The sequence below is a fragment of the Adiantum capillus-veneris genome, chromosome 1 (genome assembly GCF_014529385.1).
Source record: "Adiantum capillus-veneris isolate H3 chromosome 1, ASM1452938v2, whole genome shotgun sequence".
NCBI lineage: Eukaryota > Viridiplantae > Streptophyta > Polypodiopsida > Polypodiales > Pteridaceae > Adiantum > Adiantum capillus-veneris.
This window is the reverse complement of record NC_140931.1, coordinates 181358250-181502428: the sequence shown is the minus strand read 5'-3', so window position 1 is coordinate 181502428 and position 144179 is coordinate 181358250. Positions and strand designations below refer to the sequence as shown.

The 144179-nt window shown below is 43.2% G+C and overlaps 1 protein-coding gene and 1 pseudogene across 2 annotated transcripts; one reads left to right on the top strand and one right to left on the bottom strand.

Moving 5' to 3' along the window:
- The first annotated feature begins 37520 nt into the window (after positions 1-37520).
- On the top strand, positions 37521-127352 carry LOC147466111 (uncharacterized). Of its 2 annotated transcripts, XM_086523965.1 has the most exons (8): positions 37526-37791; positions 38039-38520; positions 38616-38688; positions 39970-40050; positions 57686-57749; positions 86168-86255; positions 117542-117626; positions 117706-118010. In XM_086523965.1, exons 1-8 carry the CDS (start codon positions 37717-37719, stop codon positions 117748-117750), a joined length of 993 nt encoding a protein of 330 aa, XP_086380091.1. In that variant the 5' UTR covers positions 37526-37716; the 3' UTR covers positions 117751-118010. The 2 variants fall into 2 exon arrangements, with proteins under 2 accessions (XP_086380084.1, XP_086380091.1); XM_086523958.1 differs by lacking the exons at positions 117542-117626; positions 117706-118010 and adding an exon at positions 127115-127352 and having other exon boundaries at positions 37521-37791.
- LOC147466112 (ubiquitin-ribosomal protein eS31 fusion protein-like) lies at positions 85269-85714 on the bottom strand (annotated as a pseudogene).
- Positions 127353-144179: the final 16827 nt, after the last annotated feature.

Genomic DNA, 144179 nt, shown 5'->3' with positions numbered 1-144179 from the left:
ATGCACCATAGTTGCTACAACAGATCCATGATGGATGCTACTTGCTCAAAAGAAATGCAAATGGCGGCCACTAAAGGCATCAAACTCATTGCCACTAATATCATGACAAATCCCATGGTGGCACCCACAATGGTTATGATAGCTACATCTCTCTACACACACAATGGCATCAACGTTAGGCTCATACGCAAAGTCTTTGAGTGTCAAAGAAGTTCATGAGCATGCACTGCAAAAGGCTGCACACAAAAGCTAAACATGAAATCGTACTCCTTGGATGCACGAAGCCCAATAAATCTTTGAAGAGGCTTGGGGGGGGGGGGGGGGGGGCGTTTGTTTGACCCCACTATGTTGCAATCAACTTCCCTTCCTCCCACTTTGTTTTTCAAGATGGAAAACATTTCATCAATATCCAAGCCTATTTGCATGTGTGTGTGTGTGTGTGTGTGTGTGTGTGTGTGTGTGTGTGTGTGTGTGTGTGTGTGTGTGTGTGTGTGAGAGAGAGAGAGAGAGAGAGAGAAGAGAGAGAGAGATTTTAGGCATCACTTCACTACGATAACTTAACTAACATTGATTTGTTGTGCTCCTTAAAGTCAATACTTAACCCAAATGCATGGTTTTGGGTCCCTCTTTTTTTAATCACCCCCTCACAAATTTAATTATTTCAGAGTTGATGAATGGCACCCAACAACTCACTGGTTCGGCTAGATGGTTGACACTCACCCATGTTCAATTCAATAATACATCTCACATGATATGTAAATAGTAGAGATGCTAGAGAATGATTTTACTCGGAGGGAGCAAGCCCCTTTCTGTGGCCAAATGAGCAGCAAAGAAAGATGCAGACTACATCCAAATGGCAACATGGAGGATATCTAGCATATTGGCAACATCTTGAGAATGACCCACAAAGATGTGAGAGATGATGCAGCTAGCTGTGGGTGAAGGTCCCTCAACATCCTCCCAAAAGCAACATCTTGAGAATGACCCACAAAGATGTGAGAGATGATGCAGCTAGCTGTGGGTGAAGGTCCCTCAACATCCTCCCAAAAGTGGGCCCGTTGCTAACCACGCCTGCATAGAGATCTAGCACATCGTTGTTGCCAAGAGCCTCTCCAGGGATGTTGCAACAATCATTAACAAAAGAAGTGGACATGCTCGCAAAGGGCATCTTTCTTAGAGACTTGAGGAGGAGGAGGAGGAGCCTGTGGGTGTAGTCCAGGTTAACGAAGGTGATGAAGAAACCATATTGGGAGGCCAACACACAAGAGAGATGGATAAGGGGGCTGATGTGACCTTGGCGAGGCCATGGAACCACCATAGCGTGGTGCTTTTAGGAAGATAAATGCCCATTACTACTCTGTAACGGAGTTTCTTCCTTTGCAGGCATGGCGATGGTTGTGTGTAAAGTTTTCCAACACTATATACCATTGTAGATAAATCCATGGAGGAGCACTTGATCTATTTCCTTGTTTGAGTGTCATCACACTCTCCTCATATCCCACACAAATTAAGAAACTACTTCCGAAGGTCTCAATCTTGTAGCCACCCTTGATTGCATGCAATATGTGTCCACCCGCTCCCTCCCCATACCTCACTGAACAACACACATAGCGGTTGCTACCTTGGTGGCTCCTCTCAAAGGCCAACAACACCATTCTCAACCTCATGCATGTGCACACATGATGCTAATGCTTATCACAAAGACCATGCAAATAATAGAGATCTTTGCACAAATGGAGATAAACTTCAATAAGGGAAACAACATTCAAGGACTCTAACATGTAGGTGCTAAGAACTGGGATATGCCAGATCAAACAAATGAGATTTTTTATGACAGTAGCGCTGAAAGGTGCTTCCCTCATGCCATAGTTCGAGAGATCCAATGATGATGCATCCGCTGCTTGTTTTTGCCCCTAAGAGGGCCCCTGAGCTACTTATTGCCACTTGGTGCACCTACCGATTTCTACCTAGGAAAACCCTCTATGAGCCAATGTTGACATGTCTGCTCCCTTCAACTCTACACCTGACAAAGTCCTTAGCGTGTCATCACTCAATCGCTCCTCAACTGCCGTTTGCTACCTAGGCGAAGCCTTTTTGTGCCATATTCCAACAACAACTTCTGTAAAAAACAATAAATAATCAGCAAGGCAACGAGAAGGCACACAACCTTGCAAGCATGGGTTGTTAAAGCTCACATCCTACCAAGGCCCAAATTGGGCTGCTTCCATCCACCTTCGCACAATCGCCACTTAGTCAAGCTCCTCTACGTCACGCACGTGCACGCGTGTGCACACACACACATATCTACATGGGCAGAAGATAATGTCCCAGTCTCTCATACTTACTGACTTGCCACAATATTCTGTGCAACTTCGGACTTGGCATTTACCTAGCTTGCCCTGGCTCAGAGTATCCATAACACACATGGAGAGTATCATAATGTCATATGGCAAGGTCTTGGTTTGATCACTAGCAATTACTCGAAGGAGATTCTCTTTCATTAATAGGGTTAGTTGAGTCCCCACTAGCTGATTCGAAGTTACATTAATGCCCTCATACACAAGCATGCATCCGAATTGGCTTACATAGGCTACTATTTTTGGCTCAAAACCCATCTGCATCACATTAATTATCCACCAAGTGGATATATAATACATTTATAACCATTTTTTGCCTTGTGTGGTAGGTTAACACACACACACACAATCGTGAATATATCTGGTTATCCCTCGCAAGTTGGATCTTGTAGATCTTCACCTCTCTCATCTCTTATAATCTACCCTCACAGGTTCGGACCTGCATCATCGCCCTCTTCTTCTTCCCTCGCATGTGCGTGGCTATCCCAGGGTGCTACAGGCACCCACACACCCACACATAAACACACACACACACACACATACACACACACACACACCCAATAGCATGCATATGTCTCTTCCTACTCGCCATACTTGGGTACCCTGCTTGCATAACATGGACAATCTTCGCATGAACACAATTTTTTAGCAATGGCGGACGTACTGTTGTGGACATGTTGACTTTTTGGGTCTTTGGCTCGATTTAATCTTGTGGATTTTCTACTTTATCAACCCTTCTCAGGTAAGCATGATTCCATCTCCAAACACTTACACACACACACACACACACACACACACACACACACACACACACACACACACACACAGACAACCAAGAGGAAGGTATTGGATGCTCAGCTATTGATTAGTTTCTGTGCGGTGGGTTGCCATGATGACCGTCCTGTATATACATACAGTCTCCATTTGATATTCTGGAATACAACATGAGGTTGCAACCAATGGTCAGGTTTCGACCGCATCATGCTTAGCTATGTTCAAACAACTAGGAGAATTCGACACACAAGTAGGTGCAATTGCACCTACTCAGTAAATTCTGGTTTTCTAATAAATGGCTATCACTAATTTGTTAATTCCCTGAGCTAATCAGGCTCTTTACAAATGGTTGTCGTAAACCTGTGAGCTTGATATATTAATGATTGATTGTTATAAAACATGATATGTATATAAACATCACCATATTTTTGCATAGTCAATATTCTGTTGGCTTTGATATATTTTGGCATAGTCAATATTCTGATTTGAAACTGGAAACTTAGTTGGTTTTGGTTTTTTTTTTTGCATACTTATGGATATGAGAGAATTATCGTGTTCCATTCATAATACATGCACCTTTTGAGGAATAAGGGGATGCATAGGTATGTAATTTGAGAATCCTACCCATCCTTTTGGAGTCATAGGGATGCTAACCATAGCAGTAAGCAATGTCGTGCTTGTTATGAGGGTATGGAACATTGTGGTGACTCTAACAGACTTTAGGTTTTGGAAGAGGATTTGTATAACATTCGAACTGATTTTTTGATACACCTTATGGGTCCTATAATGCATTTGGATTATGTTCTACTGCTATTTTTGGAAAAATGGTCAGATGCGCAAGCAAATTACTGGCATAATTCATGCTCAGCTGAAACTTAATGAAAACGGATTTTAATATAAATCTAGTCGTAGAAGGATCTGAGAAGTCTCAATAGAAATTAGTATGCTCATAAGTTGCTAGGTATTTCTCACATGGATTTTTTTGATAGCCAGGCTGTAACAATAAAGTTTGCGTATTTGTACTTTCTGTTGCACTCTTTGATGCACTTTTTGGGTCCTATAATGCTACCTCTTAGGTTTTAATAATAATTGCAGGCTGACTATACATAATTTAAACATCCACCTCACAATATGGTTTTGGTAGACCTGAGTTGGGGATCCATTGGCACTGCTATCTGCCTGGGTTGCTAACTATGTTAGTCATTTGGGTAACAAAAGATCTTGAGCAAAATGTTATTACCTGGTTCAAACTTCTTGTCACCACATGGTTTTTTGCAGTTGAGGTTGGTCTTTTCACATTTATGGTGGTAGGTGTATGACTATAGCGTATGGCTATAGCGGAGTATATTTACCTTGTAAATTTAGTAATGGGAATTGCTTTCAACACTTTTTCTCCTTGTTGAATAGATGCATAACTTTTGAATTTAGTGTTGGTGCTTTACTTTGAACATACTTCAATGTTTTTTACTAGAGCCTTAGGGCCTCACGTGAGGGTCTCGGATGAGATGGGAGTGGACTTTTCTGGACTTTTAAAAATTGATTGAAAATACAAAGGAGATGTTGCTCAATTTTTTTGGAATTAAAAGATAAAAACATTATCGTAAATTAATGGCTCATTCTTTGAACTTAATATTTGATCTATGTTATGGTGTTAGTTTTTGTTGTAATTTTTGACACCAATAACAAGGGGAGGGAGTCATTGACACCTATCTTCCCAAGTAATGTCAGTTCCGACAGGCTTGTGTTTCTTGGATGGTGATAGGTAAGAGATTCTTTTCTTGGGATTTCAAACGACAACTGCAACGATAACAGAAGATCGTCCAATGTAACAGTTGGATCATTTTCTATGTAGATGTAGTGAAAGCTCATCCCAAAGGGTGGACACACAGAGATACAACACTAAGATATCAATTTGTAATGATCAAAGATCCAATCTTTGATCTTAATGACTGTATTATCCATTAGATATAGAATGTTGTATTGGTGTATATGAAAAGATAATTGAGGTTTATGACATCTTGTTTTAAAATATTGTTACTTAATATATTATTTAATACAATTGTTTAAGTATGGTTCAATTATGAGGTGATTTTCATACTTAAAAACACACTCATTTTCCCTACTAGTCTTTGGTCGGACTAGTGCCATACTTAACAATTGGAATTAGATAATAATATAGCTACTCCAATTTATCCTGACTTCAATCAAACAGTTTTTGTCAGGATATGGGTATTCATACCATAAGGATTGGATTTCATGTTCTCTAATACAAGTTACATTATTACTAGCTTGATTCACCCAATCCAAAGGGATGGGTCGGAGCTCTCAACTCCTAAATTGGTCAAGCATCTACATGCTTACATATAATCCATACTATAATCAATGTCCACCCTCGAGCAGATGTGGAATTTCAAGTGAGCTTTACCTTGCAGGATCGTAGTATTGTATAGTAACCACCATGATGACATAGTTCACAAATTTGGGGTGACACATCAACCAAAATCATGAGATGTCAGGTATGTAGTTTTCATAGCACCTTACTCTCCTCCCTGGAGGACCCCTTTATCATCTTACATCTTACATCTAACCTTGGTTCAACACATTACAGATGGGTAATCTCGCATCTGAACCTTTTTAACACAGTATAGGTGAGTGAGCTATAAACATTGAAAGTTTTAGGAAGCATTTACTACAATTGGTTGGGGATTGGTCCACTTGGTGAACCATCCTTCACCAAGTGGATCTCTCCTCTGGGATGGGGGAGGGCTACACACACACATATCTACATGGGGAGAAGATAATGCCCCAGTCTCTCATACTTATTGACCCACCGCACTATTTTTGCGCAACTTCGGACTTGGCATTTACCTAGCTTGCTCTGCCTCACAGTATCCATAACACACATGGAGAGTATCATAATGTCCTATGGCAAGCTCTTGGCTTGAGCACTAGCAATTACTCGAAGGAGATTATCTTTCATTAATAGGGTTAGTTGAGTCCCCACTGGCTGATTCGCAGTTACATCAATGCCCTCACACACAAGCATGCATCCCAATTGGCTTACATAGGCTACTATTTTTGGCTCAAAACCCATCTGCATCACATTAATTATCCACCAAGTGGATATTAATACATTTTTAACCATTTTTTGCCTTGCATGGTAGGTTAACACACACACACACACACACACAATCTTGCGTATATATGGTTATCCCTCGCAAGCTAGATCTTGCAGATCTCGACCTCTCTCATCTCTTATAATCTACCCTCGCAGGTTCGGACCTGCATCATCGCCCTCTTCTTCTTCCCTCGCATGTGTGTGGCTGTCACAGGGTGCTACATGCACACACACACACACACGATAGCGTGCATATGAGTCTCTTCCTACTCTCCATACACCGGTGCCCTGCTTGCATATCATGGACGGTCCTTGCAGGATCATGGACAATCTTTGCATGAACACAATCAATTAGCTATGGCGGACGTACTGTTGTGGACATGCTGGCTTTTTGTCTCTTTGGCTCGATTTGATCTTGCGGATTTTCAACTTTATCAATCCTTCTTAGGTAAGCATGATTCCATCTCCAAACACTTACACACACACACACACACACACACACACTTAAGCATGATTCCATCTCCAAACACTTACACACACACACACACACACACACACAGACAACCAAGAGGAAGGTATTGGATGCTTGGCTATTGATTAGTTTCTATGTGGTGCGTTGCCCTGATGACCCTCCTATATATACATACAGTCTCCATTCGATATTCTAAAATATAACATGAGGTTGCAACCAATGGTAAGGTTTCGACCGCATCATGCTTGGCTATGTTCAAACAAATAGGAGAATTTGGCATACATGTAGGTGCAATTGCACCTACTCAGTAAATTCTGGTTTTCTAATAAATGGCTATCACTAATTTGTTAATTCCCTGAGCTAATCAGGCTCTTTATAAGTTGTTGCCGTATACCTATGATCTTGAGATATTAATGATTCACTGTTATAAAAACATGATATGTATATAAACATCACCATATTTTTGCATAGTCAATATTCTGTTGGCTTTGATATATTTTGGCATAGTCAATATTCTGATTTGAAACTGGAAACTTAGCTGGTTTTGGTTTTTTTTTTGCATACTTATGGATATGAGAATTACCGTGTTTCCATTCATAATACTTGCACCTTTTTTAGGAATAAGGGGATGCATAGGTATGTAATTTGACAATCTTATCCATCTTTTTGGAGTGATAGGGATGCTAAGCATAGCAATAAGCAATGTCGTGCTTGTTATGAGGGTATGGAACATTGTGGTGACTCTACCAGACTTTAGGTTTTGGAAGAGGATTTGTATAACATTCGAACTGATTTTTTGATACACCTTCTGGGTCCTATAATGCATTTGGATGATGTTCTACTGTTATTTTTGGAAAAATGGTCAAATGCACAAGCAAATTGCTGGCATAATTCATGCTTAGCTGAAAGTTAATGAAAACGGTTTTTAATCTAAATTTAGTCATAGAAGGATTTGAGAAGTCTCAGCGGAAAGTAGTATGCTCATAAGTTGCTAGGTATTTCTCATATGGATTTTTTTGATAGCCGGGCTGTAACGATAAAGTTTGTGTATATGTACTTTCTGATGCACTTTCTCGGTCCTATAATGCTACCTCTTAGGTTTTAATAATAATTGCAGGCTGACTATCCATAATTTAAACATCCGCCTCACAATATGGTTTTGGTAGACCTTAGTTGGGGATCCATTGGCAATGGTATCTGCCTTGTTTGCTAACTATGTTAGTCATTTGGGTAACAAAAGATCTTGAGAAAAATGTTATTACCTGGTTCAAATTTCTTGTCACCACATGGTTTTTTGCAGTTGAGGTTGGCCTTTTCACATTTATGGTGGTAGGTGTATGTCTATCGCGTATGGCTGTAGCATAGTATATTCACCTTGTAAATTTAGTAATGGGACGTGCTTTTCAACACTTTTTCTCCGTGTTCAATAGATGCATAAATTTTGAATTTAGTGTTGGTGCTTTAAATTGAACATACTTCAATGTTTTTAAATAGAGCCTTAGGGCCTCACGTGAGGGTCTCGGATGAGATGGCAGTGGACTGGACTTTTGAAAAAGAATTCAAAATACAAAGGAGATGCTGTCTGATTTTTTTGGAATTAAAAGATGAAAACATTATTGTAAATTAATGGCTCATTCTTTAAACTTAATATTTGATCTATGTTATGGTGTTAGTTTTTGTTGTAATTTTTGACACCAATAACAAGGGGAGGGAGTCATTGACACATGTCTTCACAATTAATGCCAGTTCTGATAGGCTTGTGTTTCTTGGATGGTGACAGGTAAGAGATTCTTTCCTTTGGATTACAATGACAACTGCAACGATAACAGAAGATCGTCCAATGTAACAGCTCCATCATTGTCTATGTAGACGTACTGGAAGCTCCTCCCAAAGGGTGGACACATAGAGATACAACACTAAGATATCAATTTGTAATGATCAAAGGTCAAATCTTTGATCTAAATGACTGTATTATCCATTACATACAGAATGTTGTATTGGTGTATATGAAAAGATAATTGAGGTTTATGACATCTTGTTTAAAAATATTGTTATTTAATATATTATTTAATACAATTGTCTAAGTATGGTTCAACTATGAGGGTATTTTCATACTTAAGCACAGAAACACACACACACACACAGATGTTGGCTCCCTTGGGCTCCAAACACATAACAAAAGCGAGGAGAGGAAAACAGGCTGACTCCTCGCAGGTCGTCCTTGCCACTGGTAGGGATCCATTCAAGCTATGTAGGAGGCTGATGCGGGTGTTTTTTCTGGTGTATGCTTACAAGGCAAGGAAATGCAACCAAAAAAAAAAAAACTGCTTAGATTTACTTAGCCTATAATCAATGGCAATAACCTAGAAGTTAACCTTTCCTAGCCTTGGAGCTCAACAAACTAGTAAAGATAAAAAACTTTACCAGCTTCATGGATAACTTGAAGATCGAGGTTAACCACAGGCTGTTACAAAAGAGCAATTGAGATCTTGTATTGCAATGAGATTCAAACAATGGAAGAAAGCAAATGTAAGGAAACAATGTGTGATAAGCTAACCGGATGGAAGCACAAGTGCTGAGTCAACAACACCATCTATGTTGCAAGGTGCACATTCAGATCGAGATCCATGTTTGAGAAGTGTAATGCCTTCAAAGAAATGCCTATAAAGAGGGGGACCCAGAATGTAGATTGCAAGTAGGAACACACATAGAAGCGCAAGCCTCCCTAGGGCTACATACAGAGCTAGGTGCTTGCAAAATAGCCATCTCTAAACCCTATCTCTGTCGTGTCAGGCAGGATACCTCCTCATGAGCGTGTCAAGCAGCTACGCATAAAGAATGTTGCTTTCCTCACGTGCTCTAGCGCAAGCGCACACAAATGCGCTTGTGTGTGTGTGTGTGTGTGTGTGTGTGTGAGAGAGAGAGAGAGAGAGAGAGAGAGAGAGAGAGAGAGAGAGAGAGAGAGAGATACACTTGTGTGTTGGGAGTGTGTTATAGCTTGCTTGTGGACCTCGCATGTTTATTAGTGCACCTTGGGCTTGAAGTCAGAGCCACTTGAGGGGATGATGAGATGCCATCATTTTCTTACATGCTACCTCTGTTGTGTCAGGCAGGATACCTCCTCATGAGCGCATCAAGCAACTACTCAGAAAGAATGTTGCTTTCTTGATGAACGTTCTGATGCAATGAGGAACAACTCACACCCCTCACGTGCTCTAGCGCAAGCGCACACAAATGCGCTTGTGTGTGTGTGTGTGTGTGTGTGTGTGTGTGTGTGTGTGTGTGTGTGTGTGAGAGAGAGAGAGAGAGAGAGAGAGAGAGAGAGAGAGAGAGAGAAATACACTTGTGTGTTGAGTGTGTGTGTGTGTGTTATAGCCTTCTTGTGGACCTCGCACGTTTATTAGTGTACCTTGGGCTTGACGTCAGAGCCACTGGAGGGGATGATGAGATACCATCATTTTCTTACATGCTATCTATAGCACCATGACATTTTATCTCTTATCAACTAATCTTATAATTACTCCACTAAGCCTCAAAAAATATTTTTAGCTAGCAAAAATAGGTCATCTCTAGGGCCTTTGCCTTTTGGGTTGGCCAAAAACAAGATAAGGAGTCTGTCATGTCGCAAGGGACTTGTTGTGCGCTGCGTGTGAGCCACTAAGGCTGCAAACACTCAACCCGTGTGCGGGGAAGCTCAAGAATGCAACGGTGTGTCACTCACCTCTATTATTCCTTCATTGCAGGAATCTTGCACCGCCGTGGAGAGGGAGCCTGCCGTCGCCGCTGCTCAACCGCCTCGCCGCAGTTGTAAGGTCGCTCGCACGCACGTGCTCTCAAACACTCACACACAATAGGAGTCTACGCTGCAAAGAAAGAGAGCAAGTAAACCATACATTCTAGAATGAGATAAGAGTTAGGATACAAGCCCTTATGTGAGTCATCCCAACCACACATGGGTGCTCACACTTGGCCGACAGTTAGTATGCTCTCTCTCTCTCTCTCTCTCTCTCTCTCTCTCTCTCTCTCTCTCTCTCTCTCTCTCTCTCTCTCTCTTATCCTTCTAGAGATAATCGGACTCTCTATCCTATTTACCATAATCTAACCCTCGGGTATACTTTAACCCTTGGCAATTATTGACTTTCAAAATCTATCAACTGTACGTAGGATACCTTGCTCTCCTAATAAAAATTGCCATCTACTGTATCCCCACCACATGGGTTACATGCATGAATTGCTACTTAGATAAAAGAGCCTTGTGGTTACTCTTTTCATCATTGGTTTGTACAAAAGGATTTAACCAATATTATGTGACTTTGGTCGACATGAGTGCCTTGATTATTCTGATGATCCGGACGTGGGTGGATGCATTTTCTTTTCCCCCCTTTCTAACGCGCCCTATTTTGGGATGGTGGAAGCATGGACGCCACTCTGTACTTGGGGGAATCGGTGGTGATTAAATACACTACTACTGCCGTGTGATCCTTTCCCGGATGTAGGCCTGGATAAGCAGGATTCGAGGAGATTGCGGTGCTATATAAGCTACACTAGAGGGTCTACAAAGCATGGCCGCTAGCAAGAAAAAAATGATGGATACTACTAAGGTAAGGGTGTCCTTTCCTTGGTTGCTGTTTGAGAAGTTGGAATGTTGTTCACTTATACTATCACGCTAATCAGGACCTTCTTACCCTATCATGGCCTGATACTAAGATGTATTTGTTTGGATATTCAGTCGAAAGGAATACATGATTTGATACTTTGAACTGTAGACCTTGTTCTTTGTAGTTTTTCTCATGTGTTATGTATATTGATAACAGTTTAAACTCTCTCTCTCTCTCTCTCTCTCTCTCTCTCTCTCTCTCTCTCTCTCTCTCTCTCTCTCTCTCTACTAAATGTGGCATGCGCCTATCATCAGCAATCACGCATGAATACATGTGTGAAGCCAACAAGCCGGACCATAGCTCAATAATAATAACGAGGATGACCAAAGTTAACATGCCCCCCTTCTTGATGTAAATTTCGACCTTGAAATTTAGGAAGGTGTGTTTGAAAGTAGGAACTTGGTGGGTCCATGCGGATGGATCTTGTAGTAGTTAAACATCTTGATGAGAGTAGTGGCACATGGACGTGCTCTTAATCAAGAAGTTTAATACGATAAAGAGGCTGCATTGGTCCTCTGTAAGAGCTTGATTCTTTGGCTTCACTTCGGAATACTGCAAAATCAACCAAAAATGGCACAGTAACTGCATTCTCATAAGAACATGGATAATTAAAAATCATATGCAATGAACAAGCACATAGAGTGATTGGTAACAGAATATTAAACAATTTGTTGAGCAGTAAACATTAAAATGCGATAGATCAAACACATAAGTACTCGTAAAGGTCAATGAATCAAAAGGTCTAGGATCACTAGTTTAACTGTCAATAGGCACTAAAGGTCAACTATTAACGCCATGGAAAATCTTCTCGATTCTCTAAGGTCAATTAAGATGTTTAATCGCGAGAGCTAAGTGTTTCATGTCCTAGGGCCGACGAGAGGTTATACCTAGAAGACTGTCTAGCTAAGATACGATAAAGGAATTGCACATGAAATCATCGCGTTAATGGTTCCCTTTGTTTGACCCCCCAAGGTGTTTATGATAGATGTTTTCTTTCCACGTAAAGCCTTAATTGTTTTTTTTGGGGGGGGGCTCTCTTTGGTTCACATTGATTCAAAGTCATTTGACTTGTGTGCTTATTTGTATGCTTGGGGATTTTTGCTTCTCAAGGAAAAGCGCTCACATTGGGAATCTCTAGGGCTCTACTACCATCGGCAATACATGTGAGTGAAGTACCAAATCAAAGCACTTTTGCTTTTTGTTTTTTGGTTGTTTTTCTTTCATTACATTTGTATTTTGTAACTTTGGGGGGTCATTTACATTCTTACCCTTCCCAGGCTCATCACAATAGTCAAAGAACCATTATAATACTTAAGCTAAAGGTTAGGAGGAATTAAGCCCATTAGAAAGCACTGACACACTACACGCCATGCTTTAGAATATTGAATTAAGAGCCTAAGGTAACCATTAAACTTAGGAAGGCATCTTCTCTGGTATTAAGAGAATATCTCCAACGCCCTACCTTGGTCAAACTAGCTTCGTCAGACTCCTTGATTAATAAACCTAGACAAGGTCCTGTGACATAAAATTTATTGAATTTAATGTCTAATACTAAGCAAATGTGTTGAACATTTTGGTACCAATCACGATTAAAGAAAAGAACATGGATGTTAGAAAAGACAATAAGCAATGATAATGGACAAGAAACACCTATTTGTAATGGCCATTGTGTTCAATTCAAGGAGTGGGATAGAAAAAGATTTCATGATATTTAAAAGCCCAACTATTGTAATGTGTTCCTGTACACACTAGAAAACACTAGGAAATACCTCTAGGGACACATCAGTCGGAAGAGGTACCAACCCTTATTGAACAAAACAAAAACAATATAAAGAGCCCTAACTTATCTATCTGCACCTCCCTATAGGGTCAAGGAAATAGGATATTGTATAGATGGGTTGGCAGTCCTAAGTCTAAACCTCTATCCTCATCATCGTCAAGATAAATAAATTCATTCTTAGTGAAACCATGTGTTCCATCCATGAAATTATGTAAATCTTCCTCATCATCAAATGCACAAGGTTCACTAAGAAGGCCACTACTTTTGTATATTTATCTTGCTCAAAAGGATAAGCTTGTGCAATCGGAGCGACGTTCTCTACTGAATAGGGATCAATCGTGGTCAAGAAACTTATTAGCCATTCTAATTTCGCAAAATTTTTCTCACCTGCTAGTGTATCTACCAAATCCCATTCAGAAGTAAGCACAAGGTAGACCATGTGAAACACTTGAGAAAAGTAAAGAGGGTACCTCTCACCCAAGGTAGGAGTGGATGACTCTATCGTACTAGCCATATCTGTACATATAGATAGATTTTGGTCAGTTTGCAAATATGATAAGGGTTGTGTCATTGTGCATGAAGTGTCATTAAGACTTTTTGATTATGGACCAGATTTTGTTGGTTGCAAGCTCCTTGTTTGGTAGCTCTTGCTCTTTTACTCTGTTTCATTTTCTTTTCTTTTTTTTATTTTTGGTTTCAGTATAGGGCTATATATATATAAATTCTCTAATATTAGGAGGTTAAGAGGTCAGGGAGGAAGGTTTAGGGAGAAGTAAGCGAATGATGTCACCAACATCCCCCCCCCCCCCCCCCCCCCTTCCTTGGGTAGATCATACCCTTTGGAAAGATGTCATCACCCTTTGAAACCAATCATTCCAAGTTGTAACGGGTTGAAGTCTTTGACCAATAGTTTTCCACCACCCTAGGCGCTTCATCAAGTTGCAAGGGTGGTAAGGTAGTCTCCCATGATCTTACTTGCAACGTTGTTGTAGGTGGTGAACTTACAACTGGAGGTGCAAATTCTTTCTTGTTTGTATGGATATTTACAATGGTTGTGTGGAGGCTTGTATTTACATATATGAACTACATGAAGAGGTGGAAGCTTCATTTGACTTCCTTGTTTCTGAGCTAGGTGGAACAAATCGTTCTTTCTTCGGTACCCAAACTAGCTCTAGAATGGGTGTGTAGCATTTCGTGATTTTTTCCTTTCCGCGGTCTTCAAATTGTTTTGGAGTTACAGGATTTGGCCTCCATGGATCTTTTGTAGGTGACAAGAGAGAACACAAGGTACGTTTAGGCACCCGGATTTGATCACTCCCGTTATAGTAGCCTTGGGATTCTAATAGTCGCTTAGAAATCCATTGTAACATTACTTTACATTTCTTGGGGCCAGTGGGACATCTCTTATGAGGCTTCTGTTTTGAACCAAATTGGGTATCAAAAGTGGTTGTTAACAAAGCTTTAGGGACCCATTTGTATGTCGCCCTTGACAAATCACGCTGAGTCTTGGGTGCCTTATTCTTTGTTTCAGCCACAAAAGTTGAAGCTCTAGAGGGTGGTCCGATAGGGACAGATGTTTCAAACTCTTGGATATGCAATGTTCTATTATGTGTTTCCTCAGGTGGCAATAACTCTTGCTTGAGTGGTAGGATTGAGAGTTTGTTTCTATATCGTGATACTCCTAGTTCCCCAATCAATAGTACACTTGGTTGCAGACATCCACTTACGTCCCAGGTTTATGTTGCCCTCCATAGCACCCGCAGGCATGACCAAAAAGCTTTAAGACACGGCCCTGTTGTCATAATTGACAGGAGTGTGCAAGATTCCATGGACAATAGTTTTCTTCTTGCTAATACCCTTGACTTGGATAGTACTCTCAGATAAAGACGACTTTCCTAACTGACACCACACTCCATAGGATAACAGATTATGTTTAGCTCATGTGTCCAATAAAGCATTATATAGCACTTTCCTATAGGTGCTATTTAACTCGATGGGGTATCGTAGAGGTGGGTCAGAATCTACCAAATTGTCCTCTGATTCAACTTGAAATGCATGTGTAACTCCCAGTTTGGCCTCTCGTTGGTGCCTAATATGTTGTTGTCACTCATGAGCCTCGGCTTGAGCTTGTATCTTTTAATTCTGCTTGTGCCTTGGCTGTCTGCTTCTGATATGTACATTGGCTTGATATCATCACCTCTTATATTGCTTACTCCTCTTGTCTAATTTTTTATTATGGCCGATCTCTAGTGCAGACTTGCTAGATGAATCGCTACTTGTGTCTTCTCCTCTCCAGGATAGACTATCATCTAGAGTACCACTGGGCCTTGAATGGTTTGTCCCCACATCTGGATTTAACTCGGATTCTTCATCCTCAGAGTCAATTTCAATTGATAATTTTGACTCCGACTCGTGTGGGCTATAGTTTTTTGAGACGATATTGGTTCCAATGTTAGTCAAGCCTTCATCTAGTAGGTGATCAGAAGCTATATGCATTGCTCCTATCATATTTAAAGGTATGAGTTGTGGCACTTCGTCCCCCTCAGGTGTTACCCAAGTCGTCTCTCTATTTTCCCAAGTGTCTATGGTTGCCACTGCTTGGTGGATCCAGACCACGTTGTTAGACTCGGCCTTTCTAGGTAGAACATCCATATAAGGGAAATCTTCTCCAATATCAGTATCCTTTTTACACACATAACAATACTGCAATGGGGCCGAGTGAGTTGTGGTGTCAGATTGATGGTCAATTATCAGTTAGTTTCCTAGAGGATGTGCCCTACCTGTCACAAGATGAACTCGAATGACAGAGTCTTGGAACTGTAAGTAGACATGGTTTTTAGACTAGTCATGCACCAATTTTTTCTTCCCTCATGAAGGATGTCCTAATATCATCTCCAGATGACATTGTCTGCTTGGAAAAATCCATAACAATGAAGGTGTGCCTTACCTTGTGTCCAAGAACCTTGATCTTGAGATATTCTAGCATCCCAATATGTTTAATGATGGTCCCATTGGCCATCTTTACCACTATGTTTGTAGTCCCAAGGTGAGGTTTCCCCACACATTCCCAACAATTTTTAGTTACCATGCTAACCCCCGTGCCCCCATCAAGGATTCCCTTCACCATTAATCCTTTGGTAGTGATTGGTAGGGTCGCATTGAATTCGTCACCTTTAAAGTATTGTCCCAACTTGTTAACATGTATTTCAACAACAGAGTTCTCATCCAAGTTGGGTTGTGGATCTAAGGTTTCCTCCTCTTCTGGTACTTCATTAGACCTATCTACTGGTGCAAATTGTGGTAACCCGACCTTCCGTTCTCCATTGAGGAAAGCTTGAAGAGCTAGGAATAGCTCAGGGTCTCCATATAGTTTAGACATGATGGTGGTTCTAACTTCTCAAGCCATGAAATCCATCAATTTCGCAATATTTAACGGAACTTTTTGGCCTTCAGTCCCTTAACATGGGGAAGATGGGATCTCCAATTCTTCATAGGATCAGATAATCCCTTTGTAAACATTCTCTCCAACAAGAAGGGAGTACACCCACTTCCCAATGACTTAAAGTCGCTTTCTGCTTGGATGACACTAGGTATGGCTAGTGGTCTATGGTCTTTGTGAGGTTGATTTTGTGTAGGAAACATTGTATCTATAATCTGGATTTTCCTAGGTGTTGGTTCTAACTCCCTTTGGGTCTCATCTACCAAACTCCTTAATTGCTGATCGCCTCTATAGGGTTTGGGTAAGTTCCGATCTTCTTCCTATGTTCCATGGGTTGTGTCCATTGTGGCTCTTCATGATCCTCCTTGTTTTTTTCTTTCTTAATGGTCATTTTAGTCTCCATGGTCTCACCTGAATCAGAATCATTTTCACTGTCATTCATATACACAGGGACGTCACCAGTCCCTATGTTAGTCTTTGAACTGGGGTTTGACTTCGTTACCTTTCGTGATCTCTTCCTTCGTGTTTTCTTCTTCTTCTTGAATTGGGCAATTGATGGTCTCTTTCTTCAAGAATGTAATTTTGGTTTTGGAGCATCGATCATGTGAGTACATTTACTGGTACCACCGGTGTACTTTGTGATGGCGCCTCAGTAATCTCAATTAAGTTCAATGGTGCATTTGGATGATTAGGACATTGGGCAATCAAATGATCTATGCCACATCGATTACACATGAGTATCGGCATTGTAGATGTGCTCCCTTGATTGGTATGCACTAGTATGACATTCTTTTGTAGTCTAATAGGACACTCAGCTACACAATGTGGACCTCCACACTCATAGCATTGAAGAGGTGGTCTCTTAGTAATGAGATTGATATTTTGGCCTCTTGCTACAAGAGCAGCTACTTGATAAACAGGTTTGACTTGTCCCCAGTAGTCCTCCATGAAGTATTGTGGACACTCTTCAAATGCATCCATCCCATAGGAAATATTAGGGTCTATATCCTCCTCACAGCCTTCCAAACAAGCACCAAATGGCTCGCAGCCCATATGACTCACAGGGGTGACTCTTGGATGTGGGGACTGCGGTCCTAGCACTGGAGGCGGTAGTGGTGTAGCTTGAGTGACATTTTGGGATCTAGGAACCATGTGTTGCGATAGTTGTTCGACAAGTGGGGCAGGCATCAATGCAGGAACCCGAGGTGAATCCGTCCAAGCCAAGGGTGTGGTCTATTCACCATCACACATTTGAACATTATACAATCCTTAGCTTGGTGACCGTACCTACCACATGCATTGCAATTCCCTTTGAATTTTACTCTAAATGTAGGGCATTCACTAGTGCTATGTGGACCAAAGCAAACTGAGCACCATTGTTGTTCCCTTCTTGGATACATATGATTGTTTTGTGGGCACGATTATCTCTAAGACTTTCTTGAATGGCCTTGGTGAGATCTGCTAAAGTCATCTCAGATATCTTTTTCTCTCTAGCAATAGGCTTTATGGTCATTGGCTCATGCCCCGATGCTTGCGAGCTAGTAGATTTAGGCTCAACAAACACTCTTTCTCCTCGAATCATTAAATTGTCCTCCAATTGGATTGCATTGGTGGTGACTGCTTCCCAAGTGGTGATACCTCTAATGACTAGGCCATTGTAGATATCCTCATGTCGTAGTCTCCTTATGAATCTATCGAGCAATTGGTTATTATTGAAGAGATCATTTGGATTACAACAAGAATTTAAATGCTTCAAGCCACTAATAAAGTCTCTCACAGACTCCCCTTCCTGTCATTCAGCTTTTTGGAGCTGAGATGCTACACCCCAAAGCACCCCCTCTTGTATGTACTCTTTCAAGAACGGTCTCCTAAGAGTAGAGTAAATCGTTTGCTCTTCCATCCTTAGGGCCCTATACCAATCCCCAACCTTCCCACTCAAAGTCAGGCTTAAAGCATTGCTCTTATGTAGTTCGTTGTGTTCTCCTAGAGAATCACATATTTGTTCAAATACTTCGATATGCTTTCTAGCATCCCCGTCCCCACTGTATTTTTATGTGAGTTTGGTCACTAGTCTAGCCTTACTTCTAGGATCTCTATTAGGTGTGTTACGCATATTTTTAGCAATAGATCGACCGATAGCTTGAGCAAATGTTGCCAAGTCACCCAAGTGAGCAGGTATAGTGGGGACATGTGCTCTCGGGACTGCATGTGGAATGGTGGTTGGCATCGGGTTAGGCATACGGGTGATCCTCGGGTCCCAAGCTGGGTACAATGTTGTGCCATGTGGTGTCCCAAAGTTCATATGTGTGTCCCTAGGCATAGCAAACATAGGATATGACATGCTAATACTAGCTGGTATGGTCCCACTATAATGAGTATTCGAATAGGGTGGTTGTGGAGTGTAGGCTGTTGAAACAATCGGGGGGGTGGAAGCTACATGGGTATGAGGGCCCATAGGTACATATGATTGATGTACACTTGTAGGTATTGTTGTGGGAATTGTGCTACTATGTAGTGGTGCTTTACTCATCACGGATGAAGTCCAAGGTGCATTTTTTGGTGGGACAAGCATAGAAGTTGTAGATTCTTCGAGGGAAAGGTGAGCTAAATTTGGGAATGTGAAACTATTGCTTGTGGGTTCAGAGGGTATCGAGACTCCAGGCGAGACAACATATGAAGGATCAATGGGACTCACTGAGGGAGTCTCCATTTGTGATAGGGTTGGTCTTTTGGCCTTTCTCGTATCCAAGAATCTCACTAAGGGAGTCTCCATTTGTGATAGGGTTGGTTGTTTGGACTTTCCCGTAGTTAAGAATCTCATAGGACCCATTGAAGGAATGTTAATTCCATGGTCTTGCCTCCCTTATTGGATGGCACCATGGATGACATCCCAGATCATCCGTTTTTGCTTCTCTAAACTTGTGGCCCCAAACGTGGATTGTACCACCTCTAACCACCCCACAAGGTATGTGCAACATGTGTACAAGTTGGTCAATGTCTCAATTTGTAGGTCATACTCCCTATTTTATGTGAGAAATATCCCCTCTAAGCTTGGTGTGCTAGAGGTTCCCCTTGAAGTGGAAGCATTATGGCTCCCCATCGCCTGACCCTCCATGACTGCTATCTTGGGAGCACTCGGTTGCTTGGCTGGCATGGTTGCTGTCATAGGGGTCTTTGCTTTCATGGCTCGCCTTTGTTCTAGCATTCGTAGGTTCCCAATTTTCCTCTCCCTCGTTACTTGCATGTATCGTTCGATCTCTTGCACTTCAGCATGACTCCTACCATCCAGTAGTAGAACCTCAGGGGGTGATGACTCGAGAGGGTCTTTAATGAGCAGAGTAGGTAGGATGTCTACATGGGCACCCTTGGGGAGTACAATGTCTACATGAGAAGTGAAAGGCGAATCTACCTCCCCATTGTCTTCGTTCACTTCACTAGTTGTGGGCTCCAAACGGGTGGCTCAACTAAAGGTCTCTTTTAAGCGGCTAAACATGCTAGACATATGTCATGGGGCAAAGGCATGCATGTCGTGACTTGAAATTTCAAAGTTTTGTGTAGTATATCCCTCCTCCATGATGTCCTATTCAGAGGAAGAGTCACTAGATGCGATATGAGGGTCTTGAGTTTCACTACCTTTGGTTCCAACCGAAGGCCCTAAACCTAATGTGGGTGGATAATGGGTTTTCTTGCAATTCAAGGCACTCTCTAATGGATCGGACTCTATCACTTGTCCAGAGCGCAAATACATGTGAGGCATGTATCCCAAAAGTGTTGAGTGACGAGTACTCTAAGAGGTCTCACCACTATAGATTTTGATCGTTTTACTTGATTTTTGTTTGTTTTGTATTTTTTTTAAAAAAATTTAAACCCCTTTTTATGTGCATGAGATGAAATAGGTCTTGTGATAGCTCAAAACAAGTGTATCCTTTAGAGAAATTTGGCGTGCTTTACATCACACGATTCAGCTATCAAAAACTCTTGTGACCCCCAAAATGGTCGAATTCTAGTTGGACATGTAGGAAAAAACGGAAAAGTCCAAGGAAGCTAGTGGAAGGAAAGGGTGGAGCCTAAATCCTACATGCTCTCATTCCTCTTGGGAGAGTAGACTATATATATAGTATTGATTCTATACTATATCATAAGACTGAGGACCGAGGCTTGGGCCTATTCTTGGGCTTGGGGAATGATCCCGATCCTTCCTTTTAATGCGCTGTTTTTTAACTTTATTTTTGTTTTTGGATTACTTTTTTATTTTTGTTTTTTCTTTTTGTTTTTTGTTTTTTATTTTAAAAAAACTCCAATTTTTTGAAAAATCAACAAATTGGAGATTTTATACAGAGATTGCAGCCCGTAGAGTAAATTATAGATGAAGCAGATTTCACATTTTGAACAATGCTGGAAATACAGACAGTGCAGAATATTACAAAAATTATTGTAAAACACAAAAAATTGGAGAAAGTGCAAAACTCTGATGCAAATACAACAAATCTAACCCTAACCCTAAACCTAACCTTTCCTCAATCAAACAACAGATCTGTGGAAAGCATCAAAATTTGGAAAAACTACAAAAAGGACAATAAACACTTGCGTCGCAAGCTAAACACATAGCGCCTCCCTGGCAGCGGCGCCAAAAATGTCGTGTCGCAGGGGACTTGTTGTGCATTGTGTGTGAGCCATTAAGGCTGCAAACACGCAACCCGTGTGTGGGAAAGCTCAAGAATGCAACAATGTGTCACTCACCTTTGTTATTCTGTCGTTGCAGGCATCTTGCACCGCCGTGAAGAGAGAGCCCGCCGCCGCCGCCGCTCAACCGCCTTGCCGCTGCCGTAAGGTCCACTCCCACACACACACTCTCAAACACACACACAACAAGAGTCTACACTGCAGAGAAAGAAAGCAAGCAAGATAAGAGTTAGGGTTACAAGCCCTTATGTGAGTTGTCCCAACCACACTTGGGCGCCCATACTTGGCTGACAATTAGTATGCTCTCTCTCTCTCTCTCTCTCTCTCTCTCTCTCTCTCTCTCTCTCTCTCTCTCTCTCTCTCTCTCTCTCTCTACTAAATGTGGCGTGCGCCTATTATCGGCGATCACCCATGAATACATGTGTGGAGCCAACAAGCCCGACCCATAGCTCAATAATAATAACGAGGATGACCAAAGTTAATAGAGTCATGAAAACCTATTGAAGTTAAGGGGGGTTGAGAGTTATGAGAAGTATGTCTTAATAAGTACCTACAATCAAATGTCATTTTTGTTGTGTTTTAATGTAGAATTGTATTGGCCATTATAGACACATAATCACAAATGCCGTATATGTTCTTAAGGACCCCACTTAAACAACAAGGTGAAAGAGTCATATTGGAATTCTAAAACAAAATAAAATGAAAAGAAAGTAAATTAAAAACATTAAAATAAAAGGACCCATTCACAAATTAAAATAAAAGAATATTTGAATGCTTTCATAAGAAAAGGTAGGTTAATAAACATGGGAAATAATAAAGAAATGGACCTTTATGAGTCCTTAAATAAAAGGATTTCTTTCACAAACTAAAATATTAAGAAAAAATTTCAATGAGCCTATACTTCACATCATGGGATCAAATTCCTAGGAATTCAATCTTTAATTCCTTGTTCTTTCATGCATTTTTGAGAAGGCCAATTAAAATGGCATCCCTTTCACATTACTTAAAAACTCATATACTAAAGAAAGAACAATTGTATAAGTATAAAAAGCTACAATTTACATAAACAAGGTGAGGAGGTACGAAGGCCTGCTAAGTTAAGGGTGTTGAGATTCATGCCAACTGGCCGGACATCCCTCTTATTACTAACCCATCTACTAACTTAACCATATATACACTTATTCTTTAATACAACTGTAATAAGGAGCTGCAACGGGATAACGTTGTTGTGCGCTCCACCCAATAGCAGGTCTCTCTCTCTCTCTCTCTCTCTCTCTCTCTCTCTCTCTCTCTCTCTCTCTCTCTCTCTCTCTCTCTCTCTCTCGTGCTTGCACTCACACACGCTTCCCGCGGTACCTTCAACTGGTATCAGAGCAAGGTCTGTGCTTGTCGTTTTCACGTCCGTGCGTGCGCTTTTAAAAGTGCAAACAGGTTTCCAATTTCGGCATCGGTAAATTCAACGTTCCGAGAGCATTTCCACCAAGCGTCCTGAAGTTTTACTCCCCTTCCAAAGTTGTTTGTGCAGCCGAAAGCTTCCGAGCTACGCTTTAGAAGTATTTTTCAACTCCACTTTTGCTATAAGTTTAGGTACAGGACACAAGTACAAGTTGTTCAGAGACTATTTTGGGATTGTATATAGCCGTTTTATGGCTATTACGTGATATTGAGACGGTGTTTATGGACTAATTAGGAGCATTTTTCGGCATCGACATTGTCTCGGGTCTTTTAGGCATCCATCTCCTCACAAGTTCTTGCATACATATAGGACATCCAGGTTTCTTACAGGTTGCAGTGTTTTGCGTCAACATAGATTTCAGTGGGAGTACTTGATGTACATATGCATTGTTTTGGCACTTCTGATAGTGCTTGATCTCTTTTGAGAGCGGTTTACTCCCCACAGGAATTTGTTTACTGTTTGCACATTTTGTTTGGCGCTTCCCTCTTGATGTTGCTCATCCATTGTCTATGTGTGGCATCTTCCAGAATTAGCTTATTCATATTTCACAGTTGTTTGCTCTTTACCCAACTACCTCATGTTCATGTTTGAGTGTGTATACTACACCTTGCAGTATTGTTGACAGTGGATGTACGTTGAGTTGCGAAAACTACCATATGTATCTTTTGTGGAGCCGATTTGGCTTGTTTCTGGCAGTCCTGACCGTTTCTGAGACTCGGTTCGGAGGCCCTTTCTGAGACTGGGTTGGTTTTTTGTTTGCATAACATTTTGTGAGGGTCGATAGCGTGAAGTTTTCTTGAGCTGGGGGATTCTCGAATGTTGAGATCCTTTCAATGATACAGGTTGCTGGAGTACCCCTTTTTTGTGGCCTCGCCATAGGACATTTATAGAGAGGGCTAGGTGCATTTGACGCCCTGTTGGCAGTCTTGGGTCAGCTTTTGACTTTTTTTATGCACAGTTAGTGGTTGATGCGTTTGTCTTATGCTCTGAGAGCATTACTTTTTATGTGTTACTAATCTCTTGTGACAGTTTTGGATTGAGATTCTGTCAGTTTTTTGGGGAAAATTCTGCCGAATTTTTCCAGAATTACCAGTGTTTATCACCATATTATCTTTAGCTTGCAGCCATGTCATCTAGCGGTGAAAAGGATATTTACAATATCCAAAAATTTAATGGGATGAATTTTGCTATCTGGAAAGAGAAGATTCAAGATGTTCTCATACTAAAAGGCCAGTTGGATCCTATTATTAAGCCCCCAGAGGGCAGAATACAGATGTTGAGTTGGAGAGACTCATGCTAAGGCCAAATCTACCCTCCATTTGCATTTGGCTGAATCTGTGTACTTTACTATAGTTGGAGAAAGGACTGCTAGAGATGTATGGGATAAGTTGTGTTCCAATTATGATAACAAAAGTGCCACTAATAAGGTTTTCTTGATGAAGAAGGTGTTTGACCTTCGTATGAAGGAAGAGGGCACTATTTCTACTCACATTAATGAGTTCAATATCATTTTCACTCAGTTGATCACTCACGGTTTGGTCTTTGATGAGAAAATCAAATGTATCTTCTTGCTATGCAGTTTACCCTCGTCTTGGGATACGTTCTGTACTGCAATTAGCAACTCAACACGTGGTACTAGTCTTGTGTACAATGACATCCTTGGGAGTCTGTTTACTGAGGAGATTCGCAGGAGATCTCTCGAGATGGTGATGTGTATGTTGCTAGTGATAGACATAGGGGTCACACTCAAAGTCGTGCCAAAAGCAAGGAACATGGGGGCTCATGCAGTAAGTCTTGGGGTTCTATGCGTAATTTCAAGTGCTATCACTGCCATAAAAAAGGGTATGTGAAGAAGGATTGCAGGAAATGGCAGCAAAGCAAGAAGGATAAACAATTCGGTGACAGTTCAATGTCTGATGATTCAAACAAGGGCAAAGCAAAGTTAAAAGAGATCAATGTGCTAGAGTCTTCAAATGCTCCTATTGTATAGACTCTTCCAGCGGTTGTTATGCCAATTACCTCTGACCTATTAGTCTTCACAGCAGATCTACCTGTCGAGGCTCTTGTTACAGAAGATGCGCAGTATGCACAGATAGTAGATTCTGGTGCGAGTTTCCATGTGACACCACATAGAGAGTGGTTCTCTACTTATTCTCACTCTTGTGGCAAAGTGAGACTTGGTGATGCTTATGAACTAGACATTGAGGGTGTCGGAAATGTCAAATTGCATCTAAGGAATGGCACGCACTTTACTTTATGTAATGTAGAACATGTGCCCAAGTTGACCAAAAGCTTGTTTTCTGTTGGTCAGCTTGATGATTTGGGCTACAACACCACATTTGGCAATGGTTCGTGGCTAGTACGCAAAGGTAATCTTTTTGTACTTAGAGATCATAATCATGGTACCTTGTATTCCATGCATGTGTCAAATGTTGGTAATGATTACATATCTATAGTCGAGCTGTCGTCTACTAAGTTGTGGCATTGCCGGCTAGGTCATATTAGCCAAAAAGGAATGAGAACTCTGACTCGTTTTAGCTACTTACATGTCTTGTCTTATGTTGACTTTCCTGTTTGTGAACATTGTATCTATGGCAAACAGACTAGGTCCATCACTTACCATTGGGTCAAAAGCAAGTTGAACCTCTAGATTTAGTACATAGTGATGTTTGTGGTCCTATGTCAACCAAATCTCTAGGAGGGCCCAACTATTTTGTGACATTCATAGATGACTCTACTGGAAAGGTATGGGCATATCCTTTGAAACATAAGGATCAAGTTCTTCCTGTGCTGCAAATTTTTTTGGCACTCATTGAGAATCAATCCGGCAAGAAACTCAAGAGGTGCTGACTGATAACGGTGGAGAGTATGCCTCCAAGGAGTTTGACAATTTTTGTGCTAAAAGGGGGATTAAAGGTAGTTTATTGCACCATACACACCAGCTCAGAATGGAGTTGTTGAGCGCATGAATCGTACGATTCTGAAAAGAGTCACAACCATGCTTTCTATGGCAAATCTCACACAAGGATTTTGTGCACAAGCCGTCTTAACCACAGTGCACATTATAAATCGTTCGCCTAGTACGCCATTGAATTATGAGATTCCAGAAGAGTTATGGTCTAAACGTAAGCCCCACTATGACCATCTACGTGTTTTTGGTTGTGGATATTATACTCATGTGTCTAAACAACTTCGACAAAAGTTAGACCCAAAGTCACAAAAATGTATTTTCATTGGATATGGTGCAGATGGAGAGATGGGATATCCTCTCTAGAACCCAAAATCTCGTCGAGTCATCCGTAGTTCAGATGTTATCTTCAATGAGTCGAAGATGCATAAACAACCTATCAAGGAAATAGAGGTTCAGAGACTCACTTTTGAGGATGTTGCCTCAGAGACAATAAAATCAACTCAGCGGGCTAGTGATGTACCTTCCACTAGCAATGCTCCAAGGGGAGCGAATATCAATGATCAAGGAGTGAGATGGTCTACTAGAGTCTCTCGTCCACATGCGCGTTTCGAGCCAGGTCTTGATTACATCATGTTGACCGATTGCGGTGAGCCAAGCTGCTACCAAGAAGCCATGATGACGGATGATGTGGTGAAGTGGGAGCAAGCTATGGAATTTGAGTATAACTTGATTCTGGTTAATGACACTTGGGACTTGGTAGAACTGCCAAATGATGCAAAGCTTTACCTTGCAAATGGGTTTACAAGAAGAAATTTACCTCATGTGATCCAAATCCAAAGTACAAGGCTAGACTTGTAGCCAAAGGGTTCAAACAGCAAAAGGGAGTCGATTTTGATGAAATCTTCTCGCCTATGACCAAGATGACAATGCTTAGAACCGTACTTGGTCTTGTAGCGATTGAGAACATGGAACTTGTCCAAATGGATGTGAAGACATCATTTCTTCACGGGGATCTCGATGAGGATGTTTACATGTAGCAGCAGTCTGAAGGGTTTGTTCAGGAGAACGCATCTCGTGAGGAGCTGGTATGTAAGCTTAAAAAAGCACTTTATGGCTTAAAGCATGGTTCAAGGCAGTGGTATCATAAATTTGATGCATGTATGAGGTCTCAAGGGTATAAAAGGAGCGAAGAGGATCACTGTTTGTACAGAAGAAAGCTAGATGATGGCTCGATGATCATTCTAGTTCTGTATGTTGATGACATGCTTATAGCTGGGAAATCGATTGCGAAGATTGCCAACTTGAAGAAAACACTTAGCGACAATTTTGCAATGAAAATTTGGGGGATGCTACACACTTTCTTGGCATGCGAATCAAAAGAGATCGCAAACATCGATTCTTGAGTTATCTTAGGAAACATACATTGAGAAAGCTTTGTAGCGTTACGATATGCAGGGGGGGAAAGCATTGAGTACCCCAATGTAGGAATTCTTGAAACTCAACAAGGAAGATGCACCCAAATCTGATGTTGAGCGAGCAGAAATGGCTAAGGTACCATATTCTTTGACAGTGGGCAGTCTCATGTATGCTATGGTGGCCACAAGACCAGACATTGCTTTCGCAGTGGGAGTGGTGAGCTGATGTATGGCAAATCCTCGCATCAAGCATTGGGAAGCAGTGAAGCACATTCTTAGGTACCTCAAAGGTACGGTCGACAGGTGTTTACGCTTCAAAAACAGTGATGCATCCATCATGGGTTATGCGGATGTAGACTATGCGGGTTGTGTCGACAATAAGATATCGACATCTAGCTTCATATTTGCTGGAGGAGCAGTATCTTGGAGGTCATGTCTTCAAGATTGTACGTTGTCTTCCACTATAGAAGCAGAGTACATTGCATTATCGGATGCAAGTAAAGAGGTTGTATGGTTATCTCGCTTGGTCAGAAATCTTGGCATTGATGAGACTCCAGTGATATATTGTGATAGTCAAAGTGCTCTTGCATTGGCAAGGAATCCGTGTTTCACTCCAAATTGAAACACATTGGAGCAAAAGAACATTTCAATGCTTTCATAAAACAAGGTGAGGAAACACGAAGGCCTGCTAAGTTAAGGGGGGATGAGGGAGAGTAAGTTTATATACGTGCCTACAATCACATGTAATTTTTATTGTTAATATAAAATTTTGTTATCTATTATATACTTATAATCACAAATGGTTTGTATATTACAAAGGGCTCCACTTAAATAATGTGAAAGGTGCACATTGTACATCTACATTTTGAAGCAAAATAATTGTAACGATGGGAACTGGGAGTCTGGGGCAAATTGATTTGTTTCACTAACTTATAGTTAATGAAATTGTGGGAAGCACCATCACCTACCAACACCTTGTGACCTTGGATAAACCCATGCATACGCACCAACTCCCAAAGGTTGGCTGCCACATTGAGGCCATGATACAACACTCGTGCACCGCTTTGGTGTGTGTTACTTCTACATTGGAAAATGATAGGAGACTCAAGAGACAATGTTACATCATGTGTACCGCTTTTTCCTTACCTTGGACAACAGATTTTTCCTTGGGACGATACTTTTTGCCGTGTACACTCCCTAAATATGTAAAACTTAACTTTTCCTTCTTAGCCTTTTGAAACTCTCCATTAAAAACGAGGCCCCTGGGCCCCTTGGGCTTCTTGGATGCATCATATGCAACTACTGTATGATTCTATTATTATGCCCATGTTGTGTTCATGCATTTGCATGTGTGGTGTAGACACGTGAGTGTTATGCAATGCTTTTTCATTGGGATCATTGTGTATATGCGTTTGCACTATGGCCTTCTCAAGCTTCTTGGGATATTTTGTTTCAACATGCTTCTTAAGCTCTGGTGTCGATCCACAGATGAACCCACACACTTGCTGAAAGGTATCTAGGCTATACTCATGATAAACTTATTATCCATCAATAGTTATGCACCCTGGTGTATGATAAAATATGCAATGTAGCTCATGCTTTGATGCGACCGCTTGGCTATGCCAGTCTATTCCCTGCTTGTTTTGCAATTCGTGTTGATCAAATGTGTGGAGTAATGGAATGCTTAATAGAAAGCGCAATCAATGCACGAGCTTGCACATCCTTAGCATCCCAATGCGCGTGCTTGGCTGTAGGCAACAACTATAGTAGTAGAAATGCTAAAACCTACACCATCATCCACAAAACCTATATCCGTGGAACCTTGTTTTACATCATAACCACACACAATGTTCCAAACGTCCTTTGCAACAAGGAAATATTGTATCATGTAGGCCCAAAGTGGGTAGTTGTCACCATCCAGTTTGTTTTGAAGAGACAACATGTGAAAAGCATCATTGTTAGCCATGGCTAGTGATTGCACTTGATGCAAACACTCCACAAAGCCAACCTAAACCATATAGCACAACCCATTGAAGAGTAGAAAGCTCTCACATTTTTCAAAAATTTGCAATGTTGAAAAACCTACACAAAGGGAATTGCCTATGTAGTACGTCTCGTAGTGGAAATAGAGGCCAAAATGAGTTCCAATTAGAATCTTGACAATATTGTGCTCAAAGAGCTCACACCTGAAGGTTATGTTGTCCAGCAAAATGATCACCAAGAATCACCCCAATCTGAGGACATAAGTTGTAACATTGCCCATGTTCTCGAACCCTACTAATGCACATGAAGATGGAGAAGATGAAGGAGAAGCTCGAGAGCTTACAACATAGGAAGTAGCATTATTGAGTATGCTAATATATAACTAAGACTTTCCCTATGCAAATTTTTCATCTTTTTCATTTGCATGAATAACTTAAAAGTTTTTTTCCCACCGCAAGGTCTCTTTTGACCATGTAAAAATACATTTATTTGTAAAGCGTTTTGGACATTGGCCATATCATTCGCTATGTGTGAAGATCACTTGATGTATTGTATCCTAATAAACTTGTCATTATGGTACTTACCTTGAGGGGGGATAAATATCACTAAGGAAGGTCACGTGCTTTCCAACCTTCGCGCCATGGATTCACTGCCTTTGAGCCGCCATCTTTGTTTAGACTCTGAGCCATGCAAGATTCCCTCTGAGCCATGTCAGAGACCATCTTTGAACCTTTCAACTTTTTATAACCTACTGCTACCACTTAAAACCTCTTCTTGAGAGATTTTCCCGCTTCTTCAATGGTCATCCCATAGATTTGGCTCACTTATAAGATGAAGGGGGGAATTGTTAGCATAGGCATCCCTCAAGTCACTTCTAATTGAATGATTCTACCAAATAAGATAGAGCTAAACCCATTGGTTATCAATCTTTGCATATTTAGATATGCGGCCTATCATGAGAGGCTATCTAGCTCTACTCTTGTATATATTGAATCCAACTGTAGACACATAAAAGCTAGCTTCACCTCTCCTATCCTCCACCATCCTCTTTATGATTTGTATCAATTTCATCATAAATTAGTGATTTAGTTTCAAAACATTCCATCTCTTGTTTATGCGTTTTCCCTACAATACCTCCATCCCTTCCAATACCCCCCTCCATCATAAATTAGTGATTTAGTTTCAACACTTGTCGTCTCTTGTTTATCCATTTTTCCTACAAGACCTCCCTCCCTTCCAAACTTAAGTGTCGGGGTGTTAGTTACTTGTCATTGCATTTTCAATACGTACATTGCTCCATTATATGCCATCAAAATTGTACACTTACCTTAAGAGTTGAGTTTAGTTTTACATGATTTGAATCACAAATTTTTTTATTTTTCCTTTCTTTGATGACTTTTTTATGTAAGATATAGCTCAAATGTATATGGGATGCATAATACAAAGGCCTATGGACATTCTTATCAAAGTTGTTTGTCGTGAATGCTTGCTCATGTTCTTCTTTTATGGAGCTAGCAAGCCCCATTGTGACCAGAAGAAGCTAAATGGTTTCTCGAACGTGATTTTTAAATTTTTAGCTAATTATTTTCCACAAAGATTATAGTAATTTGTATAAAAACCTCATTCATTAGATTAATTCATATAGAAACCTCATATCTAAAATAGAGATATATTTTTGTTCTAATTAAAAATAAAAAGAGTGTACGAAAAGGGATCACAATTATCTTATAAAGACTAATTAGGGGTCTATTTCTTTGTAGGTGGCAATACCTTTTCTATAGGGAGTGAATCCCATGAGGTTTGTGATGTGTCATATCATGTAATCAAAACAGCTGGCATACACGTTGACCAAAACATTGTTAGCTTCTTGCAATTTGCAACAAGCCTTCAGTATGTAAGCATAGGTCGTATGTGTGTGCTTATCCTAGAAAAGAACAACACAAAGCTTCCTATATGTGCTCTTGGAAAGCATCTCTAGTAATTCATGCACTTCAATAGATGGAATTACAAAGATGAAGCTTATGCAGACACATGGAGGCATAGGTGATTGAATTTGAAGAGAAGCCGTGGCTTTGTAAAGGGAAGTGAAAGAGTGGAGTCGGTGGATACGTGCAAGCCACACAAAGAAAAAGAGAGAGAGAGAGAGAGAGAGAGAGAGAGAGAGAGAGAGAGAGAGAGAGAGAGAGAGAGAGAGAGAGAGAGAGAGAGAGAACAGTTCACACGGATATGGCAAGGGAGAGCAACCCTCTTCTTCTCACTAGCACACAATGGTGCATTAGTTTGTGTGTGGGGATCATACATTGTATCTACATAATTAAAGGTCAGTGGACATAAGTTAGTGATGGGTGACAGGAGCCCCCGGCCTACATGGTTAGGAACCCAACATTCTCCCACTTGATGGCCAATGCGGGAGACCGTAATACTATACAACCTATGAAGTTAATGAAGAATACCGCATCTTCACCCAATGCCCATCAATTGACACAACAATGTTGAAAGTGATTGTTGGAGAGATTAGATTCTTAGTGAGTGCATCCACTGCGTTCTCTAATGTATGTATCTTCACCAAGTCAAGCTGCTTGTTTGCCAAGAAATCACGAATAAAGTGATAATGCACATCAATGTGTTCTGTTCTTGCATGAAATATTGGATCCTTAGCCAAGGCAATAACACTCTGACTGTCACAATGAAGAACTGATATATTCTATTCTAGTCCAAAATCTCCTACTAGACGAGTAATCTATATAGCTTCTTTGCATGCTTTAGTCAAAGCAACATATTCTACCTCTATAGTGGAAATTGACATAAAGTCTTGAAGAATGGATCTCTAAAAAATAACAGAACCAGCAAAAGCATTGATCAAGCCAGTCATTGACTTACGATTGTCAACACAACCTGCATAATTTGTCAACATATCCCCTAATGGATAACTTTCCACGACCATAGCGTAGTTGTTTATCTGTTGTGCCAGTCGAGTATCTAAGAATCAAGTTGATATCATCTCCGTGCTTCTTTCCAAGATTGGAAATATACCTACTGACAACTCCCACTAGATACACAATGTCAAGTTTTGTAGCCACCATGGCATACATGAGACTGCCACAAGTTGAAGCATAAGGAACCTTAGCCATCACTGCTTTTTCCTTAACAAATTTGGTCCATTATTCTTGATGAGTTTCAAACATGTAGGCAATGGAGTACTCAATGACTTTCCCTTCTGCATATGGAAACCCTCGAGCACTTTCTGCACATATTCTATTTGAGACACATACAACAATGTGTTCTTACGATCTTGAGTAATGCGCATACCCAAAATATGATTGGCATCACCCAAATATTTCATGTGAAACTGAATATGTAGCTTTTGCTTTAGGCTGGAAATGTCCTTTTTAGAATGACCAGCAATGAGCATGTCAACCACATAAAGTATAAGCACAATAAGCTTTCCATTTTGCAGTCTTTTCACGTAAAGACATGGATCCTCAATACTATCTGTAAATCCTTGGGACTTCATAAAAGCATCAAATTTATGATACCACTATTTGAGTGCTTGCTTTAGACCATATAAACTCTTCTTTAGTGTGCACACCAAATGTTACTTGCCTTTTTGCACAAACCCTTCAGGCTGCTTCATATAAATATCCTCATCGAGATCGTGTAAGAAAGTTGTTATTACACCCATTTGAGCTAGCTCCAGGTCCTTTGTAGAAACTATCCAAGCAACAATCTTAGTGTCACCATTTTGACCACTAGAGAAAATATTTCATGAAAATCTATGCCATACTCTTGGTTGAATCCCTTAGCTACTAACCGAGCTTTGTGTTTCCCAACATTGGATGCAAACTTCCGTTTGTAGACCCATTTACAAGGCAATGCTTTCTTACCTTTTGGAAATGGAACCAAATGTTTTGTTCTTTTCGATGCTAGACAACTCGCTTTTCATTGCAAGTTCCCACTAACTCTTATCCTTGGCTACCATAGCCTCTTTGTAATAACAAGAAGGCTCACCACTATCTGTTAGCAACATAAATCCACGCCAGGAACTTACCGCTCTGGTGGATGTGAGGCTCTCTAAAATATCCTTGGTTGACTAATGCTAGCCTACTCAGTAGCTTGATCATCTAGTGTACTCACTTGCAGAACAACAGTCGCTTGAGCTGTCTGCATAGGAGGTGATGCATCAGAGAATGCAACCATCCAAAATTCAACCTCTTTTACTGGCTCTGTGTGCATCTTTGTCTCATCGAAGACAACATCAATGCTACAGAGAATGGATCGGCTCTGTGGATCCCACAAATGATATCCAAATTGACCATCCAATCCATAGCCAATAAAGATGCATTTTTTAGATTTTGGAGCTAGCTTTGCACAAAGCTCCTAGGTACATGTGCATAAGCATCATAGCCAAATGTCCTGAGTTTGTCATACGACAACTTACATCCTGACCATAACTCCTCAGGCACACAAAATTGCAATGGTGCATGTGGTGATGAATTGATCAAATAAATCGCTCTGTAAAGTGCTTCGACCCAAAAACCTTGTGTTAGTTTTGTGTGTGATAGCATAGACATGATTCTCTCTCAGTAACACCATTTTGAGCTAGGGTATAAGGAATAGTGACCTCACACTTTAATTCCCCTTTGCATAGAAGTAAGCAAACTCTTTGGAGATGTATTCTCCACCATTCTCTTAACGTAAGGCCTTTAGCTTCTTACTAGATTAAGTTTCAACACTTGACAAGAACCTCTTACAGCAAGAGAATGTCTCATCCTTTGACTTTGATGCATAAGTCAAATCTTTTCGTGTTACGTCATCTATGAACATCACAAAATAAGATGCACCACTAAGAGACTGAGTCGATACCGGCCACATACATCACGTGCACAAGCTCTAAGGGATGTCTCTAGCAATTTTGATGGCAACGAACTGTGTAAACATAGAGTCTCTCGTGCATCATAAAACACATATGTAGACTCTGTCAGCAAATTAATGTCCCGTGCATCCTCATAAACAATGACCAAATTGAGATCTTGGATCTTCATTGAAATTTTATTCTTTTCCTCTTTCGCATCATTGTCACTTCTTTTCTTTTGCAATTCTCACATTTCCATGCATGACAATCTTTCTTCATATGGCCATACTTCTCATAGAAATGACAATGAATGCCCTTTACTATGAGACTTTGATTTATCACGAGATGTATTGCTTTTTCCATATTTGCCAATTCATGTTGCGAAGAACGACCTTTCCTTTGTTTGCTTTCTTTTTGCACATAGTGAGCTTCCCCTTGATGAGAGCTACCCATAGTCTTACGATGCACTTCTTCTAAAAGAAGAGAACTAGTGATATCATTATTCACTAGTGTACCATTTGGTGCAGGATTACTAATAACAATACAAAATGTATCCCACGAAAGTGGCAATGAGAAAAGAAAGTGAATAGTTTTCATCTCATCATCTATCTTCATTTGTTGAGCACGAATTCGGGCAAACTAAACTCCAAATTCATTGATATGGCTAGCAACACTAATTGACTCTTTCATACAAAGATTATACAGCTTTCGCATCAAGAACACTTTGTTGCTAGCAAAGTTTCTCTCATATATGTTGCTTAACTTCAGCCATACTTGATGCATCGTAGAGCACTCTAAAATAGTGAAATAAACTAACTCGGCAAGATGCAATCTAATCATAGATCTACAAATCTCATCAAGCTCTTCCCATTGAAACTAATTCATATTCATCTCCTCATTCCTCGTAGCATATGAAATGGGAAGTTTTTGCTTCTTTTCCACTAAGACATCATGAATCTTCTCGTTCCAAGCACAAAGTTTGTCCCATCAAACTTCTTAATGTCATAAACATCCCTGTCCCTATAACACAAAATTTTGATTTTTTTTGGCCCAGTCTTGTTTGAATCTGGGAGAAGATCTCATCAAAATGATTGTTAAAGTGCAATACGCATAGACAAAAAAATGCATAGAAATGCTCTCTGAGCACTAGGCATAAACTCGAGAGTAGTAAACTGTTTGTGCACATTATCAAATTGACAAACGATTGCCAACATGATGAGAAAGCACCTAGTCCTCTCTATACGTGGCCTTTGACGAGGATAAGATAGTGGGGATCTCTAACAACCTAATCCACCTTGCAATGGGTAACTGGGCCCCCAGTGTTCGGCTTCAACAAACCTCACGCACGACCTCACAAAACACTAAGCAATGACCTGACTATAGTCAAGTCTCATAAATGGCTACCTTCCATACCAAGTCTTAGAAATGGCTGGGACTGCCGTACTAGGCAAGATGGCTCCACAAAGCGTACAAAGGTAGTATCCGCAACAAAGTAAATATGATAATCTCTATAAGGAGCAAGATATGCGCTCACACGTGCCAATCAAAGTGCAAGCAATAATTGCAACCCATTGAAAATGAAACCTGAGAGTAGACCAAAAGCTGGTCAACGCATGCTACCTACTCTGAATGATAGAGCTGACCTCTCATCGAAGACCAATGTTCAAGTAGTTAAAAATTATGTCGATTCTAAGTTGTGCTCTGATTATACAAGGGAGCACGAAGGCTATTGTCCTTCACATTCTAAATGAAATATATAATCTTCCATTCTTAGTAGTGTAGAAAACATAATTTTCATATAGCAAATGGCTTTAAGAATGGAAATACCTAAGCTTCCATTCTTACGATTGTAGGAAACATTATTTCCATATGGCATGTAAGAGCTATGGTGGATAAACCATTGTGGCATTCATAATTGTGTAGGCACCATAACAATAGGTAGATTAAGTAACTCAATACACAATGTTGTTGATCTTTTTTTTTCCCTCTCTCTTACATGTCACACACACATACAAATAGAAATCTCTCTCTCTCTCTCTCTCTCTCTCTCTCTCTCTCTCTCTTTCACTCATAGTTTTGACAAGCTATAATTTCACTCTCAATTTAAGGCCAAATTGATATACCTATGAGGTCTTGGGGATTGTTCCTACAACGTTAATAAGAATACACTTGGATTTGAGCTTTCACTTGTGCAAACAAGCGCTTATAGCTCAAGCTTATCCTTGGCCCTTGGTCATCCTCATCTTTCGCTACATCCCACCCACTTGGTTGGAGAGAACCTATGTACTCATTACAAGAGGGAATCCAAGGCACCTTGTCCACTCCTCCATCCTACCTAGCCATTGAGTGCCATAGTCCGTTGCTCTAGATTGCTACCGCCAACAAAGTCATCTCTCACCCCTTGTTGTAGCAATTAACGAGCCCAATGTCCATGTGTTGTGGCATGTTTTGAACACCAACATCTCCCAACATCTGTTGTGGAAAACTAGTAGAGCATCACTAGCATGAGCTTGCAACAATGATGGCAGGCCATCTATCTACGAGGATCGGAGTTGGTGCATGCTTAGCATAACAATCTTAAAACCGAGCTTGCTCGATCATTCTCTTCCTCCATCTTCAATTTCAACTCCTTCTAATTAGAATCTAGATATTAATTGGCGTTCCTCGTTGTTGCTAATGCGCTAGAAAAAGAAAAGGACAATTTGATTATTTCAGAGCTTAATTGATTAGAGTCCTTGCAAGAAGTCATTGAGATGATTTCTTTGTAGAAAGCTTAAGCTAACCATGCATTCTCTCTCCTCTCTCTTTGACACACACTCACACACACAAATTGAATAGTGGTGCTTACCTTTCTCCTTGAAGACTTCTCATGGAATCACTAACCTAATTTCTCCTTGAAGGTTGCTCATGGAATTGCTTTGCTCCTGCTCCTACTCCTAGGACGCTATTCTTGCTTGGAATCTATTGTTAATTGCAACTCACGCTTAGGAGTGGCTTTTATATCTCTATTGTTAAGGATTGCAAAATCAATTTTTTTTGGGTGAAGTGGATGCCTCATGTCTCGAGTTTCACAAGAACTCCCTCAAAAAATCATGGTAAGAATATTGAAAGATATATAGAGTTGCTAGCACAGAGAGAGAGAGAGAGAGAGAGAGAGAGAGAGAGAGAGAGAGAGAGATGGGGGGGGGGCTCGTCTCACTAATTGACACCCTCATTTTTTAGAGGGGATCTACGACTGAAAAACGGCGTCGTCTTTTGGCGAAGATCACATCCGTTCATCCCGAATGTAAACTAGATGTAAACTCGAACAAATGGGAACTCGTTGTGAACTTGCATGCAAACTAGATATAAACTCTTGTTGTAAACTCGAAGTAAACTTAGTGTGAACTAAGATCATGACGGACAACTAGGACTACACAATATAATGCTATCATTCTCCATACCTTTCAAAATGTGCGCCAATGTAGTGGTAAAGCAAAGGCATTGGGAGGGAGAGGTTCCGAGGTTGATTACCACCACACCCTTCTTTTTCTTTTTTTCTCCAAATGAATCGAACGGCCCACAATATACAATCATATGCAACCGTAGATCCCCTCTAAAAAATGAGGGTGTCAAATAGATTGGGCGGGGGGGCGGCCTGCCAACAAAAGTCTCGTCTGATTTGTCGCCTCCCAGGAGCAGACGAGTGTCTCAGCAGTTCCGTGCTATATAAATGTAGTACAATGTAACTTTCCCAGCAGAGAAAGCAGAAGAAGAGTGGCTGCATCCTTCCACAGTTTACAGGCATGGCGCTTTGAAACGGATTCTCTGCGCAGATCATGAGCTGGACCAGCAACATTGTCGGCAAAGTTGGTCATTACTTGTCTCAGTCTTCCGAGAAGTCCTTCCAGAAGGTAAAATCTCCCCTGTTCACGAGCTTCAATCAATTTACGATCCCAATAAACCCGCCTTTGCAGCCTGTGATTATCAAGCGTTAGTGCTTGCTCTTCATTCTACCGGAGATTTGCATTGGACTATCAAATCCACTGATAGTGTTTACATTCTATGAAATTAAATCCTCAACTTTTGCAAATAATGGGTCGTTTCTGATGAGGTTGAAGCCATTATTGCATGATTTATTACTCATATTTGCATTTTCAGGAGGGGCCTCGAGATAAAGTTGAAGGAATTCGGCATTACGCTTTTGTAAATACGAAGACAGATTCCTTGAATGGTGGATGTAGACCTGATACGTCGTCGGTGACATCCTTTCTTTTGACATTGCTATCGAGCTCCAATGCCAGGTACCCAAGGTGTAGTCAGAGCCCTGAGGAAGCACCTTGCGGCAGTAATTTAATTGCCACTGCAGAAATTAGGGAGAGCCATGGTCATAGGGAAGAGCAAGAGACAAACTCATATACACAACTATTTGGCAAGGAATTGCCAGTGTTTGGGGAAAGCAAGGAGCTTGTTTCAAATCAGAGTGAATTGAGTGAATGTGCACTTAATTCAGCATTGCAACCTCCTTTAAAGCTTCCACCCATGTCAGAAGATTCTGTGCTTCTTTCTGAGGATTTTCGAGCATTCCTCTACTCAGCATTGCCGACGATTGCAAAGGATCGGCAATGGATCGTGCTGTACAGGTATGGACTTTGATTTCTTAAAACTGTTGGGGCAATCTGCAGTTGTACAGCAAAGAAAGCCAATGCTTACTATATTTGTTGCTTTTAATCGACAGTACAGCTAGACATGGAATTTCAATGCGAACACTCTATCAAAAAAGCTCTTTGCTTTCAGAACCTTATTTACTGGTATAGTCGCGTCATGAACTTCATGCCCCTTGTTTTGTTTACTTCATTCTATACATTCAGTGTTTCAGAGTTGCCTTGGTCTTGTGAGTGAAATATGGTTTTTTCCCGGCCTTGTGGACGAGTTTAGTGGTGGGCTGCTGACTCACTTTTTTGTAAAATGGATCGATCTGTGCTCAAATTATTTATCTGATAGAAGTTTTGAATGTATGTCAAAAGGTTGTAAGTTATTCATTGAAGAGTAATGGCTACTACTACAGTTATAGACATGCTTTAACCTGGATTTCATGTAGCTCACTTTCTCGGATTGTGGAGCTAGATTCTTGGCAAGTTGTTCGATTCCTGTGAAACTGATTCTTGGCCGTAAAAGGTCTTTGGGTTCCGAGTCTGTTGTAGCAGAATGGGAATTCTAAACATGCTGTAAAGAAGATGCTCATAAAGTAACCTGTCAAGGGCACCTGCACTGTATAATATTATGATTTATAACCTTTTGGGGGTGAAGTTGCTTGTGCACCTTCAGATGCGTAGGTTTGAGCTCACACTGCTACAGTTGCAGCACGTAAGCTGGGATGGCATCGGAGAATATTGTTTATGCTAGTGATTCAGATCTTGCAACTGTAGAAAGGTTTGTCCCATGTAATGTGTAAGAGTTGAGCATTCTGAGCTATTCTGGAGTGAGACATACAGGGGGTAGATGGATGCCTTCAATCATTTGTTCATGTAATCCTCGTCTGAAGGTATATTTGCTGAAGAAGTTCAACACAGGTTTTTGTAAGCAGAGAAAACAAGCGTCTGGTTTGTATTGCTAGAAAGTAGTAGAAGAAACTCGCTGGTCTACCTTGTAAAAGGTGTATATGTACCTTATTTGAGCTCTTGTGTGGAATAGATAGATGGTGCATAATGCACTATCTTTTAACTTTGTAGAGCAGAAAAGCAAAGACTGTGTGTGGTGATGCTCAGGGATTCACTTGAAAGAAAAATCCAAAACTGGCCTAGCAAAGGCAGTCATCATTTTCAGACTTCAAACTTTGAATTTTGCATGTAGCTTAGCTTAACTTTGACTTTGAGCATTTACTGGGGTTCAGCTTGGTCTTGTGTGATATAAGGCCAACTATTGGCCTAATGAAAGAGGCCTTGAATTATTTTGATTTGTTTTGCATGCAGTGAGGCAGTGTACGTTTCTGTTATACTGAGGTTTAAATCCTTCAATGTCATGTTGTTCAAATTTGTTGGTGCATCTTGATGCCCACTGCTTTGCCAAAGGTTTACTGAATTCATTGTCAGGTTGTAGGAGATATGAAGGGGGCCATATTTGGTGGGCTTGCTACAGCACCTCTAAAGCCCACAGCTCAGAGAAGATACTTAGTAAGATTTCTCAAATCTTTGTTATGGTGCAGAAAAACTTATTGTCTGTTATGTATTTAATCAGGCTTTCGCCAAGTGGTGTGCCTGCTCAAAGTTAGTAAAGTTTGGTATGTAGTTTGTCTGCTGTTGAGTGCCTTTTTTGCCACATCTGGACGTTTTATCCTTGAATTTGCTTCGGTGGTTAGGCTGTCTGGCTGGGGGTCATCCCATCCGTGCCAAACGGCATCTGTTTGGCCTCAAAGACGATCTGCTAATTACAGCTACCCTATCTAAATTGGGGGGACAGTTACCATGTGTTTTTTCACTAGGTGTAACTGAAACAAGGTAGATAGAGATGCCAATGATGTACTACCACACATGTGCCCAGAGCACTGGCCTAAAAGCTAATGGCGTCGCTAATTATGGCTCGTTAAGTTGTGGAGGAGTATGCTTGACAGCACAAATATGTACTGAATAATGCAAGCAGGCCCAGATACATGGACACCCACTTGTCTCATGGGATACGGTGTGCTATTGGCTAGATACGCACATCTTCACACCAGCTGTGCGGATCGAGACTGGGAGATACAGCGGGGTGCCAGCAGAGGCCAGGACATGCACCCTGTGTGACATGGAGCCTGAGACAGAGTTATACTACACATGCCACTGCCCCGTCTACTACGAGATACGAGGCCGCTTCCATCGCTTGTTCAGAGAGGGCTTTGGACCACTTTCGAGAGTCATGAGGTACGAGGATCAGAGATGCCCGGGTTTGTTTTTGCTCGAGCTGCGCAGAAACATAGAGCACCTGATGAGAGGAGAGGCTAGCCAGTCTCAGAGACGCATCACAGACTTCTTTAGAGCAGACACTGGACACCCAGAGGAGCTACTACCATAGCAGATCTTGCCGCCTCACACCAGAGGTACACTGATCGATCGATCGATTGAGCTGGGGAGATTGAGACGCCCACAAATGCGGAGGACTATGCAGCATCGACGGAGGCTACAGCAGAGGATTCGGATCACTTTGGCCTGACATGCATGACGCCCGGTCAGACTGCTCTCCACGGAGGAGATTGATGAGATTTGCCGGCGACCGATGCTGGATTTCTTGTGACTTGTGATTTAGCTACCCCAGCTAGCTGCTTAGTTCACGCCGACCAGTTTAGGTTCCCATAGTACTTTTATTTTATCATTTTGTCATTTCATTTTGTTACTCTGACTTTGTATCAGATTCACCACATTGTAACGCTCTGGTCTCATAGGTCATTTTGGCCTTTTGAAGACGTTAATATAACATTTCATTTCTCTCTCTCTCTCTCTCTCTCTCTCTCTCTCTCTCTCTCTCTCTCGGATTCCATAGCATTTTATTCTGTCATTTTATTTTGTCATTTTTGTTGCTCTGACTTTGTATCAGATCCACCACATTGTAACTTTCTGGTCTCATAGGTCATTCTGGCCTTCTGAAGACGTTAATATAACATTTCATTTCATTTCATTTCTCTCTCTCTCTCTCTCTCTCTCTCTCTCAGCCTGCAGCTTGCGTCACCACCGCTTTCTGCTGCTCGCGCGTCACTTGAAGAGCTGCTCTCTCTCTACTGCTGCTGCTCACCATGGCTGGCTGCTGCTGTAACAGCCCGCCATGACGTTGCTGCTCTACACAGCGCTGCCCCGCATCTTCCCTGTTTGCGTCACCCGCACATTAGCATTTCCATTCCTTCACCATCTGTTCACACACGACTTCACCCCTGCACAGTCCTAACACAATCACATTACTTCACATTCTCTTCCCTCCATTGCCGGAGGCCTCAATGGCCTCAACGGAGGAGAAACTTAAGAAGCTCGAAGCAAGTCTTTAAGCTCTCTGTAAGGAAAACAAGACCAAGACTGACTCGTTTCTCACACATATCGAGAACAAGCTATTGAAGAAGGTGGAAGCATTGGAGAAGAACAAAAATGACCCCATGGAGAAGCTCGAATCCCGAATCAAAACCCTTGAGCTCGAGAATTCCAAACTCAAGGAGGAGGTTATCTCTTTGAAGGAAGAAGTGGCCGCATCGAAAGAGCTCAAGGAAGAAGGGGAGATGCAAGAGATCGACAAGGTGGCCATCAAGGAAGAGATCACTAAGGAACTCACTAAAGCCATGGAGGCTACTAAAGAGGGTTGGGTGGACGTGTTCGTAGCAAAATCAAGAAGGAAGTAAAAGAAGAGAAGCAACACGAGGAGACGCTATGGATGCATGCCACACTTGAAGAGAAGATGATGAGGGAAGCCCGCATGCTCAATGTGTGGGTGAGTGGCATCAAAGAAGAGAATGGGGCATCACTAGAGAGTGATGGGAGAGTGTTGTGCACCAAGCTAGGGTACACAACAACCCCATTCACCAAAGCTAGAGAGTAGGGAAAGACCCTCAAAAGAGGGTGCTCATGTTACAATTCAAGGACCTAATGGACAAAATTGCCCTTTTGAAGAAGAGGGTTGCATTGAGAGGATTGGGGGGGGGGGGGGGGCATATACATTGATGAGGACCTCACCAAGACTCAAGTGGAGCATAGAAGGCTTTGCATGCCCAAAATCACACAAGCAAGGAAGGAGGGTAAAAAGGCATTTTACAGGGATGGGTGGATCTTCGTGGATGGCAAGCCCGTCGCATAGGGGTTCGCAGCCTATGAGACCATGGAAACCATGAAGGAGGAGGCACCACATGAGATTGCTTTTGGGATATGGAATTGTGATGGATGCTTATGAACTCAGCCAGGAAGACTAGAGGAGGTGATGGAGGGGAGGGACATCATTATGTTGACAGAGACACATGAGAGTCCGTAGAGAGGTTTACCACATGTTCATGGTTACCATTGGGAGTCCACGTACAGGCGATCCACCAGGAGGCAGTGAGCATCATGAGGGTCGGGAGGGACTGCTCTTCGAGTGAGGAAAGAGCTACAGGACAGGGTCATGGTAGTGAGCAGAGATATAGAGTCCCTCTTCATGTGGGTGAGGATACAGCTAGCCCCAGATAGGGCCATCTATGTTGCACTATGGTACTTCCCTCTGCGGGGGTCGCTTTTTGCAGAGCATGTAGAGATACAACACGAGCATACAGTGGAGGCAGAGACTTCAGAGGATAAAGAGGAGAGAGTGGAGGAAGAGGAGGAGGGACCACAGACAGTCACCTTTCTCGGTTCTATCAGAGGACATATTACACTACGCGGCATTGGGAGAGATCCTACTTGTATGTAATTTCAATGCCCGCACACAAAGCCGACAATGTGAGATGTACGACTTCGAGGATCCCACCATACTACAGTCCATAGAGGCAGAGGAGGTGGGGCTAGGGAGGACCTCAGAGGATAGAGGGGGTGACTCCACCAAATATGGGTCACATTTATTGGCACTAGGATCAGCACATCACCTCTTGATTTACAACGGGATGTCTCGTTGGCCGACATCAGGAGGATAAACTTGCTTCCAGAAGGGAGGCAAGATGGGGCAAGGTGGCAGGAAAGGGCAGATCACAATGGATTACATTTTAGGTTCCATAGAGGCTATGGATATCATTAGCTCTTTTACCATACCACCACGACCCGTTGGGGCTGACCACACATATCAGTGGATTACATTTTAGGTTCCATAGAGGCTATGGATATCATTAGCTCTTTTACTATACCACAACGACCCGTTGGGGCTGACCACACATATCTTAGTCTATCTATCAGGACTAGTTCTCCAGTACCACCTCCTCTGTTTGGTGTAGCGGAATGAATGTTTGAACTTTGCTCAAGATGAGTGCTCCGAACTGTGCTCAAGGATTCCTTTTACTTACGGGAGGGAGAGCCTTCCGTTCCTTTAGTGAGAGAGTGCAATGATCACAAACAAAGTGAACGGACACTGTGCGTGCAAGTGTATGAGACTGAGAGATAGAGAGAGAAGAGAATACGACACCAGAGACGTTGTAAAACCCTCCTCCGAAGGCCCCACTCTCTATGGCGAGAGCGGTCTACTATTGATTGCACAAATCTCTACAATGCTTGGACTTGCCGACGATGTCGACGACGAGACGGGCTGAAATCTGAAAATGCTAAGGGCTGAAATCTGCAAATCTTTATCTGCTGAATTTTGACTCTATGTCGGTGACGATGTCGATGGCGACGATGCGACGACGACGCGTTGAAAACGCAGATGCTGAAATCTGCGTTTTTCGGGCTGAAACTGTAAACCTTGCGGAAACTGACCGTGTGGCGAGGAACTACTGCGGGAAGGTGAGATCTGCAAGGTTCTGCGGTATCTAAGGACTGAAAACTGAAAACGCTGATGATTCTTGAGGTTCCGTCATGGAGAATCTGCAAAACGCTAGGGTTGGATGCACAGATGCAAAAACGCTAGGGTTGAAAACCTGCAAATCTATTGCCGGTTGTCTTGCCAATGCAAAACGCTAGGCTGATCTGATGTTTTGCTGTTGCTGGAATCTGCAAGTGCAAATCGCTGGCTGATCTGGTCCAAAAACGCTAGGTGGTTGCTGTGGAGCAAAAACGCTAGGCTTGGGGTTCAATTGAGAAGTTACCTGTTGAGCGAGTGCTCTTGCTGCCTCTTCTGCCCATTAGTGCTAGTCTAGGTTTGCTAATATACAAACTTACTCAATTTGACCTACCTACTTTCTAGCAAAAGTCACTTAAAAATTATAAGTAAAAGATGTCAAAAATAGGGAAAATAGGCTAAATGCACCGGAAAATTCCCCTGAAGGATTTTGATGGATTCTGATGGGAATGCTTATGATCATGCTGTGTGCAACCAGAGGATATGCATCTACACTAAGTGACTAGGCATGCACGGTCTACGAATAGACTCACAAAAGTGCAAGATCACTTTTAATCTAGACTGACTGGACTGACGGAACCCTTGTTATGCTGTAGCTTGTCCACGAACACATAGGGTTGGATGTGTCGCGTGACATCCCCTCCTTTTCAAAGTGAGGTACTGGTACCGAACTATATGGCGTCGAGGGAGATCGCTAGTAGCATCTGGAATCTTGGAAGGGACTCTTCGCCGGCCAACTCTGATGTGTGGGTCGTGCGGTACTTGAACTTCATAAAGGTCTGCAACACTTGCTTCTATGGGCCGCGTTGAAAGCGAGACAGTCTTCTGTGGCTCCTTCGATGCTTCAACTTCGTCGAGTGTCATGCTTCTTTCTCCTTCAAGAATCTCCATGGCTGAAAATTTCTGAAACCATTTCCAACAGAAAACCATGAACATACCTATTCCATGTAAAGTGATTGGAAAAAATCTTGTCTTCCTAAACAACTGTGCATGCAATGTAGATGAACAAATAGATGGAGTGCCAAACCGTTCACCACACACATGCAAACAATGAGATCGAATCTCTCTCTTCTGACCTACAACAATCAACTGTGGCAATTCACAACGGAAATGCCCATGCTTGGTGCTCATACTTTCATGTGCTCTTGCTACAAATGTGTCATGCCAAGGAAGAGACATGGAATGTGACGTCCTTGAATGCATACTTTTCAGTTTTTCATGAACAATCCGCATACATTCGTGCTCATTCATGAGTGAAACATGCTCAATGTACAATATGTCATGCCTAGAAAAAGGGATCACATAAACATGCTGACTAAAATACAGGAAACGATCACGAATGAAACACTCGAACAATGGGTGCTGACGAATCATTCGAACACATAATACTTCCTGTGAGGTTCCTTGGACCGAGGCTCGAGAGCCAAGATCGGCTCTTTCTGTTTGATCGAATCTTCGTGTGGGGTTTTGTGGACCTCGACTCGAGAGCCAAGATTGGTTCTTCGTGATTGATTGAATTTGCAACACATCTTGATTATGCAAATCATCATGCTTGTCATTGTCATCCAAATCATCATGCTTCTCATAATCATGCAAATCATCATGCTTAGCATTGTCATTCAAATCATCATCATGCAAATCATGCGTGTCATGCTTTGGAGAAGAAGAGACTGAGAGAGTTTCCTTTTCTTGATCTTGTACGAACTGCGCCTGCACAATAGAAAAGAGTCACAAGAACTCTTTCATGTGTTGATCACTCTTCTCTTGTCGTGCTTTGGTCTCGCGGTCATATTCTGCTTGTCTTGCTTTGTTCTCGCGATGTATGGCTGCCACTCTTTCTGTGTATTGACGCTCTATGGCTTCCATCTTTTCTTCGTGTTCATGCTCTATTTCTGCTTTTCGGTCCAACTTCTTGTCCATCATCCTCTTGTCGAAAAGCGTCGTAGGATCTGGTGCAATCTTTGGCGTAGATGGGGAAGGGGGAGGGTCGGAAAAACCTTCTGGTGGGGAAAATTCTTCTTCGCCTCTCTCATGCTCATCACGATGACTATTAGGTGCACCGGAATGAATGTTTACGCTTTGCTCAAGATGAGTGCTTCGAACTGTGCTCAAGGTTCCTTTTGTTCTTATGGAAGGGAGAGCCTTCCATTCTTAATGAGAGAATGCTATGATCACAAACAAAGTGAATGGACATTGTGCGTGCACGTGTATGAGACTGAGAGATAGAGAGAGAAGAGAATACGACACCAGAGACGTAAAACCCTCCTCCAAAGGCCCCACTCTCGTCGGCGAGAGTGGTCTACTTATGATTGCACAAACTGGTACAAACGATATGCATGAGACTGATGCAAGTCTAGGCTATGTCGACGATGACGACGGTGATGACGAGGTCGACCTAAGGGCTGAAATCTGCAATCTTTTTACTGCTGTCCAAAAACGCCATGGGCTGAAATCTGCTACAATCCAAAAACGCTGATTTGGGGGGTTGTTTCTGTGGGTCTTTGTCACTGAAAATCTGCAGGTTTAGGGCTGAAAACAGGGATTCTTAAGGGCTGAAAACTGAGGTCTTTCTGGGCTGAATCTGCTACTTCTTTATGGGCTGAATCTGCAACTACTTCATTGCTGAAAATCGCTGCATTGCTGTGGGTGGTATTTGCTGAAAACTCTAGTCATGGGCTCCCAAAAACTCTAGGTATGCTGATGACAAAAACGCCAAGTGCTGTGGGATGCTGCTGGGAGATCTGATGCAAAAACGCTATCTGCTGCTGGGACTTGCTGGTGAGGGTGCGGATGCTGGAAACTCCAGACTGAGATGCTTTGCAAAAACGCTAATGAAAGGGGGATCTGCTGCGTGGAGGGAATCCACCAAGGCTTGGTCTTGTTGAGAAGTTGCCTACTGAGCTTTGCTCCTGTTGCCTCTTTTGCCATTTAGTGCTAACTTTGGTTTGCTTATATATTTTCTTACCCAAATTGCCCTACCTACTTTTGTTCAAAAGTCACTTAAATTAATAAGTGAAAAATGCCAAAAATAGGTAAAATAGGCTAAATGCACCGGAAAATTTCCCTGATGGAATTTGACGGATTATGATGGGAATGCTTATGATCATGCTGTGTGCAACCAGAGGATATGCACCTACACTAAGCGCCGGCCCACTCTGATGTGTGGGTCGTGCGGTACTTGAACTTCATAAAGGTCTGCAAAGTCTTCTTCTTTGGGCCGCGCCGAAAGCGACACAAAGTCATCTTCAATGCTTCCACTTCGTCTAGAGTCATGCGTCTACCTTTTTCAAGAATCTCTATGGCTGAAAATTCCTGAAACCATTTCCAACACAAAACCATGAACATATCTATTTCATGTAAAGTGAGTGGAAAATTTCTTGTCTTCTCTAAAGACTGTGCATGCAATGTAGATGAACCAAGAAACGGAGTGCTAAACCGTTCACCTTACACACGCAAACAATGAGATCGAATCTCTCTTTTGATCTAGAGCAATCAACTTTGGCAATTCACAATGGAAATGCCCATGCTTGGTGCTCATACTTTAATGTGCTCTTTCTACGACTGTGTCATGCCAAGGAAGAGACAGGGAATGTGACTTCCTTGAATGCAAACTTTTCAGCTTTTCATGAACAATCCGCATACATTCGTGTTCATTCATGAGTCAAACGTGCTCAACGTACAATATGTCATGCTTAGGAAAAGGGATCACATAAAGACGCTGACTAAAATACAGGAAACGATCACGAATGAAACACTCGAACAATGCGTGCGTATCAGTCATGCGAACACATAATACTTCCTGTGAGGGTTCTTTGGACCTAGGCTCGAGAGCCAAGATCGCTGCTTCCTGAAGGGATTCTGTGGACCTCGACTCGAAAGCCAAGATCGGTTCTTCGTGATTGATCGAATCTACAACGAGGTTAGCTTCGCTAGAAAAAGCATCCACTAACACATCATCCTTGTGAACAATCACAAGGATCATCTTCATGCAACACATCATGCTTGTGAGAAATCACATCTTGATCATGCAAATCATCATGCTTATCATTGTCATCTAAATCATCATGCAAATCATAGGCATTCAAATCATCATGCAAATTATTGTTATTCAAATCATCATGCAAATTTTGTGTGTCTTGCTTGGGAGAAGAAGAGACTGAGAGAGTCTCCTTTTCCTGATTCTGTTGCATCTGTGCCTGCACTTGAGAAAAGAGTCGCAACATCTCTTGCATTCTTGCTTTGTTCTCGCGATCAAATCTTGCTTGACTTTCTTTTTCTTCCAAGTCGTATTGACGCTCTATGGCTGCCATTTCTTCTTCGTAGGCCTTTCTTTTTGCTTCTCTTTCTTGGTCCAACTCCTCCATAGGAGTTAGCGCAATCCTTGACGTAGATGGGGAAGGGTCAGAAAAACCTCCTGGTGGGGAAAATTCTTCTTCGCCTCTCTCATGCTCATCACCTCCAAGAGAAGTATCCATTCCGCTTCGAGTGATGACCATTCTGAAGTCATGGGTTTTTCTGGGTTCTTGTGGTCTTGGGTTCTTAAGTCCACGAGGAACTTTGGTTCTTGCGGGTCTTGAGTCTTGGGGTTCTTGAGGGTCTTGAGGTTCTTCTTTCGCTTGCAATCTGTGTTCGAGAAGGATCTTCTCTTCACCCAATGTTCTACTCTTTTCCGCGGGCGCACCCCTTGGCGGCCTTGCGCTCACACCAAGGTTGCTTTTTCCCACCTCATGTCGATTGGCCGGCCGCTAAGTGCACGGTCCGCCCTCAATGAGTGAAAAGAGACACAAAGGGAGGTTGGACAAGCCCTTCTTTCTTGGGATTCCTGTCACTCTTCAAAAACACGATTAGGAATCGACACGCCCAAGCGAACTTGGGTTCGTGCGACCGCAACAAGCAAAAAAAATTCTTGTGATTCTTGTGGTTCTTTCCTTGAGTGATACAGAACATTGCCAAAGCTCTGATCCCAATGTTAGGTGCAGCGGAATGAATGTTTGCGCTTTGCTCAAGATGAGTGCTCCAATAACTGTGCTCAAGGTTCCTTTTGTTCTTATGGAAGGGAGAGCCTTCCGTTCTTAATGAGAGAATGCTATGATCACAAACAAAGTGAATGGACACTGTGCGTGCAAGTGTATGAGATTGAGAGATAGAGAGAGAAGAGAATATGACACCAGAGACGTTGTAAAACCCTCCTCCGAAGGCCCCACTCTCGTCGGCGAGAGTGGTCTACTTATGATTGCACAAACTGGTACAAACGGTATGCATGAGACTGATGCAAGTCTAGTCTATGCCGACGATGACGACGAGGTCGACCTAAGGGCTAAAATCTGCAATCTTTCTACTGATGTCCAAAAATGCCGTGGGCTGAAATCTGCTACAATCCAAAAACGCTGATTTGGGGGGCTGTTTCTGTGGGTCTTTGTCGCTGAAAATCTGCAGGTTTAGGGTTGAAAACAGGGATTCTTAAGGGCTGAAAACTGAGGTCTTTTTGGGTTGAATCTGCTACTTCTTTATGGGCTGAATCTACAACTACTTCATTGCTGAAAATCGCTGCATTGCTGTGGGTGGTATTTGCTGAAAACTCTAGTCGTGGGCTCCCAAAAAACTCTAGGTATGCTGATGACAAAAACGCAAGGTGCTGTGGGATGCTGCGGGGAGATCTGATGCAAAAACGCTATCTGCTGGGACTTGCTGGCGAGGGTGTAGATGCTGGAAATGCCAGACTAAGATGCTTTGCAAAAACGCTAGTGGAAGGGGGATCTGCTCCTTGGAGGGAATCCACCGAGGCTTGGTCTTGCTGAGAAGTTGCCTACTGAGCTTGGCTCCTGTTGCCTCTTCTGCCATTTAGTGCTAACTTTGGTTTGCTTATATATTTTCCAAATTGCCCTACCTACTTTTTGTGGAAAGTCACTTAAATTAATAAGTGAAAAATGCCAAAAATAGGTAAAATAGACTAAATGCACCGGAAAATTCTCCATATGGAATCTGATGGATTATGATGGGAATGCTTATGATCATGCTGTGTGCAACCAGAGGTATGCATCTACACTAAGCGAATGGGCATGCATGGTCTACGAATAGACTCACAAAAGTGCCAGATCACTTCTAAATCTAGACTGACTGGACTTACTGAACCGTGATCATGATGTAGCTTGTCCACGGACAAATAGGGTTGGATGTGTCATGTGACAATGACCATCCACTGAAGTCTTGGGTTCTGGTGGTCTTGGGTTCTTAAGTTCACCAGAAACTTGGGTTCTTGTGGGTCTTGGGTTCTTGGGGTTCTTGAGTTCTTGAGGTTCTTGCGGGTCTTGAGGTTCTTGAGGATTTTCTTTCGCTTGCAATCTGTGTTTGAGAAGGATCTTCTCTTCACCCGAGTTCTGCTCTTTCTCGCGGGTGCACCTCTTGGCGGCCTTGCGCTCACACCAAGGTTGCTTTTTCCCACCTCACGTCGATTGGCCGGCCGCTAAGTGCGCGGTCTACTCTCAATGAGTGAAAAGAGGCACAAGGGGAGGCTGGACAAGCCCTTCTTTCTTGGGTTTCTTGTCACTCTTCAAAAACACGATTAGGAATCGACACGCCCAAGCGAACTTGGGTTCATGCGACCGCAAGTGGTTCTTTCCTTGAGTGATACAGAACACTGTCAAAGCTCTGATACCAATGTTAGGTGCAGCGGAATGAATGTTTGAACTTTGCTCAAGACGAGTGCTCCGAACTGTGCTCAAGGATTCCTTTTACTTACGGAAGGGAGAGCCTTCCTTTCCTTTAGTGAGAGAGTGCAATGATCACAAAGAAAGTGAATGGACACTGTGCGTGCAAGTGTATGAGACTGAGAGATAGAGAGAGAAGAGAATACGACACCAGAGACGTTGTAAAACCCTCCTCCAAAGGCCCCACTCTCTTTGGCGAGAGTGGTCTAGTATTGATTGTACAAATCTCTACAATGCTTGGACTTGCCGACGATGTCGACGACGATGAGGATGACGACGAGACGGGCTGAAATCTGAAAATGCTAAGGGCTGAAATTTGCAAATCTTTATTTGCTGAATTCTGACTCTATGTCGGTGACGATGTCGATGGCGACAATGCAACGACGACGCGCTGAAAATGCAGATGTTGAAATCTGCGTTTTTCGGGCAGAAACTGTAAACCTTGCGGAAACTGAAAGTGTGGCGAGGAACTGCTGCGGGAAGGTGAGATCTGCAAGGTTCTGCGCTATCTAAGGACTGAAAACTGAAAACGCTGATGATTCTTAAGGTTCCGTCGCGGAGAATCTGCAAAACGCTAGGGTTGGATGCAGATGTAAAAACGCTAGGGCTGAAAATCTGCAAATCTGTCGCCGGTTGTCTTGCCAATGCAAAACGCTAGGCTGATCTGATGTTTTGCTGTTGCTGGAATCTGCAAGTGCAAATCGTTGGCTGATCTGGTCCAAAAACGCTAGGTGGTTGCTGTGGAGCAAAAACGCTAGGCTTGGGGTTCTGTTGAGAAGTTTCCTGTTGAGCGAGTGCTCCTGCTGCCTCTTCTGCCCGTTAGTGCTAGTCTAGGTTTGCTTGTATACAAACTTACTCAATTTGCCCTACCTACTTTCCAACAAAAGTCACTTAAAAATAATAAGTGAAAGATGTCAAAAATAGGGAAAATAGGCTAAATGCACCGGAAAATTCCCCTGAAGGATTTTGATGGATTCTGATGGGAATGCTTATAATCATGCTGTGTGCAACCAGAGCATATGCATCTACACTAAGTGACTGGGCATGCACGGTCTACGAATAGACTCACAAAAGTGCCAGATCACTTCTAATCTAGACTGACTGGACTGACGGAACCCTTGTTATGCTGTAGCTTGTCCACGGACACACAGGGTTGGATGTGTCACGTGACATCCTCCCCCACCTACATAGGATACCACTATACACTTCAGTGAGAAGCTATCGAAGATATACAGATACCATGTGTACGTAGGGATTCAACAGCTAGATCCTGACGCCCCACTCTCGACACTTACCACTGAGCTCACTACCATTTTACACTCTGCTGCACTAAAGAGATTTGCCTCTACCACATTCCAACGATACACTACGATCGGGCCCCAGAACAGATGGTATAATGATGAGTGCAGATAGCTGTACCAGAGCCTCAGGGCAGAGCATGCCACTGGACAGATCTCAAAGAGACCGATGCATCGGCAGACGGGCACTCTTACTAGACGTAAGAGGAGAGCCTTTGAGGAGAGTGGTGGGACATGTACCATACACTTATGAGTAGAGAGGCGGCAGTCTCTCGGAGAGACATAAGACAGCGGGCTCCTCCTACACCTATAGAGGGCCCAGCTGTCTGGCATACTGTCCCCAGGAGGTGTATTTTTCCTGTTGCCTTCCGTAAATAAGTACTAGATATTTTTATTTATTTTATTTTTACTTGTTTTCCCCGGAACCCTTGAAAAGGTGCAAGTGGACATTGCATGGCCAGTGTGAAACGGCTGCAGCCAAATGGGTTTCTCACATCGAGGATCTGGGTCGGTCAAACAGGGACTGCCCGGGCTAGTTAGCACTGAATTCTGATGAGTATGGAAGCTCGTGTGCGCCAAACTGGAATTTGGGCCATTCGTCAAGTCACTGCAACTTTATAAGTTGAAAGGGTCTAGTAAATTAACCCACATTGTAGATGTTGGTCAAATGGTAGTCTTCAATGATGGTCAGGAGACCGATAGGGACGCCATGGAAGCATCTCCTAAAATTAAGGGAACTGCTATTTTTGACGGGAAAATGTGTTCGCATCATTAGCTCTAGAATGACAAGGGGAACATTTTATTGCTCTGCTGCCAAGTCAACTGACGCACCAGTTGAGATATTTTTAGCAGGGAAAGCCCAAACTCGGAAACTGGGCGACGTGTCAGCTTGTGAGCGATTCTGCCACTCTGGGAGGCAAAAACGAGCTGCATATCAACAAAGGGGGCGCCATTTTCAGCCTCAGGTGGATTGTAGCAGGTACAGAAGCTATGGAATGCTTACCTTGCCCGCTATGCACAGTATGTTGACGGGAGTGATGCCCCGCACGCTACATACTGCTCTCTTTCTCCCCTACGTACAGTATGTTATGCCCCACTAGTGGGCTTCTCATTTGACCTATGTACAGTTCTGGGGGTTTATGCGCGTTTGCCAAGGCAAGAGCCTTCTGAAGAGGAACCGGATTAGCTAATTGCTAATCCCCCACAGGTACGCACAGTTCCATCACGAAAGACTGCGAGTTTGGAGAGTTTTCTCGCGTGAAAACTCGTCCAATTCACAAGGGAACTGTCCCATTGCGTGCGGGAGCCCTTGGGACACGCGTAGGCGTGTTCGCTCCGCTAAAAACGATCCGAAACAGGGAATTACAGCCTGCTGTGTTTTTCTGCAGGTTTAGGGTTTCGCACCTAAACTGCAAGGGAACATCGGGGGAGCCTCGTGAGAGCCTTGGGATGCGTGTACAAGCTTTTGGGCTCTCGGCAGTGAAAAACAGAGAATTACAGCCCGCTGAATTTCTGTGACAGCTCACCAGAAAGCTTCCAGATATCGAGGGAATCCGTCCTAGACAGGTGTTTTTGACCTACAGGGGTTTTTGCGCTGTTATGCTGTCGAAATCCGGTCGAAAACCTGCGTTTTCATCCCTCGCCAGGTTTGGACAGCTTTGTGAAAGCTTGTGCTAAGTGGTCGGATCGTCTACCTTAATTTGAATAAAGAAATACCGAAAGGGGCGCCAGTCTGTGGGGCCTACATGGTGTTGGTCTCGTGTGCGCAGTGACATTCTAGTCGCTGGACGCAACTGTGTTCTCTTCCCTTCTCAGTGCTCTGTGTAAAGTTAACAGGTAATTGAAATAGTACCGCCCTCTACGTTGTACGGGCCGGTTATACATACATTTGCTAAGATACAAGACACTATACCACGTGCCGGACCAGTTTCCCATCACACATCCAGTAGAGCCTTGACCCATAGCCCCTACTCTCTTTACCACAGACATGGTGAGGCAAGGACTTCACGGTTTACGGCATTGACGTGCCGTGGACCACACCGAGCTTCAAGGTGAGCATTTCATATATGTCGCACGTACTTTGGCTGCAGTGATTGCACACATGTTTAACAGGGCACTAGTAGAGGGATTACCAGAGAGTTGGACTATGCATACCATCGTGCCTTTCCATAAGGCTGGAGACCGTATGGATCCGGCTAACTACAATACTATTATGATTGGTCAGATGATGGCCAAGATTTATGAAGTAGTCTTAGAGTCCGAGCTGAGCAGGTATGCAGAGATTGAGGGGATATGAGCACCTGGGCAGGCAGGTTTCAGACGCACCTTCTCTACCGTGGACCATATCTTTACTCTCAGGTGCTTGATAGATTAGTCACGGATTCAAGGGACACGCATTTACTGTTGCTTTGTGGATTTCCGCAAAGCTTTTGACACTGTTCCTAGAGAGCGGCTGCTACAACGACTCATCTCTCTCAGGATACCACCCGACATGATATGGGCAATGTATGCTTTGTATGAGAGAGTATCAGGCAGAGTCAGATGCCCAAGAGGATTATCAGATAGCATCACTAGCACCGTTGGGGTGAAGCAGCCTCAACCAGGGCTGCCCACTATCACCTACTCTTTTCGGCCTATACATAGATGAGATAGCAAATTATATATCCAAAAGGGTGGAGGAGCAGGTGTTGATATCTCAGGCACTCAGGTACATATTATGCTATATGCTGATGACATTGTTCTACTCACAGAGTCACAAGAGGATCTACAGATCCACATAAAGGGTCTTGGATTCTTTTGTACACAGAGAGGAGTGAGAGTGAACCTTGGTAAGACCAAGGTTCTGATCTTTCACACTTCAGGGACAGTCAGGAAGAGATCAATCTTCCCTTTTGCAGACAGTCAGATCGAGGTGGTAGATTCATATGTATACTCGGGCATCACTTTCACTGCCAGGACTGGCTGCTTTTCTATGACACAGGCGGCCAGAGATCGTACCACACGAGCATACGCAGCTCTAGCCATGCTTGAGAGGGGCTGTCATCAGACAAATTTTCAGGAGCCTTGCATGAAGTGCTGGTTGTTCGACACCTTGGTTACACCAGCTCTCTTAAACGCTGCCCTAGTGTAGATCCCAGGATTATCAGAGCAGACTTGGAGCAGACTTGAGAGGCCACAGATACTGATGCTTGCCCGGATCATCGGGAGTAAGCCATTAGTCGCACATGACATTGTGAGAGCAGAGTTTGGCGCTTCACCTATGGTAGTGGAATTCCTATTTCAGACAGTGGGATACCTTCACAGGTTGAGAGACATGAGAGCACACAGACTACCACGCCTTGCTCTAGAGGCTTCTCGAGAGATAGTACTTAGGAGACCAGAGATCACAGTACACCAGTGTGACTAGATGGCTCCAGACCTACGGATACTCTATGGACAGATTACCCCCGTCACAGTACGATCTAGATGCACCACAGCAGACCCTCTCGCATGGCGGACGGAACACAGTCTTCAGGTACGAGCTCATACAGAGGCATGTAGAGCAGACGTGGATCACACCTTCACGGCCATCGACCACGAAGATGGCATATTATAGAGACCACTTCCTCATGCTCACAGAGGACAGGTTCATACAGAGGCCCCGATACATAGATACACACTTACCACATGCCACGAGGGTGGCCATTGGGCAGCTCAGAGTGTCATCACATCAGCTAGAGATAGAGAGTAGCAGAGCAGCAGACATCCCACGCAAGGCCAAGCTATGCAGATTATGCAGACAGGAGGTAGGGTGTGAGAGCCACTTTTTATGCAGATGCCACCATTATACAGAGATCAGGTCACGATATCCCACCAGAGGTATCATTGCAGTCAGTGATGACATCACTGGATCAGAGATTGATGGGGAGACTCTTGATGGAGATGCATCAACACAGAGAGCGAGCTCTCCAGACTGGGGGTAGTAGTGCCGAGGGTAGACACATAGCTCACGGACTTCTTCCAGGCTACAACACACACACAGATACAACCATCCTCACATCAGGGGATGACTCTAGCACGAGCTGAGGAGGCAAGAGCTCGACGGAGATCGAGACTACCAGGGTAGCACTCGAGCATCTCAGAGACAGGAGAGAGGTCCAGGCCACCAGGCATCGATATGCAGCTCACATCCAGAGCAAAGCCGCAAACGATAGACCTGGCAGGCATCGCCAGACTTCTCACATTAGGCTCTCGGATGTACCAGATTTTACACCCTACCATTACTACTGGATGGAGCTGACTAGGATATCTGAGCATGCGTGTTTCACCCCACAACATATAGTTCATGCATTGAGCCCACATAGAGATAGAGAGCTCCAGTCACACATCCTCCTCTCACTCCCATCACATAGTTGTATATCTCACTATGTACTCCGGAGGTTTGGTTATTACCCGGTCACACTCCATTATGTACACCGGATGCTTTGTTATTACCCGGTCACATTTCACACTTCCATATGTACACCGGATTTATTACCCGGTCACCTTGCACTTAAAGGATATCCAGAGGATACACACACTTTGTCTCCGGATTTGTCTCATAGGCCTTTTCTCTTTGGCCTCTTGAAGACGTAAATAAAATCTTTCTTTCTTTCTTTCTTTCTACACGCTTCCACACATGCATACTCTCACTGTCAAGGAGGTGCTCATGGAGCTATCTAGTACTATGAGGTTCAATGTTTTGGATAGTGAAAAAGCAACGAAAGAGGAAATTAGCACTGGATTAAATCAGCCAACTCTGACTCTAGAGAGAGAAATAGTAACAACAAAGCGCAACAAATTGTTGCATCCTGTTATCCTGGCCTGACGACATGGCTAATTCTGTCTACCCGGCGAAATGAGCTGAGAGATCAAGGGTGAGAGAGTGATCAGTCATTGGAGGCTCTCCTTTACGCAAAGAGCTCTCACATTTTTGATTGCTGAGAGGTCAAGGGTGAGAAAGTGATTAGTACCTTGGGAGCTGCCACATTCTCCCCCCGTTGATTAGTTGCTCCTACCTATCTATTGGCGCATTTTCACTCACTATCCCTCTAGCAGCCATAAGCACTCTTGATGTCTTCTCATGTTCATTGCTATAACTTTCTATATTATGGGCCTTATTCTATTATTTGAGCATGTTTGTGTAATGCTCTTGTGTGCATATGTGCACGTCTGTTTGTGTAGGCACTTATGCATTTGTTCATGTGCATGTGTGTTCGTATAGGCACTTGCACATTTTCTTGTGGTGGTCTTTTTACGTGTTGTATTCCTTCTAAGCTCTTCATCAAATCTAATGTCCACTAAAATTCCATTTACAGGGAACAAGCAACACTTTTGTTTTCTCAAATCTCCCTGAACAATTGCAGCTATATACAGCGACAGGTGAGAAGAATTTTTGTTAATGGAAAGATTTGAGGCTCGGTAAATTTTTATTTTTTCCAGAAAGCAATGCTAATCTTTCCTATTTCCACTTTCGTTGCTGATTATACAATGTTTACAAAAGGTTGTAGAGCAGGACCATTATTGAATTCTTTATGTACATGCGATGGCATGTGTGAGCAACTTTACTCAACTCTCTCTCTCTCTCTTTCTCTCTCTCTAGCACAAGGGAACTCCAGCGATCAGTCCAAGAGCAGCAACCCGCCAGCGTTTTCAGCCAGAACTCCATCGTTCAGTATTCAGCCCTTCAGCAGGACTTCATCGTAGTACATCTCTAGCACCTCATCCTATTCAGCCATTCAGCATTCAGCCCTCATTACTTTCAGTACTCAGCCTTGCATCAGATCCTCACATTCAGCCCATTCAGCACACAGCCTATAGTACTTCAGCAGTTCAACAACTTCAGCCCGTCAGCATCGCCATTATCAGTATTCAGCCGTACCGTCAGTACCTGCAGTTCCACAGCACCATTAGCATTCTAGAGCATTCGCATTCATTGTGTTCAGCCCAGTAGATCATCTTCAGCATTGTATCAGAAATTGCAGGAAATGCACGCCATGTATGCTTAGTGTGGGAGAACATGTATGCATAATGTGGAAGCACTTGTGCGTGTAGGTCAATTTTTTCTCGTTTTTGGCAACGACTAAACATGAGGAAGCAGAATGATAAGTCCGACTCCTTAGAAGATGCAGTTCAGAAGTGCAAAGAAAAAATGGCCGAAACCATTATCAAGATCAACCGCCACCTATTGGGGACAATAAAAATCCTCGAAGACCGCGTTTTGGCCCAAGAAAGCAAGATCACGGCAATGGGAGATCGAGTGACGGCCCAAGACGAAGAGATTGTGTCACTCATGAAGGAGCTCGCTGAGGCACGGTCACGAAACATGCTTGAAGAGAGAGAATTGTAACCCTTTGTAATAGAAGAACTCAACACAATCAAAGAGTAAGTACGAGCCATCAAAGAGGGGGAAGAGTAGCATAAAGAAATGACGACTTCTTGGGTGGACGTTATTACAAAGACCCAACAGAAAGTAGATGAGACAAAGAAATGGATTGAGGTTGCCAAGAAAGGGAAAAGCAAGGAAACAACATCCACACCCACCATCATCAACCTGACACTAGAAGAGGAGCAAAGAAGACGTGCACGCTCTCTACATGTGAGAATTTGCGGCCTTAAAGACAAAGATAATGTAGACGAAGAGGTAAAATAACTCATGGCTTTGATGGGGGTTCATGAGCGGATGCACTCAAGAGCTTGGAGAGTGGGCAACAAGAAAAATGGGAGCAAAGGGGAAACCTCGAAAGAAAGGACACTCATCCTTCGTTTTTCCTCCATGGAAGCGAAGGACTTTTTGAAGAAGAGACCAACTCTTAAGAAGATGGACATCTTTCTCGGGGATGACCTTACCCTCTCACAAGTCGCCCATATGCAGAAGATAATGCCAGACATTAGAGCGGCAAGGGAAAAAGGTAAGATTGCTTTTTACCGAGTTTTAAGAGTGGTGATATTGGAGCCATGCTCCACATGACGATGTGAGGCTGGGACCTCACTCAAAGTTGCTACCTGGAATTGCAATGGATCTATGCGTCTTGATGTGGGTGCTTTTGAGGAGAGTTTTACCGGGAGAGACATCATCTTCTACTTTGAGACACATCAGGTCCCTGGGCAATCTATACCTCACATTAGTGGATACAGATGAAAGACAGTCTGTAGACAGGAGACACGATCAAAGCACAGAGGACGAGGCTCAGGAGGAGTGGTGGTGTTATTCAGGGAGGAGTTGTCACCAGGAGGTGTATTTTTCCTGTTGCCTTCCGTAAATAAGTATTAGATATATTTATTTTATTTTTACTTGTTTGTCCCAAAACCCTTGAAAAGGTGCAAGTGGACATTGCATGGCCAGTGTGAAATGACTGCAGCCAAATGGGTTTCTCACATCGGGGATCTAGGTCGGTCAGACAGGGACTGCTCGGACAGGGACTGCCCGGGCCAGTTAGCACTGAATTCTGATGAGTATGGAAGCTCGTGTGCGCCAAACTGAAATTTGGGCCACTTGTCAAGTCACTGCAACTTTATAAGTTGTAAGGGTCCAGTAAATTAACCCACATTGTAGATGTTGGTCAAATGGTAGTCTTCAATGATGGTCAGGAGACCGATAGGGACGCCATGGAAGCATCTCCTAAAATTTAGGGAACTGCTATTTTTGACTAGAAAATGTGTTCGCATCATTAGCTCTGGAATGACAAGGGGAACATTTTATTGCTCTGCTGCCAAGTCAACTGACGCACCAGTTGAGATATTTTTAGCAGGGAAAGCCCAAACTCGGAAACTAGGCGACGTGTCAGCTTGTGAGCGATTCTGCCACTCTGGGAGGCAAAAACGAGCTGCATATCAACAAAGGGGGCGCCATTTTCAGCCTCAGGTGGATTGTAGCAGGTACAGAAGCTATGGAATGCTTACCTTGCCCTCTATGCACAGTATGGTGACGGGAGTGATGCCCCGCACGCTACATACTGCTCTCTTTCTCCCCTACGTACAGTATGTTATGCCCCACTAGTGGGCTTCTCATTTGACCTATGTACAGTTCTGGGGGTTTATGCGCGTTTGCCAAGGCAAGAGCCTTCTGAAGAGGAACCGGATTAGCTAATTGCTAATCCCCCACAGGTACGCACAGTTCCATCACGAAAGATTGCGAGTTTGGAGAGTTTTCTCGCGTGAAAACTCGTCCAATTCACAGGGATCTGTCCCATTGCGTGCTGGAGCCCCTGGGACACGCGTAGGCGTGTTCGCTCCGCTAAAAACGATCCGAAACAGGGAATTACAGCCTGTTGTGTTTTCTTGCAGGTTTAGGGTTTCGCACCTAAACTGCAAGGGAACATCGGGGGAGCCTCGTGAGAGCCTTGGGATGTGTGTACAGGCTTTTGGGCTCTCGGCAGTGAAAAACAGAGAATTACAGCCCGCTGAATTTCTGTGACAGCTCACCAGAAAGCTTCCAGATATCGAGGGAATCCGTCCTAGACAGGTGTTTTTGACCTATAGGGGTTTTTGCGCCGTTATATTGTCGAAATCCGGTCGAAAACCTGCGTTTTCATCCCTCGCTAGGTTTGGACAGCTTTGTGAAAGCTTGTGCTAAGTGGTCGAATTGTTTACCTTAATTTGAATAAAGAAATACCGAAAGGGGCGCCAGTCTTTGGGGCCTACAGGGTGTCGGTCTCGTGTGCGCAGTGACATTCTAGTCGCTGGACGCAACTGTGTTCTCTTCCCTTCTCAGTGCTCTGTGTAAAGTTAACAGGTAATTGAAATAGTACCGCCCTTTATGTTGTACGGGCCGGTGATAGGAGTTGTAGCCATTGATACATATAGCTTGTAGGGATGAGCAAGCTAGGTACATGTGGGTGAGATTGAGAGCAGCGACTGATAGATATCTTTACATTGCTATTTGCTACTGTCCCTCGAGTACGTCAGTATATGCACCACCCAGAGGACAGTCCCCCTTCTCTATTTTGGATGATGACATATGGGAATTCTCTAGAGATGGTGACATTATCATTCTAAGGCACTTCAATGCTAGGACTGCCCATCATCAGACGGTATTTTATGATACTTCAGAGGAGATGCTGAGAGAGCTGGATGTTGCAGAGACGGACCTATCCAAACTATCACAAGATGGGGAACATATTGAGTATGGATGGCACTTGATAGACATGGGGACTGCACATGGATTGGCCATCTTGAATGGCCTACAAAGATTTCCCGCTGCGAGAGGCTTCACATGCTTTCTACACAGACTTGGAGGCAGCACAGTGGATTATGTTATGGCAGAGCCGAGCCTCATCCCTAGTATCCAAGATCTCATAGTTGGGTCCAGACTTGTTGGGGTGGCAGTGGATCATGCTATTGTGTCGCTGACCATCTCTTTCCAGTTCAGTGTAGCACACAGTTCACGAGTGGCAGCCCCTACTTGCTACACCGTCACGCGGGAGACGGATTCTGTATACATAGACGAGATCTACAATGCCTATCCACTGAGGAGCCAGGGAGACCTTTGGATGAGCTTACTACTATATAGACAGAGACATTACATGATGCAACAGTAGAGGCATACCCACACACCCAACCTGAGCAGAGACGCCGTTTTGGGAGCATGCCTCAGAACAACTGGTATGATGATGAATGCCATCAGACTAAAGCTAGAGTTCGGAAGGAAGTGCTTTTGGGGGACATCACTCATAGACAGTCGCAAATTGACTTCCGACTCCTGGTGCGGTGGAAGAAGAGGGCATTTTTGGCTCGACTAGAGCAGGATTTATACCAGCTATTCTTGAGTCAAGACTCGCGTGAGGCATGGCGGCTCTTTCATGAGCTGTCCCCCCCCCGCCATTACCTCTACAGAGACTTGGGGTCAGTACGTATCATCTTTGTACACAGTTTTTGGACAATAGCCCCTTCGCGACCCCCCCGATCCATGCCCACACACATGTGCTTTTTTCACCGTTGAGATGGTGAAGAAGGCCATTGACATGATGAGGACTGGGAGAGCATATGATCATGATGTCTTAGTGGTTGAGCATTTCATGCATGCCAACAGACAAGCCACTTTCATGGGCAAACCTATGCAAAGCATCCAAGTGACGTTGCATCCCCTTCAGAGAGTCGGAGATCAACACAATATCATCAGCATATAACAATATGCCCCTGCCAGCGGTGCACCTCTATCCCCAATGCCCATCTCTCTCAATGTAGTTAGAAACCTCATCCACATACATAGCCTTGCTTCACTCCAATGGTGGAGTGAACTGGTGTAGATAGACCCTCTGAAGTGCGTACATGCCCTACTACTGATCTATACAATGCCATGATTCCCCAAATGAGCTCTGTGGGTACTCCCATCTCCTGTAATCTGCGCATCAATCTAGCTCTGGGTACTGTGTCAAATGCTTTGTGGAAGTTCACAAAGCTACAATAAATCCGTCTCCCACGTGATCTGCCCTCCTCGATGATGGCCTTGAGTGTCAAGATATGGTCAAGAGTAGAAAAACCTCTCTTGAAACCTGCCTGCCCAGGTGCACGCATTCCCTCTCTCTTTGCCCATCTACTCAGTTGCTGCTCAAGAATGGATGGGTACAACCGTGCCAATGTGTGTCCAATCATGATAGTGCGATAATTCCCAGGCTCCATAGGGTCTCCTGATTTGAAGATAGGTACAATCGTAGATAGGCTCCAAGTATCAGGTAAGCGCTCACACATGGCACGGTTAAACATGACTGTTAGAAGCTCTGCTAGTAGATCCGTGTTCTATAAACTCTTGCTGGCCGACATGGATGCTCGGGATGCTCTGCTTGAAATGTCTTCTCTTTTTTCCAATACACAGATGACTCATGTACTGCACTGGGCTCTCATTAAGGACTATCAGAGTCTCATTCGTCACAAGTGTCTTGTCTGGGTTGAGATGGTCGACTTTCCTCGCATTGCACGTCACTTTTTTCCTTTGTTGGTTGCTCAGTTGGGCAACGTCATTTTCCCTCCCAAGTTGGAGGCAAACACAAACCGTTTTTGTATTTCGATCGATTGTGGGGATACAATGGTTGGAAATCGTCCATTTAAGCTTAAATGGGACCAGTTTGCAAATTCTTGCTTCCGCTATGGCAAATTTGGTCATATGCAGTCCGAATGTCCGGAACGAAATTTGCAACCACCTCCTTCAGCAGTCCCTACTCCTCAACCTCGCTCACCTCCGAAATCTTCTACTGAGGTTCAAACGAAAGGTGCTTCAACCTCCTCCCTGACAGCTGGTGCGAATAAAGGCAAAGGGAAACAATTACAATTGTCTGCCCTTTCTGCTTCTTCAAATATGAAAGACAAAGGAAAAGAACAGGTTTCGACCTCTCAAACTTGGATAGTGCCCAAGAAACCCGCTAAAGCTGCTACAGCCCATATTCTGGCATCTTCTCGTAATTATGTGTCCCCTTTGAAGAATGTTGCTCAGAAAAACTCCCTTGTAATGACAACACTTCTTTGGATGAAGCTTGGGACAAGGTGGTTCGCTCTTACAAGGAAGTTGTTACAGGAGAAGCCTCTTCATAGCAAGGTGTCTTTATTTTCAATTGTCCGGGTCCAGGTCTTGACCCACCTACTCAGGTACCTACAGCTTGGGGAGGATGTATCGATGGACACTGGTACTTGAGTTTTCTCCCCTTTTTTCCATTTCCTCGCCCATTGTATATACCATATAGAATGCATAGTTCTTTGAATTGCATCTCCTATAATGTGCGTGGATTATGCAATCACGACAAGTGGCTGCTTACCTGGCACTATGTATATACATGTAAAGCGGACATTGTGGTTCTTCAAGAGCATAACCAACATCAATTTGTAGGACAGACTTCTTACTTTGCGGGCTAGTGGGTAGCTTATGCAGGATTAGCTGGCTATTCTGGAGTGCTTATACTTGTTCGACATAAACTCTTCCCGACCTTGGTTTTCAATGACCCGGCTGGGAGATGGATGGTCATCCAATGTATTGTTAATGGGAAAGTTTTCGAATTTGGAGGATTATATGCATACACAGCTTCTGCAATGTGGAGTGCTATCTCCGCTTATTGTTGGCGCTCCAATGCCTTTCTCTGTGGGGATTTTAATAATGCACCAAACCTTGCGGATAATACTACTGGCCATTCTCACATGCTTCATATGGAACGGCAATCATGGGACCAATTTATGTCGACATGTAATGGGCTTGATTTGTGGCCCTTTTTGCATGCGACTAATCCAAGATTCACTTTTATCATAATGCTCAATCTATGTATCGCGCTCGGCTGGATCGCTGGTATCTTTTTCACATGCAACAGTATGATGACTTTGTATACGAGATGAGGATTGATTATGCTATGTGTCTCTCGGATCACTTTCCTGTATGCTTGAAACTTTGTTTTGACTCTTTTGATGTCAGTGACAAGAAGAGACTTTTGCATGTCAATAATGCTTATCTCAAGCAGGAGCCTTTTCGCGCTATGATTGTGGATATCATCCCGCCTTTGATCTCCCAGATGTATGTTGATATGGACATAGCCTGGTTCCGCTTTGTTATGCGTGTTCAATGTGTTATCTTGGATTATGGCAGGGATTATTTGTCATAATTAAGGGAACAAGTTAATGAGGCAAAGGATGCTTGTAGCAAATTAATGCACTTGGCTAATCATTCTTGTCTTACTATCACTCAAAAGACTGAGTTGCTTTCTGCTCGCGTTATGTTACGGCACAATGATGACAAGAAATTGGCCAAATGGGAGACTCGAGCTCGTCAACAAGCTTTTACAGGTAAAGGTTGTGCTTCTAACAATTCTTCCAGCATTTGCATGACTCTAGGCAGTCTCAAGCTATACGGAGAGTTAAATTATGTCAGGGGAGTGGACCTCCACTTTCCGAGAGCTAGCTTTAGCCCTACAGTCTCATTATGGCAAGATTTTTGAGGCTCCTTCTTCTCCAACGAGAGAAGCTCGCCAAGCGCGTCACATGTTTCTATCGCATGTTACTCCCATTCTTTCGATGCGGCACGCTCAAGACTTGGAAGCTGTTTTCATTGAGTCGGAATTGTATGACAGCTTGCTTGATTTGGGTCGATGGAGAGCTCGTGGTTGGGATGGTCTCTCTGTGGAGTTTTTCTTGTCTTTCTGGGATTATTTGAAGTTGCCTGTGTTGTTCATGATGAATACAACTTTGGAAGAGAAGGAATTGCCCTCCTCTTGGAAAGAAGGTTTGCTCAAGCTGATACCTAAGCATGCATTGTGTGAAGAATTCTCTCATTGGCGGCCTATTACACTCATGCCTGTGTATATAACTTAATGGCAAAAATGCTTGTTAACCGACTCAAGTGCTTTCTGCATGAAGGCTTGCATCAATCTCAATATGGCTTCATTCCATGATGTCAAATTACTGATAACCTCGCGAATGTCATCATTAGAATGGAATATGCAAAATATACTCAACAAGATGTCTTGGTCATGCAGGTTGACATTGAAAAGGCATTTGATACTGTTCTTTACTATTATACTGCGGATACCATGCAACACTTGGGCTTTGGGCCTAGGCTATCCCGTGTCGTGCTTTTCTTGTATGCACACAACACTTCTGCAGGCTTGCTGGATGGATCTCTCACAGAATCTTGGTCTTTGGGACGGTTGGTAAGGCAGGGCTGCCCTCTGAGTGCTTTGCTTTATGCGATCGCTACTCACCTCTTGTTTATGTATATGGATTCCTTGACTTCCATTGGTAGGCTACATGACCTGACTTTGCCTTCTGGACGACAATTTTCTGGTCAGGCTTATGCGGATGACTCTTTGTTCATGCCTTGCAATAACTATGATGATGTACAACAAATTATGCATACTCTTCTTGGATTGGCAGCAGGTCTCAAAGTTAACTTCTGTAAATCCAAGCTATTGCCTCTGAAAGAATGGATTGCATTAAGATATTGTGGCTTGGGAAGATTGTTCCTCTCCATGTTCTGGTTTGCCATTTGGGTTATCCGTTGGGTTGGAGTGTATCGGCTAAGTGGAAACTGGATTGGGTGCTCCAACGTCTGCATTCCAAGTTGAATTATTGGAAACTGTCCACATGGCCACTTCATGTGCGTCTCATGATTGTCCAATGCATCCTTTTGGCTTATGTGCAATTTTACTTGCCTTTGTTATCCTGGCCTCGGCTTGCAATCCCTCATGTCCAATTATTTAGAGCATTTTTTGCGGACCTCCTTTAGCAAGAAGGGTATTCGGCTTCTATCTATGGACAAGCTGTGCTCTCCCAAGCGGCTTGGAGGGTTAAATATTTTGGACTTGAGATGTCATCTTATGGGTTGGAAAGGTATGCTGTTGCCAGTTTTAGTGGAGCAGCAGCAACAACCCTTGGCTCTCATGGTCACACATTTGTGTACGCACATTGTCACCCCATCTTTTGGTCATTGGAAACCAACTTATTGGGATGTTGTTTTTGGGAAGCTTGAAGGACACATTCTTGGATGCCCCTTTACTTCTTCTCTAATTGCTGATTGGAAGGTTGTCACTTCGCCTTTGGCTTGGAATGGTTGACAATCCTCTGTGGGTAACTCTCTTCGCTTGGAGAGTCTGCATTGGAGCATGGCCTTTGCTTCGAATTTGGTTCAACGGTCTCCTTGCCAAGCGTATTTTCTTTCCCAAATAGAATCTGTCAGGTGCATTAGGTGGTTGATGACTCGGGTTATGTTCTTTCGTTCGCTGATGCAGTGTCCCGCTTGCGGTTGGGTCTTCACTATTCTCCTCTCTCGCGGGAGATTCGAAGGATGCTTGCTGCTCACTCACCCATTCCTTGTTTGGATGTGGACTCTCGCTTCTATGATTGGAATCTGGCTACTACTAGATTGGACTGCATCTCAGTTGGCAGTGTCTATGCCATCCTTCAGTTTGATGTATGGATTGTTCATTAGAGTAATCAGCTGGGGTGGTCGCTTTCCGAGTCATCCTTGTGGTGGCAACACACATTGTCTTGCATTTGGCAGAGTCATCTGCCTATGAAGGAACGTGTTTTCTTGTGGCACTGCTTGGTGGGAGCTCTACCTGTTGGCAGTGTGTTACATGCTCGGCATATTGCGCCTTCCCGTTGCCCCAAATGCCTTGAAGTTGAGGAGACCGTGCCACACTTATTGTGGCGTTGTCGTTACTCCAGAGCCTTCATTCGGCATGTATCGAGACTTCTCTTTGGCTGTGTTTTCCTTCCGGATCTTTTCACAGATGCTTTTGGCTTTTTGGGGTGCTACAGTCACCGCAATCTCAGTTTGCGATGTTCTTTACCTGGGTCAGATTTTGGACTCTGTGGGCCATCTGGCACCATAGGAACTCCTTAATGTTCCAAGGCACTTATGTTGACCCCTTTCCCTATTTCAAACTATCTCTTGGTCAAGTGTTGCATTTTGCCTATGATGCTGGAGACATCACTCTTGATACCTACAGGATTTACTTTGACTGTTTCTAGCCTTCGGATCCTCATAGTGCTCCACTTTTTGTATCCCATTCTTTTCGTGGGTTTCCTCGCTTTGAGGTTTCCCACTTATAAATTAATCAAAGCAGATTTTCAAAAAAAAAAAAAAGTGTGTGCGCGCGTGCGTGTACAAGAGCAGGCTTGGACAGATCTTGTTGCTTGCACACGGATGTTGGATTTGTGGAGCCTTTTGCATCCGAATGTTTGTGGGTATACTTTTCAGCATAACGCTCACTCGTTCATCGTGCACGGCTAGATCTGTGGTATGTCCTGAATATGCAACAATATGATGAGTATCTATGTGAGATGAGCATTGATCACACCTTGTTACTGTCTGATCATGCCCCGGTTTTGATGGCCTTGCACTTTGGGCGAAGGCATGATGATCAGTGTCTCTCTAGGAAACGTTTGCTACACATCAATAATGCCTATCTTTGCATGAGGTATTTCATGGCATGATTCTTGATGTCATTCCCCCGTTGGTCGCCCAAACGCATTTGGATCTTGATATTGCTTGGTATCGTTTCGTCATGCGTGTGAAAAGTGTGATTCAGGATTATGGCAAGCACTATATGCTTCAGTTATGTGGGAGTGTTGACGATGCAAAAAATGTTCATTGAGAACTCCAAATTTTGGTTGATACGTGTCTGTTGATTGACTGTGAGTTGACAGCGCTTTGTCATGCTCGAGTATGTCTGCAACATAATGACAAATGCAAACTAGATAAATGGCAGAACCGTGCTCGACATCGAGCCTTTGTAGATAAGGGATGTGCTTCGAAACAGTTTTTTAAGTATTCAAGGGCCTCTCAAGCCATTAAGAGGGTGATGTTCCCATCGGGCTCCTAGACAGCTTCGAAAAGTGAGCTTGTTGATGCCATGACGTAGCATTTGCTGTTCCGCCTCTAGTTTCTATGAAACTCGTCGTGCCCGTCGACTTCTGTTATTTAAAGTGACTGCAATTCTCTCGCCTCGTGATGCGCAAGCGATGGAGGTGGATTTTACTGAAAATGAACTGTACTCAGCATTGATTACTCTTGGCAGATGGCGTTTTCCTGGTTTGGACTGACTCATTGTGGAATTTTTCATCTCCTTTTGGGAGCCCTTGAAAGAGCTTTTTCTCTTTATTATGAATGTTGCGTGGAATAAGCAGAATTCGCCATTGTCTTGGAAAGAAGTCTTGCTGAAATTATTGCCCAAGCAGGGGCTTTGCGAGCATTTTTCTCATTGGCGGCCGATTACCCTCATGCCGGTCGTATATAAAATTTTGGCTAAGATGATTATGCATCGCATCAAGGAGTCACTTCTTGCAGGTATCCATCCCGCTCAATATGGCTTCATCCCTCGTCGCCATAGCAGCTAAAATACGCGTATTTTATTTAGAATGCACCACGTCCCGTATTGAAACGTACAATACGTCTCATAACGTTTTCCATTCTAACGTTTTTCTACTCAAAACGTATGTCTTTTCCTAGTTGATCAATTGTGTTTTAGATTACCCTCTGGGAATGACTTTATTGACTCATTATTCATGCCTCGTAATAACCAGGATGATATGTGTGAGATTATGGAGGCTTTGGATACATTTGGACTTGCGGCTGGCCTTAAGGTCAACTTTAGAAAATCCAAACTACTGCCTCTTCATGCATGTGACTGGCATCATCTTTTGTGGCCTGGAGAGATAATTGATTTGCATGTGATTGTCAGACACTTGGGGTATCCTATTGGGTGGAATGTAATGAATACTCAGCAAGTGGATTGGGTTATGCAAGGCCTACAATTAAAATTGCACTATTGGAAACTGTCCACTTGGCCATTACATGTTCGGCGTCGTATTGTCTAGAGCACAACGATGGTATATGTTCAGTTCAATTTGCCATTCTACTTTGGCCTCCTCTTCGCCTTGCATTGCTTATGTATGATATTTTGTCTCACTTCTGGTGCATTGATTCCCGAAAGAAAGGCCTTCGTTTGTTATCTATGGAGAAACTTTGTACTCCGAAGCGCTTTGGGGGGCTCAATATTTTGGATCTTTGCCGTCATTCTCTTGCCCCAACTCGGATGGTGTGAACCAAACTGCAAACCAGATGGATGCTTGTGAAGCGCATGGCTGATTATGCATATTATTACAGGCTTGGACACTTCAAGCGAGAAATCAATAGCAACACACGAATAGAAACTTGAAAATTACTGAACTTTACTTAGAGAGAGAAAGAGAGAGTCGACATGGCACGACGGAGTTCTACATCCATAAGCACTGGTTCCAAAGACTTGCGTCCGGTTCGGTATTTCTTTATTATTTCTCACAGCAAAGTACAACTCTCGAGGGTCCTCTACTCTCAGACTTTACGTCCAGATGCTTTGCAGAGTGAGAGACCCAAGGGCTCTTTTAAACTTACAAGGGATGCCCAAAAGTAGAGCCTCAAAAGCATCAGGTTCAAAAGCACTAAACCCAAAAGCAGTTGTTTCCAAAAGCTCTCGTAAGAACTGCCACTTCAGCAAATGCGGAAATCCGTACACTCGCCACGTGGCACCACCGACGCAAATCGCGGGATTCCCTGTCCTGCCGCATGTCATGTCATTCCGTTTTACGAGCGTCCTCCTTAGAGTTCAAGCTCTTGGTCTTTTTGGTTTTAGGCCCTTCGACCGGTGCTCCAAAAGTTCTTTCAGGTGGTTGGCTCAGTTTCTCTTGTCCACTTGGCTCATGAAACCGCCAAAAAAACTCCTCAAAGATAGAGGCTCCTCTTGGGGCTTCGACTAGATTGTCGTATGAAGGAAGCTCTAGATGAATCCTCATCTGTGCAACGGATGTGGCTGCAAATGTAGGTTCACAATGCCTGCGAACTCCTGCGGTGGTTGCCTTGAATTTGAACCCTTTGGCTTCGGACTAATGGCTACCGATTGCTAAGAAGATGCAGATGGTGTGGACTTGATGTGCTGCCAAAGATGTGTACAGATCGATGACGATGCAATGTCTCTTCTGGAATGATGAAATTCTCCAAGCAGATGGGAGAGATGGTTCTTCAGACAATGGCAAGACTCCAAAGCTGACCGCTGACAAATCTTGATACTTGCAATCAACATCTGCATGTTTCCAATGCATGTCTTCAATGATGCGATCTGTCATGTTGAAGAGTTTATGACTGCAAATATCCATGCTAGGATTCCTTTATGTCGAGGTGGTCAAGGGCGTGTAGCAAGTCAACTACCCTCTTGTAGGCGCACCACAACTGTAACCCTCGGTATAAAGTGTTTGCATTTTCTACACTCAAGGCGCACGGTCTGTCACAAAAAGATGACGTGGCATGACCACCCGAAATCCCCGCTGACAGACTGTACGGGCAGGACAATGTGAAATTCACGCTGACATGCTGACTGTACGGACTGTGCAGATTTCCGCCCTTCGCGCTGACAACTGATGACGTGGTAGACTGTACGGATTTTCCGCATATTGCATTGGTTGCCGTACGTCACAAACAGATGATTTGGCATGACCACTCGGAATTCACGTTGACAGACTGTACGGGATGGACAGTGCGGATGATGACGTGACACATGAATCATGGTCCTAGATCAGAATGAAATCTATGGATTGATCGCAATATGGGACTAGCTAAATCGACATCAGTGAGGTCCGGTGCGGATCTAGATGCGATTGCTAAATACGTTGCCAAAAATCTCGGTCCTAGATTATATGTGATCTGATCTAAATGTGAGATAATGTGACTGTCGTCTTTGTACAAGTGCTAGATTTGTGTCGTCTAGTGCATCGGTACTTAAGAGTCAATGTCTACTGAACCGGTTTATGGCTTATGTCTGATTTTGCAGGCGTAATCGATGGCAATTACAATTCTTTCAAGAGGGGGGTATGCCACAAATAGATGACGTGGCATGACCACCCGGAATTTACGTCGACAGATTGTACGAGCAGGCAGTGTGGATGATGAGGTGGCACAGGACATACCAGAATTCACGCTGACATGCTGACTGTACTGACTGTACGGATTTTCGCCTTTCACGCTGACAACTGATGACGTGGCAGACTGTACGGACTTTCCGCATATTGCGCTGGTTGCTTTTTTTGGCAGTTTTTGGAACAAGTGCTTTTGGGATTAGTTGCTTTTAGGACTTTTTGCTTTTGAGTTTAGAAGCTTTTGGGGCTGTGCTTTGGGGCATCCCTTGTAAGAATAAATAGGTCCAAGGGCTGTCACTCTTCAGAGCATCTAGACGCAGAGTCTGAGAGCAGAGGACTCCTCGGGTGTTTTACTTTGCTCAAGCATTAATATAATAAAGAAATATCGAAAGGGGCACCAGGTTTTGGGGCCAATACCACTAGGCACCGAATTACGTCCGGCCGTGTCGACTTAAATTTTAAAGTTATGAAGTATTTTAGTGATTCTCTCGTGTGTCGTGCCGGATTTCCGACTTGGGGTGCCCAAGCTTGTGACACGGTCCTATGTGCAATGGCAGGCCCTTCAGTTCTATGGGTGAGAGAAGCGTCCTTGGGTGAAATGCTACTCAAACACGAGAGATATTTTTTTTTTCCCAAAGATTAGCGGATTAGTGCAATCTTCAAAGCCCTGATACCAATGTCAGGTGCAACGAAATTGAAATGGTGAAGATCTAGGTTCTAGTTTTACACTTCCACAATCCTTTACTTCTATTCCTTGCGTTAGTGATTGCTTTAGCATGAATGAAGGTTCCTTTTATTTTCCCTGAAGAGAGGGAATGGGAGAGTGTGGTAGAGATGTGTGGAGTGGGAGAGAGAGAGAGAGAGAGGAGGAGAATGATACCTGATGGGGTCCCAACCAACCCTCTCAAGTGCCCTCCACACCATTGCCGATGTGGTATTTGCTTTTGATTGCATAAATGAGATGTACACACATTGCAATACCTCTTAGGGCAGACTCTACTGACTCAAATGATGACTGTCGCTGCGGTAACTCCTCAAGACGAGGTACCTTCAGGGCTGAGTTGATGCACCTTTGGATACTTTTCGATGTGGGATTGCGGATGGCCACCCAAGGGGTAGATCTGGGGCTGATTTACACTCCCAATGTGAGAGGAATGAAGGGCTGAAAACGCAGATCTCGGCAATGCCGATGATGGACAGTAATGGAGCACTCGATGCCGGCGAGGAAATGGCTGAGGGGAGGCTTGATGGGCTGCCGAAGTACCAAACCGCAACAAGGAGATTGCGAAGACAGATCTTGTAATGTGCAACGGAAGTGATTGATGGTGAATGCTTAGGATAAGTGCTCAATGCGTACTCAAGGGTCCTTTTTACTTGTGCAATAGACTAGAGCGAGAAAGAGAATGAAAATTGAGAGTGAAAGTGGAGAGAGAGAGAGAGAGAGAGAGAGAGAGAGAGAGAGAGAGAGAGAGAGAGAGAGAGAGAGAGAGAGAGAGAGAGAGGTGATGTCACCAGCGTGTGACTACTATCTATCCTTTTTGTTGATTTCTTTCTTATTATCTATTTACTTTCACTTTTTGGAAACACCCCTCGGGAAATCTAACTGCCCTGCATTGCATAGCTAGTGTGGAACTGTCCAGAGGGAGTCCAGGCCTGAGGGCAAGAGAGCACTAAGGTTGGACAAGGACTATGGTTAGCCAAGTGGGGTCATTGACTAGCCAAAGTGGAATCCTTTGCTACAGAGGCTACATTTCAGTTTTGGATGTGGCCACAGTGTACAAAGAGGGTCGGATGACCTAGAAAGATATAATGGCAGCATCTCCTAAAATTTAGGGAACTGCTATTTTGGGACCTGAAAATGTCTTCGCGTCATTACGTGCAGTTTGACATGGGGATCATTTTGTTACTCTGTGGCCAAGTCAACAGAGGCTGCAGGTGAGATATTTTTAGACCCGAGGGTCTAAAGCGGGAAAATGCACAAATGAGTGACACTTGGCACTTTGAGGCCAGTTTACTACTTATAGAGAAGGCAAAAACGTGATTTATAGCTGGGAGGCTCATTTTGCAAGTCTCTGTCACAGGTTAAGAGCTATGGAGTGCTTGCTTTCCCTCTTATGCACAGTGCGGTGCCAGGAGTGATGCCCTGCACGCTACGCACTGCCCTCTCTCTCCCCTTTGGCAGTATGTTATGCCCCTCTAGTGGGCTCTTCATTTGACCAATGTACAGTTGTGTGGGTTCATGCGCGATTGCCGAGGCAAGAGCCTCTTGCACAGGTACTGGATTAGCTAGCGGCTAATCCCCCCCGTAGGTACAGGTGAATTCGGAGAGGTTTCACGCCAGAAATCTCGTCCGATTCAAAGGGCAAGTAGCCCTACAGGTGCGGGAGCTCGAGGACTTGCTAGGGATGCGACCGGCACGCGAAACGGAGCCCGAAACAGTGAATTACAGCCTGCTGTGTATTTTTGCAGGTTTAGGGTTTTGGCCCTAAACGGACCCTAATACCCCCAGGAGGTTCGGGGACGCAAGGGGACCGCTGTACAGGCGATCTGGCGCATTTTCAGGGCTGAAAACAGAGAATTCAGCGTGCTGCAGATTCTCGCCAGGTTTTGCAAAGTGCCCGTATGCGTCGGGAAAGTCAGTCAATGCGTGGGAATACTGACCGTGAAAGGTTCTAGTACAGTTATGCTGCCGAAATCGGGCTGGAACAGTGGAAATTCAGCCGAGTTTGTGCGGGGCAGCTTGTAGGAACCACAGCGTTTATTCCCTCTTTTGAACAATAAAGAAATACCGAAAGGGGCGCCTAAGTTAGGGGCCAATCTGGTGTCTGTCCACTCATACAGGTGCAATCTAGCAGCCTGTATCCCTCTCCCCTCTGTTGTGTCTTGAAAGTACAGGTAAAATAGACGACTAATAATGGGTGAAAGCTAAATCAAGGTTTAAAGTAAAGTCTACCGCCCTTTTTGGATTGAACAGGCCGGTTTCATGGTTCCATCGACGGGATTAAATCACTTTTTCCCATAGAAGTGAGCCTTGGGCAGTTTTCGGCTTGAAGACACAGGGGATCATAGACGAGACACAGGGAATTGTAATTATGGCTGACAGACCAGATGATGTGACTGAAGAGGTTTCCTCTTCACAGGGTCAACAGACACATGAAGTGGGTGAGTCCTCAAGACCACCACAGACTGATGATGATATATTCAGGACCCAGTTGGCTACTGCTGTGGCTATGTTCACACAAGTAATGCAGAACCCAAGGTTTTTAGCCTTTCTGCAACCTCCTGTTCCGTCTCAGCAAGTTGGGTCACTGGATCATATTCAAAAGCCTGTTAAGGCTCGAGCACAGGTGATTCATACCGCACAGTCAATGGAAACACCTGTACACTTGACGGAGAACATGCAGTCTCCACAACCTGTGCCTAAGGTGCAAGAACAGGTGGCTGAGATGCCAGTTTTTCAAGCTGTACCAGTTCAGCCCGCCACCTTTCAACAGCCTATAGCTGGTTCTAATGGGCAGGGAAGCAACTTACAGGCTATGCAACAGGTCTTCCCACCACCTTCAGTACACCCTGGCTATTTTGGAGGTGGATCGGTATTTCAGAGCATGGCTGGTCATGCACCTGGAAATCAGTTTTATACGCCAGGAACAGTGTTTGCGGGTGCTCAAACGATGATGCCTAACCCCATGTACAGTGTCATGGGTATGCAACCAGGGTTTCAAAGCACTCAGGGACAATTTGGGATGCCACAAGCAAATTTTGGTATGGCTGGAATTACAAATCAGCAGCCAAATATGGCATTTCCAGGTCAAGTTAATAGCGGCCAAGGAACACAGATGAACCCTATTAGTGTTCCCATGTTTCAGTCACTTCCATATGACAATTTAACGCCGCTGGAGAGGCCAACTCCGTACAAAGAAGGTGGCAAAGGAGTGTCATTCACGACCTTTACAGGGTTTGATGACAGGAAGAAGGCTCTTTCATTCCTCCAGCAGTTTGACAAGGCCTATGCAGGGGGAAACTTTACAGAGGCTTCAAAGGTCCGCAAGGCAGCCACTTTCTTGACAGGGAATGCGGGACAATGGTGGACAACTTTATTGCTTCAAGGGCAAGCTCCGTCCACATGGATTTACTTCAAGCAGATTTTTGCAGCAGCATGGTTATCTGATGATTTCGAAGCAGATGTCATGACAGAATGGCACCAGCTTAATGCTGCCACTTGCAGAAATCTGGATGATTACAATCGGAAGTTTTGGAAAGCTCTACTTCCAGTAACTTCCTATAGGTTTGTGCCATTGACAGAACAGATTGAAAAATACTGTTGTGGCCTACCCAAAGGATTGAGAAAATACTGCACAAAGACCAAAGTCACTACTTTGACGCAGCTCATCGAGGTAGCAAACACTGGCAATGGTTTGCTCAAGGGAGAAGATTGTGAATTTAACACTGGCGTCAAGGCAGGATCAGGCAAGAAAAATTCAGCCAAGAAGCACGTTCCCAATGAGGCTCCTAAAGGGACTCAGGAGTCAGCCAACGCAGGGAAAGACAAAGCTACGGCTGAATCAGAAAAAGGACCAGCAAAGAAATGGAAAAGACGTTTTCCTCGCAAGTCAGAAGAGCAAAAGAAGGTCCTGAGGACAGAGAACAAATGCTTTATATGTGAGCAGCCTGGCCACATTGCTTACAACTGTCCTACAAAGAAAAGGCCAGCTGATTCTGAAGACAAGGAGGACAGGAAGGGAAAGAAGCCCATGGCTGGTCTAGTGCCAGATATGGTGGGCGACAAGCCAAATTCAGATGCAAGTGAGCTTTGCAGAGCATGGGGAAAGGTTAGGGATCAAACAGTGCTTATCTTCTTTGATCCAGGTGCCAAAGCCAACTTTATTTCCCCAGAATTGGCTTCAAAGTTGGGAATCAGACCTGAAGAGATGGGGTATACAGCAGAGGCAGGTTTGGCATGTCCTGGCCATACAGAGGCTGTGACACCCATCATTGGAAAGTTGCGTCTACATATCCAGTCCTATGTAGATGCTGAAGAATTTTACATCATGCCACTGGACGGATGTGATGTGTTGTTAGGTATTCCTTGGTTATTTCGTGTACAGGGAATCATGGATGCCTACAACAAAAAGATCACTGTACAGAGCAGGGGAAAGACTCATATTCTGGATGTAAAGCTTAAAGGGGAGTCTATTCCTACTGTATCAGCTTCTGCTATTACTTCTGTAATGAAAAAGCATCTTTCTGCGTACTTGGTTTTTGCACGTGAAGTGTCAGATTGTGATGAATCAAATTTATCTGTGCTAGATAAAGAAAGGTCAATGTTTTTACAACAGTATAGTGACTGTTTTTCCGATTCATTACCGTCTCAATTACCGCCAGAGAGACCCGAGGACCATGCGATAGATTTGGTGCCAGGCTGTAGCCCACCAAATAAGCCTCCGTACAGGGTTAGTGCGGCTCAGCAGAAAGAGATAATGGGCCAAGTACAGGAGCTGTTAGAAAAAGGGCTGATTCAGCCCAGTTCATCTCCATTCTGTTCTCCAGTATTGTTGGTGCAGAAAAAAGATGGCTCATGGCGTATGTGCATCGACTACCGTGCACTGAACAAGAATACCATCAAGAATAGGTTCCCTATACCTAGAATTGATGATATTATGGACAAATTAGAAGGAGCAGCTATGTTTAGCAGGATAGATCTAAAGAGTGGGTATCATCAGATCCGCATTAGATCAGAGGATGTGCACAAGACTGCTTTTAGAACAACGTTTGGCCTTTACGAATTTTTAGTGATGCCCTTTGGTCTCACAAATGCTCCTGCTACGTTCAATAGGATGATGGACAGAATTTTCCGTCCACACCAGCAGTTTGTTGGTACATTCTTTGATGACATGATAGTCTACTCAAAGAATGAAGAGGAGCATAGGCATCACTTGGCCATTGTGTTCAAAGAGCTACGCAGTCATAGGTTGCTCATCAATGCAAAGAAAAGTGAGTTTTTTCTGGAAGAGATTCACTTTCTGGGACACATTGTCTCAAAGGATGGTGTCAGAATGGATCCTGCAAAAGTTGAAGCGATCAAGTCATGGCCAAATTTGAAGACGGTGCATGATATCCGAAGCTTTTTGGGACTATGCTCCTATTACAGAAGGTTTATCCGAAATTTCGCTGAGATTGCTTCACCTTTACATGCTCTTCAAAAGAAGGCAGTCACCTTTAGATGGACACAAAAAGAGATTTCAGCTTTTAATCTCTTAAAGGAAAAGATGACTTCGGATCCAGTCATTGTGTTGCCAGATCTTAGGAAGTCATTTGTGGTCCAATGTGATGCCTGCGGTAGTAGCATTGGTGCTGTGCTAATGCAAGATGGCAGGGTAGTAGCCTATGAGAGCAGAATTTTGCAAGGGCCAGAGATGACCATGCAGGTCTATGAGAAAGAGTTACTGGCTGTGATTCATGCGCTCTTAAGTTGGAAACACTACCTGCTAGGTGCAGATTTCGTTGTCCAAACGGACCATCAGACCTTGCGATACTTCTTGACACAGACAAAGTTATCTGAAAAGCATATGCGATGGGCAAATATCTTGTCCATGTTCCATTTTCAGATTGTGCATGTGGAAGGCAAGAAGAACGTTGTGGCCGATGCCTTGTCAAGGAAGCCACAAATTTCAGCTGTGTCGATTCCTTATCATCATGAACTTGATGATATGAGAGAACAGTATGCAAATGATGAAGATTTTGCAAGGGTCTTCGAGCAACTAATGGATGGACAACGTCATGAACACTATCTTCTTAAAGACGGGTTCATGATGATGCATGGCAGATTGTGTGTCACAAAGCCATTGCGACGCAAAGTTATGGAAGAGAGTCATGTCCCACCGTATGCAGGGCATCGTGGTATTGATGCTACAGTTAAAGCGGTTGAGACATTCTTCTATTGGCCTACATTGAGAAGGGATGTGGATGCCTTTGTGCGAGAATGCCTAATATGCCAAAAGGTCAAGTTTGACAGGCAAAAGGCACCAGGGTTATTGCAACCCCTACCTATTCCAGATAAACCATGGGAAAGTATTGCTATGGATTTTATCTTTGATCTTCCAAGAACGCAGACAGGAAATGATGGTATTTGGACCATTATTTGCAGATTCAGCAAACAGGCTCATTTTATTCCTGTCAGGAAGAAGATAAAGCCAGATCAGATGGCACGCTTGTTTATGAGCAATATTTTCAAGTATCATGGCATGCCACAGTCGATTGTTAGCGACCGTGATCCACGCATGACAAGTTTGTTCTGGAGAGGTTTGTTTGAGAATATGGGTACCACGCTCAAATTCTCTTCGTCATTTCATCCTCAAACAGATGGGCAGTCAGAAGAGGCAAATTCTACTGTCCTAGATCTGCTGAAGTGTTATGTGTCAGAGCATAAAGGAAAGTGGGAGCAGTATTTGCCATTGGTGGAGTATGCATACAATAATACAGTGCATTCATCAACTGGCAAGGCACCTTTCGAGATAGTTGAAGGTGGCAAGAAAGTTCCTCCCATACTGCATACAAAGGACAAGATATTTGAAGCAGATAAGTATGTTCAAGACATGGATGAAATGTACAAGAAGGTCAAAGTGGCCTTAGAAAGGACTCAGGCAAAGCAAAAGAAAGCAGCTGATCGTCACCGTCGTGAAGTGGTATATTCACTTGGTGATTGGGTGCTTTTACGCTTTGAAAAGGCAAGGTTAAAGAAGATGAAGGGCAAGGAAAGAGTGTTTCCAAAGCTCAGCATGCGTTACTATGGGCCTTTTCAAGTGTGCGACATAATCAGTGATGTTGCATATAGGCTGAAATTGCCTGACAGTTGGAAGATTCACAATGCGTTTCATGTGAGTCTTCTCAGACCCTATGTGGGTGATGTGCCAGAAGATATGCCAGCTGAAGATCAGCCGGAAGTCGAGGAACTTGACGAGATCTTGGTCCCTGAACAGATTTTGGCACACAAAGAAAGGAAAGTGAAAGGCAAGGTTGCTAGGCGTTACTTGGTAAAGTTCAGAAACTATCCACCAATGGATGCTAAGTGGATGGAAGAAGGTGAACTTGCAGAGTCACCAACTGTGTTATCACTTTACCTGGAAGCCTTCGATTTGCAACCTACCTTGACCCCTTGAGTTTCAAAGCTACATGGATTGTCAGTGTGACAATGGCTTCTGAAACAAATGATGTACATGGTATTTAAAGTGAGCTCAAATCAAATACCTGTTACATGAATGTTAGAGCTGTACAGATTGTCAGTTTGGCAATTGCTCTTATGGAATGTCCAAAAGTTTGGTTAGTGCTATAGAAGTGAGTATTTCTTGTCAGTTTGTCAAGGATACAATGATTGCTTCTATTCAGGAGTACATGTGTAACTGCATTCTTAAACTGTCGGTTTGGGTATGCTCGAAAGTGTTACGGGATCCAACGTGTACTATAAGACAGTGGCAAAATGTGCAGCTACCATTTTGTCATTGGAAAGTTAGTGACTCAAAGCAATGGCAGAGTGCGAAGCTACCACTATGTCATTGGGACAGGGTTCACACGCAAGCAATACATGAGTCGACGAGGTGTTGAATACACCAGGGTTGACAATGAGCATGTATGTGTCGTACATGTGTCGACAGGTGTTGAATACATCAATGTTGACTAGGAGCTTGTACGACATAGATGCAAACGAGGACGTTTGAGATTTCAAGAGGGGGGTATGTCACCAGCGTGTGACTACTATCTATCCTTTTTGTTGATTTCTTTCTTATTATCTATTTACTTTCACTTTTTGGAAACACCCCTCGGGAAATCTAACTGCCCTGCATTGCATAGCTAGTGTGGAACTGTCCAGAGGGAGTCCAGGCCTGAGGGCAAGAGAGCACTAAGGTTGGACAAGGACTATGGTTAGCCAAGTGGGGTCATTGACTAGCCAAAGTGGAATCCTTTGCTACAGAGGCTACATTTCAGTTTTGGATGTGGCCACAGTGTACAAAGAGGGTCGGATGACCTAGAAAGATATAATGGCAGCATCTCCTAAAATTTAGGGAACTGCTATTTTGGGACCTGAAAATGTCTTCGCGTCATTACGTGCAGTTTGACATGGGGATCATTTTGTTACTCTGTGGCCAAGTCAACAGAGGCTGCAGGTGAGATATTTTTAGACCCGAGGGTCTAAAGCGGGAAAATGCACAAATGAGTGACACTTGGCACTTTGAGGCCAGTTTACTACTTATAGAGAAGGCAAAAACGTGATTTATAGCTGGGAGGCTCATTTTGCAAGTCTCTGTCACAGGTTAAGAGCTATGGAGTGCTTGCTTTCCCTCTTATGCACAGTGCGGTGCCAGGAGTGATGCCCTGCACGCTACGCACTGCCCTCTCTCTCCCCTTTGGCAGTATGTTATGCCCCTCTAGTGGGCTCTTCATTTGACCAATGTACAGTTGTGTGGGTTCATGCGCGATTGCCGAGGCAAGAGCCTCTTGCACAGGTACTGGATTAGCTAGCGGCTAATCCCCCCCGTAGGTACAGGTGAATTCGGAGAGGTTTCACGCCAGAAATCTCGTCCGATTCAAAGGGCAAGTAGCCCTACAGGTGCGGGAGCTCGAGGACTTGCTAGGGATGCGACCGGCACGCGAAACGGAGCCCGAAACAGTGAATTACAGCCTGCTGTGTATTTTTGCAGGTTTAGGGTTTTGGCCCTAAACGGACCCTAATACCCCCAGGAGGTTCGGGGACGCAAGGGGACCGCTGTACAGGCGATCTGGCGCATTTTCAGGGCTGAAAACAGAGAATTCAGCGTGCTGCAGATTCTCGCCAGGTTTTGCAAAGTGCCCGTATGCGTCGGGAAAGTCAGTCAATGCGTGGGAATACTGACCGTGAAAGGTTCTAGTACAGTTATGCTGCCGAAATCGGGCTGGAACAGTGGAAATTCAGCCGAGTTTGTGCGGGGCAGCTTGTAGGAACCACAGCGTTTATTCCCTCTTTTGAACAATAAAGAAATACCGAAAGGGGCGCCTAAGTTAGGGGCCAATCTGGTGTCTGTCCACTCATACAGGTGCAATCTAGCAGCCTGTATCCCTCTCCCCTCTGTTGTGTCTTGAAAGTACAGGTAAAATAGACGACTAATAATGGGTGAAAGCTAAATCAAGGTTTAAAGTAAAGTCTACCGCCCTTTTTGGATTGAACAGGCCGGTTTCAGGTGACCCCATAGGTTCACTTATATAGCAACATAAGGCTAGGTCCAGCAGTGCTTATTTAGCCTCCACGATCTTGCAAAGTGTCACTTACTAATAACATGGAGAATTATTAATAAGAGGCTGTTCACATGCAGACTATGCCTAGACTTGGTACTAATGGAAACACCTCCAATGCCTACACCTAGTAGACACGGATCGTGCTCTTGTGCAATTAGAGGGTATGGAGCTACACTAAAGTGCCTGGACATGCATGTCCTACGTACAAGCTCACAAGGGTGCCAGAACACTTCCGGCATCATGGATTATTATGATTAGAGGTGCTTAGGTCTCTTCTTTCTGGAGATCCGTAGACTCAGAGAGCCTACTCTCAAGAGCTGAGGACCTACACATAGAGGATCCATACAGAGGCCTACTCGGGATGGCCCACCACAGGTTACCAAGTCACACCCTCATTGGGGCATCTTGCTTGATTGAGACATCCAACTTGGCAGCTCATAACCACGAGGATGCAAGGATATTCACATCGTAGACGTGGTCTACATCAAAGACTACGGAGCATCGTTGAGCGACATCGACCCCCAACCCCTACCAGAGAGTTGACTATGGAGGACATTGAGGCCATGTTTCAGAGACTCATGAAAGAGTTCAAGGGCTGATTACCATTGTATACTTTCTCCATTGTACACCTCATTATACCTCATGTGATTGTACCCCTCTAGATATGATTTGAGATGATATTTATTATGTGATGATGATGATGATATTGTTGAGGATGATGATGATGATGATGAGGATGTTGGGTAAGCTTTGTTAAAGTTTGTGCATCTCAAGTGAATGCCCAATGTGGTCTTAGCATTTAATTTGTCTAGTAGGTATTTTTTTACTTATTTGACATAATTCTTGGTAGGGCAATTTGCAGAGGAGAGGGGGGGGGGGGGGTGGTGGTGGCTCATAAGGCCCCCAAGTTGGTATGTAAGAGGTAGAGGGGTAGGGCAATTTGTAGAGGGGGGTTCATAACACCCCCAAGCTAGTATATAAGACGCACCTCTGCCCCCTTTGTATAATCATCAAACTTTTGACATGGTGTCAGAGCACTCGGCTCAGTGATCGTGAAGTAGGCGCTGTGAGGAAAAGAAGAAAGACATTGGTAGTGTGCAGCGTTCTTCCTTACGTTTTAAAACGCTAGGCTTTTTGAGTCCCCGACACGATTACGTTTTTTGGAGTGTTTTTGAATTTTGGCACAAAGGGCTTCAATGACCAGAGTTTGCTGCCGTTGGGGTCCAACGTTTTGAAATGCCGTGGCAGTGGAGAGCTGTAGGTTGCAGGTTTTTTGACAGCATTTCAACTGGGAGGTTTATTCCGTGAGGCATCTTGAAACGTTACTCCAATGAGGGAATGAAGCCAATGACTTACATAGCCTTTTGAAAGGTGCCTGAAAACGGGAGGGTTCAAATTGTGAGGTGTTTCGAAACGCCATCTGATCGGCCCTGGCTTACAGTTCTTTGACATCCCTCAAAGGGCTTGCTCGCGCAAGCTATGGCACCCTCATGCTCGAACGCCAACGACAAATTGAACCAAGACAACTATGCTTATTGGAATCTATCATGAGGCTATGGTTGGTTTGTAAAGGCTTATAGGACATCGTCGACAGCTGGGAGACGCGGCCAAGGGCGAGCAACAATAGGTACATCCGACTTCAGGATGACGAGTATCTCAAATCATGTGTTGATTGGGATGCGTGTGATGCGAAGGCGATGCAGGCCATTGTAGAGACATTCACGAAGGAAGTCTCTCCATCTAAACAGACTTTAAAAACTGCCATTGAAATGTGGCCAAGGCTCGGTGAAATGTTTGATCGAGACTCTACGATGTGAGGGGTCACCCTGCTTGTACAGTTTTTTTCCATCAAGTTTGACACCCGAACTTCATTTAATCCTTTATAATGAAGGCGAAGGTGATCCATTATCAAATATTGGCTATGAAAAGTGCATTGACTAGTACTTAGCTGCCTTGGTACTTATAAAATTGCATGAGGAGTACGAAACGGTGGCAAGGACATTATGCTTGCAAATCACGAAGGAAAAGCTGGAATTTGACAATCTCAGCTCTTTTCTCATTGAGGAGGAAGCCGTCTTAATCTCCCCGCTTGCAAATCACAAAGGAAAAGCTGGAATTTGATGATATCGTCTCTTTTCTCATTGAGGAGGTAACGGTAATCTCCCAAGCAAGGTTTGAGTTTCTAGAATAAGTTGGGAGAACTTGTTGCTTTGAAAACTACAAAGAAGTCTAAGAGAAGTTTTTGTAATTGTGAAAAGCATGGTCATTTGTCTCGGGATTGCTCATCCAAAGGCAAAGTCAAAAGCTCGTCAAAGGACAAAAGCAAAGGGGCAAGCATGATGAGGATGGTAATGACAATGATTCTGCGAAGGACTCAACGGAGTGTGCCGGTGTGGCACATACTACACTGGCAATAACTCTAGCCTTCTAGTCCGGTGGTGGTTTCCGCAACATGGTTCAGCCAGAGATAGGCACGTGAGTGGTAGAGAGGGGCAACTTCAATACTTGATTTGGACCAGCGCGCCATAGTTCACTTCATTAGTGTTTTGAGCTTGTGTGTTTGAGTTCAAGGCACATTGCATTTGGCAAGGAACCAACATGACGTATACAAAAACACTATGTATATGCGCACAATCCGTTGTTGTTGGCAGGATTATGGACAATGTGTGTTCCAAAGTTCATTATCTTGGAAATCTTGGACGTGATGTGTTTATAGTTCACTAGTGGGGATTCTCAGACGTAGTGTGGTCGGCAGTTCAAATTTCTACTAGGCAACAGACGCTCAAGATGATATTCTTTTCAGGTGACAGGTTGGTGGTTGCAAATAGGGGGTGTATCCAATAGGGGCCACTATTGGGGTGTCCATGGTAGCTTCTTCATTGACTTGGTCTTGCTACATATGTCCACTATGAGTTGTAGAGAGGGTGTTTAAGTTTATGCATCTCAAGTGAATACCCAATGCGGTCCTAGCATTTAATTTGTCTAGTAGGTATGTATTTTACTTATTTGACATGATTCTAGTTGGGCAATTTTTTTAGGGGGGTTCGTAAGGCCCCCAAGTTAGTGCATAAGAGGCACCCGTGTCTCCATTGTAAAATCATCAATTCATTGCCGTGGTTTGTTGGTCAAGAGCAATCTCTCTCTCTCTCTCTCTCTCTCTCTCTCTCTCTCTCTCTCTCTCTTAAAACCCAAGAGTAGGCTACAACATTACTGTTCAAAAATTTTGTAGTTCAATAGAGCACTAGCTGCTCATATTGCTTTCCAAAGTCACAAACATCAAGCCTTCTGATAGACATTGGAGAGGCCACATTTGCCACAGTAGTGGCGATCATGATGATTGACCATAAAAATTCCAGCTCCACATTCCGCATTTGGGCACCCCCTAGGAAGTCGTTCCGGAGCCATTGACCTTGTAGAGTTGGAGCACAACGAGCTTGACATTCTTCTTCTTGTGCTTAGGCTTCTTGAGCTTGGTGCAAGTCGTCCTCTATCTTCTTGGCACTGCCTCTCAACCTGAGTACATGGTGGAGGGTTGACTCTTTCTGAATATTGTAATTAGCCAGAGTTCCTCCATCTTCAAGCTGCTTTCCAGCAAAAATGATCTGCTGCTGATAAGGAGGAATGCCCTCCTTGTTTATCTTCACATTGCCGAAAGTATTAGAGGGCTCACCCACCCCGAGAGTGATGGTTTTACTAGTCAATGTCTTCACGAAGATGTGCATTGCATACTCTTCAAGGAAAGGGACCTACTCTCGGATAGTGCATTGCAAGCTGCAGTCTATCACTGGTTTGCTATGTAGGCTAGCAGTTTAGTACTAAAGCTTGCAGTTTATTACTGGTTTACCTTGTTCTTTTGTCCTTTTAAAAAGAAATCTCATGCTTACAATAGATGGGTAAGTGTCATTTATTAACTAGGATATAGCACTTGGAAGTTGAAAACTTCCAGCAATATTATGCTGGGAAATTAACTTGGAAGCTGTGGGAAACTTAGGAGTATGCATTTTTTCATTCTTTCTCCATTTAGCTATACAGCTTCTTTGTTCTTGGTATTGTGAATTCAGTGTTTCCTTTTGTGCTCTGAGCTACTATTGGTTACCAAGGTTGTCATTCAGTGACATTTGGTTGACAACGAGTTTGGTTGTTCTTTACAGCACCCTGAAGTGTTTAGTTTACAGGTGCAAACAGGTATTACCTTTTATGCACAAATGATGCAATCTCTTTTGGGGGCGGTGGCCATTTTGCAATTCATCTGGACGATACTCTGTAAGTTAATATTGGTCCCTATCAAAAAAATGACAATTATCAATGTACATTTAAGAAAATGTATAATTTTGGAAGAGGACATGCTTGTTATTTTACCTTGGTTCTCTTGTTAAAGTTTATGCATCTCAAGTGAATGCCCAGTGAGATCCTAGTTATTTGTTTTGTCATTTTAGGTATTTATTTTACCTATTTGACATGATACCAGGTTGGGCAATTCTTGAGAGGGGTATTTAAGGTTCCTCAGGGTATAAGTAGCACTCTGTCCCCATTGTATAATCAGACAATTCATTGCCTTGGTTGGTTGATTTGAGCAACTCTCTCTCTCTCTCTCTCTCTCTCTCTCTCTCTCTCTCTCTCTCTCTCTCTCTCCAGGCCTTGGTTGGTTGGTTTGAACCTTGGTAAGACCAACGTAATGGTCTTTAACACTACGCCACAATGGGTAAGCAGCTCTGCCCCCACTTTTACATATGGTCGAGAGACTGTGGAGTATATGCATAATACTTATCTTGGGTGGTTTTCAATGGTCGAGTATTTTCCCTAAGGCGTGCAACAGATACGAGATTGACCAGAGCCTATGCAACATTGGGGAGACTTTAGAGGATATGTTGGCATGTTTAGTTCCAGGAACCTCGGACAAAGCCTTGGCTCTTTGACACTCTTGTCACTTTGGCCATGCCTGGGCGTCTATGATTTCTCGAATGATTAGGGCCAAGGCCTCAGTACCGCATGACATTGTTAGGGCAGAGCTCGTTGCTTCTCCATTGGTAGTGGAGGCAGTCACTCAATCAGTTTCATTTATGCATAGCACTTGGGTTCTCCCTAGAGACAGATATGCTCGATTAGCACTAGAGTCTTCGCAACAACTGGCATTGCAGGGAGATAGATCATGTTGTTATGCAGAGATGGCATCTTGGTTTCAGCGACATGGCTTTAGTATGGATCGGCTACCCCCATTTCAGTACTCTTTGGATGCACCCTCCATCTCCCTCACTAGGGCAGAGATTACCAGACTCATCAAATAGGACTTGATTCAGTTGGATAGGAAAGGGGCATGGATACAACTTACACATGAATTGGATACGAAGTTGTTGTGTGAAGTTTGATTTCTAGGATTAAGTTTTTAAGATGTCTTATCCCTTTTTTTTTTTTTTTGCTTAAAGTTGAGTACTTGTTTCAAGCCAAGTAAATTGCGTCAACTTATTTTACACATGCCTTTTCTAAAAACATTTTTAAGTTAATAATGTTTTGTTTTATGTAGTTTTGTTTCGTAGGAAACAAAGCGATTTAGTTGTTTGTTTGTTTGTTTTTGTTTTTCTTTTCTTTTCTTCTGTCCCTTGCTTTTATAGTTTTATGAGTGCTTTATTCCCTCTTATAATTCGTGAGTCTAGACTATTCTGAACTTATCTTCGAAGGTATATGAGTTGGATACAGAGAGGACCTCTTGAAGAGGTGCACAATGAGAGAGATCCAGCAATAGCGGCAGATTACAGATTTCTTTAAATCGCAGACAGAGGAGTTCGAGCAGCACCATAGGCACCAGAGGCATACTGCTTGATTAGGCGATAGAGTTGGGGAGGTCCCGTTGCCCACGGATGAGGGGGCCCTCTCGACATCGACGCAGATTGAGACAGAGGATCCGGACATAGGAGCTGTCCTATTGGATACTGATGTATATGTATATGTATATGATGCCTCTGCTGTCAGCTCACCCCCCCTTTGTATCAGCTTTCACTCCACCCCTACCCACTATTTTCTTTTCAGTTCTTTGTACTTTTTGTACCCAGACCTGGTATAAGATTCACCACATGTAACCTTTTGGTCTCATAGGTCATTTTGACCTTTTGAAGGCGTTAATATTACATTTCAACTCATTTCATTTCTCTCTCTCTCTCTCTCTCTCTCTCTCTCTCTCTCTCTCTCTCTCTCTCTCTCTCTCATTGCTCACAGGCAGTCACGATTGCTTCTCGGTGTTTGGGAGGACGAAAGAAGAGGCCGTTTCTAGCTCGGCTAGAGTAGGATTTATATCAATTGTTTTTGAGCCAGGATTCAGGCGAGGCATGGCAACTCTTCCACGAGCACTCCCCCAACCGGTCATCACTTCTATGGAGGTATGGGGTCACTATGCATCATCTCTCTACACCGTCTGGGGGCAGCCGCCTCTTCCAGATCCGCCAGAGCTATGCCCACACACATGTGCTTTCTTTACCACCGAGATGGTAAAGAAAGCCATCGACAGGATGAAGACTAAGAGAGCATATGATCACGATGGTTTGGTAGCTGAGCATTTTATACATGCCAAAGATTTGCTTGCAAAGCTTCTAGCAGTGATGTTCAACTGTGTCATGTGCGAGGGCCTACTTGATACTTGGAGTTTGTCCACGATTGTACCTATCTTCAAGTCAGGGGACCCCATGGAGCCTAGGAACTACTGCATTATTATTATTGGACACACATTGGCATGGTTGTACGCATCCATCCTTGAGCAGCAGTTGAGTAGATGGGTAGAGAGAGAGGGTGTACGGGCAGTAGGACAGGCTGGTTTCAGGAGAGGTTTCTCTACTCTTGATCATATTCTGACACTCAAAGCCATTATTGAGGAGGGGAGATCACGTGGGAGATGGCTCTATCGTTGCTTTGTGGACTTCCGCAAAGCCTTCGATACAGTGCCAAGAGCTGGATTGATGTGCAGACTGCAAGAGATGGGGGTTGCAAAAGAGTTGATTTGGGGGTGTGAGGATCGAGGATCCATGCAGTGAGTGCAAGAGGGGGAAGGAGAGAAGAGGGGAAGGAGATCCAGACACAGACTTTGGGTTAGTGGAGTAGAAAGTGAGAGTGCAAGTCAACTCTCACTTTCTCTCCCTATATTGATTAGAGAGAAAATATAGTTAGGGGTGGTTCCCATGGCCACCTGGCCTACATCCCAACAACCTTTCACTTGAAGGTCGGGGTGGCCAATAGGGGTGGCCAATAGTGGCGTCAGTATAGTTAGTCTATACAAAGTCACTTTCGCCATTTCCTCTTTCTCAACATCTGTCTTGGGAGTATCTTCCTTGCTAAGTTTTAAGTATGCTTACATTGGGGTACTCAATGACTTCCCTCCCTGCATACCACAACGTTGCAAGACCTTGTGGATTTACTTTTCTTGAGACAATTCAACAATTCCACGTTGCCTATCTCTCTTGATGCGCATACCAAGAAAGTGATTGGCATTTCCCAAGCCTTTCATGGAAAACTGAGGGTTTAGCATCTCTTGAAACTGATTGATCTCATCAATTGATTTTCTTGCGATGAGCACATCATCTACATACAAGAGCAAGATGATTAAAGAACCATCGTTTAACTTTCTTGTGTATAAGCAGTGATCCTCTTGACTCCTTATGTAACCCTGAGACTGCATGAACATTGAATTTGTCAAACTTTTGGTACCACTGCCTTGAACCTTGCTTGAGGCCAGAGACTACCTTTTTAAGTCTACAAACCAATTCTGCCCTCATTGGCTTTTGAGTTTCACATATGAAACCCTCTGGTTGTTTCATGTAGTCATCTTCATCTAGATCCCCGTGAAGAAAAGATGTTTTCACGTCCATTTGGACAAGTTTTATGTCTTGGATAGCAGCCAAACCAAGCACGGTGCGAAGTGTAGTCATCTTGACTACTGGAGAGAGAATCTTATCAGAATCCACACCTTTTTGCTGCTTGAAACCCTTGGCAACTAGACGAGCTTTGTACCTAGGCTCGGGATCTTCCGCTGTATACTTCTTCTTGTGTATCCACTTGCAAGGTAAAGCATGTTTTCCTTGTGGTAGTTCAACCAAATCCCATGTCTCATTAGCCACAATCGAATTTTATTCTGATTGCATAGTTTGCTCGCACTTAACGCTGTCATCCATCTGTATAGCTTCTTAGCAGGTTGGCTCTTCAATGTCAGTGACCAAAATGTGGTGTATACCCGGCTGAAACTGCTCGCACTTAACGCTATCATCCATCTGTATAGCTTCTTAGCAGGTTGGCTCTCCAATGTCAGTGATCAAAATGTGGTGTATACCGTCTGAAACTGCTCAGACGCACGTGATGCTCTCTCAAAGCGTCTCGGTGCTTGACTATTGGACTCTGCTCTCTCTTGAGCAATAGTAGTATCTTTCACTTGAAGATTAGGTGCATCACTACTAAACTGAGTTAGTTGGGAGGCTATATTCTCAAATCGAACACGTCTATACTCAATTTCTTTAATGGGCTTCTTGTGCATCTTTGATTCATTGAAAATGACATGTGAGCTACGAATGACTTTTGGGGATTCTGGGTGCTAGAGACGATACTTCATCTGTCCATCTGCACCATAGCCAATAAAAATACATTTGTGTGACCTAGGGCCTAACTCGCGACGAAGTTCTTTGGGCACATGTGCGTATGCGTCACATCCAAACACACGTAAATGCTCATAGCTTGGCGTTTTCCTAGTCCACAATTCCTCTGGAATCTTGAAATTCAAAGGAAAGAGCTAGGTGACCTATTGATAATGTGCACTCTTGTTAGAACAACTTCCCCCCAAAACTCTGGAGTAAGCTTTGTCATAGAAATCATAGAGGTAACTCGCTCTTGAATCGTGCGATTCATCCTTTCAGCTATCCCATTTTGTGCAGGTGTGTACGGAGCAGTAAACTGCCTGTGAATGCCTTTTCGATTGCAAAAACCTTGAACTCCATGGAGACATATTCTCCACCATTGTCCGTGCGAAAATCGTTGTGCTTTTTTCTTGATTGGTTTCCAACTATGGCGAGGAATTTCTGGAACGTAGAAAAGACTTCTTCCCTACGCTTAAGGAGATACACCCACATCTTTTTGGTAGAATCATTTATGAACGTGAGAAAGTAGTTTGCTCCCCCTAGAGTCTTATGTGGTTTTGGACCACACAAATCATTGTGCACCAAGTCTAGGGGTTCTCTTGGTTTCTTGTTCAATGGCGAAGATGTCAACCTAATTTGTTTGACGTATAGATAATGCTTACACGATGGAAAATCCGTGTATTCTAACACAGGTAAGTAGCCAAAACGCTGAAGTGTTTTCATTCCCTTCTGGCTAATATGCCCTAGCCGGCTATGACACAACTCAATAGACGGCAACTCAGCAACATAGATAGAGTGGTCGTCAACACTCAATACAAACATAGAGTACATGGGTCCGTTTTTACGACCTTTCATCATGACAAGGTTGTTCTTGCGGATCAGCCAAGAACGATTACCAAATACTGTAGTGTAACCAAGGTCATCCAATTGCTCTATAGAAAGCAAACTCTTTGTAATCTTGGGCACATGTTTGACATTCTACAATGCAAAAGTAGTGCCGTTATGCATCTGAAGCTTCACTCGCACTTCTCAGTCCATGCAATCTACATGATGTGCGATGGGTGGCCAACCTGGGACAATCACTAGCCGTACAAAATGGCAAAGTAACGGTGGTGTAACTAACAAATAATGCCTATCTGACGCATAAAGTTTTCCGTAATCTGATTATGGTTATAATCCTGGCCTTGATCTCCAAGATTCATATTGATATGGATGTTCCATGGTACCGCTTTGTTATGTGTGTCCAATGTGTTGTTAGTGCTTATGGCGAGCACTATATATCTTAGCTAGGAGGCAATGTTTAGCAGGCAAGGGATACATGTCAACAAATAATGCATATGGATAATTCTTTCCCGCTTTCAGCGGTTGAACTCACTGCATTACTTTCAGCTTGCACTACTGGCTAAAAGGCAAACTCGTGCAAGACAACACACTTTTGCTAATAAAGATTGTGCCTCCAAACAGTTCTTCAAGCATTTGCATCATTCCCGTCAATCTCAAGACATAAAAAGAGTCAAACTTCCCTCCGGGGAGTGGACATCTTCCCTACAAGAGTTAGCAGAGGCTTTAGTTGAAGATCTTCGTAGCCCTGCCCTCTCTTGCACAAGAAGTCAGACAAGCATGCAAATTTTTTCGATGGCATGTTGCTCCAATCGTTTCTGTTTAGCAGGCACAAAATTTGGAAGTCGCTTTGACCGAGGCGGAGTTGCATGCCAACTTGCTAGACAAGGGCAGATGGAAAATCCCTGGTTGGGATGGGCTTATTGTCGAATTCTTCCTGTTCTGTTGAGACGACCTTAAGCAACTGGTAATGATGAATGCGGCATGGAAGAAGCAAGAAATTCCCGTCTCTTGGAAAGAAAGGCTGCTCAAGCTATTGCCAAAGCATGCTTTATGCGAGAAGTTCTCTGAGTGGTGGCCCATCACTCTTATGCCGGTAGTCTGCAAATTGATGGCCACAATGATAGTCGATCGTATTAAAGATTACCTGCATCAAGGACTTCATCAGTCCCAATATGGTTTCATACCTCGTCCGCACATTACTGACAATCTGGCGAATACACTCAACAAGATGTATTGGTCATGCAAGTTGACATTGAAAAGGCCTTTGATACTGTACATTGGGATTACATTGCCGAAACAATGCAAAGGCTAGGATTTGGGCCGAAAATTTCATAGGTGTTCTTTCGCTTGTATGCTCAGAGCACTTCTGCAGGTTTGTTGGATGGATCTCTCACAGGCCCTTGGGCTCTGGATGTTCAGTCAAACAAGGGTGTCCCCTTAGTGCTTTACTTTATGCAATTGCTTCTCACCCCTTGCTTTTGCATCTTGAGGCCGTGACTTCCTTTGGCCGCTTGCATGGTTTGACTCTACCTTTTGGGAAACAATTTATAGGACAGGCCTATGCTGATGAGTTTCTGTTCCTGCCCAGAAACCATACGGGGGATGTACAAAAGAGTATGCATTCTCTGCACTTGTTTGGTATGGTAGCTGGATTGCAAGTCAACTTTCGTAAATCCAAGCTACAGCCTTTGATTGAATTTGATTGGCACAAGCTCCTATGGCCAGGAGAGATTGTTCCTCCACAGGTCATAGTTTGCCATCTGGGATATCCGATTGGTTGGAACGTGTTCGCTGCCAAAAATTAGACTAGGTATAAGAAAGCAGAAGAAGTGTGTACGATTTGAACGACAACCTAGTTCTTCTTCTTCTTCTTCTGATAGTCTTTTGACTCGAGCGAAGAAGACAGAAAAGGCAAAAAGCAAAGCTCTGGAAAGGGCAAGAAAAAGGCAAAGAAGCCTAGACTTCACCCAGTTTCTGACAATTCTATAAAGGACTCATTCTCAGACAGTTCGGACTCCGACGATCACATGTTTTATGCAAAGAAGAAGCATTTTTACAAAGCCAACCAATATGACTTCCTCGAAGATAAAAGCAAGAAAGTAAAAGAATTCAAAGAAGGTGGACAATCAATTAAGTTTGACTCTTTTTTTGGATTCCGAGATGCTCTGAGGGCTTTGGCCTTCATTCAACAATTTGACATAACTTTCTCTGGAGGGCATTACTCAGAGCACTCCAAGATTAGGAGGGCTACACCTTTCTTCAAGGGAAATGCTTGATGGTCCACCCTTCTCCTGAGAAAGGAAGCTCCAGTTAAATGATTGAAGTTCAAAAGGCTTTTTATTTCTTCTTGGCTGACTCTGGAGTGCCATATATACGAACTGCTTGGAATCATCTTCGGATGACCAAGGGAGATTCTCTGGACACTTATTGCGAGAGATTTTGGAACTCTTTTCTACCAGCCTCTTCATTTAAGGAGGTCTCAATTAAAGAACAGATTGAGCGGTTTTGCTGCGGACTTCCTACTGAGATCCGAGACTACTTCTTGGAACAAAAGTCAAATTCTATTCAAGAATTGATGGGTCATGCGAAACGGGGTTTTTGCTATACATTCGGGCAATTTGACTTACCCCACTGATGAGATCTTGACTCAAAGAACCCAACAGACTTTTAACAATGAAAGTAGAAAGAGAAAGAGTTCCTAGGAAAAGAAATTTAAGGATTCACGAGCCCAGCTTACTCTTTGAGAGAGGGCCAACCACATCATAGAGGGGAAGTGTTTTGGATGCGGGGAACATGGGCACGTCTCCGCGAAGTGCCCTAAAAAGGCACATCAAGAACAGAATGAAGACAGGCCCGAGAGTTCGAGAGCAAGCTGAGGAACGTGGCATAAAAGGCAAGATGAAAGCAAGACTGGTTCCATATTGCATGGGTGTTGATGCAAGCACGATTGATGAAAGTACAGAACTTTGCCGAGCTTGGGGCAAAGTGAAAGATCAAGAAGCCCTGATTTTTTTTGATGGAGGAGCCAAGACCAACTTCATTTCACCTGCGGCGCGGCTTGAGATTACACCCGATCGGATGGTGTCACAAACGGGAGCGCACACGAATAATCAACAAGATGAAAATAAATAATCTTTCAACTAAACAGAGTCGAGGAAGAAGTTCGACACAGTATTTGGGACCAGAAGATGGATTGGTCCCCCCCCTTAAAGAGAATCCTTTATTAGGAAGAATCTTTTAACACGCACAAACCGGAGAAAAACCCTCCGTTCTAAATCTCTGACTCGATGGTCGTTCCTTCCCGTAAGGGAAATCCAAGAGACAAGCTCTCAATCCTTTTTCCGTCTATACTTGGAGTCGAGACTCCGTAGACAATTTCCGAATTCCGTTCCCGGAATTCCCAAGCGTAGGCCGAAGCCTTCTCGCTTCTCCTTTGCGATGAAGTACCTGCAAACACACACAAACACACGACAACAATTCGTATGGCGAATCCATAATAGATGCCTGTCGCTCTTGCACGGGAAAAGCGACTTCCGTGCTTCGTAGTCTCGCGATCTCTTGCGTTATCTAGCGGTAGAGTCTTCTCTTGCTGACGTTGGTAACTCCCCTTTCAGTGAGGGCATGTGGTGCTTTTATAGCTCCTTGGCCACGGCACGAATAGCTGCCCGCGTAGAGATCCCGACCGTTTTTTTTTTTTTTTTCTATTTTTGGCTGTTCTATCCGAAATAGGGAGAGAGAATTCGCTGGTTGGTTTTGTTGCTTTATTTTCTAAGTGGCTGCCCACTTATTAAGTGGGCGGCCGGCATATTTTAAAATTGGTCTGAACCTGCCCAAAAACTCAATAAAACCTTATAAGTTAAAAACAATGCCTTTCACAACACTTCCCAGGCGTCCCTGGATGCAACCACATGGACGAATGCAATGCAAACATAGATTCCTCGCGGGAAAGTGTCTGCTCTTCCCGGAAAACTCGTTAAAAATATTCCACTTTTTAAGAAAAGCTTCTCAGAACCCATCTTTATTCTTGTGCTTGCGTCTTTACGCGTATTCCTCTTTCCAGTTCGGGTTTCCTGCCAGACCAACGAGATATTCCCTTTCCGATGCTCCCGTCACCCCATCACGTGACGCATCAGGAATATTCGTTTCCCGGTCTCTCTCCCACCGAACTAACGGTAAAACCCCTTCGCGATGCTTAATGTCACCCATCATATGACGCATCAGCGTTTTCCGTTCTTGATGGCTTTTAATAATTCCAGTAGATCTACGGTTCCTAACCTTACGGTTCAAGTGCACATCTTTAAATATCCTAATTTCAAAAAGCAATTACTCGAGAAAATAAGAAAATAGTCCATTTAGCAACATCCCTCTAGCTTCTAAACAATTATCCTCAAGTGTAGTGCTTGTACATATCCTTCCAGAATCTCGGGATAGGGTGTTAATTCCTGCTCGGTCATCCACTGAGCATCTAAAGTAGAATAATTCTTAAACTTTACCAAATACTTCCGTGTAATCTTCTCGGACTTAAATGGCCGCTCCTGATGATGAATGATCTGTTCCGGTTGGAGTATTTCTTCCGTTTCCTCAACCTCAGGAGGTTCCTCAGCAATAGGCTGACTTGGAGGCGGTCCCACATATGGCCGGAGTAAACTAACATGGAAAGCATTGTGGATCTTCTAATTAGATGGTAAGTCTAATCGGAACGTCACATCGTTCACTTGGTCAATTATCTTAAACGGTCCATAATAACGATTGGAAAGTTTTACCACTTTCCCCTTTTGAGTCGCTTGTTTCTTTAGTCTTGCCTTCTCAAACTTGAGTAGTAAGACTAATTGACCGACTGTTAAGTCCAGATTCCTTCTGTGCTTGTCCGCAGCTTTCTTATGTTTTTCCTGAGAGCGCAAAATTGCTCTCTTAACTTGCCCATAGGCCGTGTCCAAATTCCGGACAAACTCATCTGCTGCGAAAATCTTATCCTTAGTGACAAGGATCCGTGGAAGCAAAGGCTTACCATAGAGAATCTCAAAAGGTGCTTTCCTCGTAGACGAATGCACGGTATTTTCATATGTGTACTCAACAAGGGGCAAATACTTCTCCCAATTAGACTGTCTTTCTGACACATAAGATTTCAGCATATCCAATACTGTGTAATTAGCGATCTCACTCTGCCTATCTGTTTGAGGATGATATGCAGAAGAAAAATTCAACTTTGTGCCAAGGTTATCAAACAAGGCACGCCAAAAGTTGCCTATCATGCGAGGATCTTGATCACTCACAATAGACTTGGGCAGCCCGTGATGCTTAAAGATCTGTGCTAGAAAAATTCTAGCCATATGGTCTGCTTTGATTGTTTTCTTAACTGTAATAAAGTGAGCTTGCTTGCTAAATCTGTCCACGATAGTCCAGATCGCACCATTTCCAGTTTGAGTCTTTGGGAGATCCATAATAAAATCCATGGCAATACTCTCCCAGGGTTGATCAAGCACAGGTAAAGGTTGATCAACGTCTTATGCCGATCATACTTTACTTTTTGGCAAACCAAGCATTCCCTGACATATTGATCAATGTCTGCTTTAAGGCTTGGCCAAAAGAAATATCTTTCCAATGCTAAGGTCGTAGGGAGAATTCCCCGATGACCTGCATTTGGTGAAGCATGTGCTTCTTCCATGATTTTCTTTCTCAATGGTTCTACCATGCAAATTGCTTGGTAGTGATGAGGTAACCATCCCGAATAGAATAGGGATATTCATCCTCTCCGTTCTAAAATTTATTCCAAGTGGAGGAGAAGTCTGGGTCATTCGGATACAACTCTGGAAGTGATTCCAATTCTTGGTGATACACAGAAGAACTGCGTTCACCCTAGGCCGTCTAGACAATGCGTCTGCAACCACATTCTTACTCCCAGCCGTATGGAGGATCTGGAAGTGGAACATGGACAAAAAGTTGGCCCATCTCATTTGCTTCTCAGATAATTTCCGTTGCGTAAGAAAATACCGCAAACTCTGGTGATCGGTTTTGATCACAAAATCCGCTCCTAGAAGATAATGCTTCCAGGTAGACAAGGCGTGGATCACAGCCATAAGTTCCTTCTCGTAGATCGAGGCATGCAATTCTACATCCTTAAGTCGTCTACTTTCATAAGCCCTGCATGGGCTTCTTGGTTAAGCATTGCACCGATGCAATCACCTAAAGCATCGCAGTGAACCTCGAATGGTTTCTTGAAGTCTGGCACTATCAAAATAGATCCATGGCTTAATAGGTACTTTAGCCTACCAAAGGCACCTTGTTGTCTCGGTCCCCACCTGAAAGGGATCTTTTTCCTTGTTAGGTCATGAAGTGGTCCTGCTACTTGAGCAAAGCCTCGGATAAACCTCCGATAGTAAGAATATAATCCCAAGAAACTTCGTACATCATGTTTCGTAGTGGGAGTTGGCCAATCTTGCACGACTTGGATCTTTGCGGGATCCATTTTCACTTGGTTGTGTGAGACTATATGGCCGAGATAGTGCATCTTAGTGAGGACGAACTCACTCTTCTTTGCATTCACATGCAACTCATGCTTTCGCAATTCGTGAAACACTATATCCAAGTGTTTCCGATGTCCTCGGTCTTTGAAAAGACGAGTATGTCATCAAACCTCCGATAGTAAGAACACAATCCCAGGAAACTTCGTACATCATGTTTCGTAGTGGGAGTTGGCCAACCTTGCACGACTTGGATCTTTACGGGATCCATTTTCACTTGGTTTTGTGAGACTATATGGCCGAGATAGTGTATCTCAGTGAGGAAGAACTCACTCTTCTTTGCATTCACATGCAACTCATGCTTTCGAAAACATCATGTTTCGTAGTGGGAGTTGGCCAATCTTGCACGACTTGGATCTTTGCGGGATCCATTTTCACTTGGTTGTGTGAGACTATATGGCCGAGATAGTGTATCTCAGTGAGGAAGAACTCACTCTTCTTTGCATTCACATGCAACTCATGCTTTCGCAATTCTTGAAACACTATATCCAAGTGCTTCCGATGTCCTCGGTCTTTGAAAAGACGAGTATGTCATCAAACCTCCGATAGTAAGAACACAATCCCAGGAAACTTCATACATCATGTTTCGTAGTGGGAGTTGGCCAATCTTGCACGACTTGGATCTTTGCGGGATCCATTTTCACTTGGTTGTGTGAGACTATATGGCCGAGATAGTGTATCTCAGTGAGGAAGAACTCACTCTTCTTTGCATTCACATGCAACTCATGCTTTCGCAATTCCTGAAACACCATATCCAAGTGCTTCCGATGTCCTCGGTCTTTGAAAAGACGAGTATGTCATCAAAGAACACTCCTGTGAAAGCTCGGTGTGGGCTGAAAATTCGGTCCATCATTTGATTGAATGTGGCAAGAGCATTGGTCAAGCCAAACGGCATTACCAAAAATTCATAAAGTCAAAAATTTGTGCGAAAGGTAGTCTTATGGACATCTTCAGGGGCTATATGCGTATCTGATGATACCTGCTTTTTAAGTCAATGCGACTAAAGATGCTTGCTCCCTGCAGCTTATCGAGAATATCATCAATCCGGGGTATTGGAAAGCGATTCTTGATAGTGATCTTGTTTAGAGATCGATAATCTATGCACATTCGAAACGTGCCGTCTTTCTTCTGCACCAGTAGAACTGGAGAGCAGTAAGGCGAAGTACTTGGTCGTACTAGACCTTTTTCAGAAACTCATTGACTTGCTTCAACATTTCCTCTTTATGAGCAAGACTAACCTGATAAGGGGGTAGGTTTGGGGGAGAGCTACCTAGTACGAGATCAATGCGATGATCTTCCGGACGTTCCGGAGGTAGCTTGTCTGGTAGAGTATCCATGAAACAATCTTTATACTTTTCAAGAAATTGAAAACGTTTAATTTCCAAACTAGAGAGGGAACCCTCATTAGTTTTATCTCTTTCACGTGCGAAAATCAAGTAAGCAGAAACGCACTTCTTTATTTCCTTCTTAATGGAGATATGGCTTACAATAAGGAATAGCCAATCCCCTGCGTCAGCAAAATTTTTAATATTCTTGCCCTCATGCTCAAAAGCGAGGGTCTTTTCTACATAATCTAGGACCGGCTGCATATGGTAATGCCATGGTAGACGATCCGACCACTTAGCACAAGCTTTCACAAAGCTGTCCAAACCTGGCGAGGGCTGAAAACGCAGGTTTTCAACCGGATTTCGACCGGATTTCGACAGCATAACGGCGCAAAAACCCCTGTAGGTCAAAAACACCTGTCTAGGACGGATTCCCTCGATATCTTGAAGCTTTCTGGTGAGCTGTCACAGAAATTCAGCGGGCTGTAATTCTCTGTTTCTCACTGCCGGGAGCCCAAAAGCTTGTACACTCATCCCAAGGCTCTCATGAGGCTCCCCCGATGTTCCCTTGCAGTTTAGGTGCGAAACCCTAAACCTGCAGAAAAACACAGCAGGCTGTAATTCCCTGTTTCGGATCGTTTTTAGCGGAGCGAACACGCCTACGCGTGTCCGAAGGGCTCCCGCACGCAATGGGAGAGTTCCCTTGTGAATTGGACGAGTTTTCACGCGAGAAAACTCTCCAAACTCGCAATCTTTCGTGATGGAACTGTGCGTACCTGTGGGGGATTAGCAATTAGCTAATCCGGTTCCTGTTCAGAAGGCTCTTGCCTTGGCAAACGTGCATAAACCCCCAGAACTGTACATAGGTCAAAGGAGAAGCCCACTAGTGGGGCATAACATACTGTACGTAGGGGAGAAAGAGAGCAGTATGTAGCGTGCGGGGCATCACTCCCGTCACCATACTGTGCATAGAGGGCAAGGTAAGCATTCCATAGCTTCTGTACCTGCTAGAATCCACCTGAGGCTGAAAATGGCGCCCCCTTTGTTGATTTGCAGCTCGTTTTTGCCTCCCAGAGTGGCAGAATCGCTCACAGGCTGACACGTCGCCTAGTTTCCGAGTTTGGGGTTTCCCTGCTAAAAATATCTCAACTGGTGCGTCAGTTGACTTGGCAGCAGAGCAATAAATGTTCCCCTTGTCATTCCAGAGCTAATGACGCGAACACATTTTCCGGTCAAAAATAGCAGTTCCCTAAATTTTAGGAGATGCTTCCATGGCGTCCCTATTGGTCTCCTGACCATCATTGAAGACTACCATTTGACCAACATCTACAATGTGGGTTAATTTATTGGCCCCTTTCAACTTATAAAGTTGCAGTGACTTGACGAGTGGCCCAAATTCCAGTTTGGCGCACACGAGCTTCCATACTCATCAGAATTCAGTGCTAACTGGCCCGGGCAGTCCCTGTCTGACCGACCTAGATCCCCGATGTGAGAAACCCATTTGGCTGCAGCCGTTTCACACTGGCCATGCAATGTCCACTTGCACCTTTTCAAGGATTCCGGGGAAAACAAGTAAAAATAAAATAAATAAAAATATCTAGTACTTCTTTACGAAAGGCAACAGGAAAAATACACCTCCTGGTGACACACCCCACCCTTGAAATACTGCAAGCGACCTCGCTTGCATGCCAATAATACATGCAGATATCTCTTGATATCACATATATTCTATGATGGGAAATCCAAGATATACATGCTTCCGGAAATGTAGCGTTGGACGATTAAACAATCCCACCAACCAAGCTACGACACATATATCAAGCATAGAAGTCTTCTAGTGTACTCTTGAGCACAAACTTCTCTAGCTAAATTCTGTATGGAAAGAGTAGATACAATTGCTTAACTACTCTCTTGAGCATCATGAACCATGCTCTTGCCTTGCTCCAAAAAGGCTGCATCAAGTCACTGTGGGTTCCATTTGAAAGGCTTCAAGATACAATTGCAATACCTGATGTGAATCAAGCAATTCAGACTCTTCCATCCATTTGGCATCTAATGATGGATAGTTCTTGAACTTCACCAAATAGCGTCTTGCAACCTTTCCTCTAACCTTTCTTTCTTTATGTGCCAATATTTGTTCAGGAACAAGGATTTCATCCAATTCTTCCACTTCGGGTTGTTCCTCATCACGCATATTCTCTAGCACATCACCAACAAAGGGCCTTACAAGGCTGACATGAAAAGCATTATGTATTTTCCAGCCTTCTGGTAGCTTTAACCTGTAAGCTACATCGCTAATCTTTTCTGAAATCTGAAAAGGACCATAATATCGCATACTGAGCTTAGGAAACAAGCGTTCCTTGCCTTTCCTTTTCCTTAACCTGGCCTTTTCAAAGCGCAAAAGTACCCAATCACCAAGTGAAAATACAAGTTCACGACGGTGACGATCAGCAGCTTTCTTTTGCTTAGCGTGAGTCTTCTCAAGAGCAATCTTTATCTTCCTGTATGTTTCATCCATATCTTGCACATACTTGTCTGCCTCAAAAATCTTGTCCTTAGTCTGCAAAATGGGCGGGACTTTCTTCCCTCCTTCCACTATCTCAAATGGTGCCTTACCTGTTGATGTATGCACAGTGTTATTGTTAGCATTTTCAACCAATGGAAGATGGTGTTCCCAAGTTGCCTTGTGCTCTGAGACATAACATTTGAGCAGGTCCAAGACAATAGAATTTGCCTCTTCTGACTGTCCATCAGTTTGCGGATGAAACGAAGAAGAGAACTTTAGCGTAGTGCCCATGTTCTCAAACAATGCCTTTCAGAAAAGACTCGTCATACGTGGATCCCTGTCACTGACAATTGACTGAGGCATCCCATGATATTTAAAGATATTGCTCATGAATATCTTGACCATGTGTTCTGGCTTTATCTTCTTCCTAACAGGAATGAAATGGGCCTGCTTATTGAACCTACAAATGATAGTCCAAATCCCATCATTTCCTGTTTGCGTCCTTGGAAGATCAAAGATAAAGTCCATTGCTATACTTTCCCATGGCTTATCAGGGATCGGCAATGGCTGCAATAATGCCGGTTGTGTCAACATACTAAGCATACTAAGCATGATCTTACAAATGTGTCAACATCTTGACGCAAAGCTGGCCAAGAGAAGAATGCCTCAACCCCTTTCACTGTCGCATCAATTCCACGATGCCCAGCATAAGGTGGAGCATGACTTTCCATCAAAATCTTTGGCCGTAACTGTTTAGTAACGCATAACTTTCCATGCATCATGAGAAAGTCATTCTTAAGCATATAGTGCTCATGATGTTGCCCATCAACAAGCTGGTCATAGATCCTTGCAAAATCTGAATCTTCAGCATATTGTGTCTTCATTTCGTCTAGGTCACAATGGTACGGAATTGACACTGCTGAAATTTGGGGCTTTAGTGACAACGCATCAGCCACCACGTTCTTTTTCCCTTGCACATGCACAATCTGAAAATGGAACATTGACAAGATGTTTGCCCATCGCATGTGCTTCTCAGACAACTTCGTCTGTGTGAGAAAATATCGCAAGGTTTGATGATCCGTTTGGACAACAAAATCAGCCCCTAGCAAATAGTGTTTCCAACTAGTGAGAGCATGAATTACTGCCAGCAATTCTTTCTCATAGACTCGCAAGTTCCTTTCAGTCTTCAAAAGAATTCTGCTCTCATATGCGACTACTCGGCCATTCTGGATTAGAACTGCACCAAGACTATGGCCACACGCATCACATTGAACCACAAAAGGTTAAGAAAGATCTGGCAAAAGAATTATCGGATCTGAAGTCAGCTTCTCTTTCAAGTGTTTGAACGCTAAAATTTCCTTGGCTGTCCACTTGAAAGTAACTCCTTTTCCTTGCAGTGCATGGAGTGCAGAAGCAATCTCAGCAAAATTTCGGATGAACCTCCTGTAATAGGAACAGAAGCCTAGAAAGCTTCGAATGTCATGTATGGACTTCAAGTCTGGCCATGACCTAATTGCTTCCACTTTAGCGGGATCCATGCGTACCCCATCCTTTGAAACAATGTGCCCAAGCAAGTGAATTTCTTGCAAAAAGAACTCACTTTTCTTCGCATTGATGAGTAGCCTATTCTTGCGTAGCTCATTGAAAACTGCGGTCAAGTGATCCCTATGCTCCTCTTCAGACTTTGAGTAGACAATCATGTCATCAAAGAAGGTACCCACGAAGTTTCTATGTGGTCTAAAAATTCTGTCCATCATTCTATTAAATGTGGCAGGAGCATTTGTGAGACCAAATGGCATGACAAGAAACTCATAGAGACCAAATGTTGTCCTGAACGCAGTCTTATGGACATCTTCTGGTCTAATGCGTATCTGATGATACGCGCTCTTGAGGTGTATTCTTGTAAACAATGACGCTCCTTCAAGCCGATCAAGAATGTCATCTATCCTCGGTATGGGGAACCTGTTCTTTATAATATTCTTATTCAAGGCGCGATAGTCAATGCACATGCGCCATGAACCATCCTTCTTTTGCACTAAGAGTACAGGCGAACAAAAAGGGGATGAACTGGGCTGAATCAGCCCCTTCTCTAAAAGCTCGTTGACCTGACCCATAATCTCTTTCTGTTGGGCTGCACTAACCTTGTATGCTGGTCTATTCGGTGGACTAGAACCTGGCACAAGATCTATAGTATGATCCTCAGGTCTCTCAGGAGGTAACTCCCCTGGCAAAGAGTCCGAAAAATAATCACTGAAACCACTCAAAAAAGTTGACCTGTCTTTATCTAAGGTAGACAAATTAGATGCAACTTGAGGTACTTCTTTTGCAAAGATCAAGTACTCAGAAAGATGATTCTTTATTACAGATGAAATAGCAGAAGCAGAAAGAACTAGAACAGACTCGCCTTTAAGCTTTACATCAAGGACATGAGTCTTTCCTCTATGTACAAGGGTAATCTTTTTGTTGTAAGTATCCACCATAGCATGCAACCTGTAACACCATGGGATACCCAATAACACATCACAACCCTCAAGCGGCATAATATGAAATTCTTCCGCATCCACATAGCTCTGAATGTGCAGACGAAGCTTTCCCAGAATGGGAGTAACAGGCCCTGAATGTCCTGGGCATGCCAAACTTGCTTCGCCTGTCATACCCATCTCCTCTGCACGAATGCCCAACTTTGATGCCAATTCTGGTGATATGAAATTTGCACGGGCTCCTGGATCAAAGAAAACCAGCACTGTTTGGTCTCTAACTTTGCCCCAAGCTCTGCACAGCTCCGTGGCATCTGTGTTTGGCTGGTCTCCAACCAAATCTGGAACAAGTCCTGCACTCGGCTTTGGCTTCTTCCCTTTATGGTCTGACTTGTCATCCTTATCCTATGACTTGTTCTGTGGGCACTCATTTGCAAAGTGTCCTTCCTATTCACAAATGTAGCATTTCTTGGCCTCCCTAAGAGCTTTCCTTTCTTGAAAAGTTTTGCCAGAAAAATGCCTTTTTTGTCCTTGTCCTCCTTCCGAAGAAGATTTAGACTGCTTCTTGGGCGTATCAGCTTCTTGAGTGGAGGGCTTCTTTGCAGGAGACTCAGAAGGCTTTGCTGCAACATTGCCCTTGGCTGAAAACTGTTTGCCCTAGGGCCCCTTTCTTGTGGCTATTAAATCCATCAGAATCTCCCTTCGACAGATTGCTGGCCACTCTTGCATTCTCTATCAATTGAATCATATTCATGACAGTAGTCTTTGTGCAGTAGTCCCTGATTTTCTTGGGCAATCCGCAACAGTACTTCTCAATCTGTTCTGACAAAGGCACAAACCTCTAAGAGGTGACTGGCAACAGTGCGGCCCAAAACCGTTTATTGTACTCTTCCGCACACTGTTTAGCATTCAACTCGTGCCATTCTGTCATCACATCCACTTCAAAAGTGTTCGTCAACCATGCAGGCGCAAAAATCTGTTTGAATTGGACCCACGTTGGTGGGGCTTGACCCTGGTTCAACAATGCGGTCCACCATTGAAGCGCATTCCCTTTCAAGAAAGTGGCAGCCTTGCGTATCTTTGAAGATTCCGTGAAGTTTCCTCCAACATAAGCTGCATCGAACTGTTGTATGAAGGTCAAAGCCTTCAATTGATCCTCAGTTCCTCTAAAAGTTTCAAACTTCACTCCCTGCCCACCTTCCTTGTAATCCTTAAGCTGACTCAAAGGAGCCACATTATCATAAACAGGTGCCTGTAAAACAGGGGTGCTCCATGATTATTCATTCCAGCACTCGCATCAACTGTTTTACCTGTGGTATCTGCATTTGGTACCTATGGCTGCGAAAAACCAGCCATACCAAATTGTGTTCCAGGCACTTGAAACTGGCCATAGGCACCCTGAAAACCTGGTTGGACACCCATGTTCGCGTACATAGGGTTACCCATGCCTGTTTGCATTGTCCCGAACACATTCCCTGGCATATAACCTGTGGAAGGTCCAACCATAGCTTGAAATACTGAACCACCTCCAAAATAACCAGGATAAGTATTAGGTAATGGAAGTGTCTGACGCATAGCGTGTTCATTATTCCCTTGACCATTCACAAACGGTTCCTGTCCAGCTAAAGCAATTTGCTTTGGATCATTGGACACCGCTAGTTGCTCAACCACATGGGCTTTCCCTCGAGCATCATGAGTCCTCTACGCATTGGAAATCTCCTTTTCCTACAACGGCTCAGTCATGCCCCGTGTAGGAGGCTGAAAACCCTGTGTCGGAGCCTGTAAGAATTCCTGTAATCCTTGGGTTGTTAGCCAACTGCTGAAACATGTCCATGCAACAACGCAGTTGAGTTCTAAACAACCTGTCCTCTTCTTGAAGAGTTGAAGGAATTTTCTCTGTGCCATGTGAGGAAGATCCCTCTTCAGGTACTTGGTCTCTCTTCTCTGCCATATCGACAAGCTCTGTGTTGCTTTCACCCACAACAATCCACGCTGCACTTTTTGAAGAAAAAGTGACTATCCCGTCGATGGAACCATATAACCGGCCCGTACAACGTAGAGGGCGGTACTATTTCAATTACCTGTTAACTTTACACAGAGCACGGAGAAGAGAAGAGAACACAGTTGCGTCCAACGATTAGAATGTCACTGCGCACACGAGACCGACACCCTGTAGGCCCCAAAGATTGGCGCCCCTTTCGGTATTTCTTTATTCAAATTAAGGTAGACGATCCGACCACTTAGCACAAGCTTTCACAAAGCTGTCCAAACCTGGCGAGGGCTGAAAACGCAGGTTTTCGACCGGATTTCGACAGCATAACGGCGCAAAAACCCCTGTAGGTCAAAAACACCTGTCTAGGACGGATTCCCTCGATATCTTGAAGCTTTCTGGTGAGCTGTCACAGAAATTCAGCGGGCTGTAATTCTCTGTTTCTCACTGCCGGGAGCCCAAAAGCTTGTACACGCATCCCAAGGCTCTCATGAGGCTCCCCCGATGTTCCCTTGCAGTTTAGGTGCGAAACCCTAAACCTGCAGAAAAACACAGCAGGCTGTAATTCCCTGTTTCGGATTGTTTTTAGCGGAGCGAACACGCCTACGCGTGTCCGAAGGGCTCCCGCACGCAATGGGAGAGTTCCCCTGTGAATTGGACGAGTTTTCACGCGAGAAAACTCTCCAAACTCGCAATCTTTCGTGATGGAACTGTGCGTACCTGTGGGGGATTAGCAATTAGCTAATCCGGTTCCTGTTCAGAAGGCTCTTGCCTTGGCAAACGTGCATAAACCCCCAGAACTGTACATAGGTCAAAGGAGAAGCCCACTAGTGGGGCATAACATACTGTACGTAGGGGAGAAAGAGAGCAGTATGTAGCGTGCGGGGCATCACTCCCGTCACCATACTGTGCATAGAGGGGAAGGTAAGCATTCCATAGCTTCTGTACCTGCTACAATCCACCTGAGGCTGAAAATGGCGCCCCCTTTGTTGATTTGCAGCTCGTTTTTGCCTCCCAGAGTGGCAGAATCGCTCACAGGCTGACACGTCGCCTAGTTTCCGAGTTTGGGGTTTCCCTGCTAAAAATATCTCAACTGGTGCGTCAGTTGACTTGGCAGCAGAGCAATAAAATGTTCCCCTTGTCATTCCAGAGCTAATGACGCGAACACATTTTCCGGTCAAAAATAGCAGTTCCCTAAATTTTAGGAGATGCTTCCATGGCGTCCCTATTGGTCTCCTGACCATCATTGAAGACTACCATTTGACCAACATCTACAATGTGGGTTAATTTATTGGCCCCTTTCAACTTATAAAGTTGCAGTGACTTGACGAGTGGCCCAAATTCCAGTTTGGCGCACACGAGCTTCCATACTCATCAGAATTCAGTGCTAACTGGCCCGGGCAGTCCCTGTCTGACCGACCTAGATCCCCGATGTGAGAAACCCATTTGGCTGCAGCCGTTTCACACTGGCCATGCAATGTCCACTTGCACCTTTTCAAGGGTTCCGGGGAAAACAAGTAAAAATAAAATAAATAAAAATATCTAGTACTTATTTACGAAAGGCAAAAGGAAAAATACACCTCCTGGTGACCACATTTGGTTTTACACCCCAACAATCTCCCACTTAAAGTCCAATGTGGTACTTCAAGTGTGGCAATGGAACACTCAATGCCTTTCCCTTCTCCATATTGAAACGTTGCAAAACCTTGTCAATATACTCTGTTTGAGATAACCAAATCAACTTCTTTGATCTGTCTCTCTCAATGCGAATACCAAGTATATGACTTGCCTCACCCATGTCTTTGACATCTTTGACTTCAAAGCTTAAATTTCTTCCAAGTGCTTGCCAGCAATCAACATGTCATCCACATACAAAATAAGGATCAACCAACTGCCATCCTTAGCCTTCTTTGTATATAGACAGTGATCGAACTCACTACGTTTGTAGCCTTGAGAAAGGATAAACTTGTGGAATTTATGGTACCATGCCCTCGGTGATTGTTTTAAGCCATAAAGACTCTTTAACAACTAGCATACCCAATCTTCCTTGCCTTTCTCAACAAACCCTTCTGGCTGCTGCATGTAAATTTCCACATCTAAATCACCATGCAAGAACGCTGTCTTGACATCCATTTGGTGCAACACCAAATCTAATATGGCAACCGATGCAAGAAAGCATCTCAATGTAGTCATCTTGACCACCGGAGAGAAGACTTCATCAAAGTCAATGCCTTGTTCTTGCTTAAAGCCCTTGGCAACAAGCCTTGCTTTGTACTTTGGCTGACTATCATGAGCGGTGATCTTATACTTGTAAACCCATTTACAAGGTAGAGCCTTTTTGCCCTGTGGTAATTTAACTAGCTTCCATGTCTTGTTTTTATGCAGAGCTGTCATCTCTGACTGCATGGCCAATTGCCAATTCCCGGAGTCCTTCATTTGCACTGCTTCCTTGTAACATGAAGGCTCATTGCAATCAGTCAACATGACATAGTTCATAGATGGAACAAACCTATCAGGAGGTCGCGTGACACGTCCAGATCTACGCACAATAGGTGGCTCAGGCTCAGCCACAACCTGTGGTTCCACTCTATCCTGTCCTTGCTCCTCTTGAGCCCTGACATTTTTTCTTGCACGTGCAGGTCCATCTTCTTGGAAGACAACTCTTCTAATCTCCTCAACCCTCTCTGGTTTAGAATGATATTTGGATTCATTAAAGTGAACATCATTGCTACGGACAACCTTTCTGGATTCGGGATCCCAAAGTCTGTACCCCATCTCACCAGAATTACCATAGCCTAGAAAGATGCACTTTCTACTCTTTGGCTCAAGTTTGTTCCTAAATTCCTTTGGAACGTGAGTATATGCCTCACAGCCAAAGACTCTGAGATGCTTGTATGAGGGCATTTTGCCTGACCATACCATCTCTGGCACTGAATCCTTCTGCAAAACCTTGCTAGGAGATCTATTTACAAGATGAACAGCTGTTGATACAGCTTCAGCCCAAAACCCATTTGGCAGCTGTGCATTAGACAACATACTTCTGACCTTCTCTTGTATGGTCCTATTCATCCTCTCAGCAACACCATTTTGAGGAGGATTGTAAGGAGCAGTAAGTTCACGTTTTATACCTTTTGACTCACAAAAGTCCTGAATGGCCTTTGAAACATACTCTCCACCATTGTCAGTGCGTAAGCATTTAAGCTTCTTGCCACTCTGATTCTCCACAAGTGTCACAAACGTTTTGAAAACACTAAACGCTTCATCCTTGTGCTTGAGAAAGTAAACCCATACTTTCCTCGAGTAATCATCTATAAATGTCATAAAGTAAGAAGCTCCCCCTAGAGATAGGTTAGGCATAGGTCCACACAAATCACTATGAACAAGTGCCAATTGTGTATCTCTTTTACTGCTTCTATGCTTATGTGGCTGCTGTGTTTGCTTACCATACAGACAATGTTCACAGAATTCAACATCATTAAATGAAAAGCCAGGGAAATAACCAAAACGAGACAAGATTTCCATTCCCTTCTTGGACATATGTCCTAACCGGCTATGCCACAAAGAAACGTTAGGCTGCTCGGTTACATTGATTACATTTTTAGAGACATTTGATACATAAATCATGTAAAGTCCTCCAGACTTTACTCCATGTGCTACTGTCATAGAACCCTTGGATATCTTCCACATGTTCTGTTCAAAAGTGGTGATGTAGCCAGCATCATCAAGTAAACCTGTGCTGATCAAGCTCTTTGTAATTGCGGGAACATGTCTCACATTCTTCAGCGTGAAAGAAGAGCCATTCTGAAACTTCAATTGATTATCTCCAACACCTAAGATCTCACATGTCTGCCCATTGCCTAGCCGAACATGATCTTTAGTGGTCACATAAGAAGTAAACCACTCCTTGTTTGGAGACACATGAAGTGATGCCCCTGAGTCTATAATCCAGTCACTCAGTGCATTTCCATCAGATGCTGTAAGAAGAGCTGAGTCCATTGTATTCTTCAAGAAGTAGATGTCTCCTGACACTAGACTGTCATTCTCTGCAACAGTGTTTGTCACATTTATTTCTTGAATCTTCACTGAGGACTTGTTCTTCTCACCATGGTCTTCAGCTTTCTCTTTGCCTTTTTCTGCTTTCCATTCTCTGCAGTCTCTTTTCATGTGACCCTTCTTGCCACAATGGTAGCATTCTATGTCACTCTTGCCTTTAGCACTGCGGGACTTGCTACGAGACTGATTCCTCTTTCCACCTTTGTACTTTTCTTTGGTCCTTCCCCTGACAACTAAGGCTGTTTCTTTGCCTTTGTCCATTGTCTTTCTATTGGTTTCTTCAGTAAGCAGACTTCCTTCTACACCATCTATGTTCAAACCATTTGGAGGTGCAGAATTACTCAAAGCTGTGCGAAAAGTGTCCCAACTTTCCGGCAATGTGATCAATAGGAACATAGCTCTAAGAGGTTCATCAAACTTGACACCTTGAGCTGACAACTGACTATAGATTGTGTTGAATTCATTCAGATGATTGGACATAGGTGTCCCTTCTTTCATCTTCAAGTCAACAAGCTTCTTAAGCCAGTATACCTGTGAGGTTGCACTCTGCTTCTCATAAAGATCACTCAGCTTTAACCATGCTTGATAAGCCGACATCTCGTCTGTTACATTGAAGTAAACGCTTTCTGCCAAAGTCAGCATAATGGTAGAAAGTGCCAATTCATCCATTTCGCTCCATTCATCTTCGTCCATATCTTCTGGTTTTATCCCCTTGAGCTTTATAGGTTTTATCTGCTTCTTTTGTACCAACACGTGCCAAATCTGCTTCTTCCACAATGGGAAATTGGTTCCATCCATCTTCTTGATATTGTAAAGAGCAGTGTCCTGTGATCCAGCCATAGCTACGCTTCACAGTGGTTTACTTTCCTGGGAAAAATTCGGCAGAGTTTCCCCTGTAAACTGACCTCTGAACCAATATTAACCTGTGAAATGAACCAAGAAAGCTTCAGATCCTGCATAAATTTCGGCAGAGTCTCCTTTGTAAAATGGCTCTGGTGTACTAAAAAAACAGACCAAAAAACAGCTCAAAAAACACTGTCTCTCTGACACTGTAAGCTGCGGGTAAACCTGTCCTGCACCTGTACTGTCACTGTCCTGTAAGCATAGACTGTGACAATGCCTCAACGGCAGTAAAGCAAAGATGCAATCCCAACTGTCTTAACTCACAGTCAATACATCCTAGCTGCCTATCTAAGGGTGCTCGAGGGATCGCTCAAAGACCTGTATCACCGAAAGGATCTCAACATTCGAGAATCCCCCAGCTCAATAAAACCTCACTCGACCCTCAACAAAGGCTGCAGTAAATCTGACAGTACATAGACTTCCCACAAAGTCATACATCCACAAATTTCCCACTGTATGTTGTAACCGGTGCGGCGGTTGTTTGCTGCGTGACTCACAGCCAGCAAACCCTCAACCAACATACATCATCTCTGACAATACATCCCATGTGGAAGTACCTGCAATGTCAGGATGAAATCTGGAATATCAAGCAGCAAACACAAGCTACCTGATGAACTAGTGGATGTCGCCTACAGTCTGTGTGTAGATGTGCCCGTGTCGTATGTGACACGCCTCCAAGAACTGTGAGCCGTCCTTCGATGTGTAGACAGCCACAAATCAACACTCTGGGAGTGTCGATATCCTTAGCACCTGCAGTTGTAGGCTGAAAACCCCAAATTTACAGAGTCGGATCTACACCCGTCGAGACCACGTAGTCGAAAATGGCCTGCGCAGACCTTTGTCGAAGCCGAACGGTGGCCGAGATGACCTCATAATGAAATTTTGAGAACACCGAGCCCTTCGGCTCGAACTGCTCGTATGGTCAAGGGGCTCATGCGATGACCTTGACGCCATCTCGGAGGTCTCAAACTCTATTTGATAGTAGCCATGTCCGAGAAACTGAACATCCAAGATCTTGCCCACCTCCACGAGAAGGAGGGCGTGGAGAAAATCACGCAGCTCTCCTCTGTTGGGTCTGGTGCTGAGAATCTTGCAGATCACGAAAGTCGCCTGAAGGCGTTCCACCTCTGCGGCTAGTCTCGCTTGCTCTGTCGGAGTGAGAGCAAGTTGAATGGTGGGCTCGGGCGAGGGGACTTCATCAGAGTGCCTCTATGGCGGAGCTTGAGCCTACATCTGTGTGTGGTGTTGTGGCGGAAAAGGAGTGGAAGAAGTTTCTCTGCGAAAAACCCCGACTGGCACCGTCAAGAATCCAAAACTATCGGAGCAAGTCGAAAGAAGCCTTCAGAGAGATGATGGCAAAGAACGAAACGGGGGGGTTGGTTTGGGGGGGGGGGGGGGGGGGGGTAGGGGGGCACTGGAAACGGCAGAGGGCAGTGTGCAGGCAGCGCGAAGAGGGGCAGGGCAGAGGGCGAGAGGCTGGCCACAGGGAGGGGCAGCGCAAGGGCAGGCGGGGGGCAGCGCGCAGCAGGGTAGGAAGGCTTGCAGCGCGAGGGCGGGTGAGGGAGAGCTAGCGATGGCGAGAGGGGGGCGATAGGTGCAGGCGAGGGGGGCGTGCGGGAGCAGCAGCGAGCCTTCGTTTTTAATTCTCAATCAACTTCCAACTCATTCTTAGCCCTTTCCTCATCAAGTATATCGTGTACATTTGCATCAGTAATAGGCTGATCTATAACATTTTCAGAAACCCCCATAGGTTGTACATTTGCCTCATTGGAATTTACATTTGAACTTCCACCACTGAGAAGAGCCAACAAAGTGTCATAATGTTTTGTGAGCTGACAGTACTGTCTCTAGTACATGACAACAAGGGCTGAATAGAATCTTCCACATACACAACATCCGGTGAGACCAAGATACGCTTTGTTTGCGGATGATACAACTTGTAACCTTTGCTTTCAGCACTATAACTAACAAAAATACATTTGACGACCTTATCATCCAATTTTCTGCGCTGTGTTTGTGGCACCAAAGCATATGCCAAACAGCCAAAAACACGCTTGTGCGCTTTCTATCATACCATACTTCATATGGAGTAATAGACTGCAAAGCTTTCGTAGGACACCTATGAAGTACGTGGCACAGTGGCACACATGATGGTCTCAAGGCAAAACGAATGTGGCGAAGCTTGACTTTTGACCATATATCGTACCATTTTCGTAAGTGACCTGTTTTTCCTCTCAGCAAACCTCTGAGGTGTATAAGGCACTGTACATTGGTGTTTTATCCCACGACTAGCCAGAAATGCATTAAATTCATGTACATATACTCCCCCCTCAATCGGAACAGAGGGTGCCCATAGTACATTTCGAGACATTTTCAGCCATAGCCAGAAATTGTTTGAAGCACATAAATACTTCGGACGTCACTTTAAGCGGAAATACCCATGCATGCCTGGAGTAAGCATCAATGAAAGTCACGAAGTAATGGTAATTGCCCAAGGACGGAGTTTGCATGGGCCCACAAACATCACTATGCACAAGAACCTGCATGTGGCCGTAACTGAACCATGCTTTGGAAACTCCTCAAGGTAACTCTCTCCAGTTGGAGAGCATTCACTAGAGTAAAGTGTTCTCTCTCACCTTGGTTCAACGCTCTTCTGGACATGCATACTTTCTTTCGCAAATAGGGGTATGTGAGGTTGATCAAGTGGTGGATGACTCAAGGAAGGTTCTTTCCTTTCCTACTTCCACTCTTTGTTATGAGCTTGGATCCCATTATCAACCTTTGTGGCAGCAAAGTCAGCAGTTGCTTGTTGATGTTGCCTTTGTGCCTCCATTACTTGCGGATTCCCTGCTTTTGATTGGAATCTCAACCATACTAGTTTGGACTGCATATCTGCTTGGTTGGTTTATGCTTCACTGCAATCCGATGCATGGATTGTGTCTCACGAAAATCAATTGTGGTCACTCTTCAAGTCTCAGTTGTGGTGGAAAAGAACGCTGTCTCGCATTGGAAGAATCATCTACCTCTAAAAGAGCGTATTTTCTTACGGCGTTGCATGGTGGGTGCTCTGCTGATTGGTATTTTGTTGCATGTGCAGCGCATCGTCCCCCTCTCGTTGTGTGCAATGTCATGCGGCTAATAAGAGTGCTGCATTTGCTTTGGGATTACCGCTGCTCCAGGACTTTCAATAGACAAGTGTCCTTTGCTCTGCGTTGTTGCTTCCCCTCCGGAATCTTTAACAGATGGTTCTGGGATTTTGGAGTCCTCCAACCACCATAGTCTCCGTTTGAGGTCTTCTTCAGTTTGGTCAGATTTTGGGTTATGTGGGCCATATGGCACCAACGTAACTCTCCAATGTTTCATTCCATGGAAATTGAGTGAGATCAAGGGTTGGTGCCATATGATGTGGGAGGCATCTCTCTTGAAGCTTATAGGATTTACTTTGTCTGTTTCTAGTTTTCGGAGTCTCATGGTGCTTTGTCTTTTGTACCTACTATTTATTGTGGGTTTTCCTCAGTTTGAGGTTTCGGACTTGTAAATTCAATCAAGATTTACCAAAAGAAAAAAAAAAAGCGTGTGTGCATGAGGAAACATGGGTAGCTCAAGTAAGCCCACTTTTCCCCTTATGAGGAGGCACCTAGGAGTCTTTAAACGAAAAATTAATCCTCATCACAAGAGTACGCGTAAAAGAGGGCCAGCCGAGGGAAACACGGGCATTTTTTCTTTGGGGGGGGGGGGCATGTGAGGCAGCATGAGAGAAGGGAGACAGAGTGATATAAAGAGGCAGAAACAGCAGCAAGCTAAGCTCCAGAGATAGGACGCGGAGACATAAGCATAGTCCAGTATATACATCACTTCCTCTAGTCTGCATACTGCTTGCAGATTTAGGATGGCCTTTGAAACCTTGTAGACTGTTTCACAAGCCCTTGGCAACAAGTACATGGCGCATGATATAGGCCCATAATGAGTAGTTGGTTTCATTCAACTTACCCTCAGGGTAGACAACATTTTGAATACATCATTATTATTAGCCATGTCCAGTGATTGATAAAAATGAAAATGAACCCATCTAGAGGGAAAAACGAGACCAAAATACTCTTGTGCGCTCTAGTGCAGACTCAAATAGACCAACAAGCACCTATACTACAGAAATGAACAGTGTCAAAATTTGTGTACAAAAGGACGAAATTGCTGTCTCAGCATCTTCTCTCTCTGCTTCCACTCTCTCTGTACAATACAATTTATTTCCAGTTTTTGTGTGGTTTCTAGTTCAAGTGCTGCAGACTTAGTGGTTTATACTTTTTTTACAATATTGATCAAGTGTTTTTGCGAGGCTATCACAGATGATTGGTAGTGCACTGTCCATTACCTCCAACGTGCGATTTGAAAATCATTTCGTAGGTTTATAAAGTAAGTTCTAGTTAGGAATCAAATCTATACGAACCTACACCTACTATAGGGCACTTCGAACAAGTGCACGGATGCTTTAGTTTTTGTCTAAGCTATCCACAACAAAGGTGATGGTCTTTCACTTCCTATTTGGACAAGCAGTGAAGTTAAGGTCATGTTTAATTTGGTTGTGCGTGTCTTCATTCTACGTTTCTATATAGTAGATCTGATTTTAGTCCATAGCTTATATGAGAAGTTACAAATTTTCACTTTAGCCCTTTGTCTGTGTTATTATATTAGTTTGAAGTTTAAGAATGAAGCTTGTGCATCGTTTCAATGCTCGTCCTTGATGTGAATTAATTTAAGGTAAAATTATGAAAATACCCCTGAAATTGGGGGAAATTCCCAAAATACTCTCGTATCAATTGTGGATGGATTGGTCCAAAATTTGCATATTTTAGACTTTTTGACAATGCTCTCGGGGAAACTAATCTTCCTATGACGAGTTCAAAAAAGGAAAGTGTTTGGAGATGTTTGGGAGAATAACGAGGGGTATGACAGAATGCAAGGAAATGAACAAAACTTGAAAATACAACTAATGGTGGTGGAATGGACAACAATATGAAAAAAAGAGGAAGCTATGAAAGGTAGCAAATTTTGTGCACAAACCTGGCATGAATTTTGTAGATGAATGAAAACAAGCCATTAGCAGAGTCCGCACTGGCATACAATACAATTGTCATATATCTGTATAGTGAAATGTTAAACGATGCATCAAATGTCCTCACAGTTTTTGCACTAAGAACCATTATTTTCGGTGCGAATGACTAGTATTCCCCCATGGAGTCTTGCACTTAAACAAGTACCTAGGAAGCTCAGCTTTGAATTATGCAGGTAGTAGTGGGTGGTCGAAATCTCAAAAGGTGGAGCCTTGGAAGTTGCAGCCTGCAAGGCTAAGCTTCGAGGTATCACCAATGTATGGGTTAAAGGGAAAAAACCTCATGCATGCCTTAAAACATATGGAGGTTAATTAATAATTCATTTAATGAAGTGCCCACGTGAGTGCTCAGTGTGTATATTATCCTAGTTCTATCATTATTTCTATGTGTATGCCATATGGTCAGATATTCTGGGTGGCATTTAGCTCAACTTCGAATTAGGTTTAGACTCTCAAGTTTCTTTTGCTGCTGTGTTGTCACTTTGGATCTGTCAAAGCTTCATGTTCCCCCCCATTCCCATGCAAAACTGCTCACAACTTTGTTTTACTGCCTGTGATGATGATGCATCCATGCATTGGGACCTTGATGAAACCTTGTTGAAGTAGTATCCCATGTGATCAAGTGGGAATGCAATTGGAGTGGTCTATAATATTACTATTATAGACATCCCAGAATATTCCCACCATCTTGGAAGATGTTCCTCAGCACACTCCACGATTTATCCCTCCTACTCGCTCTGTTTATTTTATTCATTTCCTCAGGAGATTCTCCGGATCCTTACCTTCAACAATTACCAAGGAACTCAATCCTCACACCTCTAAAAGTGTTAGGAGGATCGAACCCACATGGATAGAAGCCAGTAATTCGCGACGACCCTCAAAACCAACCAACCTTCCTTGCGATGTTGCTGCAGGTGGAAAGCATAATAATTTTAAAAACAAGCGGATCGCATGCGCACGCTCCTCTACCCATTGCCTCCTGCACCTGCTCGTCCTCTCCTGCTCTATGCCTGCTTTGATGCCCGAAAACGGGATTCCCTCTGATTTTATTCCCCTACTTCGCGCATCTCCTTTGATTTGGCTCCTATTTTCTTTTTTAACAATCGTAGCACCTACTCAATCAGCCTATATACATATTTTTTTCAGCCTGATCTTTTATCTTAACTCATCAGAAAGTATAAGGTTGATAATCTTTGGTGTTTGTTTAATCTCCCATAGGCTAACAGGATCAAGTGGTGCTTGTGACACATTTGGTAATCCTTGTCTAGCAACCTCGTTGGAATTTTCCGTCTCCAATGTAGAGGTAACATTTTTGCCCTTTTTATTGTTGTCTTTTGTGTGCGCTCGCGCTCCGTTTCTTACTCTGCTTCCATTCATGCCAGGTTTGGGGATTTGCTCACATGTTAAAACAAGCCTGGAGTGGCTAGCTCCAAAACTGGCATTGCCCTCTCAAAAGTGTCCATGACAAGATTTGTTTTAAAAAAATTGTTTTTTCATTTGTTAGCATTATATGACTGAATGCTATCAAGTCTCTCAACTTGACTGATGGGAGTAGTCTATTCTATTCATTTTTTATATCTGGTTCAATTTTGTGAGGTGAACTTGAGGCATGACACCCATTTCAAGTTGGTCTTTTTACATAAGGCAGATCACATAATGCAATAAAAGTGCAGATATTTGTGGAGTTCGTGACAGCCTGCTTATTTGTGGCTTCGTTATCAAGCTGAGCGACAGCTGTTAGATGGGGTCTCTCTCTTTTTGTGGCTTTGAATCTTTGAGTCGCAATGGTAGCTCTTTATTTGAGAGAAGAATTGGAGCATTTGACAGCATCATGTTGAATAGAAAACAGGCAAAATGTCCTTCATGAGTGTCTTTCCATGTAGATAGGAAAGGCTAGGATTTTATGGTTGTGGTAGTAGATTATGTGTAGCGTTCTGTGATGCCTAGCATGTGGAGGTACATGAGTTGCATGAGCTTCCCTGACAGGTGCTTGCTTATACAAGCACGAATCATGGAAGAGAAGCTTATGTTTCAAGCGAATGGATATTGATAGTGACCTCCATATTTGACACATTTATTCATACTTTGATACAGTTGCACCTCCTCCCCATGTCTTTGAAATATTGTGTAAACCTTGATGGTAGGCCCTTTGGAGAGTGACTCCCTACTGCGCGGGGGGTCGGAGGTGGATCTTTGAAAGAATGTGGTGATTTGCGTCGGACGCCCCTTGCCTGATACTGTCTTGACCTGTAATTCAACTTTTGTGTTGCTGTATGTCCAGTATAAATCTCCCAAATGTGCGTCAATATACTGACTCTAAAGCTGGCGGAGGGAGCATTACTCGCTTAACAGGGCGGGGTATCCGTCTCTAATCATGATGGTGGTGGAAGCTCTGTGATTGCATACAAAATTCTCCTCACCCTCCACCTTCCCCCACTCCTCACCATCCACCTCCTCCGTGCAGTCTGCATATCCTCTTGTCTCTGTGGATGTGAGCTCCACCAGTCTCTATCTCAAGGCAATGCAATGAAGCCTTGAGCTTGCCAATCGCTACTCTAGAAAGGATCCCCCCATGTATCTTCAAAGCTAGGGGTTGTCAAGGCGATATCCATGTAACTGCACACACACACTCTTTTTGTTAATCGATTTGATTAATTTACTAGTGGGAAACCTTGAAGCGAGGAAAACCCACCAAAAGGATCATATACAAGGGGAAGAACACATAACTATTCAGTTGTACAGTGTAGCTAGAAACATTCATAGGAACACACACACACACACACACACATTTTTTTTAGTAAATCTGCTTTGATTAATTTACAAGTGGGAAACCTCAAAGCGAGGAAAACCCACGGAAAAAGAAAGGGATACAAAAAGCGGAGCACTATGAGGCTCCGAAGGCTAGAAACAGTCAAAGTAAATCTTGTAGGTATCGAGAGTGACGTCTCCAGCGTCATAGGCAAAATGCAGCGTTTGACCAAGAGAGAATCTGAAATAGGGAAAGGGGTCAACAGAAATGCCTTGGAACATTACGGAGTTCCTATGGTGCCAGATGGCCCACATAATCAAAAATCTGACCCAGGTGAAGAACACCGCAAACTGTGATTGGAGCACCCCAAAAAGCCAAAAGCGTCTGTGAAAAGAGCCGGAAGGAAAACGCAGCCGACAGAGCAGTCGACACTTGCCAAATGAAGGCCTTGGAGTGACTGCAACGCCATAGTAAGTGTGGCACGGTCTCCTCAGCTTGAAGGCATCTGGGGAATCGGGAAGATGCAATATGTCGAGCATGTAACACACTACCAACAGGTAGAGCTCCCACCAAGCAGCGCCACAAGAAAACACGTTCCTTCAAAGGCAGACGACTCTGCCAAATGCGAGACAATGTGTGTTGCCACCACAAGGATGATTCGGAAAGCGATCATAGCTGATTACCCTGGTGCACAATCCATACATCAGACTGAAGGATGGCATAGACACTGCCAGCTGAGATGCAGTCCAATCTAGCAGTAGCTATATTTCAATCAGAGAATCGAGAGTCCATATCCAAAGGAGGAATGGGTGAGTGAGCAACAAGCGTCCTTTGAATCTCCCGCCAGAGAGCAGAATAGTGAAGACCCAACCGAAATCGGGACACTGCATCAATGAATGAAAGAACATAACCCGAGTCATCAACCACCTAATGCGCTTGACAGATTCCTTTTTGGGAAAGAAAATACTCTTGGCGAGGAGACCGTTGAACCAAAGTCGAAGCAAAAGCCCTACTCCAATGCAGACTCTCCAAGCGAAGAGAGTTACCCACAGAGGATTGTCGAGCATTCCAAGCCAAATGCGAAGTGACAACCTTCCAATCAACAATTAGAGAATAAGTAAAGGGACATCCAGGAATGTGTCCTTCAAGCTTCCCAAAAATAACATCCCAATAAGTTGGTTTCCAATGACCAAAAGATGGGGTGACAATGTGCGTACACAAATGTGTGACCATGAGAGCCGAGGGTTGTTGCTGCTCCACCAAAACTCGCAACAGCATAGCTCTCCGAGCCATAAGATGACGTCTCAAGTCCAAAATATTTAACCTTCCAAGCCGCTTGGGAGAGCACAGCTTGTCCATAGATAGAAGCCGAAGACCCTTCTTGCTAGACGAGGTCCGTCAAAAATGCTCTAAAATATTGGACACGAGGGACTGCAAGCCGAGGCCAGGATAACAAAAGCAAGTAAAACCGCACATAAGCCACAAGGATGCATTGGATAATCCTGCGACGCACATGAAGTGGCCACATGGACAGTTTCCAATAATTCAACTTGGAATGCAAACGTTGGAGCACCCAATCCCCAAGCCACAATATCTTATGCCAATCACACTCTTTCAAAGGCAATAGCTTGGATTTGCAAAAGTTAACTTTGAGATGTGTTGCCAATCCAAACAAGTGAAGAGTATGCATAATCTGTTGTACATCATCATAGTTATTGCGAGGCATAAACAAAGAGTCATCCGCATAAGCCTGACCAGCAAACTTCCGTCCAGAAGGTAAAATCAGGTCATGTAGCCTACCAGTGGAAGACAAGGAATCCAAATACATAAACAAGGGATGAGTAGCGATTGCATAAAGCAAAGCACTCAGAGGGCAGCCCTGCCTTACTGACCGTCCCAAAGGCGATCCTGTAAGAGATCCATCTAGCAAGCCTGCAGAAGTGTTGTGTGCATACAAGAAAAGCATGACACGGGATAGCTTAGGCCCAAAGCCCAAGTGTTGCATGGTATCCACAATATAATCCCAAAGAATAGTATCAAATGCCTTTTCAATGTCGACCTGCATGACCAAGACATCTTGTCGAGTATATTTTTGCATATTCCATTCCAATGATGACATTCGCAAGGTTATCAGTAATTTGACGTCGTAGAATGAAGCTGTATTGAGATTGATGCAAGCCTTCATGCAGAAAGCACTTGAGCCGGTTAGCAAGCATTTTTGCAATTAATTTATATTCCACAGGCATGAGTGTAATAGGCCGCCAATGAGAGAATTCTTCACACAATGCACGCTTAGGTATCAGCTTGACCAAACCTTCTTTCCAAGAGGAGGGCAATTCTTGTTGTTCCCAAGTTGTATTCATCATGAACAACAGAGGCAACTTTAAATGATCCCAGAAAGACAAGAAAAATTCCACAGAGAGACCATCCCAACCAGGAGCTCTCCATCAACCCAAATCAAGCAAGCTGGCATACAATTCCAACTCAGTGAAAATAGTTTCCAAGTCTTGAGCCTGCCGCATTGAAAGAATGGGAGTAACATGCGATAGAAACATGTGATGCGCTTGGCAAGCTTCTCTCGTGGGAGAAGAAGGGGCCTCAAAAATCTTTCCATAATGAGAGTGTAGGGCTAGTGCTAGCTCTCGGAAAGTGGAGGTCCACTCCCCTGACAGTAATTTAACTCTTCGTATAGCTTGAGACTGACTGGAGTGATGCAAATGTTGGAAAAATCCTTTATCTGCAAAATCCTGTTGAGGAGCTCGAGTCTGCCACTTGGCCAATTTCCTCTCATCATTGTGCCGTAACATAGCGCGAGCAGAAAACAACTTAGTTATTTGAGTGCTAGTAAGAGCAGAATGATTAGCCAAGTGCATTAATCTGCTACAAGCATCCTTTGCCTGATTAACTTGTTCCCTTCATTGTCACAAATAATCTCTGCCATAATCCTGGATAACACATTGAACGTGCATAACAAAGCGGAACCAGGCTATGTCCATATCAACATATATCTGGGAGATCAAAGGCGGGGATGATATCCACAATCATAGCGCGAAAAGGCTCATGCTTGAGATAAGCATTATTGACATGCAAAAGTCTCTTCTTGGGTAGGTAATCATTGACATCAACAGAGCCAAAACGAAGTTTCAAGCATACGGGAAAATGATCCGGTAGACACATAGCATAATCAATCCTCATCTCGCATACAAAGTCATCATACTGTTGCATGTGAAAAAGATATGAGCGATCCAGCCGAGCGCAATACATAGATTGAGCATTATGCTGAAAAGTGATCCTGGATCAGTCGCATGCAAAAAGGGCCACAAATCTAGCCCATTACAGGTCGACATAAATTGGTCCCATGATTGCCGTTCCATATGAAGCATGTGAGAATGGCCAATAGTATTATCCGCAAGGTTTGGTGCATTATTAAAATCCCCACAGAGAAAGGCATTGGAACGCCAACAATAAGCGGAGATAGCACTCCACATTGCAGAAGTTGTGTATGCATATAATCCTCCAAATTCGAAAACTTCCCCATTAACAATACATTGGATGACCATCCATCTCCCAGCCGGGTCATTGAAAACCAAGGTCAGGAAGAGTTCATGTCGAACAAGTATAAGCACTCCAGAATAGCCAATTGATCATGCATAAGCTATCCAGTAGCCCGCAAAGTAAGAAACTGCAAATCGATGTTGGTTATGCTCTTAAAAACCACAATGTCCACTTTACATGTATGTACATAGTGCCAGGTAAGCCGCCACTTGCCGTGATTGAATAACCCACGCATATTATATGAGATGCAATTCAAAGAACTATGCATTCTATATGGTATATACAGTGGGCGAGGAAACGGGAAAAAGGGGAGAAAACTCAAGTACCTGTGCCCATCGACACATCCTCCCCAGTTGTAGGTACCTGAGGAGGTGGGTCAAGACCTGGATCCGGATGATTGAAAATAAAGGCACCTTGTGATGAAGAGGCTTCTCCTGTAACAACTTCCTTGTAGAGCGAACCACCTTGTCCCAAGCTTCAGCCAAAGAAGTGTTGTCATTACAAGGGAGTTTTTTCTGAGCAACATTCTTCAAAGGGGGCACATAACTACAAGAAGATGCCAGAATACGGGCTGTAGCAGTTTTAGCGGGTTTCTTGGGCACTATCCAAGTTTGAGAGGTTGAAACCTGTTCTTTTCTTTTGTCTTTAATATTTAGAGAAGCAGAAAGTGCAGACAATTGTAATTGTTTCCCTTTGCCTTTATTCGCCCCAGCTGTCAGGGAGGAGGTTGAAGCACCTTTGGTTTGAGCCTTAGTAGAAGATTTCGGAGGGGAGCGAGATTGAGGAGTAGGGACGGCTAAAGGAGGTGGTTACAGATTTGGTTCCGGGCATTCGGACTGCATATGACCAAATTTGCCACAACGGAAAGCCAGAATTTGCAAACTTGACCCATTTAAGCTTAAATGGACGCTTTCCAACCACTGTATCCCGAGAATCGATCGAAATTCCTGTTGGTGTGGGGATTTTTGTGTCCCACGGAATACAAAAACGGTTTGTGTTTGCGTCTAGCTTATGAGGGCAAATGACTTCGCCCAGCTGAGCAGCCAACAAAGGAAGAAAGTGACGCCAAGTGCGAGGAAAGTTGACCACCTCAACCCAAACGGGACACTTGTGACGAATGAGACTCTGGTCGTCCTTGGTGAAGGCCCAGGGCAATACATGAGTCATCTGCGTATTGAAAAAAAGAGGAGACATTTCAAGCAGAGCATCCCGAGCATCCATGTTGGCCAGCAAGACTTTATAGAATCCTTGCGTGCCAAAGTAAACCCCTCGGACTGCTTGCCATTTGAGTAGGAAACTAACCCACTGGCCTACATCCTGAGCTGTAGGCATTCTACCCAGGAAAAAAAGAGTCACCGCATTAAGTGTATATTGAGCAACAGGATCCATAAGTTCCTGTATAGGGATGCACACTTCCATGACGGGAGCGGATTCTTCCCAGGCTTGACGTGCATCCTCAAAGTCCTCATGCAAACATTCTTTGATAAGGCTTAAAGCATCCATATCCGACGATTCCATGGCTTTCCGGCGCTTGTATATACACTGATTAGTCGAACTCCATGTGAAGCTCACACACACACACTCTTTTTTTGGGGGTTTTAATAATTGACTGCTATTGTCACAGACAGACACACATAGGCTGGCTGTACAGAAACACACACCTCTCTCTCACTCAAAACGACAGAAGGACCGCGTGCAGGCGAAATCACCGGCGCGCTGTGAAGGGCCTGCACAAGGTAGATGTTGTGCAGAACAGAGTCGCGCGACAGACGAGTGGCAGAAGGATTTACCACGCACCCAAATCCCCCAGGCGCACGCACACATACACATGCGCGCGTACACACAGACCAAGAGCTTGCAGAAGTGCTGGTCTAGGACTGTACGCCTGCTCCTTCCACCGGAGCTTCGACAATCAGCTCAGGTTCGCCCGTCATCACACACACGGGACACAGAGTTGTGAGGAAGTGCTGAATATCCAACTCTGCGTACAAAGCTACAGCAGGTCCAGGTGATTCATGCGACCAAGCTGGGGCAGGAGTTCGCGCTACAGAGCTGGGCAAGAGGTTCCGTGTCAGGGCTGAGGCAGGAGATAACACACACACACACACCCGTTCTCTCTCTCTCTCTCTCTCTCTCTCTCTCTCTCTCTCTCTCTCTCTCTCACGCGCACACACACACACATATGTGTGTGTGTGCGTGTGTGTGTATATATATGTAGAGGGAGAGAGGAGAGGGGAGGAGGAGCCTCGTTTATAAGTGACACGGGGTGTCAATCGAGGGATCGACGGCGGGGGCGCGTGGACGGCCAGGCGCGCGATTTGGGCCGTCGGATCGACGCAGCAAGGGGGGGCAGGTTTTTAACTGCGCAAAGTCGCAATGCTTTCATCGAGTCGCGATAGGGCAGGTGGTTAAGGTTGTGGGCTACGGAGCTGGACGTCGTGGGTTCGAAGGGGAGGGCGCGCAGCAGGCAGCCCTAATTTTTTATTTAACTGGGTGCGTGATCAACGGCTGATCTTGCCTCAGCCGTCGATCCCGCGAGTCCTGCCCGTGTCAATTATCAACGAGGTCAGGCGACCACGGATGCAGATCTGAAGCACGCCTGCGGATTCCCGCGACAAATTAAAATGGAAATGAGTCCCGTAGAGGGGATCTAGCGCCCAAGTTAGGCGACGGGGCATTGTCTTTGATCTCCACCGTTAGATCACCAGACTAACTAGGAAGCAGGTGAACTAGGTAGCCACATGCAACTAGGGTAGAAGTCCCAATATAGAGACGATGAGATTGAGACAACGCTCACGTGGGCTGTGTTTTACTGTTTCGAGCGGAAAAGAGCGCATTCGAAAGCTTGTGCCATAACGTTACTGCAGTAAAGATGTTGTCGTTGATGGTCTATAGCGAGCGCAATGCAGGCGACAAGGCATTCCTGTGTAACAAAAAAGGGAGCGAGAAGCGAGCACTACTTGCGGGTGTGAGGAGACGATAATGCCAGCAAGGCTCGAACCCCCGCCACAGCCTACCCACGCGAGGCATGTTACCACATGGCTACACATATATGATGCACTTCCGTCTCTGTTTTGGTGCAATATATTAACATTTTATTGGGGTTCGGCAGGCTCACAGTTGGGGCCCGGCCACCTATTGGCTCCTCTACCCTAGGAGGGTCGTGACTCGTGATTCCTGAGTCCCCTGAGTCCCAGAAATTTGGGACTCCTTGTGTCAATAATCAAGATAGAAGCTCCTTCAGGCAAGCTCGACTATGTGAGAAATGTTGGGCTTGATGGCAACTTGAGGATGGTTGTGTAAGCGCCGATTGTGGTTGATTTTGCTAAGTTGTACGGGTTAGGAGCTTTCCTGTAAAAGTCCCTGCTATATGTATTTATGAACAATTAGTATGTTTGGTTGTTAAAGCTCCTTGGGGCATGCTCGATCGGGTAGCAGATCTGTTGGGCATGGTTGCACCTTCAGCGAGCTTGGTATGTTGAGAGTGTGTAAGTTCGGATGTGTTGTATGGGTTAAAGGCTTCCCTATTAAAAGTCTCTATGGACTTATGACCGATTTGTATTTTTTTGGCCATGGCTCACGTTGCGCATGGTGCATTTGTAGTAGGGTTGTGTTAATACAATTTCACTCTCTCATTGAGAGAGTTTTGCCCAAAAAAGAAAAAGATAGATGTCCCTCTTTTGGTCTCAAAGGCTTTGCACGTGAGACACACGTCACTCTAGTGGCTTACAACCCTTCCAACGCGAACCCTATCGCCACATTATTCTTACACACATGGAACTATGGCTTTTCCAAACAGCCAACACACGTAATTACAGTGAGATTGCAATTGTAGCGAGAATTCCGTCAATGCAACGGTGAACTGTGTGCACAGTCCTACTCTCACCAAGTAGTCATGGCGGATGGAACTCTCTCTCTCTCTCTCTCTCTCTCTCTCTCTCTCTCTCTCTCTCTCTCAAGTTTAAAAAGCCATGTTCTTCTTTTACACACACTCTCTCTCTCTCTCTCTCTCTCTCCCCCCCCCCCCCAAAAAAATGTGCAATCTTTTAAGTTTATGTTCTATAGTTGTTATGTTCATTCAATTCTCTATGCACTTTTTATTGTCACAGAGAGTAGATGTGATTTAGGTTGATACCATAAAGCATGTAAAACCTTATTGCACATAAAAAAGAATTTAAGATATGGTTGTCACTACCTTAAGTTGGATGCATAAAAAATATTGACACATGTTATCCCTTTGAAAAAAGGGGGAGGGGGGTTACCCAAAATTGAATGATACTCCTTCGTGGCCACAGCAGCGTGCAGGTCACGTACTAGTTTACTTTATGTAAACTGTAAAATAGAAAGTCTTTTGACTTTCCACTGTCAAGTCTTTTCATTTCCTACCATGTTACCACTCACTTTTATATTTCAGATCTGGTGTTTCCTTGATACAATTTTTGTATTTGCAAGCAATTTGTTTGAATAGTTGATGTTTTTTTTAGCAGAACGCACTTTCTCGTGCATGGTGATACAATGGACGTACGTGAGCGCCACCAAAGTCGCTTGGTCGCATTCGAATCCATGACTCGGGTCACGAAAGACGAATGCTCAACCAACCAAGCTAGCTCCTTTGGACAGTGGTATTGGATTGACCACCTGCAGAGACATTATGCCAAATCAACACCATACTTAATGGATTGCACTTTGTATAGTTTGTGCATTGCTTGATTTATCTACCCGTTTCCCAACAATTTTGTGGTGTGCTTTTGTTTGTAGCTTCTCAAAAGCTCACATGTTCCAAGCAAATATCTTGCTTTCTCTTTAGGCTTGCATTACATTACCTTATTTAAATATCCACACAAATATTTTTGAAATGACGAGATGAAACGTAGTAAACCATAAAAGCACATCAAACTTTTGTGTTTGGGGTTTTATGCTAAACATGAAATTGGAAAACTGAAAGCAGATATTACTAAGACCTTTACCCATTTTGTCCTTGTCAAGGTAGCTCAACCCGTCTTGTGTTATTGAAAGGGTCCGCACATGCATATGCAACTAAGCTGCAACGTCCAGTAAGGCTAACGTGAGAGAGGAAAACTAAAAAAACAACAACAATCCACTTCCATTATTGTACGTAGTTTTTGAAAGCATAACCTAATATTCGTCTCTAAAGAAAAAAAATTTGAAAGCCATTAAATCGTAACTAACAAAATAGTTGCAACTTCAAAACGACAACCTTCGAGATGTTGCATTTGGTACTCATAGAATCCATGGGCCCACACAACGAACTCTCCTACCAAAATGACGACACACCTCATGCAGGGTGTACAATACAATCCTCCAATTCTCATTCATATCCCTATAAGAGTATTCTGCATTGGCCGGCAAGCGATCTCCGAGCTCGCAAACCCGTATGTGAGCTGAACCTGCATTACAATTCAAAGCCACACTGATGTGAAAGTATCCTTAAAGTCCACCAAAAAACTCATGCACTTCCATTAAAATGTTATCACGATAATAGTGACTCTTGCAAGCCAACGAGTTAAGTACAATAAGTTCAATAACCAAACAAAATATAAAAAAGCATTGTGCTTCATTGTTGTTCCTTACCTAAAAACTTCAAAGATTTTAAAAGTGTGTACTACATCGTGCATAGTGAGTGGGCCTCTCCAACCAGGTGGATCTACATGAGAAAATTGCCAGTTTGAACACCAAGCTGAAATTTTTACAAAGGACATACTTAAATGTTACCATAGATATGAAATGATGGATGATGAAGCATCCAACTAAATGTAGATAATGTCCAATGCCTTCTTTGACATGGCATCTATAAATAGAACATTTCAACCCCATCCAAAAAACATCATAACATCAGCTTTTCATGACAATCCAAGTGTATAGAGAATTGATCAACATAACAACTATAGTATGTGACCTATATGTTGGTGCAAACAAAAAGACTATTCATACTACTCCAATGCTTTAATTTGGAACAAAATCTTAGCTCTCAATCACTCACAGACATGCATAAAGAGCCGCACAAATCTACTCGTTTATGTATACATAAGCCAAAAAATTCAACATTCGCACATAATGAGATGAAAAAACATGAAAACTATTGCACATACGCAACAACTTAAAATAGAAGGCAACACTTAGTTTTGAGATTCTGATGCCATTTTTGAAAAGAAATTGCAATACCAATAAACCTTCAAACACCGAATGATTTTATTCATGATTTACGTTATCCACTCCATACAAAATGTCAAAACTCTTAGGAAACAAACAAAATAATTAGTGGCAAAGGATGTTTTGGTGGAGTTTCAATTGGCTTGCATACAATTTTGCCATCAACGTCTGCTGATTTGTACGAACCCATGCAAGACGACATTCCTCAATGGCACAATATGCATCAACCATAGATTGCTGAAGTAAACGACCCCCACGAAGCAAGCATGACTGTATCAGCACGAACTTGTAGCCGATATGCATAGTACTCTTTATGAGCGACACATTGTCGACCAACCAAGGCATCCAAAGGGCCATGCACATTAGTATAAGGAAGCTTGGCATGCTATCCATATTCTCCCCGTGGAAAGAGAAGAACATACAATAGTGGCATGTACGACCTGTGTAGATTCAAAATCATTTGCAGACTTCATTTTGACAATTGGCCATTTGTTTGTACATCCCCTTGACCTAGCATAACCGCAGCAACCTCGTTTCCAACAGGTATCCACTACTGCCTCGAAGTATTTCTATTCTCACAACTTTTTATTTTGATCCCCACACCAAGACTGTCATGTAACATTCTACCAACATTGTAGAAGGAATTTGCATACAGATTACATGATTGCATCATCATTAATAATGCTTCAAGAGTGGACAAATTCAAACCATCTAAGGCACTCATACGATTCCAAACCTCATGCTCAGTATCATATACATATATCTGTGCAAATTTTGGCACCCCTGCTTCATGTGGTAGCAAAGAACCAATTCGATGGTACACACTGCAACGTACACGAAAACAATATGCACCAAATCTACCCATCAATGTCTCATCAATGGTAGATCCAAGAGATGCAAATGCCATCACACTATTGTAACTCCTGATTTTCTTCTGAAAGACCTACTCAAAGCATCACTATTATTGAGTAGCCTCTCCAATACATTTGGTGGTCTTGCAAGAAGAAAGAGGGACACTTTCCTACCTTTGCAACAACATTTTCTTGTTGATGGTGTATCTTTCTTCTTCATTTCACACGGCCAAAGATGTGCACCACAAAACTCACAGAAGGAGGACATGGTTCATGTATGATCTGTAGGCAATGAGACATGTACCAATGGTAGTATGGAAGGGTGAACACCTCTCATGTACAAGGATATGCATGTAGAATGAAAGCAATTCCTCCAAGTGATGTGTCATGAACATACGGGCATGTTCCTCATTTTGAGCGTCTATGAGAGGGTAGAAGTGGCGTCATGTTGATGGCGTTGCTCTCTTATGTTGGAGGTATGTTGCCTTGCCCATTTTCAACGATATCTTCTTGTTGCATCCAAACATGAAAGAACGTGCTGCCTTCGTCCTTGTCCTTGCATGACAGTTGATGAGAGACTTGTGGAATAGTAACATCACCATGGACACAACCCTCCACATTTGTGGAGGAACTCCTACCACGACCATGGTCGTTTGTTGAGCATGGCAAGGCATCACTTGGCACAAGTATATCGTTTGCTGCATAGCGAGATGGCGTCAATAATTTCATGCAACCTTTCAATGTGCACGCACATGTGGAAATGACTTGGAGATTCAGGAAGACAAAAGCATGTGTCCCTTATCCTCATAAATGTTTCTGTCAAGCAACAAAGAAAACACTAAGTTCATAATGAGTGCATAAGTTTTATCATTTTAGTTACTCCCAAATGGAAGCATGAGATACCCTCAATAGATCATAGTATTGATTGGAGTAGTGTACTTAAGGTAGGGAAATTCCTTATGTATACTAACTTCCAAATGCAAACATATAATACCCTGAACACATCACAATATCGATTGGAGTAGAACACCCCAAGGAAGGAGGACAAAGTGCACCTGAACTCAAGGCTCAAAGTGCACATGAACTCAAGGCTCATTTGATAGATCCTTTCTATATCTTTAACAAACCTTTCCTTTCATGCATCCTCCCACTTATTCTATCAATAAGATATATTGAATTCAATAGACGTCATAGTATAGATTAAATATGAAATGACAACGTTGGAGTTGAAGACTCTTGTGAGACTTCTTGAAGGTTATTTAGCACTGTATGTATGTATTTCAAACCATCTCCTATCATTAGTTCTCTATATGACGTCAAGAACAGGTTTTTCATGGGTGCCTGTATGAAGAAGGAGAGAAAGCTTGAACCGCCCAAGTGTGGTAGAGTGGTTTTGTTAGTTTTCTCGCCCGATGCAGTAAATTGGCTTTTTAAAAATATAGAGTGCCTTTTCTCATGAGCGTGAATCATGCACTTGTCTGATGCTAGGAGATGTTGAGATGAGGTTCCATTGGGCCTCTTTTAGCAGTGCAACATGTATAATCAATTTAGACAGCATGGCACCGTGATAGAACATAGGTGTAGTAGTCTTAGTGGTCCCGAATGCTATTGTGAAAAGGTGTAGAAAGGTAGCTTGTGGTCAAAAGTGGAGAGAGAGAGAGACATGTTTTAGTAGGGCGACATAGTAAGCCACTCCAAAAGAAATCTTAAAGCTCTCAAGTATTGTAGCATTGATATTTTGTATCCAAGTGCTCAAAAAAGGGCATTTGGTGTAATCCCACATAGAGATTTTGAGAAATTTTACCTTTGAATTCATTATTTGAAGTGAGAAAACCTATAAAGACATAGAGGATAGCTTGTGGCCAAAAGTGGCTATGAGAGAGAGAGGGAGGGGGGAGGGAGAGAGTTGTCTCAAAAGCTATAATTTGCCTTAAATTGATGTTCAAAACCTAGATTTAGTGCATTCTCACTCACAAATTTTGAATTCGCCTCTAAATTCCAGCTCAAAAGCAAGAACACCTCCAAAGCTCAAAGGAATTTAGGGTGTAAAAAACTTCAAATATAGGCAAGGGTTGCCCTTTGCCACCACCCGTCTTCACCACTCACATTTTGGAAAAAATATGTGTCTATCGGAGTGCTAAAAAAAATTTGGTTTAATGTAATCCCACATATCAAATTTTTAGATTTACCTCTGAATTTTTTTACTTTGAAATTCTAATTTTCAAGGCGAATACCTACAAAGATGAAGCAATTCCTAAGCTACATGTGCCTTGAGGGGGCCAGGGGCAAAAATTTAAAAAGGTTCGTAGACAATAGGTTGATGTTGTAAACACTAAAGAAAAAGCTTCACAGAGCTCTTTTTTTGTAAGATGATGCTCAGTGGATTCCATCCATTGATAGCTGTAAAATAGGACCAAATAATCTCAATCATGAGAGACTCAATCACAACATTGATTGTAAGTGAGACCATTACCTCCACTACCGCCAAATTAAAGGCCTTTGCTTCTCTTTTTGGTCCCAAGAGAAACAACACCTAGCCAAAAGACCATCACTCACGAACACTAAAAAAAGAACCTAAGTTTAGCACAATCCCACTTATGAATTTTGAGATTTACCTCTAATATTTCACCTCAAGGTGATAGCACCCACAAAACTCAAAGCGCCCGCGTTTTATGAAAAAGCATCCTAAGTTAAGTGCAATCCTACCTTGAGATTTTGAGATTTAATTCTAAATTTAAGCTTCAAAGTGATAGCACTAGGGAAACTCAAAGGATTTGAATGCAAAATTCTTCAAATATAGTAGAGGGCTAACCTTCGCCGTGCCCTTTGGCACCTTTAACCGTACCCTTCGACCCCCGTGTTTTGAAAAGCATTGTTTATGAGAGCGCTCTAAAAAAACCGTTTTAGTGTAATCCCACCTAACAAATTTTGATATTTTTCTCTAAGAAGTCTAATTTTGAAATTCTCATTTTGAAGACAAAAATACCTCTAAATTTTTTATTTCTAAATTTCATTTCAAAGTGATAGAACCCAAAGGAATTTCATTTCAAAGGAACTTAATGCAAGTTTCTTCAAGGAGGGTTGACGTCCATTGTGCCCTTCGTCGCCCGTGTTTTGGAAAAAAAAGAATTTTGTGTGAGAGTGCTCTAAAAAAACGATTTACTGTAATCCCATCTAAAAACCTAACAATTTTTGCTTTTTTTAATTAAAAATCTAATTTCAAAATTCTCATTTTGAAGGTCAAAACACCTCAAGGTGATAGCCAAATTTCCTAACAAACTTTGTTTTTTTAATAAAAATTTTGCAATTTTGAAATTCTCATTTAGAAGGCGAGAACACCTCAAGGTGATAGCCAAATTTTCTATCAAAAGTTTTTTTTTTTCAAAAATTTTCAATTTCAAAATTCTCATTTTGAAGATGAGAACACCTCAAGGTGATAGCACACACAAAATTGAAAGGAAATTTTAGCAAAGAAACCTTCAAGTGCAGGCAAGGGTTGCCCTTTGCCATCCAACTTCACCACCCACATTTTGGAAGAAAGCATTGTGCATAAGAGTGCTCCAAAAAACCCGATTTAGTGTAATCCCACCTAACAAATTTTTTGATTTACCTTTAAAAGTCTTATTTTTGAAATTCTAAGTTTGAGGCTGCATACCTACAAAGATGAAGCAATTCCTAACATGTGCCTTGAGGGGGCAAAGATTTCAAAAGGTTCATGGACATAGTTTGATGTTGTAAAGAAAATGCTTTATAGAGAGCTTATTTTGTAAGATGATGCTCCATGGATTCCATCCATGGATATTAGCTTTTGAAAAACATGGCCAAATAATGTCAATCAGGGTAGAGTCAACCACAAGATTGAGTATAGGTGAGACCATTTGAACCATCACCAAATTAAAGGCTTTTGCTTCTCTTTTTGGTCTCAAGAAAAAACACACCAGGTCAAAAGACTATCACTCATTTACACTCAGGAAAAATCTATGTTTAGTGCAATCCCACATATGAATTTCGAGATCCACCTCTAAAATTTCACCTCAAGGTGATAGCACCCATGAAACTCAAAGCACCTGTGTTTTTTACGAAAGCATCCCAACTTAAGTGCAATCCCACCTACGAATTTTGAGATTTATCCCTAAATTTCACCCCAAGGTGATAACACGCATTAAACTTGGCAAGGTTAATTTAAAAATCTACAAATATAACGGAGGGTTGCCCTAATTCATCGTCATCGGTGCTTTGGAAAAAAGCATTTGTCTGTGAGAGTGCTCTAAAAGATTGGTTCAATGTAATCTCACCTAACAAATTTTAATATTCACTTTGAGATTTTTGTTTATTTACCTTGAGATTTTCATTTTGACCTTGAGAACACCACAAGGTGATCGTACACACGGAACGCAAAGAAAAATGCAATGTCAAGAAGACTGGCTTACTGTAATCCCACCCAACAAATTATGATATTTACGTCTAAAAATTGTAATTTTTCGTTTTTCATTTTGACCTTGAAATCCCAACTCGAAGGTGAGAATGTCACACAATTTAGAGAAAACCTTCAAATTTAGTCAAGATTTTCCTCCACCTTTTGTCGCCTCGAATCCACTAGTGCTGCCTTGGATTTGCTCAATCTCTACCTCAGATTTTCTTGCCTTCAACCTTGGACTTGGCTTCTTGCTTTGGGCCTTGCCAATGCCGATCATTAATATATGGAATTAGCCCTTTACTCTCTCTCTCTCTCTCTCTCTCTCTCTCTCTCTCTCTCTCTCTCTCTCACACACACACACACACACACACACACACACAGTGTGTGTTCGGGAAAAATGTGTCTCAACTTAATACCGTACCATTTTCAATTTTCAAAAATGCCGGTTGAGGGCAAGGGGAAATGGAGAAATTCTGCCCCAAAATAGAGAAAAATAGTGTAAAAACCGCAAAAATAAACAATTTTATTAAACATTCCGATTGGCAATCAAAAACACCAATTGAGGGCAAGGAGAAAAGGAATTTTTGATATAAATTTCACTCTTTGGATACAAACATTGACAACATTGCACTCATTTTGCAAATATGACAAATTGTTAATCAAAGTTGACATTGCACAATTTGTTGTTGTTAATCAAAGCTGACATTCACAATTTGTTGTTGTATACATAAACCACAAATGATTCACAATTGGATCTGAAGCTTTTAGAGTCAGTGATCTTCCATATACAGTTCCTAAGTTCGATAAAGCAATCTCTATCTAGGTTGCTTGTCATATTGAAAACATTCTTTTCCTCAACCTAGTACACCAAGTAGGGAGTATATGTAACCCTAGGCTTGGATTTTGAGTATCATATCCATATATCCTTATGGCTTTACTGAAAGCCAGATTTCTTACCATTATAATAGACTCAATTGTGGTGTAACTATGTCCACTATCACACCAATTTCTAAGCTTACACACCAATTCTGCTCCAAATCAAGAAAAACAGTGTAAAAGTAACCTATTTTTTGAACTTTCGGATTGGCAATAAAAAAATGCCGATTGAGGGCAAGGGGAAAAGGCAGAATTCCGCACCAAAACAGAGAAAAATAGTGCAAAACTTGGAAAAATAACCAGTTTATAAAAACGTTCAGCATGGCAACCAAAAACGCCAGTTGGCGGGCAAGGGGAAAAGGCAAAATTCCGCCCCAAAATCGAGAAAATTAGTGCAAGCTTGGCAATAACTTGAGGGCAAGGAAAAAAGGCTAAATTCCGCCCCAACATCGGGAAACACAGCATAGTCTCCTATGCTCAAGTTGTATGGGTGTGACATCATCGTCAAAGTAGATGGGTTTGCCTGGCAGGGACGGGCATGCCTTGGAGAGCCCTCTTTAGTCATTCAGGGACTCTCAACATCCAAAAAGACCGTGTGGGGAGGCATGGCATCGTGGCGAAACTGCCCCCTCCTACGGCCGTCATCGTTCCAACCCCGACCATCGTGTCTCCTCCTTCGTGCATGCATTGGCGCCTTGAGAGAGAGAGAGAGAGAGAGAGAGAGAGAGAGAGAGAGAGAGAGAGAGAGAGAGAGAGAGATTGAGAGAGAGAGAGAGAGAGAGAGAGAGAGAGAGAGAGAGAGAGAGCAACCTTATACTGACCTTTATATCACAACACTACTTTCTCTATGTGGACTCTCGCTTTCTCACACATGCACATCGAGCAGCTTCATGTCTCTCACGCAAGCACCGAGTAGTGGCAATATGCTCTAGAGAGAGAGAGAGAGAGAGAGAGAGAGAGAGAGAGAGAGAGAGAGAGCAACCTTATACTGACCTTTATATCACAACACTGCTTTCTCTATGTGGACTCTCGCTTTCTCACACATGCACATCGAGCAGCTTCATGTCTCTCACGCAAGCACCGAGTAGTGGCAATATGCTCTCTCTCTCTCTCTCTCTCTCTCTCTCTCTCTCTCTCTCTCTCTCTCTCTCTCTCTCTCTCTCACACACACACACACACACACACACACACACACACACACACACACACACCTAAGTACTTATACAAGCTAGTATATAATCCGGAACAAAAAACCGACTCTTTACTAGGTTGGGTGTAGCATTTCTTTACCCCCACAACCCCTCAATTAACAAAAACCATTCTCTCTCTCTCTCTCTCTCTCTCTCTCTCTCTCTCTCTCTCTCCTTTTTGTGGGAAGTGGCCCCATAAAGCATCACTTTGTTAAGCCTCTCAAAGGCGCATAGAGTCTAGGACATTACCCCAAAATAATGGTAACTTGCGGGCATTTTTGGGTATTGAGTTAAATAAACTTGTGCATTTCGAGTAGTTCACGCCTGTTGACTTACAATATCTACCTCACGACCTTATAAACTCTGTGCACCCGCACGCTGCATGATGATGGTCTTTCTCTCTTATCTCCCACTCAATCCCCCCTATGGGGCCATGGTGGCTGCCACTTGTAGCCAGACACTTTGGGAACTGAGCAGGGTTCAAAGACGCAGGTCTACATCATCATCAAACACTATATAAAGGTGAGGATGGCTCTGAGCCCCTTACTTAGTCTTTTTGCGTGGTGTTAGTGTTGGTATAAAGAGAGATTTGAGGGCTTCTTGCCTAGCGTCTAACAATGGAGCTTGTGGAAAAAGATGGTGCTTCTTAGGTCTGCACTTTGTACAAATATTTTTTGGTTTTTTTCGCGCCAGACGTTTTGGTTTTATATGGTATGTAGGGATATTTTCTAAACTAAAGTAATAAAGATGGTGTGGCTTGAGATTTAGCAGCCATGAGCATCAAAAGCAAACTAGTCTTTTGAACTTACGTTATGTCGCTGGTCTTTTTTTAAACGATGCACGTTTTTTAATAATACAATGATTGACATAATTTCTTTTTGATTTTTTAAAAGATTTGGGCATAAAAGGCACTTGGCGTGAGCAAATTAATGAGGTTTGGATAGATTTATGAAGGACCTGTTTCATTTGCCGTGTCTATTTTATGACTGCACGGGTTTAGGTTTCTCTATACCAAAGGCTTTGACTGGCATTCACTGGAAAATAATTGGAATTTTTGCCATCTTTTTTATGGTTAGGGGTAACTGGCATTAGGTAGTACCCATGCACTTCACGGGCAAGCATGGCAATATGTCTGAGGCCTAGGTTTTGTGCTCGTAGCTCTATGTATTGACTCAATATGATTGGGCTATTTGCTGCGAGGTTAAGCCGCTGATGCCATTAAAAGGAAATATACACTTGAGGTATATCTACATACTGGCTGGGAATATTGGGATAACTAAAAAAAAGGAGGGGCCGAGTTCGACGAGCCTTTGTTGCATTTGATGCCTGGTTTTTTTTGGGGGCTGCTAGCGTAATTGTAGTGTCACATTGATGATATATTGCGCACTAAGATCTGAGTCACATTGCATACCATGATGGAGATGTCGTGACTGAACAGTCTGGATTTCATGGGTTTTTTTCACTTAAGGCATGGCTTATTCACACTCGTTTGTACAAATTTCAGAATTTTTTGGTTCCTCTTACTCAAACTTAATTTAGAGGATTTGATATGCTTAGCTGAGTTGTTTTTTACCTAAGCCAAGCAACAGACAACCATTTGAGGTGTAGGAACGATGTTTTTTTGAGAGATTTATCTAATGCTGAGGACAAAGTTACTATGTTTTGACTAATGGTTTTAAAGATGGAAGTGGTACGGGATGTACCACATTTACTTGATTAGTTTAGGAGAGTTGTCTTAGTAAGTTTTGCTAGACTAAGTAAGAGAATGAGAAAATTGAGTAAGTTTTGCTAGACTAAGTAAGAGAATGAGAAAATTACTATGTAAAATTTGATGGTAAATGATTGAGAAGTAGACACAAAATAACTTTGAACTAATGGTGGTATTAAGTCATTTGGATCAAAAGGGGTGGTGGCCTTGTGATCAAAATGATACATATCTAAATATCTAACCAAGAGCATGTTATACAAAACTACTTGCATCTATGGTTAATCCTAAAGAGTCAATAATGAGAACTTTTATAGGATAGCTTGTATAATTTTTATTTATTTCCTCTATTTTTGCCCAAAAAAGTGGATTGTTTCCTCCTCTCGTTAGAATCGTTAGAGCCTAGCACTAAGTGCTCAACGATGCTTATTGGGGTCAACCGACTGTTGATGATTGCACAATGCCCCAGGAACTCATGAGGCTAACAACTACAAGGAATTAGGGAGTGCTTTGGCAAGCGCAAGTGTCCCTGGCAATGATGCATGTTTGCATATTCCTGAGTACAAACAGGGGAAGCTGCGAGTATTGATGGGACACTTGATAGAGAGAGAGAGAGAGAGAGAGAAGCTACCCATTGCTCACCATATATGTTCCAATCCTACCTGCTAAGGAGCGTCCAACTTTAGCTCTAGTGCATGGAGAAGCAACCACGTGGAGGGGAGCTCCAACCAGATGGCCACAGAGAGTAGGGAATGGTGTTGAACAAGGCCATGCCGATGTCAATGGAGGGCATGATAGTGGGAGTGGGCTCTTGAGTCAAGCGATAACAACAACAACAATCTAGGAGGCTTGACTGAGCTCCAATACATAAGCCCTTTGGCGGTTTGCTGATGAACCATGTGCAAAGTGTGTGTGCTGACGTTAGGATGTTGCCACCATTAAGAAAACAGGGCAAAGGGTGGGGGTTGGGCCTCTAGCAATGCACGCACGGAGCCTAGAAGGCCTCACACAAAGAGAGAGAGAGAGAGAGAGAGAGAGAGAGAGAGAGGTTAGTTTCTGGTGATATCTATGCTTCAGGTCCTATTGGATTGGCTATCTAGGCAGTTACCCTCGTGCTATCTTGTTGGTGGTGCTCTCTTAGTGTACAACACCAACGCCCTTGCCCAATGATTGCTTTTGTATGTTAATGAGGTGAATCCTGAATTTTGACACAAGATGCGTCTGCCATGTCTCACCTAATGCCTTGTATATTCTTGCAGCCATGAGAATGGAAAAGTTCAGCTCCTTGTGGGAACAAAAAATAGATAGATAGATAGAGAGAGAGAGAGAGAGAGAGAGAGAGAGAGAGAGAGAGAGGTCTCGCAGAGATATCCTTTAAAAACGCCTGCTCTAGATGGAGTGATTACTTCTTCTTATCTCTTTGAAAGGGTGGACCTTATTTAGGTTGACATTGGTCCCCCTTGTTTGCAAAAAGCTAGCACTTAGGGAACGCTAGACATTGAGTCTAGAGTCAAAAGGAGAAGAAAGAAGCTGGATGTGGGATTTTGCAACACGTGGTAGTCCCCTCACTTTGCCATTATACTATAGTATAGATTGTCTTTATTTGAAACCTTGAGCTTCTTAAGGTATTTGAATATTATGCTACACTTTTTATTTGATATCTTCCCTTAATACGTCAATTGTTCCGTTTTCATGGTGTGTGTATGTATATATATATATATATATATATATATCTGTAATGAAGGTGTCATCAATCTTAGCTTCATTATTGTCAAGCACACCTTTAAGTTGTTTTGAGTTTGTGTCAATGCTAGAACCTAATTTCCAACAAATTCTCATTCGAAGATACCAATTTCAACTTCTAGCTTACTTGATCGGGCCAGCTTGATGTCTGTCAACCAATTTGCTAGGATCATTTCATTGTGTACAAGTTTCTAGGCTTTCCCATTGTCCTCGTTTAGCCCTTGCATGAGCTTATCCTTTTTGTTTTTTTTTTCTACTTTGTTCTATCATTTATTTTCCAATTCTTTGAGCTTCACGTCCTTGTTTGCCCTTTAACTTAGCTAAGTTTTTTAGTAGATGTAGCTAGGATTTTCAGTCTCTTAGTTGTCTCTTCCGTATTCATGCAATGATTTGTTGCTACATCATTGCTGCAATCGATGGGCATTATGGATTCAAGTTCCCCTATAGGTTTACATTTCAAGGCAAATAGGGGTGCCTTGATTTTATTTTGTTTCTCTCGGTTGTGCACTTTGTCTTGTAGGCACCCATAAGCTTACAAGCCTTTCGCTGTTATGGTGTCATCCAAGTTCATAATTTTTTTATGGGATTGGGTACATCAACATATCTCAAGGCCATAGCCCCAATAAGTGGGGTGGAGCCCCTAAGTTTGGGGTCAACTGTGAAGAGCTCTACCCTATTGATGCGTCACCTCATCCTTGGAGGGGTTGTGGGTCTGCCACTCTTTGAAGGTCATTAAGTGCTCATGCTCTAAAAAAGAAATTTTCAGTAGAACGATTTCCCATTTTCCTACATACATCACACCAAAGCATACCACTTACACCTCGAGCAATAGTCGTACCTATTTGGTAGCTCCCAATGGGATGAATACCCACACAAATTCTCCAAACATAAGGTTGAGAGTAGGGTGGTTGGCTCCTTATATAATAGCTTGGTCCCCGTGTCTCTTGGCGCATTCTCCGCAAGGCTTGGTCAATGATGGCCATGGAATTGATACGGCGTGTTGCGGTACAGATTTCCAAGGTATTCTTTGTTGTGTCGACTACTTTCTCTAGGTTGCACTTTGTTGTTTGCATACAACAAAGCATTTTTGTAACACTTGTTCAATGTAGAATGGTGCTTACCAAAGAGACGACTCTAGAAAGTTTTATCGTGGAGTCCTTCCAAGAAGCGCAAAATTAGCCTCTCCTTTGAGGGTTTATAAAAAACATTGAAAAATAGACCGCTTAAATCGATCAATGGAATCACGCACTATCTCCTTGCATTCCTACTTAAACCCAAATATGTGTCAATGTGTTATGCTTAATACTGGTGTGAGTGTTTTCCTCTATGAAGATCTCAACCATGACTTTGAATTGATAGAGAATAGGTATTTGCAATGTACGAAACAAAGAAAAAGATTTCCCTTCCAAAGCCTAAATCCTTGAACCATGGTGTGTACAATAGTGGCCATAAACCTACAAAACTTGTGCTACGTTGTTCCATTATAGTTATCACGTAACTTTTGCAGATGTGAGATCTTAACTTCTTTTGAGCTACCTCCTACACACAAAGTAAAGAAAAGGGTCCTTGGCAGTGTGTGGCTTGTCTTCAATCTCCCCCATAGTTTCATGTGGTACCTTGGCATCTATTGGAGGATCACACATGGATTAGGGCCAAAAGAAACATGGGCATCACTCTTCCCCTTCTTGTCTTTAGGGTCCTATCCCAATCCTTGTCACAACTCCAGGGACTTTCTAGGTATTGAGAGATACTTGCCTAGTAACAAGACTCATTTGGCTTAGCTGTAATTGTAGATGCAAGCTCCATAAACGGAAAGCCATCAACTCTTCCTCCCCTTACATCCCTAGGGAAAACTGGAAATCCCCCATAAGTTGATCGTGCATGTTATATGGGTCACAATTTATAATACTCTTTTCCCCCATGCATTAAAGAAGTGTGGGATTGAAGAGAGGGACCTTTAACATAAACACATGCCATGCATCAAAGAAGTGTGGGATTGAAGTGAGGGCCCTTTAACATAAACATAGGCCTTGCACTCAAGAGGGTAGGATTGCTTGAGGTTGTGCATTTAATAGACCCATCCTAACATATCCTCGTACACAATTACAAACGGGTTATCCACAAAAACACACCGGGCTTATGGCTTTATTTTTCAATATAGGTTGGTGGGGGCAATGGATTGGGGATAACATGTGATTTACTAGTGGATCATCCATCAGCTAAGTCATTACCTTTAAGGGTTTCATATACAATAGACACCCATATAGGAGCCAATGGTGCTCACAATTGCCTATTGGTAAAAAGGATTGCTTTGGGTAGGAGTGGGCTTGCTTTGGGTTTAGGGGTATTCTTATGAGGAAACTAGTCCATGGCTAAGGCACTCTTGAGAAATATGGTGTCTTTCTCATACTCCACCAGATAATCAGATTTATATTCTACCACCACTATTGATGAGGGATTTCAAGGTCTTCCTTTCCCATCTTTAGCATCCTAATGTGGTTGGTTGTAATATAAACATCAGCTTCCAAAAGGTTGTTATGAGAGTATAAAATAGGCTTATAACAACTTGATCTAGCTACCTCTATGGTTTCGGCCATTGATGCTATAGATGGTATCACAAGAGATGTTTCCCAGAGAGAAAAATATTTTCTTTCTCTAAGATGGTTTATGAGGGGTCTCTAGATGGACAAGCTCAATTACTTCGAATTGAGGCATTTGAGGGAACTTTTGAGCTCGAAGCTAGAGTTGTGTCAAACCCCAACCACACGTAAAGATTCTAGCACTCCTGCTTTGCTCCTACTACCCTAGTCTAATCAATCAACCAGTAGTGATAAACAATTTTTTTTAAAAGGAAATTTCCTTTGTTGTTAGTGCAATTATAAGATTCCCCATTTTTGGGTCCCTTAAAAAGAAGATAAATGGTTATTCAAGAGCACATAAATTTATATTCATCGCCTTTTATCTAGAATGCTTGTTGTGCAATGTTGTAATGTTTTAAAGTGGGAAGAAAATCTATTTTCAAGCTCTACCTTGGTCAGACAGACGGACACTTGATTCAAATTTGATTTTTTTGGCTTTTTATGCTTTTTAGCAAAACCACACATGGATCCAATTGCTACTAGGTCTAGTGATGCTAAGGTTCAATTTTGTAAAAAATTGTTTTTTTGTGCTTTTCGGCCAAAAGCAAAGTCATTTCTTAATTTTGCTAGGCCAAGTGAAGCCATGGTTCAATTTTAGAAAAAATGATTTTTTTTTGTCTAATAATTCGTATGCCACCATTGTATCAAACTAGCATAGCTTGGTGTTGACCCATGGGTCAACAATACGACATAACTCAACAAAGTCTTGTTTTTTTAGAGTTATAAAATGCTACGGATTATGGTTAAAAACAATATTTGTAATGAGTAGCTAGTCTAGTTGCAGAAGCCATGGTGCAATGGCACTTCCAGATTGTAAATACAAAGTCATTTGACCCCTTGAACTCTATTTTAGGTTTAACCTATGGTAGCCTTAGTATATAAGGTACCTAGGTCATTTTGTAAGGAGAACTTTAATCATAATCAAAGTTTTCATTTGCCATCGACTGTGTGTGATAGAGAAAGAGAGAGAGCGTGAGCTTCATCCTGATGCTACTTCCTACTCGCTCATCGCATTGGAGATTTGACTGCACCATTGCGATAGGCTCGGAGAGAGCTATGCAATAGCATCAAGCATTCCTTGCAAAATGGAGCACGTGCGCTAACGTGTTCCTACGCAACAGCGTCAAGCATTCCTTGCAAAACAAAGCACCTGCGCTAACACATCTACAAGCTATTTGTGATCGTAAGTGTATCAAACGATGTTTTGTTTCTGCGTGCAAGTAGTCTTTCGAATCGTGGCAACATAAGCTACTCATAGGTACTCATAGATTTTAGTTTTGGCACTGCCAAAATTCTGCTCTGTCTTCATATGCGTTTTTTGCAGATGGGTTTGGAGTGAGGATTTTGAGTGTAGAAGCTTTGGGACAAGTGTATCCTAGTGAGGGGATGGTGTTCCTTAAGTTTTGTACGACTCTAGTATGGTTTTGTGAGTTTCCTTTCGTTTGTGTGTGTGTGGGTTGGGTATAGTTGAGAGCAATGAGATTCTTGATTGTGGTTTAGTTGGTCTTCCAGAGTGGTGTATGTGTGGGATGGTCTCGGCTTGACAAGCTAAAGAGATTGCCTCCGTACGCCTATCGTGTCATCTATGTCCTCGATTGACATTATGTTGATATACATAGTGTTATATGCACTTTACAGGTGGTGTGATTTGCTCCCGCAACATTGGCGCCGTTGCCGGGGACACAAGGACTTGAGTAGGTGATCCTACGTGTGATGGTTGTTTGCTTAAGTTTCGACTACAGAAAGCATTTTTCTTAAGTGGATCCGAAAGAGGATATTCCGAGATCAAGTGGATAGCCAGAAAGCGTGTGTCTTACCGAGGGCCTGCGACTAGATACATTTAGTTAGGATTTGTAGTATTATTTGTAGATTAGGGTAGTTGTTGGTGGTTGAGTGATTTGTGAGGTGATAAAAGCGTTTGCTAGTCCATGTGTGGCAGTGAAGCGTTTTTCTACTCATA

Bases quoted from the DNA above. Each gene is read 5' to 3' on its own strand.
- LOC147466111 (XM_086523958.1), top strand. From the start codon at position 37,717: ATGAGCTGGACCAGCAACATTGTCGGCAAAGTTGGTCATTACTTGTCT. The intron at 40,051-57,685 runs GTAAGATTTCTC...TTCCATTTACAG, and splicing joins CAGCTCAGAGAAGATACTTA to GGAACAAGCAACACTTTTGT. The intron at 57,750-86,167 runs GTGAGAAGAATT...TTTAGTTTACAG, and splicing joins GCAGCTATATACAGCGACAG to GTGCAAACAGGTATTACCTT.